Consider the following 144,179-nt stretch of genomic DNA (forward strand, 5'->3'; position numbering starts at 1 on the left):
AAACACAGCTTCTTTAATTCATTTCAGCGTTATCTAATCCAATGCTTGGAAAGCCTCCAGCTCTTGTGGCTACATGGTCATATTTCAGTTAGGAATGAGTTAATAATGAGGGGCACTGATATTTTCTTATGCATCGGTAGCTGTAAATGTCAAGATAGAGAGCAAAAGGTAAAAAATGTGGGGTGTTGCCTGCTAAACTTTGGAGATATATGTGCAAATTTGAGGAAATGTCAAACAGAAGTAAAAATTTACCTAAAACTATTGCTGATATTGAAAATAGATAAAGTGGCGATAGATTCTGATTTTGATTCTCTCACTGGAGAATAATGTCCTCCCTGTTATTCAATGGATTTATTTCTTAGCTCAAATAGAGAAATGGCCACAGAATCCTCATGGGGTTCAAAAGCAGAATTTTACTTTGTTGTCAAGGCAACTGCAGAAATTAATAATCTTTTTTTAGTCATCAGAACTGCATAATTAAAGCTTTTCAAAATCTTCTTCCCAGACAGCATACCCCTCTATGTTGCACAGTCATGTACTGTAGCAATTCTATTTCAATTTTTCACTGCCCCTCAGAGTCTCTGAACAAAATGTTAATTCAAACCAAAGTATTGCTCCACTCTGAGTTTGGCATCCATGAGAGATTTTCAGCTGTTCAGAATCAATAGGAACATGCCTGCGTTTTGAGATTTGAGCCAAGCGGTAGGTACAATCATATGTCCTCAAATGACTGTGTGAATTGCACCAAGGCCGCACTCATGCTCGCTCTCAATGAAATGAGCCACAGTTCAGCAGTTACTACCTGCTCCACACTGATACCCTGAGAGGATCAATATCCAATTCAGTCTGCATTGGCTTTCCCCGATAACCACCATCCACACTGAATCACTTGTCCTAAAATCTGTCACACCTCGATTGCCTTTGTCTGTGCCGGCCTAGCCTAATGAGGAGGTGTCTGTATGATGAGGCCCACTGCTGCCAACATCACCTGCGACATCACAGCCACCATCATTAACGTGAACATGAACCTGCATTCAGATGATAATAGAGTCACATAAAGAAGGTATCATCTCACGAGTGAGATATAGGATCTATTACAAGGTGGGAGGGAAGATGATTTTACAGTGTTCCAGTTCTTTAGGTGCATTTCATAGGCATCAGGAGGTATTGAGTAGTTTGTTTCAATTCAAACTTTCTTGACTGGTTGAGAGCAAAATTGTCAGGGATAGATTAAAAAGAAATTGGAGATGGCAGTGGGGGGATGGTCAAATAAGAACTGTTAGTCTACATGGTTTGGAAAATGAATATGTTTATAGTTTAAGTCAGGCACAAAGCAGAAGACCTATCAGCTATAGTATAGGGAGTAGGTTACAAATGGAAAGGTTCCAGACACAATGAAAAATAAATCATGCATATGAGCTTAATCCAGGATATACATATTGTATTGTGTATTGTATCTAATCTCCATTTCTTGCATATTGCAGGGGGCATGCCCGGGAATTTACAGATTCTACAGGATTCTAAACTCTATTTTAAAAATGTTACTACCATACTCAAGCACCCAACTGGAACTATACACAGATATATGTATAACCCAAGACGAGAATGAGAATATCTTCTCTGTGACTTTCATTACAGTATGTAAGCAAAGGATAAAGTGTTTCTGTCTGGCCTTTCAAAGATACCAATGTAGGTGAAAAAGATGCTTATGTAGTGTAGTCAATATACAGATAGAGGGCTACCAATTAAGAGGCACAGCACCAATAAGTGGATTTTTTTTTTTTTCTCATGTCACTGTACATGTTTTATATTACTGTCATTTAAATTGAAAGTGAGCAGAATCCAGGGTGTTTTTTCAGAAGAGAGGGCACGGTATTTTCAGCGTTTTCCATTAGCTACAAAACTTACAACACATAAGTATTTTTTTTCTCTCTTCAGTCAACGAAAGATTTTACCCAAGAGAAGTAAATTCTCTAAAACTTTCATAGTAAAGAAAACATAGGGACTGCCTACTTAGCTTGTATATAATCTCAGTATTATGGTGTTTATAAGGTGGCAGTATTAGAGCTTTCAGACACAGTCCAGTCACCAGGAAAAAAAAGTGGCACGTTACATTTCTAAAAGCCAAGGAAACATTGAAATGTCACATTTTGAAGTTTCGTGACATAGTATAAAACAAGCAAAAAGCAAGCATCACCACCCTTGTTTAACTCTGTTCGATTCAATTTAAATCTCCAAACTCTGATTTACTAAACCACAATTAGATTTTAATTGTGCAACGGAGCTCTGCATATTTTAAATCTGGATTTACTCATTTACTCATTAACTAATCTTAGACTGAATTAATGTTTGTTGGTGCAGCCCAGCCTTCTACTTTTCCTTGAATGAACTGTGATTTCACCAATTAAAAGTACAGACCTGACTCCCTGTCTAGTGTTAAATTCCATGATGTGTCTAAGGTAAGCAAGAGCGTTGTGTTTGTGTGGCTAATTCATGATCTAATTAAGGTAAACATTTACACGAACATACACAAAATTATGCACATAGCTTTTATTAAATTAGTTATCCATGTGAGGTGTGGCTTTTTCCCCCTTTTGAGGTGACATCTTTTCATAAGCCAGTTGGAGCTGCTTCAGGGTATCAGCACTTTTCTCTGTACTTCATGATTTTTGTGTGTAAACTGAAAGAGTAAACTAATATATCCAGTATTGAATGGCTATGATGACATTATCCTCTCCTCGGTGTTCCCTGGAGATTGCTGGATGAAAACAGCTGTTATAGAGTCGGAGTCTGTTTTTGCACTGTGACAAAGATTTTTTTGACCTCTGAAACCTGCTCTAATGAAAAGGCTACAGTGTACTCATTAGGACAGCTGTGACATTTCCTGACTCATCACGAAGACTGCGGGAATTCTACAGGTAATCTTGAAGCTGCACAAAGCACTTTTGCACCTTGGTAGCTCTAAATGGCAGTGAGAGGTAATTTTTGTGAAATTCAAAGACTTAAAAACCTCGAAATCCTGTGACTTGATGTCATTAACCTGCACAAACCACTCTCATATTTACCAACCTGCCCACCCTGTGATCACTTTAAATGAAAGGAACAGCAGAGGCAAAAGATCTGATGATGGTGAGTCTCTGGGCAAAGCACTCACTCACAGCTATGTCCCAGACATGTTGGTTTTTTGCACTTTTTTGTGCTAAGATGTCCACAATCAACAGCATCATCTCTCCCTGCCATATCAGACCCAGACGCATATATGCATATATTAGAGAACATGTCATGATATATAAGCCTATACTGTTGAAGAACACATTAATTACTGCTAGTTATAAAAAAAAAAAAAAATATATATATATATATATATATATATACATTTTACACTCATATTAATTATGACTTGTGCTTTTCTTTTCACGGTTCTTAGTATTGTCAGTCCCATCTTCCATACCCTTCAGCATGTATGATTTGTAAGGAGTTTTCTTGTTTTTACACTTAAAGTTAGACTTATATTGCTTATGCTAGATTAAAAAAGAAGAAAAGTTGCCATTTTTACACAGCCACTGGCATCATTGCTCAGGAGTACATGACCTTTTAATTAAAGGGATTTGTGCTCCATAACAAAACAAAGCCATGCAATGGAAAATTACACACAGATAATGTATAATTTATTACTAGGATCTGTGCTGCACTTTTCCAAGACATAATTGCCAATACCAAGGAAAACAAACATTTCATACTGTATACATTTTTGTATAATGTATAACAAGTGAGATGAACTCCTTTTTTCTTCATTATTACTTTTAACTGTCATATTATTTCACTAAGTTTTTATTCAGCCTCCTTTGTCCAAAGTACCTGTTCCCTCCTAACATCACACTAATCTATCGGCTGATAAAACCCAATTTGCTCCTCAGTTTCACCTAAATCCTCACTAGCTTTGTCTCTTGTCTTCCTTATTTGTAGTTTTTTCCCCCTCAAACTTAGAAAGTACACAGCATCACTAAAACACACTACTTCTGCACTCCTCTTTAGCAAGGAGCAATAATGTGGATAAAAAGCTTAACCCATGGCATCATGTTCCTTTTTTATACTAATACCAGTAACCGCAACGTGTCAGTGTCAGCCATTAACTGTATGCAATTAAGTCCTTTAGGAGTATAAGTAACATCTCACATGAACATTTGACCTTCTGTAAGTGTTACATGAAACAGATCCCAGATCTCTTTGACCATTAGTTTTTTCTTCATCCTATTTTATACAGCAAATGACAGTTTCAAAGGGCAAGGGCATTTTAAATATAATATTGCCTGTGGAGCAGCTTAATGCAAGGATGCAATGCAATGATGAAAATCATGGATCATGGATTTTTCCCTTCCTTTTCTTGAGACAAGCAAATTAGTCGCTTATCGATATGTTTTGGCATTCAAGAACACAGGCCGGCATCAAATCATCTTTAACCTCCTCCTGATTTGAAAAACTTAATAAGGTGTTATACAGTTACTGTTGTCAGTTTTCTCTGCCTTGGAACAATTTTCTAGAAATTATGGTTTTGTTCATGCATAGACAGTTCATTAACAAGGCATCTATATTACCTTGTTGGGTACTGCAGATGATGAAAGGCAGCTAGATAGATAGATGGATAGATAGATAGATAGATAGATAGTTTGTAGTATTTTATTATAGTTTTATTATAAATTATATAAATTAAATTGTATTACATTTATATTTTCTTATTATAAATTACATTATTTTATTTTTATTCTAAATTCTTCCTTTAAAGTCCAGCACATCTTGACCTCAAGTCCCACACTGTTGTGGGACTTGTGGGAATGTGTCTGTTTCCTCTGTATAAGGGTTCAAGTTATTCCCCCTCCAAAAGCAGCACATACTGACCAACCCTTACCTGTTCCATGTCATGGAAGAGGATCCAGGGCAAAGACTGCCTGCCGTCACATTCATACCACCTGATCTTTGAGAGCTGAGTGTGTTTTGGCAGTTGCTTGTGCAGCAAAAGCAGAACTGCAAACAGCAGAAGTGGAATCTACACTGTCAGTGATGTTATAAAACGTTTTACATGACAGTGTTTGCTCTTGTGTAAAAAGGCTGGTGCAGTGATTCATCCCCAACCTTTTTTTGTCTTTAATATAAAGCAATACAGTTTATATCTGTGGGAGGCTTCCTGTTATTTGGTTTGTGCTGATCAGGAGGTCATGCTCATGTGTATGAATGTGTGTGTGTGTGTGTGTGTGTGTGTGTGTGTGTGTGTGTGTGTGTGTGTGTGTGTGTGTGTGTGTGTGTGATATTTACTCTTGTTTCTGTATGTATGGCTATATCCATCAGAGACATCCAGGCGGGGTAGATCACAGTCCAACAGTGTCATGAACTCTTCTCATGTTTACCCGCATACCTTACATGCTCTGTTTCTCTCTTTTTTTCTTAACACTCATTCTGAGTTGCTCTTGTGTGTCAGTCATATGCCCAAAATGCAAATGTAGAATCTGTATGCATCAGTCATTTAAAATGTATATGCAAACATTGGGTACTGGGCTCACATCCAAATGTCTGAGGTGCTCATAATCTAAATAGAATTTACTTAACATAAGTTTTGGAATTCCTTAATTTCATGGTATATCTTGCATATTTATTTTTGCAATGTTACATATCATTTGTCGTTTTTATGCAACTGATTGCGGACCGTAGTCTTTTAGATTCAGATGGCGCTATAGTTAGACATCAGATAGTGACAGGCCAGAATATAGGGCCTCATGCAAGTCGGAGACAACCCCTCGCCTCTCCATATAGTATGTCCACAGATGAAAAAAAGATGACATAAACAACGTATAAATTCTGCGATAACATTTTGCACAATGACCTTTTTGTGTTCTGACTTCAATCAAATCCAGCTCTCAGGCCCAACTCCCTCCCGCCTGACCTCAGCAAGCTGTGAAAAGTTGGAGTCATCATCCGACACTACCACCAGAAAGCCAGATCCTGACATTTAAATAAAAGATGATGCAATTCAAAAGAAATGCCGGGCTTCACAAAAATCTGATAACACAGAATAGCTTTTACCCTGACTTCATAAAGAGGTCCTCACTTGAAGGCAGCATTATTTTTATCTCCTATGGTACTTTGCCAGCAAATCAAATATTCATGGGATGCATTCTCCATATTTACATACACTGTTTTTCTCTCTCAGGTGAGTCTTTTTCAAGGGCAACGTTTTTATCACGGTGATTCACTAACCTCTCGTTTAATTGTACTGTTGAGTTGTGAGTGTCTACTTCGCTTTGGCCCTTGAGCGCTGAATGAAACAACCAGAAATTATGTTAGGTAAGTTCCCTCTTGGCTACGGGCACCTCAGACATTTGAAAGTGAGACCATTGTCATGTAGCTTCTTTGTCAAAAGATAGCAATTGATGAATATTTCATCTCCTCTGCCAACTGAACCTTTCCTGCCTGCATACAGATGTTCGCTGCATTAAAACACTGCGCTGGCCCTTGGTATGTTATGTACAGATGACGTGGGTTATTTGCTGCGTAAGTCAGTTTCCTTTTTTTTTTTTTTTTTTTTTGTCATTCATTCATCATAGGCAATATCTCACAGCAGCTTCTGATTAGATCAAACTTGGGCGCATGATGCATCTCACCTCTTTGTTCTGGCATTTTCAAAATAACACAGCCCAAGGGGGCCAGCGCATCATTTGTGTGTTTGTCCGTGTGCCAGGTGCAACATTTCATACCCCACTGATCAGATTTGACAGATTATTGGGGTATGACATGTCTCACCTCTGTGTTACAGCATTTAAAAAAATTATGTTGAAGGCAAATAAGGAAGAGAGGGTCAAAACAAGGTGATATGTCTCTTGCTAATTGGCCCAGAATTGATCACTCATGAGAGATGTGCTTATTGTTGCCTTGTTTTGATTTAGTCACTGCTCTATTTAAATGATTATGACTGTTCTGGTGGCACTTCACATTACAGCTCACAAATGAATGCTCAGATAAACACCAACTAACCACTTATTAACATATTAGTTAATTATTAAGACAGCTTCAATCATGGCCAACTAATATTCTGATTAACTGATGGAATTTTGATTATTTTTTTCTGGTGTAACTGAGGTAGGAGGATTCTCTAATTTACTTATGGGGGCATAAGTAATGGCGAGGTTTCAATAATTCAAGCTTAATTAATTTCCATTTTATAAAGACAGCTATAAAATCTGATGAGAAAAGAGTGGACATCTGGCCATAAGGATGAGGCTGAGTGAAAATGATCAGGTTATGGGAATGCCTTCTCAGAGAGGCTGCATACACTGAAAATAAACCAATTACTAGAATTCATTTATAATTTTAAGGCACTCTATCATGGAATTGCAATATTTCTCTCATTTTTTTTTCAATATACACATTTGATTAAAGATGACTAATGCTTTTACTGCTGAATGTTTATTTTGTTTGAGTGGTTAACTTTCAAAGATATTACATTTTTACAGGACATTTCATACCAATTCCAACTCCATTATGACGGGGTCTGGTCTTTTTTTTGGCTCCCCTTGTGAAAATCCTTGTCATCAGGCAAGCTTACAGCATTCAGACTGGAAAGCCTCCACTCAGCAAGCTTCTCTTATTTGAATTAGAGGAGCTGCTGTTGTTGGACAAGTGTGGTTCAGGACTGTGACTTTTCTGCCAGGGACAACTTAAAAATGTTTCAGTAAAACCCCTTATAGCCAACTATATGTAAACTAGTATGTAGAATATTGTTCCTATCCTGTGCCTTGGTATATCTGACAAAACAAAACGCTGAAAACTGAATAATATGTTAGTTACTGGCTTGTGCAATTAAATACTTGCCAAGTATCTAATTACACCCCCGCTAGGCGTAGCGGGGGTGTACAGAAAGAAGCATACAGTATAACAAAACAGCATGTGGCGCAGAGTAAAGTGTCTCTGAGTGCATTTCTACTTTAATTTATTTATTGATTAGAATTCTGATTATTTGTCTTCTTATATCCAGACACAATAACCACTAACGTGTTTGCTTGATTGTTCTATTTTAGTTAATAACAGATGACAACACATTGCAATACTCATTAGCATGATATCCTTTTCTGACTGCTGCAGTGTTAATGTTAATAAATACTTAAAGATACAGTGTGAAACTGTTGCTTTCAACCTTACAGCCAAAGGTCACACAAACCCACCAATAAATTGAAATTGAAAGCTGGCGTCTGGTGACCTACACTAAACTGAGCTTTAGTGACCAGTTTTACTTCAACCACAATTCACTATTTTACTGGAATTACATATGTTAATTGAAATTATAGCATAGCATGTTGGATGATTCAATGACTCTAAAAGTTTTGGTCTTTTCCCTTATTTTTTCATAAGCTAACAGAAATGTCAGAGGCTGTCTTCAAACAAACCGACAACATGACCGATAGCTGCATTTTAAAGTGAAGCATCCTCTAGCGGTTTTTGTCTTAGAGAGTTTTATTCTGTTGAAAAACATCTGTCGAAAAACATAAGATGTGCAACAAACAAGAAGATGTGCCATCAAAATTATTATTTTATTGCGAGTGTGACAGTATATGATTCAAAATCTGATCCTGAAATTCACCTTTCAGATGTCTTTTCAGTTGCATTTTGCCAACCCGTAGCATCACTGGCCACAACTGCAGACGAGAGATTTCACCAAGTCTTTCTCACCAGATTTCCCGTGCTGCACTGTCTCATGACTGGTTGAAACAGGCTTGGACTTGTACACTGGGTTGATATCAGAACGATATGTCATCCATCCCTAATATGGATATAACATTATATTTATTTAATCAATATCATTAACTGATCAATACCTACTTTGTTGTTTTTTCCTTGAACTTGAATAATTTCTAATGCAAGATTTGGTTCTGATACCATGCATGCATGTGTGAATATTTCGAATTATTGTGTTATAATCGTGTATTTCTTCTCATGTTTTAGAGTTGCTTCATCTGAATGCTGTTTTAGTAGATGTAGTAGTGGATATAGTAGATTTAGCTGGTGTAATACACCAACTGCTTGTAATTTTTTGGCCAAAAAAATTTCAAATTTTATTGGCTATTGGTATGAAGTAAAGGTATCACTATTCAGGTGCCAAATTATAATGTGATGCAGAAAAATAAACTTATGAAGCTGATGAACTTTCCTTTCAGGCTTGATTTTGGATATCATTATCTCAGCTCTAAAAGAGTTGACATGTACGGTGTGTGTCCTGTGTGTGGGACAGCATGACAGCACTGCTCCTTTGGCCTGCACACCCATTCTGCTGTCTTATCCCCTGGAGGCCACCCTGGCATTATAAGGTATGAGAGCAGCTCCTCTCAAGCCATTTGGCCTCCCGGAGAAAGGTTGCCACAAATCCACCACGCATAGGCTGGGAAAGCTGTGAGGCATGCCAGGTTTTTACAAGTGGGGGGATTTGTTGATGCAGTTGTTGTTTTTTCCATATAAATCACAAGACAATGAGCTGTTGTCCCATACATCTTTTAGTGATGAATATTGCATAGACTCCAACTTGACTGTAGTCTGCCCCAGTGCTTAATAAAATCAGCGTGAAATGCTGACGTAAATTATGCCCCAACTGTGGCGGCACCAATTAATTATTCATTAGGAGCTTTTGAGATAGTTCAGGCCTACATACCTTTCCTGACAAAGGCTCTGATGGCAAGGCAGAATTACCATGCAACAAAAGTTCTGTAGGCAGAAAAAAGGATTATATGTACCTGTCATGGAAACAGATGTAAGAAATGCAAATGGAGTTGTACTACAGCCTTCTCCTCTGCTCCCAGAACTTTCTTTTCTCCATGTTTGTCTGAATGTAATCGTTTTATCCTTGGAAAAAAAAAAAAAAGCACAGTTACAGCAATGAATGTGGCTACACAGCATGCTACCACTGTGAAGCTGAACTGGACAAACACATGGAAGGAACTGGTACATGAAATGGTGAGACTGTCCTCTTGCAAAAAACGACCCCATTAGGTCGAGTCCAGGAGGTTGGTGACGTGTTAATCAACATGTGATCTGGATTCAAATCCAAGCAAGAGCAGAGTTCATCTTTATGTAGCTAACATTAGTTAACTAATATCAGTTAAGTTTGCTGATATTAGCTAGCTAACATTAGCTACCTGTTTCTAATCTTAACCATTGTGACTATTCTGTCCTGGCTGACAGATAGCGAACAAAATGAGAGACCCAGTAGATTTGACTGAGGTTGCTTTACTTAATCTTCTTTTTTGTAAAACTGCAAGACACAATGTAAGTGCAGAAGATGTTACAGTGGAAGGGGTGTGCTCCAGCACGGTAAGGGCGTTCATGCACGAGCACATGCACGAGCACATGCACGGTCAGGCACGCAGCACGCGAACGTGGATACAACGTAAATCATGTAACTTTCCTCCTGCCTCTGCAAAACCGTTTAACGTGCGCAGCGCAATTACCGGCGAATGGCCACGTTGCGCAATCAATAATGAACCATGTTGTCTGTGTCATATGTGCTGCTGCAACCGTGTATAACAAAAGTCGGTTTATAATGAAAGTGCGCCAGTCTGTGTGCGCGGCGCACCTGTCAGATCCGGCAGACCTGATGCCGGCCGTGACGGCACCGCGACGGCACCGGCGGGTGTGCGGCTACCCGGTCAGGTCAGGTCTGCCGGATCTGACAGGTGCCACTCCAGCTATCAGTTGGATGCTTTCTGATGATGGCAGAGCGGATAGTGTCTCCCCCTGCCATGCAGGAAAGCAGGGTTCAGTTCTCTAGTTAGGCATTACCTCACTTTGTTGTTAACCATGACAATTAAGTGATTCTTATTATTCTGCCTGTCATTGGCCTTGTTCTAACTTTATGGGGAGATATATATAATTATACCAATCGATTCAGATTTAAACAAGGATTTGTGTGGTATACTTTGTATACATATGTATATGTATTTGTATATATAATATAGTTCACATTCAGCTATCACTGAAATAGAATGTTCTCACCCCCCCTGCTTTGCAGTAGGAACAGAGGAGAAAATTTCTGGTGCATGCAGACTGAGTGACTGCTCTCAATACAATCAGAGAAATGTTTATATTTTCTGGAAATCAGTGAATTAAATTGCAACGACCATATAGCGTCATATATGTATTTTTTCACCCCAAATCCAGTGCCACCACCTGTGAGTTTACAGTTTTGGAGATAAATTAGACCTGCATGCAGGACTACAAGGGAGACAGTGAGCAGTAACCAAGTAACTGTCATGTTGTTCTTTTCACAAATATAGGAATGATAGTCAAAAATATCATTAAAATGCATAGTTCCTATCGGCCGGCTATACAAGGGCCCAATAAGATTTCTTTTCATGCCCTGTTGTAGGATATTAATGCAATGACCAGCAGTTATTCAGTGTTAGTAAGAGGTGTAGGCTATTAATTCAGACATAGGACTGTGTGCAGTAAGGTGAAGTGGACCCCCACCCCCCACCTCCCTTCTATGAAATCTCACTCCACGGTTTTTTGAAAAGTTGGCAGCTCTGTACATGAAATATGTGAAATACTGAAGTGCAGTCTACATTACAGTGAACACTCAGTTATCACACAAATGGCACCCACTGGAAAGCAACATAATATGAAACGCAGCAATATAAATGGAAATTCACCCATACCACACAAAAGAGGCCCAACAATGAACTAAATTAGCCTGAGCAGCTTAACTAGCCTCATGCAAACGGTTAGCGTCGCGATTAGCATTAGCATAGTTTTTATAACATCAATAATCGCCCCAAACTCTACCTTGGAGCCATGAAACAACAAAAATAGTTCAAAGGTATCATTACTCACTGTTGGTTCCACTCCAAGGCTCAGACAACCAACTCTCTGCGATGTGGCAAGTGGAGCCTATGCATAAACACTGGAAACGCCTTTAGCGGCAATAACTCAAAACCACCACCAGGGGGAAACTTAACTTTCTTTTTCTTTCAGTCACTGACAGGGGTCAGAACGGTGACAAACCTTTTCCGAATTGTAACAATAATCCTTTTCCTAACCTTAACCAAGTATTTTTCATGTCTAGCTAGCTGTTGTAGGTGCTATTAATTTGGGACATGCTCCAGCTGGTCGCATTGGAGGGTTGGAACAAATGACCTCTGTGGATGTATAGATTGGAGGATTTTTTGGATATGGTACATACTGTATCTGGTCAGCCCATTCTCCTCAGTTTGCATACAAATAACACAGCTTGTATGCCTCGAAATTACAATGCATGAACAGAAGTCAAATTTGATGTGCAAGTGATATCAATCCAGGGTTCAATAACGTCACGCAGTATAAAGCCATAAACTTCAAGTTAGCAGAAGGTGGGGAGGTGGATGGGTCAAACAAACAGACTTTCCCATGGACGACCTGGGTTTGTGAGTCTGGTGTTTGTTTGTAATGTTAGCAAGCTAACGTTAGCATCTGGTAGCCGGTGTTATCTGACCTGATGTTTATTTTTTAACGTTAGCTTGCTAACTAATGTTTCGTACCCTTAACCATAATCTTTTGCTAAACATAAGCCTAACTGTTCTCCACACTGAGGCCGCTGGCTGCTCTCATGCCCACTTTTTGAGGTATGAGATAGCATAAATAGATGAATACATGTGACTGATAATATAGAATGTCTAGAACTACATTTTATAACAGGAATAAAAGAAAACATCATCCATCCATCCATTATCAAAATCGCTTATCCTCACAAAGGTCACGGGGGGTTGCTGGAGCCTATCCCAGTGCTCATTGGGCGGAAGGCAGGGAAACACCCTTGACAGGTCACCAGTCCATCACAGATAAAACATAATATAAAATACAATATATAAAAAATTCACCCACCAGTTTGAATGGGCATGACACCTCTGGATACACATCCAGTTTCCACAAGAGAAGAACAGCTTTAAACAGACCGTCGAAATACTCTTCATGTTCTGCTCCAAAAGGAGTCTGAAGCAGTGCATTGATTGCACCGTGCATTATTATACAATAGCATACACAGCATTTTTCACATTTCTCTATGGGACAGAAGACAGCATCATGAGTCCCTGTGCACAGTACATTAATGAGAGTGCTAGAGCTGATTGTTTGTTTTTGCAGCACGGCTGATCAGGGTCTCTTTTGTTGTGAGACGGAGCCTTGTTGAAAACCATGCATACCTGCGCCACACTCTGATGCCCCGTGTCTAACCATGTAAATGGAAAGTACAACCACTTTGCATGGAGCAATTCTAAGTCAATTTTCCCAACTTCCTCAAGCGGAAAATGAGCAGAGTACAGATAAGATGAGAAGGTGCATTGTAGACTGCATAGTATATCTGCTTTATGATAGCACACAGTGAAAATCCTGTAGACTATCAATAGGGAATTGGCTGTATCTTGAGTCACATTGCATAACCAATTCTTTCATGATCTCCATGGTAATGTACCCTGCTCATCCAACCACTTCTGGCCAAGATTTTATTTTGTTGTGTTTTTATTGGGTAATAGCCCATATATTTACTGTAGTCCTCAATCTGACAACTCTTCATAGACATGAAGGCATGGATAAATGGATTTATGAAGTCTGAGATAAATGCTTAAGACAGAACCCTGGCACTGAACACACACTTATGGATGCGGTTAGAATCAACACCTGCCTAGAATAAGTGAGTCATTCATTGTACACAATCATTTATTGTCAGAGATATTTGAATTATCTCAGGTCCTGGAATGACAGAATAGTTCACAACAAGCATAAGGATGCATTAAAAACTTTTAAACTTTTCCGGATCATTCTTTTCGTCTTGCCCGTTGAAGCCCATCCATGTTGCACATGTTGTTTTCAGCATCAAAAGGGTGTAATATAAATTTTGTCCACCAGATGTCCTCTCTCAATTACCTATTATTAACAAATGACACCAGAGTATGATCATCTTTTGCTTCACATTGAGCAACTTACTGTGGAAACATGGCAGCTCATAAACAATCGGGCATTTACTGTGACACAGCCTGCATGTGGATGACACTTCATTATTTTCATTATATTGGCCTGTTACCTAAAAAACATTGAGCTGCTCACTCAGTTGCCCTGCACAGGAGGGGAAGATAATGAAGGGAAATTCAAATGCCGTGGTGGAGTTATGTGCCCACTCCAGCCTAGACTGAAGGCTTGGGCCTGCGCCAGACACTCTCGTAGTGTAACAGTGCTCTTGTCTCTCTGATTTTGTCATTCAATAGACCTGCCATCTGGCCAGTCTCAGAGGTGCAGAGATACACAGCAATCCAAAATAGAAGCAGTAATAGAAAAGGTCAGACGCAGAGAAAAGGCATCTATAAAATGATTGTCTTGTCGCTGCACAGTGACATAGTGACATATTTAGAGCAGGTCTTCCCTTTGCCAAGGAGTAATAGGCTTTGGTCACAAGCGAGGATGCTCACTCATATCTTTGACCATGATAATAACATTAATACTTGTATCCTGTAGATAATAACCAGTTTTATGTCCTTGATACATAAAATCATGGAATGGAACATCGGCATGTGGCCTCTTAAAGAGGTGTAAGTTGGGCCAAAGCCAGAACAGACACCACAGCAAGGCCACAAATAGTGGGAGATAAATCTGCTGATGCACCCCTCCTTGCATCACAAATCCTGATGATTACCCTGCACTTGTGTGTTTTGTGTGAATGATTTGCTGGGGTTTGATCAGTGGCTCAATCATTCTAAAATGGATCCATCCTAACTTCTCCCCATGAACGCATGCTCAGGCTGGAAAACTCTGATCTATGGCACTGCAGCAGGAATTGACCCCCATCGGATAAACTGCTCCAAATTGCCTCTCTGATATATGGCTGGCCCTTGTTACCGCTCTCCCCCCTGTCAATTTTCTCCATTCCCCTCAAGGTCAGTTCTCCATGCTGTTGGACAAAGAAGCAGAACAGCTCTCCTGTTACTGCCTGCCTGCCTCAGATCCAGCTCTCCAGTCATCAGGCCCTCCACCCCTCTGCTCCTCTACTCCTATCGCATCTCAGACACGTTAATGACTACAACCGCCTCCCTGCCGCACCGGAGGGGCAAGGAGGAAAAGAACACTGACAGTACAGAATGGCTCAAAATCAAGGAGATAAGAGGTATATAAATATACGAGCACACAGGCATGCAACTGCCTGCTGTATCTGCATGTGATGTTTCAGCGGTGTTTTAATTATACTCACAAGTCACAAAAGAGATTCTGGATTACATTACCTGGACCCTTACAAAAACTTTGCATAAAGTTTATCTTTTCTTGTCAATATGACTGTAACATTGAAAAAAAAAAAAAAAAAAAAAAAAAAAGATTTGGGAGGGCTACTTTGGGACCTGTTCAAAAAAATTATTCAAATTCATTCATTTGAAATCTTTAATTCATATGAACCAGTGCTACAAAACATATCTGCCAGTCAAAGATTACAGCCACACCTGTTGGGCAAGTATTACAAACATGTCTGACACCTTTGAGCTCGGCTGAAAAGCATCAGGCAATTTCCCAACAATGGGCAACTGAGCATACCATTGTTCATACTGTCATATCCTGCATGATCCAACTAGAATGTGCATCGTCACTATTGTTCTCAGCATATCTGCTGATAACTGACGTGACAAGGAGCAGAAAAAGGAGACTTCAAATAAAATGCCAAAAGGTCTTTAACTTGTCCTCTTGCACGCAGGCAGTCGTACAGTATGGGCCATCTATTGGAGAGGTTCTCACTTTGTTTCCTAAAATAGTAAGGATCTCATTTTCAAACAATGGGATGAGGTAACATTCCCTGTGTAAGTGTTTATTTTCATAGGTGTGACCAGTCCACATACACAGAACACATACAGAGAAAGCCACTCTGCACGTTCTATGTGTGACAGCTCTTGACTTGCAGACAACCCTTAAAGAGAGGGGCCTAAGTTATATATATTAAAAAAAAAAAAAAAAAAAAAAATAGATAAACTTTTAACTCATCTTAACATTTCTTTCCCTTTTATTCCAGAACTGAACATCAGTAAAAATTATGTGTATTTTGTGTGTGGGATGTGTGTTTAGTTTAGATTAGATTAGATGAATCTTTTATGATCCCCGTGGGAAAATTGGGTCAAAATTGTAGCAGCAGAAAATAGGATATAGATAAGAAAAGAGGAAGAAGATAGAATAATGACAATAATACAACAAATTACCACAACAAAAGAACATACTGAGGATAATGCCAAATAGAAATAAATGAAAACACAGGGTCTTTGTTGCCAACTTTAGAGGTCGACTGAGGACTCCAGTTTATAGGATACGTGTTCTTCCATGCAAATGCGCGTACAGAGATATATACAGAAATATTCAAAGGTCATGTGCTTGAATGCACATCAGAATTATGAAAGCAGATATCGAGAGAAGTCCAGTGCAACAAAACGAAGGACAAGAATAAACCGGTCCAGAGTGGCTGATAGAGGCAGTGCACGCGCCTCAGATTCAGCGCCCTCCCGCTTGTCTGAGGCTGAGGTCATTATGGCAGGAAAACATTGTGTAGCAGGATGTCACTCAGCACAAAGGAGCGCTTGAAGTGATCCTTGGGAGAGCAATTGTGGGTGTAGGTGTGTGTGTGTGTGTGTGTGTATGTGTATGCATGCATCTGAGAAGGGGAGGAGGCTTGCAAACAAAACAAAAGATCAAAACAAAGTTCATATCATTAAGTAATGTATCACAAACCTCTCTTGAGTTTCACATTGTTTCTGTGGTTGCTTTTGAAGCCCCTAATAGTAAATATAGGCCTATTGTAAGTGTGTACCATGTGCATCTCACTGTGTGTCCAATAGCATCTAATGTGAAGATTTTTCAAGGATGCACTCAAATACATGCAGTAAAACTGCATTGTGATTTCATTATAACAGCAAAGTAGATTTCTACCGCATTAAATATCTTAACCTATAAAGCAGAGACACTGGAGGGATTCACTTTAATACTATTCCTCTATTTGGCAATTCAACATGATTAAATTGTGTGATGGTGTTAATCTGCTCACGTGTTTCCAGAGTGGTGGTTTTCAAAGTGGGGTCTGGGTCCAGTGCACCCTGAGGGGCTTCCAGCAAAATGAGAAGTAGTTTAATTTCACCATTATTTAATTCACTAGAAATTGTTATGATCCAAAAATTATGAGTGATTATTTTAACATTATGTTATTACCACTTTGTCCATGTTCAGGTATGGCATCAGCACATTTTAATACTTAACACCAAATTAGCTTTTCATATCAGGGTTTTCTAGGACAAAATCACCTCAGCTGGGGGTCTGCTGTGAAGAATGTTAAAAGAAAAAAGTAAGCCTGTGACTGGGTTTCTTCATTTGTTTTTGGATCTCTATGGTATCCTGATATGGATGCCAGCTTTTATATCTTTATTTAAGATTGAAAATTTGAAAATGACAGCAAATTACAATGAATATAGGTTATGAATTTAACTCCTGTTATGGTCTCTTGAGGAAAGGGGAGACACACCTCAAGGATCCAACAGGTCTCAGAAATCTGACGTAATTTGGGCATCAAATTTCTGCCCAGATATGAAATTCTGCATCCTGTTTGAGGAAAATCCATTTGGGTTTTCAATCTTCCCTGTCACAGTCTGTGATTTAAGATGGTGTTAAAAACTTGTACTTGGATGTTTTGCACATGTTCCTTTTTTTTTTTTTTTTTTTTTTTTAAAGTAATTGGATTCATTGAATTCTGCTGATGTTTTTCAGCCAATTTTTAGCCAATTAAAATACCAGGTTAGTTAGCTACTGCATGTGTGCGCTTTTTTGGGTGATCTGTTATCCTTGCTCAAGGATGACAACAGAAGTATTACAAGAAGAATCACGATGACTCTAGTCATGCGTGCGATCAGTCATTACAGGTGGCTAACCACTTAGTCACCAGCAACATCGGAGACAAATGACTTCTGAGGCCTTTGAGTGCATTGTGTCCCGGAGTAATGAGTGTAATACTCATGTCTCAAGGGTTTAATAATTGTGTTATATCCTGCAACAAGCCATTCACTAGGCTAATGTTGCCTGGACTCAGCTGATAGGGAGTATGAGGCTCACATTTTGAATCAACCTGTAATTGTTTACTGGCATATTTATCTTTTCTGCACTATTTTGTGATTCTGCAACACATTAGTGTCTATGCCAGAGCAGGATCAGTCACTTTCAGGTTGGATGTCTCTGTTACTTGGCCTTGCACCACAGCGAGGAATGTCTGCCAACAAATGCCTTTCTATCCTGAGAGGAAGAGAGAGAGCAAAAGACAAGGAAAGACATTGTGTGCACGTGTAGGCGTGTGTGTATGTGGGTGTGTGTGTGTGTTTGAGGGGTGGAGGGTGGGGGTGCTTTTTACACATTGTATCAGGTGAAAGCTCTCCTGTCACTGCAGCCACTAAAGGGGATAGATGTTTTCCTACTTGTGCTGTGAGCTAATTTGCAACTTTGTGCCCTCATCCTGACCCCTTATGTAGACTGCAACACATCAGCCTTCTTTCTATGGGGCAGGAGCAAGGATTCACTCCACTTTCACCACTACCTGCCTTCCTAAGCAACAGAAACTGCTACAGGCAACTGACCTGTAACCTGCTCTGACCTGGGCTGCCCTATTACACCTGAGCATCTAATAGCAAGAGATACTTTTACTGATTGTGCAAGATGCAAATTCCTAAGATTGACTTTCCCTGTATTCAATACTGTAGTTTGGTATTGGATGCTTTTTTTATTTTTTATTTTTTTATTTTTATATCTAACATGGACCATGGTGCAACTGTATTCATGTCCAGTTAAAAGATTGAGGCATTCTCTGCAATTTCATACACAAATTTAGGACTTGCCTGTTTATTTTGTTGAAGAGGTTCATACAGCCGATGAGGGTGGACACACAGGACAGTCAGCACTGGATTTGAAAAACAAACTCTATTAAGAGTCTCCTACTAGACGCCTAAAGAGTGTAGTATGAGGGAACAGTGAGATCCACAGGCAAGGTTATGCTCTCACAGCCATGTAGGGTGGTGGTGAGGAATATTCTAGTTTGGTTTAGACATTTTCACACTGCAGCTTATTGTTTTGAAGCCTATCATTATGCACGACTTACATAATATAGCTATGTTCCACATGGACAAGCTTATCAGTTATATTCTCTCTGACAAAACCTTCAAGTCTTTTACACTGCTAAGTGCAGATTTCTCTCTCTCTCTCTCTCTCTCTCTCTCTCTCTCTCTCTCTCTCTCTCTCTTTCACATTTATAGAATTGAAAACTATTTTTAAAAAACAGACTTCAACCCCAACCCTAACCCAAACCAAACCTTTCCCTAACCTTAATAACCTTTTCCTAACCTGTATCAAGTATTTTTAGTCGCAGGCTAGCTCGCAGGCTAGCTCGCTTGCTAGCAAGCGAACATTTGTTAGCAAATGTTAGCTCACTAGCTAGCTCACTAGTCCACCGGGTCACTTGAGACACCCCTGCTGGCTGTATTAGAGCAGTAGTTCTTGTTTCAGTAATGTACCCCTTTGAAATATTTTTTTCAGGCAAGTACCCCCAGACCAGTGCAACGACTGCTTCTTTTTTCTCTTCTGCCTCCTTGTTTTCAGCTGTATCGCTGCTACGGTTCAACCACTAATCCCTTTTCCTTTTTTTTTTTTTTGTCATCTTCCCAGTCATAGTGAACAAATTTCCTTGCCTGACAACCACGACAGCAGATTTAAACCACAAACACACACATTTGACACCTGTGGGATACCTGGAGGGAGCTAAAAATAAAATGTGGTTTATCAAACTTAAATTTACATTTTTTATTGACCTTATTATAGCATAGGCTAACTATTTTACTAATTATGAGACAGGTAAATTTCAAATTGAGATTTAAAAATACCTGCTGTACCCCCTGCAGTACTCCAACATACCCCTAGGGGTATGTGCACCCCCATTTTAGGGCCACTTTATTCAGGGTTTGGAACAAACAACCTGTCTGGTCATATGAGTTGAGTAGACTGAGTAGGGTTTGAGCAGAGTGGTGACGAGGAGATGACTGGCAGGTGTGCATGTACTGGATGACTGGCAGGTATGCAGGGTGAGAGAGACTCAAGGACACGCCCACACTGCACACTGGGAGACAGTGGGAAACACTAACCAACACTAGGCCACACAGGCAAGATATGATGTCATGACTCTTTGCATTTAAAATAGTTTTGTTTTGCCAGTACTGTCACATGAAGGAAATGCAACCTTGATTGCTGAACTCTAGGCATGTTTCCTTGATTAGAAACATTCATGACTTCTCATACAAAAGGGCGTAAACAATTAACTCCCATGGAGACAACGGGCTCATGAACACCCAGAAACTCTGGAATGGAACAATGTCATTGTACCAGAGTCTCTAAGGGGATATTTGGATCACTCCAAATATAATCTGCTGATAAGAAAGCATGTTCTTTAGTTTCAATGAACTTGTACTGTCAGTAATATTATTATTTCTTGCAGAAGAAGACAGACAGAAATAGGGAGAGTGAGAGAGGGGGAGAGAGAGAGAGAGAGAGAGAGAGAGAGAGAGAGAGAGTCATAATGTGCAGGCACTCACAAAGACGAAAGAATAAGAAAAACATGCTGTGGTGATATAGTTTAATCTGACAGATGCACTGGATTCCTTTTCAGATTGAAAGCAGGCATGGCAGCTAACCCTGACTGCGCATTCAGAAAAAATAAAAGTAAGGATGCATTCAAAGGTTCGAAAAAACCTACCTGCTTTTATCATTTGTATGACTGCACAGTCTGGAAAATTACATGCATTCTTGTGTGTGTGTGTGTGTGTGTGTGTGTGTGTGTGTGTGTGTGTGTGTGTGTACCTCAAATTCTGCACTTGTGAATACAGGGCAGCCCAGGAGAACACATTGAATTGCAGGTGGTGCTCCATTGCATCCTCTGTGTGCAAAGCAGTAATAAAAATCCTCATTGGATTCAAAAAAAGGGGAACAACATAAAACAACCTAACAAAGAGAAGGAATGCTTCGGGGGTGTCAAGAGTCTTAGGGCACTTTACAAGTACACTGTGAATAACCTCCTGTACTCAGGCCTTTTCCTTTCCCAAGCCCTGATACAGAGCTGGTAATGGCTCCTTAGAGAGTTGGGAGAAAGGCTCAACTAGACCTGACCTCTGAAGTGATCAAAATTCTTTCGTCCATTTGGAGGTAAACAATGCCTGTTGTTCAAGTAAACTGGAGTTCTTATAGCTGCAACCTCCAATATCCAATAGAATAGTGTTGATAAATCAGCTTGTTCAGGAAATCAGTGCCCCAAAAAGCATCTTATCTCTTAGAGTGCAGACATTAGTTGATATCCTTTTAGGTCACACTTATTATTGGGCCATGCAGTGAATTACCCTAACCATGTGTGTGAGCTCAGCACATGACAGAGGGGTGGGGAATGCATTCTAGGGGCATGCCACTAAGTCTTACACAGCCAATAAGAACTGGACTGGCCGCACCATTTAGCAGCACAGTGTCTAGATGGTCCAACTGTTTGATGTGGCCACTGAATGAACTCAGGTCTTCAGCTTCCCTTTAGTCAGTGGAAACGAATGTCGTCTGAGGCTTAGGTGCCGCTGGCAAGTTCTGAATTGTCACAGTGGATATAGACCTAAAGCTCACTTCAGGAGTATCTGTAAACCATATGCAGAGGTTTTTGCTTCATACATATTCAGTGCCACTTGGGCCCATACAATGACGTCTGTCCTGAGTTAACGTGCCTCAGATAGTGCTATCTATCTGCTGAGGCCATCTAACCCTGTCCAAGAGCTCCTGTCAAGGTAAGATGCTTGAAACATACACACTATGCATATTAAATACAATATTTACCAGGCATGAGTTTAACCTGAGAGAAGTAATAATTTGCATGATGCATTTATTCTCTGCTGGATTTGTATGAAAGATGTATTGCCCTGCCAGTGTTTAATAATGCTAATGTTTATTCTCATGGGATCATTGTTGTCATGAGTGGTATTTTAATGTTTTGCACTCTATGGTTAATTAGATTAAATTATTAGATTCAGAAAAGTGGTTCTGGCTGCTCATTCCAGAGTCATTGTGATACATCCAGAGCATGGCTGAAGGGACAATGAATGAGAACTCTTTGTACTGGGACCACAGAAATTTAGCCAGGGATATGAAATCTCACATTTGCTCTCTTTTAGGACTTGAGCATAATTCCAGGAAAACAATGGTGATTACTCAACATTGGTACATGTCTAGCCTTTTTTTTTTTTCTTTTTCTGTCTCATCAGAGTCACAATGAGTCTTTTAGGTACCTAGGTGAAACTGTGCCAGTGTGCACTAATATTGGCACAAAGTCGTGCAACTGACCTCAAAGACTGGGCGATGTGGACCAAATCAAATATAACGATGTCTTTGACCAAAACACATAGACTATTGAGGCATACCTAAGATATTTACACACAAGAGATTTTTGATAAACAATAATTTGTAACATTTATATGATAACCAAGCACATAGGCAAATAACAGAACAGCTATAATGATCTAAAAAGTTCAAGAAATTGCATTCCTTCTCTGTAATGCAGCCTTTAAAACCAGGAAAAGGAAACACTTATATCATGATATGCAAAATCCCAGATGATATCTAGTCTCATATCAAGATACTGATACACTGCACGGCCATAGACTCAACAACAAAAATAGTTTTTAACATCTTGATGCTTTTAATTTAATGCAACTCACTTATGCCCTAAAATAAATAAGTAAATAAATAAATACATTTTAGAACCATGCAATCAACCCATGGTATTGAATTGCCATCCTTTTTATTCATCATTTCTGTGAGTTTGCCATGTTACCTGCAGCCTTGCTGATCGTGACTCATTCCTCAATTCATCATCTAATACCGACTGCTGAATTTTTCATTTTTTTAAGATACAGCACTGGCTCTGTTCTTGGCCCTGCACCAATAAAGAATTCTGTCCCATTTGAGAGGCTGTTTGTTGAATGTGTGGGAACTATTTTCAGCAACTGAATATCTTTGAACTGACCTTCATTGTAATTGTGCAGACCCTCAGCTTCCAGAGAGGAAAAGGTGACAGCTTTAAAGGGACACTGAGAACATTCACCTCCACCATTTAACAAAGGTGATAACATTTCCACAACTTATACTAAACCAAATGACAAATATCACTTCTATAGATTACTGTATCATCAAATTTCCATAAATCTTTGATATTATATTTGTGTTACCTATATGCTAACAGCAAATGAGATGAGTAACACCTAAGCCATCAAATATCTTCAACTGTCAATATGAATAAAGGGACAAATGTTCTGTTATATTAACTGCTGTATCTATATAGTGATGAGGGAGGCACATTTATAACTGCATGCTAGAATCTTAAATCCCAGCTCAGTGGCAAAAGTTCTTAAACACATTAAATATTCATTAGACCTTGCACACAATTGGCTTATCCAGTAACTTTTCAAAAGCACCAAACCAATTCATCAGCCAAATCAAGTCCTCCTTGGCTGAAAATGCAAAAGCACTATATCATCACCCTCTCCACAGCATAGCCCTGAGCTATTGAGCAGTGTGAATTCAACCTGTGTTCATGGTCTGATCGATGTGCTCTCCGGATAGTCTCCCCTGTGTAAACAATACAGTAAGCCGTTTGACTCTGCAGATGGACTCATATTCATCACCTCGAAAGTGAGACTGTAGGAGATCAACGGGTGGGAGCTGAGTGAACTGAAGCAGAGGGCACTTCCAAATAAATAAGTCCAGAAATGGCATCCTTAATCTTTCACTCTGTGATGGATTTAGGGAATCTTTTTGACAAATCTGATTTCTTGCTAATACACGTGAGGATTCGGCATGTAGTTCATACAACGAGCAAATAGATATAAAACCCCAGATTATGCTGTTTCCAAAACAAGAGCATACATTTATCCATCGATTTATCATCCTGAGTCACTAAAACAAGAATCTCATTCTAATACCCAGTATTGCTGTAATTTCTCACCTCACATTTTCTTCTTATCATCCATATTCATCAGTGATTTTTCTATTGCAGGAGGGTGTGTTTACTGTTAGTGATGCATTCATTTTCTCAATAGAAACAGGCAAAACAAACATACAGAAATCTGGTGACCTGCCATTGATATACAGTATTTGCTCCGGTAATGGAGAAATTACTAGTTTTAACAGTACAAATAGTGGAAAGGACATAAATTGAAATAAAAAGAACAATGTTTGCAATGGTGTAAAGAAGAACAAATTAAATCCAAGCCATTTAAGAGTTACAGTGATTTATGGTAACAAACATGTTGTGCTGGCTTTGGAAAAGCAAACAAATGTTAAACAAAAAGTATTGTTAAGCTGCACCAAATGAGTAAATATATATTGTTTCTCTCCTTATCAAACAGGCATCCAAATAGTACAGTGAATAAAAATGGCGCCTGCCGTTGGTGGTCCCCAAGGCTACACGCCACCTGAGGGTGGCTGGGGATGGCTGGTGGTGGTTGGGGCCTTCATTTCTATTGGCTTCTCCTATGCCTTCCCCAAGTCCATCACTGTCTTTTTCAAAGAGATTGAGGCAATCTTCAATGTGACCAGCAGCCAGGTGTCCTGGATCTCCTCCATCATGTTGGCTGTCATGTACGGCGGAGGTAAGACACAAACCAAAATACAACCTCACCAAGCATTAACATTTGATAGTTATTACACCAAGCAGATTGAGAGATTTAATCATTTCTAGCACTTGGTTCAGCTGCAGATTTTCTTCACAGAGTTGTTAAATTATTGACTAAGTCAGAATCAGACTGAGTCTGTAAATAACACCAAAAATATCTAGTTGTTTACACTGCACTGTTTTCTAAATAAAGTACACTGCTCTTTTATAATTGTTTCCCACAGGCAAAACCTCAAATTCTTACCTTTCAAGAAAATAGTACTTACCTTATCTCTCAGGTAATAGCCAATCCATTGGTTTTCAGTTACTTCTGTAACCAGTGGTAATCCATAGTGTGCCCAGAGCACAAGCCTGGCAATACTGTCAAAATTAAGATGGCAAGACTTCAATCAAGCTTTCCTCCCTGGAATGATATCAACTGGAGCTTTAAAAATGCTGCTACTGATCTACTGAAGTGCAACATTATCTGTCTTTGGAGCACATGAATGGGTTTTAGACCTGTGTGCCTATTATACCGGATGAATGTTGTCCCCCATGCTTTGCATAAGAGTGGGAGACCATTGAGGGGCTAGGTTGGGTTCCAGCATTGAAGAGATGAATGGGAGGCTGTATGATGTCAGATAGGTCTGGCCAGTCAAGTGATGATAAAGCTCTTTTCATGAGCATGATATTCAACACACAAAGAATACAGGTCAAGTGAGCTCTCCTTGTCCCTCAAGACTGTCTGTGCTCTGAAAACAAAGCACTGCGGTACAGTAAGGTTCTTATTCTCTAAACAGATAAACTTATGACCAAGACCACATTCTTTGTGCATGAAGTTCATGTGTAGTGGAAAACTATTACAAAAGTAATAAAAGCTATATCAGACTTATTTTTTGCAGGACCTGCAAACAATAAAAGGATTATATCTTCCCATGTATAGTGTCTTTTATATTGTTTTCTGGAAAAGTAAGTCTTCAAAGGTCTGTTAGCTACTTTCCTATACACCATATAGAGTTTTATGTCAGAGGCAAGCAAATCTTCACATTTACGTCAGAAAGTGAGTTAAGCCATCATTATCCTACTACAAAAATACCACGTTCCCCATCAAGAAATCAATGCTGCTTATTGTTTAGCAATGCATTCCCTTAAAAAGCAGCATTTCACTTGAGAATAACATGCAGTCAGTTGCAGCACTTGTTGAAGGTTACTGGGTCGCAATGTAAGAATCTCAATGTCTTTCTTTTAACAGTGTGTTGCTTAATAATTTGGTTTGGACAAATCAGTGGCAGCACATGATGCCTAAAAGACTGTGTAAGCTTACCTCTCACCCTTTTCATGGCCATAACATGCTTGTGAGATTTGCACCAGTCGTAAAAAGTATGAAAAATGCATTAGGCCGCAATGGACTATGCCTGTTCCTGAGCAGTTGTTAATGAATGTATTCTTTCAGATATCAATGTGCACAGATGACACCATTCCTTGCATGATAAGGGCTTTCACTTTGAAGTAAAAGAAAGTGACAAAATGCTTGTCAGTGATGTGAGTAAATGAATCATGAGTCATGTTACAGTCTATACAAGTTTAGGTTTCTGAGCATATCGTCAAGAGAAGTTCATTAACCGTCTACTTTTATGGCCTTATTTACCCATTCAATTTTTGATCCATTATATTTGTAATATTCTACACTGGTTTGTCTCCAAGCTTTTTATCCTAAGATACTCTCCTTGTGAGGCGGAAGGAAAGAACTCATTGTTAGTGCAGAGCCTGCCTGCGTTACAATTTAAAAACCTTTTGTCTTGCTCCGTGCTGGCAAATGAGTCTGGACAACCTCTAAACAAAAACTGTCAGATTCTATTTAGGTTCATTGGGTAGAGCAGGGATTTGGCAGGGAGGCAAGTGTCTTCCATGTGGATCCTCGTTCTCATTTAGGCCTGTTGTTATAAGCCATAGATGGAGATGGCTTTTTGTGACCTGAACCCTCCATGTCTATTAAGCATTTGTTTACAAATCATAGTGATTTTTCTGAATTAAAGTAGAATTGGTGTCACACACTCATTAATAAATTAATTGTTGCTACAGTTGTTGCTTCAGTCATTCTGTATATGTATTCTATTGGTAAGATGCAAAAAGCAAAACCAAATAGCAAACAATGTACTTTTAAGAGAGAAATGGAAAAGACCTCAGCTGCTATTCTAACCCCATAAATGTAAAAGTACCCCCAGCCAATCAAACTTATAGACACAGGCGCGCGCACACGCACACACACACACACACACGCACATGTACACACACACACATACACACACACGCACACACACACACACACACACACACACACACACACACACACACACACACACACACAGACTCTCCCACCCACCTACAGTATATCCACCCACTCTCCTGAACTGAGGAATTTCCAGTGATCATTCTCGATGTGCTTGGAGTCCTATTGGGGAGAATGCAAAAGCCAATTATTTTCTCTGTCAATTTTTACAAATCTGTGAACCAAATAAATTATCATTTCATAACAGTTTTCATGCTTTTTATGACAGATCACATTATTAATGGCATGAGAGCATGTCTACTGCAGTGCAGCATTGACAAAAATGATTGCAGAAGTTGTGTGAAACCACTGTACCAGAGCTATGGCACTGAGGCTCTCTGGTGGTCAAACTGTAGAATTAGCATTGATAATCGGACACAAGTCCATAACTGTTTTCTGTAATATTAATGCATATGCATGTTAGTTTGAATGTGCTTATGCTCACTTTGCTCTTCCCTCTCCAGGTCCAATCAGCAGCATCCTGGTCAATAAATATGGCAGTCGTCCTGTCATGATAGTGGGAGGACTCTTATCTGGATCAGGCCTCGTTGCTGCCTCTTTCTGCAATTCTGTCCAAGCACTGTACATCTGTATTGGTGTGGTGGGAGGTACCTAATTTTGACTTTGTACTTCTGTACTTGGTTGTAAATCACCGTTGTTTTATTGAACTTTGTTGCCATCTAGTGTCCTTTTAAAGAACAAGACTTGTCCAAACTGTGTTTTATGCCTTATGTCTTTCATTTATGACTCATCTTTCTCAAGTTATTTTCAATGCAGACTTAGAATTAACTATTTGATTGCTTATGTTCATAGGTTTGGGACTGTCTTTCAATCTCAACCCTGCACTCACTATGATTGGAAGGTACTTCTACAAGAAGCGTCCCATTGCTAATGGAATTGCCATGGCCGGCAGTCCTGTCTTTCTTTCTACCCTTGCTCCTCTGAACACATGGTTCTTTGACAAGTTTGGCTGGAGAGGGAGTTTCCTGATCCTGGGTGGCCTGTTACTCAATTGCTGTGTTGCCGGTTCTCTCATGCGACCCATAGGACCAAAACCCAAACCTGCAGAGAAAACCACAGAGAGGACGACTATATCGCAGAAAATTAACAGCTTCATTGACCTCTCTCTGTTCAAGCACCGAGGCTTTTTGCTCTATCTCATGGGTAATGTTATCATGTTCTTTGGCCTCTTTACGCCACTGGTGTTCCTCAGCAATTATGCAAAGAGTAAAGACATCCCTAAAGAGAAGGCAGCTTTCTTGCTGTCGGTGCTGGCGTTTGTTGACATGGTTGCCCGGCCCTCCATGGGCATTGTGGCCAACACTAAGTGGGTCCGGCCCAGAGTACAGTTCTTCTTTGCCGCCTCTGTGCTGTACAATGGTGTGTGCCACATTTTTGCCCCCATGTCAGTAAACTACACAGGCTTTGTGATCTACGCCATCTTTTTCGGCTTTGCCTTTGGCTGGCTGAGCTCAGTGCTGTTTGAGACATTGATGGACCTGGTCGGAGCTCAGCGCTTCTCAAGCGCTGTCGGACTGGTCACTATAGTGGAGTGTGGTCCTGTATTGTTGGGGCCTCCTTTACTTGGTGAGTACATGAAGTTTCAAGTTCACTTACACACTTATTATTTATTTGATTTTGTGGGGACATTTTTAATACACATCATAGTTTGACAGTGTTGATAAAAACAGTGAAATGGAAATCTTTTCATCTCCACAGGGAAGTTCAAAGACATCTACCATGATTATAAGTACACCTACCAGAGCTGTGGGATCCTCCTCATCATATCCAGCGTCTTCCTGTTTGTGGCAATGGGAATCAACCATCGCCTGCTGCACAAAGAGAAAAAAGAAGAGGAGAGAAGGGCCAGGGTGGGAGGCAGAGAACCGAAATACAGCAAGACCAGTGCTGCCAAGGAGGAGGCCAAGGCAGAAGACACTGTCTAGTTTTCTTTCCCATTTATAAGTTACAGTTTTGGGGTTACATTTAATGTTGTCTGAGAGATATATATCAGTGAAAGAACACTGATGCTTGTGTCAAGAAGTACTGAAGAGAGCACATCCCTTTGCCAGTCTATTGTACAATACCTTGTTTATGATGGCAACAAAATGCACTTACAAGCTCATGTGCACTTGAGTGTATGAAAGAGATAATGGAAAATGTTTGGAATCATATTAATGCACTTCAAACACTAACAAACAAATCCCTTTAATATCCCAATATTATCCTACAGGGACTTATAGTATGTCTGGTAGCTTACTCAAGTGAGTTTATAGTGACTTCATTACACTTAGCACTAATAATGTCGTATTTTTTTTTCTCTCCTATAGTATTACTATAACATTCCTATAGGCCATTATATTGATTACCACAGTTATTTTTCATAAGGGAATGTGCATTGCAGAGCTTTACATTTGAGTAAGACTGTGAAAGCACTTAATTGCAGTGTTCACCCTACTTTGTTTTGTACTTTAAATCTCTCTCTCAAACACATCTGTAAAGAGTGTTTCCCACTGGCAAGTAGGGGGGAAAAAAATCCTGAGAGCCAATCACTTTGTATATTCCACAAATATAGACCTACTAATCCTTGATTCCTCCACAGTTGGAACATATCATTTTCCAGGTCTATTGCTGATGACATATCTACGGTCATTATCAATGATTGTGTGGGCATTTAATGTTATTATACAGCACAGTGCAATTCACATGATAGAAAAATGTGCCATAGACTGAAAGTTATATGTGGAATGCACCTTTCTGCAAGTAAATAAACTGTCGTTTGACATGGATATGTGAAGTGCACTGTAGTTTATCCAAGTCACAGGTCACAGACATTTGATTTACTATAGGGAAGAAAGCAGCTCATTATAAGTGCACCGGTAGTTTTGAATATTTTATTAAGTAGATTGACTGATGTGAGCAGTGAATAGCTTCTATTGAATTTGACATCAATCAGTTACAGAAACAAATGTTTGCGTAACAAAAACATACTTTTTCCCCCCAAAAATTATGCACTTGCCATTATACACCAATCACAATCAACTAGACAGATAATGGTGACATACAAAATAGGGCAGAGTACATGGGCTAGGTGATATAACTTTTTTATTTCTGCACTGGCTCAGCAGGTTTTGGGGGATTCTCAGAAAGAGCGTTGATACAGAACAGTTCTCATCATTGTCGGGACATTTTTTGTCTCATCATAAAACAAAACAAAACAAAAACAAAAACAAAAAATATATAGTGCCAGAGCATGTCATTAAAGTATTGACAGCAGAATAATTTAATTTGCAAATCTGTTCAGTATCTATTCCTATCTATCCTAATCTATCTATCACTAAAATTCAATAAAGACTCCAGTATTATCAATTGGTGCATCTCTTGCCTAAAGATAGCTGATGATGTTAATGAGGCCCAGACATGACCATTTCAACCTGTTATCCACAAAATTTTCAACACTTGAACCATGTTTTATGTTTGGGATTACATTTTGTGTTTAACCATTTCCAACACAATATCAGTTCATATTCATTAATAGCCATATATATACAGTACAGGCCAAAAGTTTGGACACACCTTCTCATTCAATGCGTTTTCTTTATTTTCATGACTATTTACATTGTAGATTCTCACTGAAGCCATCAAAACTATGAATGAACACATGTGGAGTTATGTACTTAACAAAAAAAAGGTGAAATAACTGAAAACATGTTTTATATTCTAGTTTCTTCAAAATAGCCACCCTTTGCTCTGATTACTGCTTTGCACACTCTTGGCATTCTCGCGATGAGCTTCAAGAGGTAGTCACCTGAAATGGTTTTCACTTCACAGGTGTGCCTTATCAGGGTTAATTAGTGGAATTTCTTGCTTTATCAATGGGGTTGGGACCATCAGTTGTGTTGTGCAGAAGTCAGGTTACTACACAGCCGACAGCCCTATTGGACAACTGTTAAAATTCATATTATGGCAAGAACCAATCAGCTAACTAAAGAAAAACGAGTGGACATCATTACTTTAAGAAATGAAGGTCAGTCAGTCCGGAAAATTGCAAAAACTTTAAATGTGTCCCCAAGTGGAGTCGCAAAAACCATCAAGCGCTACAACGAAACTGGCACACATGAGGACCGACCCAGGAAAGGAAGACCAAGAGTCACCTCTGCTTCTGAGTCCAAATTTGAGATCTTTGTTTCCAACCGCCGTGTCTTTGTGAGATGCAGAAAAGGTGAACGGATGGATTCCACATGCCTGGTTCCCACTGTGAAGCATGGAGGAGGAGGTGTGGGGGTGTGGGGGTGTTTTGCTGGTGACACTGTTGGGGATTTATTCAAAATTGAAGGCACACTGAACCAGCATGGCTACCACAGCATCCTGCAGCGACATGCCATCCCATCCGGTTTGCGTTTGGACGATCATTTATTCTTCAACAGGACAATGAGCCCAAACACACCTCCAGGCTGTGTAAGGGCTATTTGACCAAGAAGGAGAGTGATGGAGTGCTGCGGCAGATGACCTGGCCTCCACAGTCACCGGACCTGAACCCAATTGAGATGGTTTGGGGTGAGCTGGACCGCAGAGTGAAGGCAAAGGGGCCAACAAGTGCTAAACACCTCTGGGAACTCCTTCAAGACTGTTGGAAAACCATTTCAGGTGACTACCTCTTGAAGCTCATCGCGAGAATGCCAAGAGTGTGCAAAGCAGTAATCAGAGCAAAGGGTGGCTATTTTGAAGAAACTAGAATATAAAACATGTTTTCAGTTATTTCACCTTTTTTTTAAGTACATAACTCCACATGTGTTCATTCATAGTTTTGATTCCTTCAGTTAGAATCTACAATGTAAATAGTCATGAAAATAAAGAAAACGCATTGAATGAGAAGGTGTGTCCAAACTTTTGGCCTGTAGCCTACTGTATATTTTTTAAATATAGCTAAAAGGGGTTCGGTTTGACTGTCCCTGTGCCCAGGCTGAAAAATAAAGATATATTTCGTATCACCTTGACCTTTTCTAACTTTTATTCATTATTGCAGTTCGTTAACAGCTGGGGAAATTTCTTTATTTCAACTAAAAACACTTTGCTTAGTGTTTTAACTCAGTGTTTGACTGTTTTATGTTGTCTCTTTTGATCGTGAAGACTTAACTTTGTTTTCAAATTGCGTTCTTCTTTTTATTGGTATTAAACAATTAATGGTATTGATAACAACATGATGATGATGGTGATGATGATGATGATGATGATTAGTAGTAGTAGTAGTAGTAGTAGTAGTATTGTCGCAGTCACCATCATCATTATCATTGTTGTTGTGGTACGAGAGTAGGCATGTATGTGTTGAAAATGACACAACTGGGTCATTTATGGAACATGAGTTTATTTTGTGAGATATTATTGAAGCGCATAAATGCCTGTTATTGGAACCTGTAGGTCCATTATCGGACAAGCCACACCATCCGTTTGCTGCACAAGAGGATACAGCTGTCTGTTGTAAGGTTAGAAGACAATCCTATGCAATGGTCTGAGGAATGTGTGTGTCTTGTTTAAAAAGTACAGATGTATAATCAACATTGTTTAAATGCAGTGAATTTGTTGTTTGAGGTTGTTATATAGTCTTTAGAAAATTACGGATATCAACAGCTCTAGCGTGTCCGATAATGGATATGTGGTCGTTAAAAGTGTACTATTGCCACAGTTGCAGTTGATGCAGCACAAGTTTGAAATTAACCGTTAGCGCAGGTGAATTCAGGAAGCCAGGCTCCAACTGACCGTCGTCGAAAACATGAGTTACCGTTAAACCGTTAGTGCCCTTGGCTTTCTCTCCTATTTATTTCTGCTGTGAGCCAGGTTAATTTGGGCAGTAGCAAAGGTAGACTGTTTGATGGTACGATTGCTAGGTGGATAACGTTAGCTATTTTGTTATTGTTTTGTGGTTGTTGGACATTTACAATATTAGGTGAAGCTGATTAGCCAGGTGGGTAACATGAACTATGCTAAGTGGTGTTAACTTTGCTAATCCAGTCAACTGCTAACTTTCAGCCGAAGTCACATCAACGACTGGATTTAGCTAACTAGCTAAACACTAATGTGACACTTACTGTTATGTTGCGGGCTGTTTGGTCTCAGTTCAGCCCCCATGTTAGCTAGCTACTGTCAAAGCCTCGTCGCTTGATAAACTATGTTGAATTGGAAAATACTGACAATAGCCTCTCTGGTTGTTTGCTTCAGAATGGACAGAGACAAAGGATTCAATTTCAAGCTGTTGGTGCCTCCCAGGGTGAATTCAGGACATGTTTTTGCTGTTAGACCTCAGGAAATTATTGAGGACTGTGGTGCTTCGATGCTCACAAAACAGCAGGTAGCCAACTGATACCAACTGATAAGAAGTGTTTAGCATACTTTTTTTTTTCGTAATTGCAGTTATTGTTATTGTTTTTTGTGTTATTGTTGTTATTTATTAGTTTTTGTCAGAACAAAGTATTGATTAATAGAGAGCATTGTGGGAAGATGGACACATCAACAGCTTTAATGAGTATGGATAATGTCTGTTTTTTGCTTCTGTTCCCCCCAGGGTTACAGTAAATGTTTTAACAAAGAGAATAGCATACCCTTCTCCAATACCAATATGGTAATGCCGACCAAACCAACCAGACAAGGTATTTTCTATTAAGCTCTCAGGCTACATGATTTCAAAAGGAGCAGTATGCAGGCATCATAAAAATGTATTATGAGTAAAAATAAACTCATGAGGTGTTATTTTCTTTCAAGATGTGCCCAAGATGAAAGTTGTACCACCAATGGAGAAAGAGGGGGTAAAAGACAGTATAAGTGCTGAGTAGAAATGTGTAGCCTAGACTTTTAGATATGAATTCAAAATCAGTTCACTTCCTGTTATTGTAAATCCTGTTCAGCTTTATTCCAACTTACTTGATGAAGTTGATAAAATAAAGAGCTGGAAAGTCAAGGTTGACTCTGAGACAGTGCAGAGGGAGAGGAAACTGCAAGAAAACAAAAAAACAATTGAAACTCAACGGAAAGCCATTCAAGAATTGCAGGTGTGTAGTTAAGTTAGTATGTAAGCTTTAATCCCCCCACCCACCCACCTCCCACTCTCTCTCCCTCTCTCTCTTGTTTGAAATGATGATTGATGGTAGAATCACATGGCATACTCCTAACCCTCTTCTCTGTATGTGTATATTATACTGTGTGTTTTTCTACATTTTACAGTTTGGAAATGAAAGTCTCAGCATAAAGCTTGAGGAACAAATCAGTGAAAATGAGGATTTGAGGAACAAGTATGACTTGTTTGGATTTTGTTTTTTTTTGGACAGGGTATAGACTCAATAAATAGGCTACTAGATAGATGCAACAATGGCACTCTGGATGTAAATGTTATGTTGAAATCTAATTTTAATACAGAAACAGCGCAACACGTAACCTGTGCAACATACTCAAAGATACTTTTGAACGTTCAGCAGAGAAGATGCAATTGTGTAAGTCAAATGTACTTTGAAAAGTTGCTATATGCAAATATGCCCAGCTGCCCTATTAGTCTGATACAGAAAGTAATTATATTAATGGAGAATATATTTCTGTAACTGTTTTTATAGTTGAATCTGATAGAGAGGAAACCCATCAGTTCTTGTTGGAAAATAGTGAGAGTATTCAGGTAAATATTGCCACATTTCCACATAAAGGAAGACAAAGGCGTAACTGGTCGGATAGTATTTAACAAACAATACTGCAGGCAGGTGGATAGTGGATTTACAAATACTTTCTTCCTGTAGAAAATGATTGCTGCATTCGAGAGCCTTCGTATTCAAACAGAAGCTGATAAGCGTGAAATGCAGAAAGGTATGTAATTTTCCAGTATATGTTTACCAGGCTTATCAATGACCTTGGAAAAAACAGAAACTTACAGGCTCTCCACCCATAGTAAGACGAACAGTCTTGATGGCACTTTTATGGCTGAATATATTCTTAGATCTTTTTATTAATAATGTCTTGGAAATGTAAAAAATAAATGAATAAAAAATTCCCTCTTAAAGATTTGAGGACTTAGATTATTTAGTAGGGGGAGAACATGCTGTCTAAGAAGAATACTAACCATCTGATATTTTGGTCTCTTTTCCAGTCAAAGAAGACATGCTGGAGTTTGAAAATCTAAGCAAGAAATTTGATCAAGAATATGGAGCAAAACAGGGAGAGGTTAGTTAAAAAAGCAAACAAAAAATCCACTCAATTCATGTCAATTTAGTTGGGCACTCAGTAAAATTATACAGATTTTGGAGATGTGTTTATTTAGACTTTTGAGTTGAAGAATGAATAATGCATTTGCAGGTTGTAATGCTTCAAACAGAACTGAAGGGCAAGGAGGCTGAACTACAAAAAGTTTTGCTTAACCTTCATGAAAGCCAGGAGAATTGCAAACAACTTCAAGAGACAGCAAGTAACTTCATAGTAACATCTATCTATCTATCTATCTATCTAAGATTTGTAGTGGCTAGGAATTGCTAACATTAAGCGGACTTTTACAAGAGGTGTTGTTACATGTGATGCAAAGTGTTTTGCATAAAATGGCAGCAATAATAGTAATAGTATTTAAATTTATTTAATCTGTGGTTAGTTTTGGTAATTTAAAAACTGTATGCATTCACAGGTTTTCACATATCATATATTTTCCAACAGCTTTGATTATAACTACAACAGTACAGGGAAAAACTGCACTTCATCTGGCTGTGAGAAGGTGCAGGCCAAGGGAGACAGCAAACTGTAGACAAAGAGAGGCGCCACTCTTAAGGCCGGAACATACTTGCTGCAGACAACACGTCCGCGTCCGCGTCCGCGTCATGGCTGCCACGCGTATCTTGCGGTCGTTTGACGCGTGGGACGCTCACTTTGACGCGAGGTAACGTGACGCGTGCGCGAGATGCAATATGGACATAACCGCTAGAGGCGCTCGTGCGAAAGAAACCCTGAACGTGAAGTCAGAGAGAGAGAGAGAGAGAGACGCTGCCGCCTCTTCTGCCTCAACCTCAGCAGTAACAAAATGATCACTTCTTCTTCATCAAGAGAGGAATCCATGTTTCTTTCACTTTCTGTATTTGCTATATCCGGAAATACGTCACCGACTTCTTCGCTGTTCACGTCTGTGTCCGAGTGCTGTTGTCTGCCCCTAGCGGAGACCACCAGCATCACGCGTTTTGGCTGCGTCGACGAGCGACCGCGCTGCAGCAAGTATGTACACAGGCGCAGCAAACTACGTACGCGAACGTTTGGCCACGCAGCAAGTATGTTCCGGCCTTAAGTCACCATAGAAAACGATAGTTTTTTCATTTTATTTTATTTTATTTTAGCCTGCATATTAAAACACATGATGTTTCAGCCCATCTATATAACTAAATTAGAAAAAAAATGTCAGTTAAATAATGTCAGTTATATTAATTTCAAGGTAAATTGAGTGATCTCCATCCAGCATCCCCACTGAAAAATCTAGAGGATATTGAAGATAAGCAAAAATATTATTTATTGCATTTGCAGATCAACAATATGAACTTCTGAAAAGCTCAAAAAATGAGCAGGATTCCCTTCTTCAAAAACTGCAAACTGCAGAGCAGCTCTGTAAGGAAATGGAGGTGAGCTCTGTTGAGAGTCTTTGTCATGTTCAATTAAAGTAGGCTGTTTTGTGCAGTGTCTGTTTTGACTGAACTGTTATCTTTCCCTTAAAGACAAGTCGTGAAGTTATTGCTGCAGCACTGGAACAGAGCAAAGAAGAATATGAGGAGATCATCCTCCAGAAAGATAATAGCTTGCAGGAGCTCAACAGAGTTAAAGATCAACAAGCAGACAAGCTGGAGCAGATTCAGACAGCCATTCAGGAACTACAAAAATCACTTACGTTTGAGATGCAGAGGTATTTTAGGTTCTAAAAACTGTCACCATTTTCCAGGCTGTAATTTCTCATCATATCACCATGTTTATGATATGAATCATGTTCAAGGGCCAAGACACTTGAGGTTGAAGTCATGGCAATCAACAAGGAGCTTGAAAGGACCACTGCACTTCTTGGTAAGCCTTACTCAGTAAAAAATGCTGTTTTTCCTGATAGTCTGTTATCCATCACCTTGAAAGAAAATATTGTAATCACTAGGAGAAGCCACAGAACAGAGTACAAAGAAAGATGAGGAAATCAAAACCATTGTGGCTGACCTGGTAAAGTATTGTTTATCTAAATACAAGTGTGTATTCTTTTCCTCTTGAGCATCATCAGGGGTAACATCACTACAGTTTCTAATTTAGTGTAAGACTCTTGTATCGTTGTTTTATAGGACATAAAATCAAAATCCATTGAGTCCCTGATGGAGAAGATTCAAGTGACTGAGGTCACAGTAGAGGAACTCACAGCTGAGCTTTCAAGAACAACAGAACATGCCCAACTGTTGAAGGTGATGCAGACACACTCATTCTGATAGGGAAATATAGATGAGTATATTCAGCAGTTCAGTGATTTTTTTTTTTTTTTTTTTTTCAGTGAAAAAAGTGAGTTACGTGTTTTGCAATTGTGTTGACAGAATAAGTTTGATATCGCCACTGCTGAAAAGCATCTACTAGAGAAGGCTTTTGAGGAAGCAGAAAAGGCACAAAAAGATTTAAAAGACAAGGCCAGAATAACTGAGGTTTGGTTTGACTTAACTTTTCATTTTCACTGCCATTCCTACAGTCTGTAATTAATTGTGGAATGTGAAATTTTGTGTGAAAATGTATGAATGGATAAATTAAGGGATTATCATATGTTTTGCTCTGTCTTGTGTTGTTTTCATATATTCAGGTGAAAATGCAGGAGATGGAGGAGCAAATTTGTAATGAAATGAAGAAAAATCAAGCACACATCTTTCAGGTGGAGCAACTGAAGAATGACATCATGCAGCATGAGTGAGTTTCTGACCAGCTATTCTATACTATTTAAATGTACAGTATTTCACTAGATTTTCCAACTTGAATTTAATATCTACAATAATGATGTTTGTGTCTGATTGTCAAGAGTAAAGTATGAAGATCTATTGTCAAGCTTCAGTGAACTTGAGTCTGAGAAAAAGGCCATGCAAGAGCAAATTGAGAGTGGATCTGCTGAGGCAAAAGCTCTTGAGACAAAACTAGAGGTCTGAACAAAAATCAGATGTGTCAATCCATATTTTATGAACACCTGTTGAAAGCATTCAGGACCTTTGTTTATTGCCTTTTGCGTTTTTTTTTTGGTTTTTTTTTGCATAAATGACAAATTGTGAAAATACATTGATCAGAAGAGTGAGGAAAAGGGGACAAAGGTCTCACAGGACATTCAGAGACTTGAAGAGGAAAACCGATGTTTACGGTCAGTTTGCATTTTGTAAGGCTAAAGATATATGAGACATTGTATAGTTTTGTATATTACTTTGTATATTTGTTGCACTTTATGTAGAGAGGATGTTAACACACTGAACAACAAGATCCAGGACAAATATCAAGAAACTGGGATCCTGCAGAAGAAAATTGAAGAAAGTGTAAGCTTATTAATTAACTCTTGGCCACTAGTATTGTTGAAAGACTCATGCTGTTCTGGCAGTCATGCCAACTGTTGAGAACCTTGAGCTTCTTTTCATTTGTCTAGCATAAGCATTGGCAGAATCAAATCACAAAGAAAGAGAAGAAAATCAAAGAAGCAGAGGCAAAGGTGATTATTTTTTCCCCTCTAATTTTCACTTTTTCACGATTATCGTATTTACACAGTGTGAAATTGTAGTGTGAAATTTTCTGTCTTTTTGCTTGTTTCTTAAACTTTAGATAAACAGTCTGAAAGAGGAGTCCCATAACCTTAAAAGACATAGTGAAGAAACACAGCAAAACTTGCTGGAGGATCTCAGGTCCAAATCAATCTTTGCAGAAGAGCTTCAGAATGAGGTTATATTGGTTCATTTAAAGTTGTTTTGGTTTGGTATTTGGTTGTTGTTGTTTTTTTTAGTTTCACATGGAAATAGAAATCTCAAACACATTTTCTTATAGGTAAACAAGCTTAAATGTACAGTTGCAGAGGTGACCAAGAATAAGGAAGATGCAGAACTCAAGTGTCAGCACAAGATTGCTGACATGGTTGCATTAATGGAAAAACACAAGGTACAGTAATCTTACAGGAAGAGCTCACCCAAAATATAACAGCAGTATTTTCCCACCCATAGAGCAGTCTATCCATTCATGTAGGTTTCTGTGTGATTGGCCTGGTTTCCAGTCTGCCACTATCTTCCCTATTTCCCAGCACCCTTTTACAGTAGGGCTAGATGGGGATTTGTTTGTAGAGCTTAGACCATCAAAACTTTCTATTGAAAAACAATGACCATAATCTATAGCCCTTGGGAGCAATATCTATCTGTCTATCTGTGTGTGTTTTTGTGTGTGTGTGTGTGTGTGTGTGTGTGTGTGTTTTTGTGTGTGTGTTTTTGTGTGTGGGTGGGTGGGTGGCTGTGTGGGTGTGGGTGTGGGTGAATGTATACATATAATATGTGTAATCTGATGAGCTGTTCCTTTACACTCATATCTCTTCAAGTGTGAAGTGCACTGTAATACACCTGGTTTTGTCATTACTAGAGCCAGTATGACCGAATGGTTGAAGAGAAAGATGCAGAGCTTGATGAGATCAAGAAGAAAGAGATGGAGGCTGTTGCTAGCAGAATGGCAATGGTATGGCTGAAAAAAAGCTTAAATAAAATTACATTCACATTCAATTTAAATTGAATTATGAATAAATACTAATACTATGAATACTAATATTGTATACACTGAATTATTGCCTCCAGGAGATGGAGCTTTCACAGAATAAGAAAGAAAATGATTGTCTGAAAAAAGAGATTACAGAGAAGGTAAGTGTTTTTTCTCTTTGGCATCAGTTATGTATTTTTTTCTGTTTAAAACAATCTGTTTACTGCATTTTGAAAGATATTTTAGTATTTTAGAGGCATTTTTCATTGTCTTTCAGAAGAACCTACAGAAGGAGTTAAATGATTTGAAGAAAGACATGTCATCCAAGAAAAACAGTCAACAATCAGAAGCAAAGGACAAGCAGGTGCAAAATATTGTAGGTACTCTATACCATAAAATAAGAAAATAATGAATAACAGGTTTGTCATGAGAAAGAGGAGTAATGCATGCCAACTAGAGTTTTTACATTTATTTATTTATTTATTTATTTATTTATTCAACTTTTAGTCACCTGTGTCCAACTCTAATGACATAAGATGCTCAGAGACACCAAAACAACCCTCTGCAAAGAGGCATGTGTTTGACTTCACTAAGACCAGGAGAACTCTGTACAGCAGCAGAGACTATGTTAGCACTGCAGCCACAAAGTTGAATGTAAGTAATTTTTTTTCCACTGAAATTATTTTTTTTAGATAAGTCAGATCACCCAAGCTTTAAGTATGTCTGGACTTCTTTTCTGCACCTAATGTGTTTGTATACCTTCTGTCATCACTACTATAGCATTCAATGCTTGCATACCAGCTTCAAATTACAGTGAAGCTAGGGGCAGCTGAGCTTGCTTGAAAGAGACCCCTGAGCTGGGCTCCCTGAAAGCTCTCAAAGATTAAAAATAAGGGGACCTGTAAAATTAAAAGCAACAACCATTCTCTTATTTGTAATGTATTTTGTACTCATTGATAACATTGCAACAACATGAAAGCTTGTTGAACTCTAACGTGTACAAAGGCCCAAATCTCATTTTCTACCTAAACCTTGGATTTATTTCATATCATCTTGTGTGTGTGTGTGTGTGTGTGTGTGTGTGTGTGTGTGAGAATTATATGTGCATGCGACATGTATAAGTAGCCCTCTGTGTATGTGTCTTAATAGTGGACCCAATGCACATATATCACTGAAGCCTATCAGTATATGGCATACTATACAGTTCCCAGTGCCTGAACTCATTTGCAGCTCTACTATTCTTAGTAAATGTAAATTATATTTTATGTTTTCTATGTCAAAGGAAACTGGCATGAATTCAGTTAAAGAACTTTCTGGAGCAACACCCAAGACCAAGGTACAAAACGACTAATTCTAGTCATAAAATGAATCTTTACTAAATGAAGTATGATATAGAGATCATTACACCACAGAAGTAATTCTACCATGTGGGGCTGTATTATTACAGCATTTGTAATTACTCACAGTGACACTGTTTGCCTTTTTTCCATCAAAGGGAATTCAGAATGAAGACCTCAGAACTCATAGGAGTAGTACAAATTGGACTGGAGCAACACCAAAGATCAAGGTAAAGTCATATCAATCATCAATCTCCCAACATGTTCCTAAAATGCTTTTTTTGCTGATATTTACTCTTCTACCATTACAGTCCTATAGGATAAGGACACCACCTTCTGTTGAAAAATCAGCACCATGGAGGAAGGGCATCATAGATCCTGACTCCAAGTCTGACAGCTCTGAGCAAAATGAACTTTTGGTGAGTATCACCTTTTAAGACTGAGGATTTATACTGGCAAAAGTTTATCAACCCTGTTGATTTAGAGAACAGTGTCAACAGTGTTTAAGTTTGGTATAAAAACTGATTTGATCTTTCGTTTCACCTCATTATAGACTTTTGTGGATGCACCTGAGCCCAGTGTGTTGGCCTCAAACAGCAAACTAAACATCTTCAGCAAGGTAATTTGAGCTCAGTGAACTAATGCCAGTGGAAAAGAATTTTCCTGAATTTTATTAATATTGTTACCCTTTGAGGAAGTTTGTCACTTTTCTCTTAAGTAATCCTTGGTAATATCCATTTAAAAATTTTATCAACTTACATTTTTTCCAGAGCCCTGCCATTCATAAATCACCAGGGAGCTCTTTAAAGCTGGCTGCAATTAAGAGGATGAGAGATGCTGGATGGACTGCTGTCACTGGCTGTGACAAAAAGAAGAAGACTACTGAAAAAATATTTGCGTAGTCATCTGCGTAGACAAACAATAATAATAATAAAATAAGTTTAGTTGCTCATTTAAAGTTCTAGTTCCAGATGTATTTGAGTTCATCAGAGATCTTTTTTAAAACACCATACGTGTGTTGAAGTTCTTATGGGGAAAAAAAAAAAAAGCTTTACTGTTGTAATGCTTGTTGGTAATGTTTTTCTCCCCAGATATGAAATTATTTAATATTGGTGGCAGTGCAGTAATTTCACACAAATTCATATTGGTGATATGGGGGAAACATTGTTGTATGTTGGTGTTCATAAATTCATTATATTTATTAATTCACTCATATATATTTAAGTATCTGATTAATGTTATTAATACAAGCTAAAAGGACATTCAGAGGATGTTCAGTGTTGTCTTTTTGTTTGTTTGTTTGTTTTTCAGTTTTCCACCCATTATAATTTTCCCTTATCTCAGCCATTAGCCTTTCCATTACATTTTGATGTTGGCAGGTGAAATCTGTTTTTAATGAGACTGGTAGTTGATGAGGAAAAATTGATTATTTTGTTCCATTAAATGCTTGTCAAGCATCGATGATGTCATCTTAAAATGTAGGAATTCTCTCTCCCTCATGAAGGAACTCAAGGCGGAATTGAGATCTGTTCTTCTGTTCTTCTGTTGTGGCTGTTGGTTGATTGTCATAGATTGGATGGCCATCATAAAGTCCTCCAGAAATTACAAGCGTGTCATTGTCTGCTACGAATCGATCTGTTGAAAATTAAATAGGCTTTTTTAGACACTAATAATAAACAAATGAGTTTGTATTGATTGTATGATGAATGAGGAATTAAACTCCTTACCTGTATCGTCGGTATTGTAAAGAGGTTGATGCAAATATTGTATTCTCTGTTTGCATCTGTGGAACACATACACAACCAACCCAAGAGCAGCCACTCCAAGTGCAACACTGAAGAGAATAGTCATAATCTTTTCTGAACTGTTGAGTCCCAGACCTAGGAATTTATTAAAAATGAAGACAGTGTAGACTAGGCAGGATTTTGGAAAATGTGCTTATTTAAAGTCCCGAAGGCAAATCATGTTAATTTTTGGCATACAACGTTTTTGGAGGTTTTGAAGGGTGCTGAATTCAAATCTTCTGTATGCCAGGCTCAAAAATGTTCCGGAATGCCTCAAAATGGAGAAATCCAAAATGGCCGCCACCGCCAGGTCAAAATCTAATTAATCACTTATCGTTTGGACTGTACAAGGTAAATACCTGAATTTAATGTGCTTTTATAGGTTTTCACATATGGGGAATTCAATGCCATGCTCAGATTTAAGATCAAGACCACAGAAAATGCTTGAAATCAATGTACATGGTTAAAATTGTTGTCTCGGATAATGAATAATTCATGAACAAAAGAGGACCATGAAACGGGTTGATGGTATTCTGAAGAATTTACTTGAAATATGTTCAAGAACAAGCTTGATTACAATAGTTTAACTATTTATTTACTTATTTAACTGAATTTTAACTATTTATTTACTAATGTATATTTTATACATCCATGGTATGGAGAGGTAGGCTAGATATGCACACATACACTACCAGTCAAAATTTGGACACACCTCATTCAGTGGTTTTTCTATATTTTTACTACTCTCTACATTGTAGATATATACTGAAGACATCAAATATATGAAGCAAGATATATGGAATTATGTAGCAAAGAAAAATAATGTTAAATAACTCTAAGTATGTTTTATATTTTAGATTCCTCAAAGTAGCCACCCTTTGCTTTGTTGACAGCGCTGCAAACCCTTGGCCTTCTCTCAGGCTACATTTACACGTACACGGGTATTTTTAAAAACGGCGACATTTCCCTTCGTTTGTGCCCTTCGTTTACACGCAAACGGCGAATTCGCCCCTGAAAACGATTCTTTCTAAAAACTCCGGCAAAAGTGGAGATTTAGGAAAACTCCTGTTTCACGTTTGCATGTAAACTGAGAAAAACGGAGAAATACAGAGTTTCAGGCAGCCGACGTCACGTGCCAAAAGTGCGCACAATGTTTACATTTGGCTATGGTGATCATAGACATGATATACGTAAATTATGTCTATAATGGTGATGATCATGGATGCATTCACAGTAGCAGTCGCATTTCTGTCCATATGTTTGCATTTTCAATTACAGCAGCTTTTTTATATAGAGGAGCAGAGATGAATAAGGGCTCGGAAGTCAGTCTCCTCCCTCCAACACAGAGATCCAGGCAGCGGCACCGCCAGCATCGCTTGGGTCCGACCTGGGCAGACTGCTGTCGGGTTTGGCTTCTGATTGGCTTGCATGGTTTTCTCCTTCTTCCTACCCCGCCGCCCATAGGCTTGGGGTTGTTATGATGGCGCTCAACAGCGTATTTATGCGGGTTGATGTAAACGGAAACTTTTTTGAAAACAATGCCGTGTGCACGCTGTTATTTTGGAAAACGGAGGGAGGGAAATATTCGTTTCTCAAAATACCCGACTACGTGTAAACGTAGCCTCAATCAGCTTCATGATGTAGTCACCTGAAATGGTTTTCACTTCACAGGTGTGCCTTATCAGGGTTAATTAGTGGAATTTCTTGCTTTATCAATGGGGTTGGGACCATCAGTTGTGTTGTGCAGAAGTCAGGTTGGTACACAGCTGACAGCCCTTTTTGACAGCTGTTAGAATTCATATTATGGCAAGAACCAATCAGCTAACTAAAGAAAAACGACAGTCCATCATTACTTTAAGAACTGAAGGTCAGTCAGTCCGAAAAATTGCAAAAACTTTGAATGTGTCTCCAAGTGCAGTCGAAAAAAACATCAGGCATTACGACAAAACTGTCTCAAATGAGGACCGCCCCAGGAAAGCATCCTGCAGCCCCATAGCATCCCATCCGGTTTGCGTTTAGTTGGACCATCATTTTTTTTTCCAACGGGACAATGACCCCAAACACACCTCCAGGCTGTGTAAGGGCTATTTGACCAAGAAGGAGAGTGATGGAGTGCTGCGCCAGATGACCTGGCCTCCACAGTCACCTGACCTGAACCCAATCGAGATGGTTTGGGGTGAGCTGGACCGCAGAGTGAAGGCAAAGGGGCCAACAAGTGCTCAGCATCTCTGGGAACTCCTTCAAGACTGTTGGAAAACCATTTCAGGTGACTACCTCTTGAAGCTCATCGAGAGAATGCCAAGAGTGTGCAAAGCAGTAATCAAAGCAAAGGGTGGCTATTTTGAAGAATCTAAAATATAAAACATGTTTTGAGTTATTTCACACTTTTTTGTTTACTACATAATTCCATATGTGTTCATTCAAAGTTTTGATGCCTTCAGTGAGAATCTGCGATGTAAATGGTCATGATAATAAAGAAAAAACATTAAATGAGAAGGTGTGTCCACACTTTTGACTGGTAGTGTAGGCTCATTCCCAATCCTCCTCCTCCTCCTCCTCCTCCTCCTCCTCCTCCTCTCCAGTGTTCTGGTAGGAGTTGCCAAGTTTTTTGCAGCTGCATGATTCCATACATTGCATGCCACTTTTCCTCAAGTCAAGTCAAGTTGTTCTGCATGGGTCATTCACAAGAGACTCTACCACCAACCTCTGATGCAGCAAAATTCCACATCATGCATGCTCATTATCAAGCCACTGTCTGGAATCAAGCTCACATGTCACACCCTGATCTCCCTCCAGTGACTGAAATGGGATGGATGAATTTGGATGACCAGTTAGTGCCACAACTACTATCTCTGCCACCCATTCCTAAAGCTTGCAAGGAGATCATCTCCTGTGGTTGCCTCAAGGGGTGTCACAGCCAACGCTGCAGTCAATGAGCTTCATGAGGTAGTCACCTGAAATGGTTTTCCAACAGTCTTGAAGGAGGTCCCAGAGGTGTTTAGCACTTGTTGGCCCCTTTGCCTTCACTCTGCGGTCCAGCTCACCCCAAACCATCTCGATTGGGTTCAGGTCCGGTGACTGTGGAGGCCAGGTCATCTGCCGCAGCACTCCATCACTCTCCTTCTTGGTCAAATAGCCCTTACACAGCCTGGAGGTGTGTTTGGGCTCATTGTCCTGTTGAAGAATAAATGATCGTCCAAACGCAAACCGGATGGGATGGCATGTCGCTGCAGGATGCTGCGGTAGCCATGCTGGTTCAGTGTGCCTTCAACTTTGAATAAATCCCCAACAGTGTCACCAGCAAAGCACCCCCACACCATCACACCTCCTCCTCCATGCTTCACAGTGGGAACCAGGCATGTGGAATCCATCCGTTCACCTTTTCTGCGTCTCACAAAGACACGGCGGTTGGAACCAAAGATCTCAAATTTGGACTCATCAGACCAAAGCACAGATTTCCACTGGTCTAATGTCCATTCCTTGTGTTTCATGGCCCAAACAAATCTCTTCTGCTTGTTGCCTCTCCTTAGCAGTGGTTTCCTAGCAGCTATTTGACCATGAAGGCCTGATTGGCGCAGTCTCCTCTTAACAGTTGTTCTAGAGATGGGTCTGCTGCTAGAACTCTGTGTGGCATTTATCTGGTCTCTGATCTGAGCTGCTGTTAACTTGCAATTTCTGAGGCTGGTGACTCGGATGAACTTGTCCTCAGAAGCAGAGGTGACTCTTGGTCTTCCTTTCCTGGGGCGGTCCTCATTTGAGACAGTTTTGTCATAATGCCTGATGTTTTTTTCGACTGCACTTGGAGACACATTCAAAGTTTTTGCAATTTTTCGGACTGACTGACCTTCAGTTCTTAAAGTAATGATGGACTGTCGTTTTTCTTTAGTTAGCTGATTGGTTCTTGCCATAATATGAATTCTAACAGCTGTCAAAAAGGGCTGTCAGCTGTGTACCAACCTGACTTCTGCACAACACAACTGATGGTCTCAACCCCATTAAGAAGGGAAGAAATTCCACAAATGAAGCCTGACAAGGCACACCTGTGAAGTGAAAACCATTTCAGGTGACTACATCATGAAGCTGATTGAGAGAAGGCCAAGGGTTTGCAGCGCTGTCAACAAAGCAAAGGGTGGCTACTTTGAGGAATCTAAAATATAAAACATATTTAGAGTTATTTAACATTATTTTTCTTTGCTACATAATTCCATATATCTTGCTTCATATATTTGATGTCTTCAGTATATATCTACAATGTAGAGAGTAGTAAAAATATAGAAAAACCACTGAATGAGAAGGTGTGTCCAAATTTTGACTGGTAGTGTATGTGTGCATATCTAGCCTACCTCTCCACACCATGGATGTATAAAATATACATTAGTAAATAAATAGTTAAAATTCAGTTAAATAAGTAAATAAATAGTTAAACTATTGTAATCAACCTTGTTCTTGAACATATTTCAAGTAAATTCTTCAGAATACCATCAACCCGTTTCATGGTCCTCTTTTGTTCATGAATTATTCATTATCCGAGACAACAATTTTAACCATGTACATTGATTTCAAGCATTTTCTGTGGTCTTGATCTTAAATCTGAGCATGGCATTGAATTCCCCATATGTGAAAACCTATAAAAGCACATTAAATTCAGGTATTTACCTTGTACAGTCCAAACGATAAGTGATTAATTAGATTTTGACCTGGCGGTGGCGGCCATTTTGGATTTCTCCATTTTGAGGCATTCCGGAACATTTTTGAGCCTGGCATACAGAAGATTTGAATTCAGCACCCTTCAAAACCCCCAAAAACGTATGCCAAAAATTAACATGATTTGCCTTCGGGGTTAACTTTTTTTGAAAATTGACCCTGACTAGTGAGGCTATTGGTAAACATAATAAACCCATTAAAAATATATAGTTAAATTATAATGATCAAACAGGAAATAGGAATATGGGGCCTTAAATTACCTTGTGTGTCCTTGTGCATTGAATCTGACGTATTGACAGTTACTGCAGTCGAATGGAACGAAGTATCAGGTGTACTGGTGTTATCCACAGTTGTCTGGTCTCCTTGAGTTGTCAGTACAGGGGGCGTTGGAGTTTTGGTGTTTGGAACTGTGGTCATCATGGATGCACTATCTGTTGTAGAGGTCCAGGTTGCTGACTGAGATGTCTGGGGGTTATTTGTGCTTTGAGGTGCTGCTGTTGAAGCTGTACTGAGAGTTGAGTTGTCCGGCGTGCCAGTTTCCCCTTCAGTTAAGGTTGGGATTACCAATGCAGAGAGTGTTGTGCCACCAGTGGTGGTGTCAGATGGAGTTACTGTGGCAGTGGTGTGTGTCAAGTTTGAGCTAGGAGTCACTGTAATTGTCCCAGTCGAACTGATAGCTGAAATATAATTGCCTTTTTCTGTTGGTGGTGTGGATGTAGCAAAAGAAAGGGCCAGAAGGCAACATGCCAGGAGAGCAAAATTGGTATCCATGGTTAATGAAAGCTATATTGGGAAGCAGAATGAAAACATGAGAACACTGGCTTGTTGTAAGGACAAATGTTGAAAACACCATAGGGGTAAACAACATCAATTAATATTCAAGTCTAGGTTTACTCATATGTTTAAGCCTCTTCAAACTTGCACAATCAAAACAATACCATAAACATCAGTCGTGACTGCCCCTTTGTAAGTATGTCCTCTGGAAAGTATCTTAAAAGATTACATTAAAATCAAATTTGTAGCAGTACTTGATTCACGTTTTAAAGCTAGTACATCATAATTGATCCTCTTGGCTTTAGAGAAAACATAAATAGCTGAGTCTTTTGTAGTCATAGTTACAGAAATATTTCGAATTCAGTGCTAACATGAAAGCCTGTCAAAGTCAAAACCAAATGAACATGCAGTATTTATATGTTATCAGTCTCTATTACTAATCTATGTTCTGACAAGCCATTGATGGAGAGAGATGAAAGATTGAGCTCACCTTATTCTGTCTGTAGGAGTGAAAAGAGAAACTTTGTTCACTTCCCTGGCAGTCGTTCACCAGCCCTTGATATGACACTCTCCACTCCCTGCGAGCCACAAACAGCTAAGGGATTGTCTTCCTGGCATCGTGGCAGGTACAAGTGGGCAGGTCGGCTCTTTGTAAACTTCCTTTATTGTGAGTTGCCAAGGAGACGGGGGACAAGGTTATTACTCTGACCAAAGCTCACTCTTTGTTTCTCTCTTGCTTGCTTTGTTTGAATTCAGATCATTTCCAGTATGCTTTCTTGGCAAACAAAAATGACATCTCACAGACAATCAATAGATTTCCTTTACCGTTGAAGTGCATTATAAACATAAGCTCGTAAAGATATACTCTGTCATTGTCCCACCCTCCTTTCCCTCATCGCTCCTCTGGCTTGCTTTCTCACACATAAACACCAGGTACTCTCTCTCTCACTCACTGTGTGTTTTCAGTAAACATTACAGAATTTTATTTTATTTTTTTGTAACAAAGGATTTATTAATGACAAAATTGTCTGAAGTACCATAAATGGTGAACACACTACATTTAAAAATAACCAGGCCTAACAAATGTTGTAAAACTAACAGCAGTAATAATATCATACATATTGTTAATAAAAACAAAACATTACAGTATATCTCAAATGTGCAAGCATTTATGGCAACATAATTGATTTTTTTGCAAATTCAGTTTCCCTCTTAGCACGACATGTTGTTCTTTCCTCCCTGAAAAATTGATTTTCAAAATTCTTTTTTGTAATTGTGAATTGACAAACAAAAAATGAAACATGAAATATACAGCAGTGTTTCATATAAGTAGCATGTTTCAAATACACCAAAATTTGCATCAGTATAAATAGACACATTCTAGGGTGAAAATGATTTATTGTGAAGTGAATAGATGAAGTGTCCCATTACGCGGTAGCACCAAACCATTGAGTTATCGTATATACATATATAAATGTATCTCCAAGACTGCAATACTGTATTGACATAGCAGCATTAAAATTTTGTGACTTTATCAACATCTCTATCGAGTATGTCAGACCCAAGTCTTTGAAATTAAAGTTGTCAGCTTCCATGTCGAGATCTGTGGCAGCCTTCTCTGTCACATCTGGTGCCTGTAGTGGGTTGAGAATATTGAAGAACATCAACAACTTCTGCCAAAAACACCTTGTAGTTTTGTGGGTAAAATATTTTCAATTTGTTGCCAACTGTCCAACAAAAGCTGCAATCTCTACCTGTGAATCACGGAAACATGTGAAACACATCAGGTCATTCTTCCTCACAAACAGCTTAGAGCTCAGCTTCTCCTGCTTACATCCACCTAAAAAAGGAAAAGATGAGTAATTATACCTGGATGTGCTTGTTTTGACGGTTTCATTTTGAACTTCTAGAACCAAACCTAGCTTTGTCTTGTGGAAAGTAGAAGATGATGGATCACCTGTCATTGCGCTCACCACAAGACCAGTCACCATGGTGGTCAGTATGCCCAACATGCAGAAGTAAAGGTAAGACAGGGAGTACCAGGAGTCTGCCAGTGCTGGCCGGTAGCTGAGGGACGAGACAAATCATTTCAGTCCTCACTCTTGTGACCCCAACATGACCAGATCCAATATTCCACACTTGTCCCGATGGACCAATGTGATACTGAGCAGAAAAGATTTCTTGTATGTCTATGACCTGTGCAGGTCCATCTTTTCTCATTGTAAAACTTTTGGATCTTCCCTATAAAAGACATAAGCGAGTAAGACCGTGGTCACATTAGAAGCAGGCACAACAAGACGTGCCCACACAAAACAGGTGGCACTGTTGGTCGAGGTGCAGTGACACAAGTCTTTGAATTATTATTATTATTGTTGTTATTATTATTATTATTATTATTATTATTATTACTGTGCTTGTTGCTTCCAGTATGGATAGCTAGTAATTTGAGGACGGATGCTTGATTCTCTCCACCCCTCAGAGGTAAACAGTGCTGAACAGTGACTCTGCTGGTCAAAGTTCACCAAATTTGAACTCTAAGCCAGAGGTTCTCAAATCTATGGTGTCAGCGACCCCCAGTTTGATACACATCGAGCCACAGATCTGTATTTGATAAGATGTAGTCTCAGTGATCCCCATCTGATAAGGTTTAATTATTCCATAACTGCTTATACTGCAGATTGGCAGATTAACAGTGAAGAATGTGAAACCTGTGAACAGAATAGTCGCTCTTATTCATCCTCTCGCTGGGCTGATGTCTGGTCTGTGAAATAATAATGAAAGTAAAATCTTCCCTATTTTTCTGGGGAACACTGAAAGCCTCTTCAAGGACCCTTGGGGGTCTCTGGACCCCAGGTTGAGAGCCACTGCTCTATAGCTGCAGCACGAGCTCATATCACCTCCTGCTGCAAACTGCTCTGATCCCACTGCTCATTTATCAGTGACCACAACCTATGAGGAAACAGATCTTTCTCCATTCCTGTAATCTATAAATTCTTATAGAAAGCTCTTGATTGTCTTTATATTGTTTTATTACGCAGGCTTTTATTGTGACTGATACCTGTTTTTGCTGTATATTCGCTGAGCCATGCCTGTGGACCATGGAATATAGTCATTTCCCCGTGTTTACCTGTAATCTAATACTTGTAATCCAGTACGTCTGCTGTGAGGCGGAGCCATGTGTGACACAGTTTTCCATTATGAATAGCCAAATAAATCCTTGAACTTTGTCCTTAAATCTGTTTCCTGTTTCCTCACATCTTGGTTACTTTAAAGTTTTTCTTACTGTTCCCAAAATTTGGTAAGTCAATATTCATGTTAATAAGTGCTATTGGAGCCATTATTGTTTATTGGCACTTTTGGTCATACTTGGTACATAATACGCTAATCACTATTCATACTGTGCATGTGATGTGACTCACTCAGGGGTTACTGTGACCGGACTGGTCCAGGGAGCCAGTGTTGTGGAGCTCTGGTTTGTTTGGCAGCCTGCAGTGCTGAGTGGGAGTGGTTTGGTCTTTTCATCTGTGGGTGGGTAAATCTGGGCTCCAATGCCCACCCACAGAGTCAACACAAGACCAGTGACCAGTCCCACAAATCCTCCCTGCAAAGCAAATAGAAATATACAGTTAAGCAGTATGCCACCATATTAGACTGTAGTCCTTCAACTGTTAAACGTTTCACTTGTTCATATGGATTTATTTTTCCATCAAGATTGTAGGTTTTGTCCAGGGTGTGGAATGGTAGAATGTGAATGCACTTGCGATGTAAAATACTCACTATTGAGTTTGGTGTGCGAAAAAACATTCCCATCAGATAGAGACCAAGAAGAGGCCCACTGATCATTCCAAATACAGATAGAGCTGCCTGAAAACAGAAACATCAAGAGGTTTGATTGCAATTCCCAATATTGAGCAATAGGTAGTGCTGTAGAGCAGTACATGACTGTAGTTGTTTTTACTGCATGGTTGTAGGGAGATTTACCTGCAGAATGCTTCCCATTACAGAAGCAACTCCAGCCATCCCAATGCACAGGAAGCCAAAGAGCACACCTTTGATTTGAGTCAGGATGACATTAATTGGTTATCCAATGACAGTCTTCAGATACATGAAAAAAATACCCTCAGTAGAAATTCACAGCTTTAGTACACTTGCAGCTGAGCTGAAAAGAAAAATGTGGCTACCTAATATAATTTTCAAACATTTTTTGTTTCTACAAAGTTTATTTTTAAACAGCTCAGTTATGGTATGTGCAAATTCAGTCTGCCTCATATCAGAATGCCTTCCTTGAGTGTTAGGTGGAGCTGAAATCTTTCATTCATTGAATCATTAAACAGACATTCTGTCTTAGGGTGCCAGAGTATGAGCAGGATGAATAAATCATACAGTGCTCGGTGTATATCAGAATGAACGATAATGTGATTTTCTTTGAGTCTCAAAAATGCAACCTGCCGTATTTATTTAACATTTAATTAAACAACGTAGAAGCACATAGATGAACATACATGACAAAATGAAAGAGCAAGGTGGAAGAGGCTCCCTGGACAACTACATGCCTAAAAGGAGTTCAGGGCATTGGATTTAATGAAAGAGACTGCATGTGTCATGTTCTATGGTGGTTTCTTTTAGGTCTATCTACAACTAAACATTGTTCGCATGATCTCAGTGCCACAGTCTATACACCATTATCACCATTATATTTTGTTCATTTCTTGCTTTCTGTGTCTAGTGCTCTGTTTAATGCAGTGTAAACACGAGGTTTACTTTATTTTTTGTGTCCCAACCGATGATCACTATCAGTGCCAAGAACAGCATAAGATACAGTGCTGTATCTTGCAAAGTCCAGATTCATAATGCATAATGATTACTGTTGGAATATAAATTTATGTAGCTATATTATACTTTAAGGTGTTTTCATAATTTTATTTAATTCTTATTCTTATTTTATTATTGATTGATATGCAAATGCATGCAAAATAATAATAAAGTTATAATAAAATAATAATAATAGTAATAATAGTAATCTTTTTTTTTTCATTTTTCATTTCTTCTCACTTTTCTGAGCCATATGATGACTGCAGGAGTGCTATGGCAGTTTTTGCTTTATTGTCTTTAGTGTACATCTATTGACTGCTGTGGCATTCACACTCACACTTATAATATTGTAATCTTATATCATAAGCAGCGTCAGAGTTTTAACTTATCTGATTGTTAATTTCATTGTAAGTCACCATTGTATCATTTCATTGTAAGACAGAATCCTAAGATGCAAATATTTCCCAAATAGGTTTTTACTTTTACATCTGTTATCACTGAAGAATACCAGTGTCAGAACACAACTTACTCAGACCCATGTTCATCCAGGAAATCTGTTTCTCTGTCAAGTTTTTCCACAGAGGAAGGACAAAGTCCTCCATAGTGACAGCAACTAGGGCGTTGATGCTGGAGGACACAGTGCTGAAACAGATGCAATAAAAGTCTTGTAACGTACTGAACAGAGAGGTTGGTGCATATAAGTTATAGATTAGATTAGCTGGATGTAGCATATAGAACACAGAATAGAAAAGGTCAAAGAGAAATAATTAGGATTATCTCATGATCTGAGGTTGCATCAGCTCATGCTTTTCCTTCCTTCATGTATTAGGATACTTATTGTGATATGAAAGAATTTGTCCATATTTGTCTCACACGTCTCACCTTAGCGTCCCACTATATGCAGCAGCCACAAATAATCCAGGGACACCAGGATAAATCGCCAGAATGTCCATTACAAGGTAGGGAAGCAGCTGGTTTACAAATACAGGCACAATTATTACTGTTGGGTTACATAGTTTATGAGCTCCATCAGATTATGCATAAGAAGACAATTACCCTATCACAATTACCTGGTCGGAGGCGCTTATGTTACCATTAGTGAGGGGATCACAGTCCTTGTAAATGGAGAACATGGTGAGGCCAGAAAACACAGCCAGACTCACAGTCAGACATAAGCCAATCATGTTCACGTACAGCGACCTGAGAGATCAAAGACACAGCCATGTCAGTCTGCCTGTGGGCGCGCACAGTCTCGCTCACATCTACGAATATGTTATTTGTACGACAGCTAGAAACACTCACATCTTGGCATGTGTTAAGGTTTTGCAGGAGATGTAGCGCTGCACCTGGGATTGGTTGATGGAATAGATGGACGTCCACATCATGCTGCCACCCACTACAATGGTCCAGAAAGTATGACGCCTAAGAGGGTCTGGGTCAAAGCTAGGAAACAAAGCACAGACAACAACAAGGACAGAGTATTGAAGGTATGGCATCTACAGTCTCTGGATATTTGGCATGACAAAGATCCAGTGTTTTTTGCAACCAAAGCTACAAATTCCGAATCTGTAGGTAACTCATAATCAGCCTTCTACATCATCAGTGTATGAAGTTTGCAGTGAAATAGTCTTTTAAAAGTTTTTGGTTTTTGGTTTGGTCTTTTGGTTTTTGCTCACTCAGGTGTCAGTTAAGTTTCCTTTCAGGTTACAAAACAACGAGTGATGGAAAGGTTAGATAATTACAGTAAAGTTGACTTAACTGATGTCATACTTTTAGTGTGTGTGACTGACATGTTTGTGGACACTGTCCTGTCACTGTTAATTGTCCCTATGAGGGAAACTTCACCTCTCTAGTATTCCAATCAGGTTAAACAAACTAAAAGGCAGAAAAAACCTCTTTTGCACCAGTTTGTTTTTGGAGTCAAGATGCTTACAAGTTTGGGTATCACACTTATCACACTAATCAGAGCGTTATTATTAATGCTCTGATTTTATTTCATTTTAAGACTTTCTGATGTACCTCTTTTTCTGCCTTTTGAACATCAAAATGTCAAAGTTCAGCAGTCAGCTACATTGAAATCCTTGGCAAGGAAGTGCACTTGCGTCTACTTCTACTATTCAACCTCAGTCAGTATGTGTGCTTACTCAAACGCCTCTAGTCGGCCTCCATTCCCAGCATCTTCCCAGATCTTCCCCAGGCCTCCCTGCAGCACAGCTCCCCTCGCAATGACAGCCACAAATCCAACCAGCATGATCACCATCTGCAGCACATCTGTCCAGATCACCGCTTTCAGACCACCCTGAAACAGAATGAAGCTGCAAATCAATCTAACCATTGTCAAATACTTCTGTGCGGACTGTGCCAGCACTTTAGAGATAACAACAATGACAATATGTCAATACTTGCACAATTAAACATAATCAAGGAAAGCATAATACATACGTTTCACATGCAGACACAAACATTAGATCAGAGATGCTATTTATTGTCTGACGCAGAAACCAAAATAAATATGTCATCCGCCAAGTGTCATCATATGAAATACATTATTACTGTTAGTTTAAGTCTGAAACAAAACACTGAATAATTATTCAAGCATGTGAAGTTTATTTGAGTTTTCATTGTGTTTGAGTGCACTTCCGTCACTATTTGTACAATATTAAATCGACAGATCATTCATTAAATTCCTTTTTACAACAGATACTACCCACCAAAGTGCAGTAGAAGATGCACACCACTCCTGTAGCCACCAGCACTCCCCACAGATCGAGCCCAGTGACTGAATGACAAGACAAAAGTCCATTTTATGACTCCATTAAATTATCAGAAACAAAGCGACATTTTAGGACAGCAGAAGGTATCAGCAGATTGCACGCCAGTTACACTAAAACACACTTTAATTAGATTTTCACGTAGGTAACTATGTAGATACACTGTATACTTTGCGGCAAGGGTGGGGAATTGTAATGGGAGCTCACAGTTGCCTATAGGGAGCTAAAGTATCACAAACAGTACTGCTATTCATAGGCCTAGTTATTTCCAAAACCTACCATGCATCAGGACTTACTTTGATTCAGTGCAAGAGCTGGGGCATAGATGACCATACCAGTGTAGAGGGCCTGAGAAAGATGCAGCCATTAGTTGATTGGATGTAAACAAATGTATGATTCATATTAATGGCTGGTGGGAATTGGTTTCAAGAATCAAATTTACATAAATTCACCAAAGGAAAAAGACAGGTGCTGTTTAATATTACAAAATTTGCCATATTAATCTTGGGTGTTTGTCCTGCTCTCCTATCTTTTGCCTTTTTGGTTTTCATTGTCTAAACTCAATGTGAACACCACTCTTTCTGATGAAATGATGTTTGCGTTACCGTTTGTATGATATACATGGTTGTTCCAATTATCCGAATGGTCCTGTTGAAGCGCATCTCCAGATACTAGAAAGGAAAGGGAAGCCTAGACAGTCAAAGACACATTTGGACTGATAACTGGGTTCACACACTGCTTGACGTCTTAGTTTTTGTATCCATACTGACTAAATGAAATTGTTTCTTTGTTCCCGTGTTCTCTCATCTTTTACAGGTAGTATTTTTACAGCTTTTGGATACTGTATGACCATAAAACCTTACAAGATGCTACACAAGATGAGCCATTAGTTCCATAAAAAGACTGTATTTCTCTAGCTTCCTTTTTCACCTGTTAGCTGTAAATTCATTCATTCCCTTTCAGCTGCCACCCAGCGTCTGTGACATAATACAATTACAATTAATAGTCTGCAGTGTCTTCTCACCTCATACGTGCTGGTGATCCCCAGTCGGTAGAAAAGGGGGACAAAGACCTCAGCAGTGATGGTGGACATGATGGCATAGGAAAAGCCAAAAAGCCAGAAGGCAGCTCCATACCGGTAAGCCTCAGCTGGTGTGCCAATTACTGTGATGCCAGACATGAAGCTGGCAGTGAGCGACATGGCAACCGGCACAGCTGTCATTTGGCGTCCACCCAGTAAGAACTCACTGCTGGAAGTCTCCTTGCGGTCGCGGATGGCCTGGAAGAGGCCAATGCCGGCAGCCCCCAAAATTGTTCCAGCAAACACCACATAGTCCCACACAGAGAAGGAGGCCACCATGGTTAATCCAACAGAAAGATCCTCCAAGCACTTATCTTGTAACTGCTGTTTAAGGATGACTTAAATTCCACCGCTTTCCTGTATTATGCAATCTTGCTAATGAGTAATTGTCTCTCTTGATAATCTACTCACAATTCAATATATAGACAAGTCGTAATTCTTTTACAGTAGAAAGCTGTGACTTCAATGAAAAATCATGCACTAAATAGTGAAAAAGCTTAGTTTCAGTAACTGCACAAAAACATCAAGCTTCAAGCTCTTTCATTGGAACCTATAAAGTATAGCAAACTCCAAGTAAAAGTTTAGAAAAATGAATCTTCCTTCATTGGTACCAGTCTATCGATGAATAGAGTCCCTTCCATTCTACCTGGGATCAGTGCAACACCTCAACTGCTCATCTCACTGCTTCATCCTGATGGTGACGGCAGACTTTAAAGATTAGTTTGGAATAGTTAATAATCTATCAAGGACAAACAGTCACACTTTTCCTGGATTGTAAAATGTTACGATCCTGTAGTCTGTACTTGAAGTTATATTGGTGCTCCTCTGAGGGTAAATATGGGACGTTGTATTGTCAAGCATCTCCAGTTTTGACTGCCATTTATACAGTTTGAGACAAGGTAACTCGGCAAATCAGTGATGTTAGCGGTTTCAGAGGGCAAGACACGTCAAATCTTAGATAACCAGAGGTGTTTGTTGGGTCACTACACCCTCCACCACATCCTTTTTGCATGAGTCAAAAAAATGTGGCTCTCGTTTCTTTATTTAGCACTGACATATCTTAGGAAATGATTAGAGGAATGCATAACAAGCAAGTCATTTCAAGATCAGAAAGCCATTACAGGAAAAATGTGACACCTACTTTACTCCTAAAATGATTGCAGGCAACAAAGTAAAAATCACTGAATCATAGTTACTAGAAAACCTACTATATTGGCTTCTATGATAGGCACCACATTTTTGAAGATCATGTGCACATATAATACTAAGAACGAATACTTCTGCTACTCTCAATGTCATTCAGTACAAAAATGAGGGTGTTTCAAACATCAAATTTAAGTGATGTCATCACACAGAAAATCATTAATTCATTAATGAATTCAGTCCATCTGCCAAAAAGTAACCTTCAATAGCTAAATTCTGACTGAAGGTAATTAACACCATCAGCACATTCAGGATTGACAAGCTATCAGGGCAGACAGAAAAATATATAGACAAGGAAACCAATGTACAATTACGCTGTCAGATCATATTGCCTAATAGCCTAGGAGTGAAGAAATTGTACAGTACAACAGGTTGTTTAGATCACCAACACGTTAACCCAAAGAGAGTGAAAGTCCTTCCTCCTTATACAGCTTTTGTGTTCAGAAAGCCTTATTTTTGGATTGTCTTGTTTTTTTTTGCCTACATAACCTAGGATGCATGGGTAACACAGAAAATAAATTACATTTGCAAGTAATGCAGGTTTTTATTTTGCATCTCTCTCCTGTCCTTGAATGGGTAAAGGAGTTGGTTTTAAACAAAGAAGGAGAGAAGGCAAAGTGCGGCTTCTTTTTAGTTTGGCAATCTGCCTGCACAATCCCATCTTTCAGGTTATGAGCTCTTCTGTGGGAAAAGCGATTTAGACAAAAACATCCTTCAAATTAGAGTGCGTGTCTAAGATATGCCAGTGTTGTTGTATAGTAAATCTAAGAATAGAATGGAATAAACTTTTTCTGTTGTAACAGCTAATATCAGTGAGCTGAGATGTTCATATTCACAGTAGTCTCATTTAATTGTGATGTCCTCATCATTATTCCTATCTTTCTGTATATATGCTGACTGTATTATTAGATAGTGATAACACAGTGTACTGATGTAATCCTGCACACCATAAAAATATAACAATTATCAGACAGAGTACTGAAAAGAGCGCAGAAGTAACTGCTTTTGCTGTGTTTGTGTCAAACAGTCCAATGCATGCTGTATATCTTGTGTAAAAGCAGCACAGGAGCACCTTGACCTTTTTGTGTCCATGTATCGCAGCTTGAGTAAGTAGTGAATGAAGGTAAAATACAAAACAACTCACATGCTTCACAATTACGACTTAATATGGCACATAACCAGGGATTGTCCTCAGCAATCATTAAACAACACCGATAAGGAAATCCATTCAGTCTCAAAAGTGTTGGTGCTGGAAAATTCTTATCTGCTCAACTCATGTAAGGATACAGACTTGTTTCAGTAGAATCTAGATTTGGATTGAACCGTTAAACTCTAAACAGCAAATCAGCTGTTAGGTCCATCAACCGTAAAGGTGTCTGTGCATACTTATATCAAGGCAGCCGTTCATGTTTACTTCCTGAGGTCTGTTTGTGCTTGGACTTTGAATGTTTTGTTTTCACGTTCTGTCTGTGGCACTCAGTGTGACCATTTGTGTTCTGACTAATGCACATGAGCACATTGTTCTTCAACATGGACTTTGTTTAACCCACTGTGCCTGCCTGGTAACAGCCTGCATAATTTGTACTTGCAAATTAATATTTCCCGTGTTTCAAATGAGAGTAAGATTACTTGTTTTTCAAACTGTGGCAAAATCCAGGTAAATGCACCGTATGTGCACCTTCTCAAAAAAATATTAGTACTTTCAAGAAAGAAATCAAGATTTTGCACATGTGACACCCAGTGGCCGTTGCTTGTTTCACACCTTATTGCAGAATCAGATGCATAGGGAACTGCACAGAGATTTCATCTGGCTTAGAATCCATTGCGTCAGTGTCATTTGATTACCGTTGTTCATGAAAGAAATTGTTAATTCATGTCATTTACATGATGGACCAAAAATTCAATACCCACTCTTCGTGATAGAAGATAACAAGGAGCCTGGAAAAAGGAAGGAGGGTTATAATGTTCACATAAATACTGATCATCAACCATGGTCAGACTCACAGCATCGTCAGGCCTGCTGGTGCCCAGATCTCTTCAGTGAGTGACCTTTACACACAGAGGTTAGCAGCATGCAGGAATGAAGAATTTATTTTAAGATGCCAGACCATACAATTGATCAAATCTGTTATCCACTTGTCAATTGTTTGTTTGTCTTGTTTTTCCTCCTGTGCAGGTCTCAAATTGATTTAAAGAAAATAACAAAGGTATTGCTTAACATGGACTCTTCAGTGTTCGCCTGCTGCCTCCTTTTCCTGCTGTTCAGCCCAGTTGTTCCCATGTGTATCCCCACTGACTACACTCTGTATGTAGAAAAGCCAGAGTGTGACTTCTGCGTGGCAATCAATACTACTATTTGCATGGGATTCTGCTACTCAAGGGTATGTACATGCTTTGCACTGGAGGAAATGACTCATTAACCTCAAGAGTTAGAAAAAAAAAATAACAATGTGAATTTTTTGCTGAAAAGCTTTGAAGTGTAAAATATATGCATGTTAATGGAATTAAACTTTGGATCTTTTTTGTGGTGTATGCAATAACTTGTTAACCAAGTCCATAGTACACAATATGCAGTAAGGATCAGAAGCAACAGATCTTCAATAGTGCAAAAGTTCACAGTGATGATATTAGATAAGGTGGCCACATAGTGCTGATGCTCCATTTCAAGCATTGTTTCTTATTTATCATAAGGACCATAAATCATGGTTTCATTAGCTGAACGGATTAAAATGTATTCTGAGATGATTTGTCTGTTAATCCTGTGCTTGTGCACGGTTACAGGACAGCAACATGAGGGATATAGTAGGTCCACGCTTCCTCATCCAGAGAGGCTGTACCTATGACAAGGTGGAGTACCGCACAGCCATACTGCCTGGCTGTCCCGCTGACGCCAACCCTCTCTTCACCTACCCTGTGGCTCTCAGCTGCCATTGTGGTGCCTGCAAAACAGACAGTGATGAGTGTGCCCACAGGGCCAGTGGGGACGGGGCAAAGTGTACCAAGCCACTCAGACATGTGTACCCATACCTGGGCCAGAGCAACTACATGATCCCCTTTTGATTCTTGTGCTATTTTTGTCTACTACATTCAAATTACTGAGCTGAAATGATGTATGAATGTTTTAAGTGAAGCCAAATGTTATCATTTACCAGAATAAAATGACAGCTGCACTGTCTGTGCTCTTACTCACTGAGCCATCGTGCTGCATTGTTCCTTTGTTACTTTATGTGTCTGTGCTGCAGCCCTACATCTCTGTTTACTGTGGGGGTTGAGCCTGGTATTTTTGTCAGCCTCATTACTTTATTTAGCCTCCCTGTTTGCCCCCCATGCGTGACACCCAGAGTTACTGCGCTCACTCTGAAACCAATATCCTGAATGCAATTCAATTAAAGCTGAAGTCTGTAAATAGCTCTCTGACTAAGCTGTGCTTGACTTAATCACATTGTGTGCTGGACTGTACTTTGTTGTGGCACACAGTCACACCACAACACAAAACCATATAAAAAAAGTGCTTGACTCCGAGTTCAGGACTCACGTCATGCTGATATATTTGTCCTAAGACTTGTTCTGGAAGTCACCTGATGAGCCTACATCTCATCTGACTAATATGAAAGACTAGCAACAGATTAGCCACAATACTAATACACAATACTGGGTAAGAGTTCATTGTTTTGAGACTTTTGGTCTAGCTTTTGCCTTATCCCCACATGGAGCTTGTGAGTGGCATGTGTTGTCAGAGATTTACAAAGGCAATTCGGGAAGACAGCTGGAGTTTATTTATAACCCCGAAGCCTCAAGTGGGTAATGTTGGAGAACATAATGATAAGTCCATCATGTGGAGCCGTGTTCCATCTCTCACCAATTCTTAATTTGACATCACGGAGTTTCCATAGCTTTATTTTTATATGCCACCGTAAGAAAGCACGTTTATCTGTGTATGCAAAATGGCTTAGTGACAGAATAATGTTGACAATGTAGATCATCAGATATAATATTACTGCATTCTCTGATCAGAATTGGCTTCCAAACCAAAGACAGCACATGTTTTATTTTACAGTATATCAGATAAAAATAGGTTTTATGATAATATGTGTGCCTTTCCTTCAACTCCCACTTTTGTAGCACAAAACACTGTGAGAACCAATCTAGAACAGAACAAAACTGGTGAAAGCTGGTGATCTGAAGCCCAACAAATCATTAAATCCACAAGTTGTTATAGTGTCCACTGTAGTTTAGGATGCTGTAAGTGAGCTTAATAGATACATTTAATTGTGGTCTATTATTTTATTCAGCTGACCTGATCTGACTTTGTCTAAAACAATCAGACAACACAATAGCTTGAACTGTCCAGCTGGAATTCCTTGTGTAATGGTGTTTTGAAAACCACAGCCGTGATGCTCTAATGGATACAGCAATGGATGAAATGGAATCTGCTTCCCTCAGCACTCTGAGAGAACCAACTATGCAGAGCTCATACCTATCACTAGTCCATTCAGTGTTGTTGTGGTATTCACTCGGGAAAAAAATGTGAGGGCAACTTTTTAGGAAGAGTTTACTCGACTATGTAACTGTGCCTAACTGTTGTTGTCTCAAATTCACCATTATATTGGTAATTAGTTCTTTGTAAAGAACTACAAGCATTTTAGTTCACTGCAATTGCTTGGATTCCGTGCACATGAGAAAAGACAATATTGTTGGATAACCACAGTTTTGCAGTGTTAGGCCTTAAAAGTCAGTAAATTGTCTTAAATTTGAATTCATGATGTCTTAATTTCCACAAACTGTTTTATCAAATTTAATTTATCCATCTTTTAATTTATTTTTGTCAAAATTAGTCAAGCTGTACTGCATGAAATTAAACAAAATGCCTGCCTGGAGAATGCCTGTTACAGACGAACCTAAACCCACTTTTCTCTCACTGTCAGATACAGTACATTTTCATGCACACAAGAAAGCAGACTATTCACTTTAGCATCTGTAGAGAGAAATCCACAAAAATCCTTGGACTTGGACCTGTCCTAAGTTCCATGTGAAAAAATGTCCAGGTTAGATTAATTCTAATATCTGCTTGCTCTCTAAAGGAGTCTGTCAGTAACTGACCATATTCCTACCTAAAACGGCCCACAGCACAAGACTTAATATCTAGAACTTACTCATAATTCTCATTTGAATAAGAAGAAGATGATTTTTCCAAAAATCAGTCTTAAGTTTGGATAAAATTTATCCTGAAAAGGTCTTAAAAAGCATTACATTGAACTGTCTGCTACATGTAGACATCCTGATATCATTCATTGTTACACATTGTTCCTATTTTAGTCATGCTTTAATAGCTATCAAGAATACAGCAAACATTATCCTAAATGGTTCTGGATAGGATAAAATAGAATCAGGAATTAGTTCCTCTACAGAATTTTTATGTTCAGCTTCCGGCAGGATTGACATCATCTTTTGACTGAGAACATGGCCTCTTCTAAAGTAAAATGCCTTTGCACTAGTGTCAAATTTCATGCAATGAAGGGACAATAGGTGCATGATACTGCTGTCTGTAACATTCACTGGTGCACATTGTTCCAGCTTTAGTCATGCTAAAGTGTCCTCAAATGGTATGCTTTTCAGAGTGCTGGCTTTTTGCCATAGTGTCAAAGTCAATATCTCCAAGACCAGTTTCAGTGTCAACAGGCCAACAAGGGTCTACATGTCTATGCATGAGCTTTGCTTTGCTTATGCCCTTGTGGAATTTGCTGGTTTTTATTCCTTGTTTGGTCATCATCACTGATGTGGCAATAATAGTTTCCCTGTTAGACCTGCCGTTTTCAAAACAAATTGTGTAACTAACTGGCAAGTGGCCCTAAAACTGCAAGTCTACCTGTTAAGGCAAGTTGTTACTGATTTAAAAAATTAAGAACCAAGAGCCAAGACACAGAAGCAGACAGAATATGACAGAATTGTTCTTTACATCATTTTGAGTCTGTAATTATGCTTTTACTTGAGTCAGACATGAGATTATGTCTCAGCAAACCATTAAACAAAAACCCGCAAGGCAACTCTTCTTCTGTCATCCAATTGGATGTGAAGCATCTTGGATTTGACTTGACTGTTTTGGGGCATCGTGTATGATTTCTATACACAATGTTACAATGTAACAATTGTGCCTGGTAAGGAGAGCTTTTTCCCTGATAAAAGTGTTCTGAATGGATTTCCTTGATTGCCCAGTGATGATTACAACAACCCCTTGTTACCTGTTTCAGGTTTTCTAAAGCACTCTATCACTGATGAGACAGGTTGATGTTTGTGGTCACACCCTGGTTACCAGTCTCTGGTAATCCTTTTGTCTTTGTCTTTGTCAAAACCTGGTTTCTGCTTTTAACAAAATTTAAGTAGGGGCCAGTTAAATAGGGGCTTTTCAAATATTTTTCAAATATTAGATTTGCCCTGTTTTTATTACTTGCTTTACTATCCATTACTATGAACAGTTTACCCCCCATATCTATCTATCTATCTATCTATCTATCTATCTATCTATTCTTAAGTAGACATTTTTTGTATGTACTTTGACTGACAACATGGCCTATTCTGAGGCCATGTTAAGATCCTGTGAAAAGCAAGGAATGGTCTTGCGTCTTAATGTGTTATGTTGATGCAGCATATATGCATATATTGTTTTAATCCCAAGTGTACATGTGATTCTACTGCCATTTTCATATAGTTAAGAGAAAACAGATGCATAGTGCTTTAGGCAGGGACGGTTTTTGCTATGGGCAATGTGGGCAACCGCCCAGGGCGCAATCTACTTGGGGGCGCACAAGCGCCGTCCGCAAAAAAAAAAAAAAAAAAAAAAAAAATCGCCAGTTTTCTAGACTAATATCGCTCATTTCCATGTCAAGTTGGTGCAGTGGGCGCTGAGGCGCCCCTACTATCACGTCAACTTGCTGCTGAGAGTCATGTATACAGGTCGTGTGTGTCAGAAGAAAAGGCAAAGGGGAGGGGCGCGGGGGATCAACTTGCGACTGCAGAGGCTGTGCGCAGGTTGTGAGTCTCAGGAAAAGCAAAGGGGAGGGGGGCGGGGGATAGACTAACCTCTGATATGAAAGATCCCAGGCCAAACAACACAAACTGCTGCTTCCAAATAAATTGTATTTCATTCATAAAATTAATACAGACCCCTTATAGCTACATGTAATTTATTGGGTTATGTGAAAATGCCAAACAACAACAACAAAAAGTCAATGGAGTATCATGGACAAAAGGCCAAAAAAAACATCAGGTGCCCAGTTCAGAAAGAGAAGGAGAGAAGAAGAGGAGAAACGTTCAAAAGATAAAGGTATGCAAGTCTCTATGCGTGACGTTAATTGTGCATGTAATGAAACAGTAGCCTATAGCCTATAATATGTTGCCACTTAGCCACAGAAGTTTTTTTTTTTTTGTTTGTTTGTTTTTTTGTTTTTAGTTTTGCTGAACTAGCGACTATTAGAATTTTAGGCATCATGTCATGGAATTAATTTCACCCATAGGCTAGTTTGTATTTGCAACACAACAAGTGCAAGTTCACATTGGCCTGTTAGTCTGTGGATTTGGTAAACAATACGTCCTGACTGTGGAATTTTTAATGCTATACGTGGGTCTATGGTAACCTAAATAACTTCCTATACACTGACATGACATTTTGTAAGCTATATGTGATATAGCTTTTTGAGTAATTTCTAGTGTGTTATGCATAGTTAATAGGATGTTAACAAATGATAGGCCGGTTCGCCCAGGGCGCAAAACTTGCCAGGACCGCCTCTGGCTTTAGGTATGTGAATTGTGTATATAACACTCATCTGTGCACATTGCTCAACTTCAGTCATGTGACACCTTTGATTTTAGACTCATGTTTAGACCAGTAGGTAGTAAAAATTAACATTTCTATGAGCTCAGTGCCAAAAGGCCAACACAAACGCACAAGTTAATTCATTAGGATTTTTTGGTGTTCACATTTAATTTACCCTGTTACCGGGTTCTACTTGGAGATCACATGAGAAGGGTCTTGAATCAGCGATCCTCTTTACCGGAAAGTAACACTGCATCAGTTGAAAGCAAGTGACTGATCTTTTGGGTGCGTTCCGGCTATGCCCAAATTTGGAAGAGTACAACGAGAGAAAGGAGAACCAGCCAATCAGCTCCCAGTATTCAAATATTGAACATAAAGATTGGTTGCATTGAACTAAGGCGTTGTCTCGGTTTAGTCCCGCCCCCTAAATAAAATTGAATGGAATTTTCCAGTCACTACATGAATATAACTCAGTCAACCACCAGAGCAGACACGAGTGGATATCAGCGACGCGAAATAAACTTAACTGCGAGAGAAATAACATTTCGGTAAGCTACAAATTTATAAACAGCCATTAAATAATTAACATATTTATGTAAAGTCATTTGGTTTTGTAGTGGTAAGTATTCGATACCGTATTGCTCAGAGTGGCCGCCCGGCTTGCGTTTGCTAGTCGATAACTAACTGTTATGTTAGATAATTTCAGTGTTTGAAAGGAAGTACGTTTGTTTCTAAGATGGACCGGTTACATATAATATGTACGTTTTGCCTACATGTATCGTTAGAGTTTTCTGCGGACTTTTTCACGGTTATCCGATGAATACATCAGTTCCTCATTTTAGTGCAAATGACTAAAGCGTTCAGATATGGTGGGGGGATGGTCAGACGCACAGACACTTGGTGGAGAATACCGAAGTCGCTGTTGTCTCTGACTGCTCATTTTAATGTAAAACTGCAACCAACTGAAAGGAGTTGGAGGTTTATTTATCAACCCCGTCCTGCTGCATGATGGAGCAAAGTTAGAAAATTCGGGTTATCCTGCTCGTAACTACCGGTTTTAGACAGTAAGAACGCTGAAGGTTACAAATGGCTGATATGCCCATTTACGGTATTCCGGTCTATAGGCTGGAGAGGCTTAGCGCTTACTACTTAACGTACACACACGGTCCTGTGATCTTGTTACCGTGTCACCGGTAGATAAGCCAAACCTGATGTGTCAAGGATAAGCTTTAATGCAATGAACCTTGTTGTATATGTTATACACTATGGAGTCTACCATTAACAATCTTTTTTTTTTTTTTTAGGACTCTTAGTCATTGACTGAAGAACACTTAGATCTACACTTCACTTCATCTTCCATCTCCTATCGCTGCGTTTACTTATTTTTTTATTAACATGTCTCAGCAGCAGATCAGGTCAGTATTTAATGTCTTATGTCCTACTGACGTCTCATGCACCATAAGCACTGTTTGTTGGAATTGCATAGCGTTTGGCATGGTGCACAATTTTTCTTGCCTCCATGTAGTTTTCATGATTTAAGTGTCTTTGTGCACAGCCTCCTGAAAACGTTTGGCTGTACTTAACCAATTTTTCCTCATCTGCAGCCTCCCCGCCAAGCTCATTAATGGGGGTATTGCTGGCATTGTTGGGGTTACGTGTGTCTTTCCCATTGATTTGGCAAAGACCAGGCTGCAGAACCAGAGGCAGGGCCAGCAGGTCTACAAAAGCATGTAAGTTTTATTTATGTATTTATTTTTTTATTTTTTTATTGTTGCTGTCATCATCATATAGCACAGCTTTTGTGTCAAATTATTTAATGGTATACATACTGAGCATCTAACACTACTGATCTCACAAATCCTGTGATTCACACATGCTATTCCTCAGTTTATGTCATCATGTTTAATATATAGACCAAGTTAAATGCCTGACGATGACGATCAGGTCATATTGCTGTCATTCCTCTTCCACGTGGCCTAGTTGTAGGAATGTTCAGTGAGGGTGGAAATTTCCATGTCAGTTCACCCTCTCAGCAGCTGTCTTTGCCTTTGATATCAGTTAAACAAGAACCATGAGACATTGCTGACTTTGAGTTTTATTTTTTGCATACCTTCAGTAATATGAACCCATGTTTCCGCTTGATCCACTGTTTTTATAGACAATTCACACTCATATCTTTATTTTTCTTTCCAAAGGATGGACTGCCTCGTCAAGACAGTTCGATCAGAGGGATACTTTGGAATGTACAGAGGTAAGTGTCATTCACATTTGAGTCTTAAGAACCAGTGCCAATATGAGTAGCTGTAGAAGTTTGCTTTCAAGCACTTAATCTTTGGATAAAAGTGATTTCATTTTTTTTTTTTTTTTTTTTTTTTTTTTTTTTTTTTTATATATGGCTAAGCTGCACAACGGTATGATTACATATGCATACATTTAATCATTCGCTGAGGTGTCATGTGTGTATATATAATCTTATCAGTGCATGAATTGCTTGAACTAGAAGTATTATTAGTGTAAATCATATTAGGCTGTGAAATTTTGATCAAAGAGAAATAGCCCAAGCTATTGATCTCTTGCAGACTGGTTTTGCAACTTTGTGCTCTGTAATGTATGAACAGTTCATGCAGCATACATGAAGTCAGTAGGAAGACAAATTGCCTGCTTCATTGATTCATTAAATGTAGGAAAGAGTTAGATTCTATTGGTCTCATTTCATGTAAGGAAAATGGAGGCTTTTAGTGTGGGTCTCTGCTTGTGTGAGGAATGCTGTTTGTTTGCATCTGTGTTTTTCATATTACAGACTTGGGTCCCCCTGGGATATTGAGGGCTAGCCGATAAGGCGCAGCCACGCTGGAGGCAAATCATTTAATGGTTCTTACAACATTGCTCTATTTAAAACTAGGCACACGTTTTTGTTTTGCCATCTATTTGTTCTGTATTTTGGCTCCTTGTCTCTATATATTAGTATCTATCTATTTTGTTGTCCTCCTCTGTTCTGTAAGTCTGTGGCTGAATCCCAGTTTCTGTGGACTGTGTCTCATTCACTTTGGTTCTTGCAGATGCATCTATGATGGTCTAATAAGCTTACCATGGATAGAGTGGATAAGACTGCCACAGAGCCATTTAAGTTTGCCCAAAGTCCATGTGGATAGAGTCCATAGTCAAGGATTCAGCCAGCCCTTTCACTAATATGTCTTTCCTTCTGTCTAAATATCATCTCTCACCGTCATTAACCTACTTACTGATTTGTTGCTTTCCTCTAGAGGTATAGATTACCATTCTTATAACATTTTGTCCACATAAGTGGGCCCTGTAATTATAATAATTTACTTTCTAGACTTTGCTGTCTGCATCTTCCTTTGATTGTTCATTTTCCTGATTTCTCTCTCACCTTTTTTCTCTTTTCTCCTTTTCCTTCTCAAACTTGTTGGTTAATGTAATTTCTCTTGAAATAATCCCCCTCCATCATCATATCCAAAGCTATTCACAGTTGAACGTTTGTTTTCTTTTTTCCATTTTTTGACATGGTGTCTTTGCCTAGCTATATAATGGAATAACTACTTTATTATAATGAAATGATCGTGGTGGGGAATGTTTTGGGAATGGTTTTATAAACATGCTTAAAACTGGAAGTAGGATTGTGGATGCATTTCTAATTGTCTGTGTTTTTGTCCTCAGGTGCCGCTGTAAATCTGACACTGGTTACCCCTGAGAAGGCAATCAAGCTGGCTGCTAATGACTTCTTCCGTCATCACCTCGCCAAGGACGGGTAAGCAACATCATTTGGCCGTATTCATTAGATTCCTTTAATCCCATCAATTGTTGTCTAATCTTGTCTTGTGGTTAACAGGAAGGGGTTGACAGTGTTCAAAGAGATGATGGCAGGTTGTGGTGCAGGCATGTGCCAAGTTGTTGTCACTACTCCTATGGAAATGCTCAAGATTCAACTGCAGGATGCAGGCAGGCTAGGTGAGCAGATGTGTGTTGTTACCAGTGTAATAATGTAGCTGCTCTTGTTTTATGATGTCTTCATTTAAAAAATGTTGTATAATTTGTTTAAAGCGGCCCAGCAGAGAAAGCCAGGTATGATGTCTCCCACAAAGCTTGCAGCCACCAATGCCTTGCTCAGTCGCTCCTACAACTCAGGCCCAGTGACCTCAGCACCACAAGCTGTGTCGGCCACTCAGATTGCCAAGGAGCTCCTCCACACCCAGGGCATCCAGGGGCTCTATAAAGGCCTGGGAGCCACGCTGATGAGGTAAGCTTGGCTGGGGAACAAGTTGGGGGCTGCTGAGACTGTTACATCAGACCAGCTTTTTGATCTGGAACAAATAAACATTGTTTGGATTTCTTTGGTCTTTTAGGGATGTTCCCTTTTCGATTGTCTACTTTCCCTTGTTTGCCAACCTGAATCGACTGGGCAAACCCAGTCCTGAGGAGTCTGCCCCTTTCTATTGGGCATTCCTCTCTGGCTGTGCAGCTGGATCCACTGCTGCAGTGGCTGTTAATCCTTGTGATGGTGAGTTCATAGCAGCCATGCCATGTCCTGTTGTGTGTCATTAAGTGTAGTGTTATCCCTATGAATGTAATCTTTTTATTTATTTATTTATTTGTTTGTTTGTTTAATTTCCAGTGGTCAAGACTAGACTGCAGTCACTAAACAAAGGGTCTGCTGAGGAGGCTTATGATGGTGTTTTGGATTGTGTGAGGTAAGATACTGATCATTAATCTAGCTGTCATTCTCCTGTTATAGTCTTTTGTGTGTGTATATTTCTAAAAGTAAACATTTTCCATCTGTGTGCCCACAGTAAGATCATGCGAAAGGAGGGACCCTCTGCCTTCCTGAAGGGTGCAGGTTGCCGGGCTCTGGTCATTGCCCCTCTGTTTGGTATCGCACAGGTCATGTACTTTGTTGGTGTTGGAGAATATATCTTGGACAGCTCACCTCTCCGCCTCCTGTCAGCTTGAGAACTAAGTCACCATAACAAGCCTCCTCTAACTGGCTGGGTGGCTATGTATAAACAAGCCTTTCATCGTTGATGATGTATATCAGAAAGCACCTGGCAGCTACATACCATCGATATACAGTTAAAAGAAATTACATAAGACTGATCTGACTTGTCAGAAAAGCTTTGGTGTTATTTTTGTGAAAAAAGAACCTCTGTGGTTTTGTTAAGTTTCTGTGTGGTCTACCAGCCGTGTTGCACTTACACATTTTTTGGCTTATTCAGTAGGCTGTGACCATTGTTTGCACTTGAAACTGTCAGACTTGCTGGGTTGAGGACTAATGGAAAGATGCAGTGCATATAGTCCTGCTCTTCCCTGTGAGGGAGAAGAGCTGGAATAACTTCATCAATGTGACAGTTTTTCCCCAATTCATCACTTTTCATAATTATTTTTGAATATGTAAGATAGCTTTTTGAATTGTTGGATGCAGTTTATTGCAGTTTTTTTTCCACTGCTGATTTATAAAACCTTCAGTTAGTAACAAGGGCTTTGATTGGATGTAAAAAAAAAACAGTGGGGTCCAATTTACTCATGTGTAAGACTGTTAATCTTTTATTTTTATATATCCTAAAGAAATGTGAGTGTTATGTTTGATCACAGAACTTCCTACTGCTATGGGACCATATGGTTTGCCAAACCAAGAAGACAGTATCCTGACAAATACTTGATATTATCAGCGTAGTAGTTTATTAACCTGTTAACTTCAGTTACTCTTTGTATCATAAATATCTGCTAGGGCTGGACGATTAGTCAAAATTTATTCTCAGTTACAATTTTGGCTTCCGACAATTACGAAAACAAGATAATCAAGCTAAAATGATAATTGTGCGGCACCCCCTTTGGCAGTGATGCTCTCATTTTATCTTGTAAATCAGCACACTTGTTTGATTTGCAGTTGTGCAATTTCTCCTCTTTAGAAAAGCCAGGCTGAGGCATGATTATACTTCAAGGAAACTGAACACTGTTAAAGTTTTTTCAGTTTCAGTAAGTGCAGCATTTCCAGGGTCAATGAGCAATCACGTTAAATAAACGTGATCTCAGTACTGACCAAAATAATCTTTAGTATGATTTTTGCCTTAATCGAGCAGCCCTAATATTTGCAAATACTTGATATGCATTTATGCACATTATGTTTGTGTGTTTGTCCACATTGACTGAAGATAGAATGGACTGACCTAGCCTCTTCTTATTAAAACATTCAACCATATTTGGTTTAAGCCTTAAACGAGCAGATTTTTCTCATTCTGAGAACAAAAGCTCTTGGCCGCAATGGCATTATGCTACTGTGTGCATTATGAAATGACTGTTACTATACTTTATATGTTTGTGATGTATTTTTTATGTAAATTTATTAAAGTTTACAATGCTCTCATTGTACTGAGTGTGTTAAATTGAATGACTTTATGGACAGGCATGTATGGAGAAATCAATATAAGCTGATGTACAGATAATCTAATAAATGCTGCATTAATATGGACTAGAACAGCTATGACAGTTGACAAATGATACGCACCATGGCCATGAAATTGAGTAAGCAATTGATATTTTCAATTATCTGTAAACTGTTAGTAAGAAACCACTTTAAAAGGAAATGAAATAGAAAAGCTCCTTACTTGACATCACTGTTGAGCTTACATGGCTAGCTTTTCAGTAAGCTATCTAGGGACATTCCAGCATGACAACTGCATACTGACAGATAGATCTCACTGATATTGTTGGTAGAGTCCTGAGGAGCTGAGCCCTTGCACTAGTGTCCATACGTCATCACTGAGTAAGTGCATGTAACACCTGGCTGCTGCTCTGCTTGATCTAAAGATAGGAAAAGCTAACATGTTGAGACACCAGACCCACCACAGAATGCATTTTAGAGGCGGCACTGCTGCCATGTCTGGCGCCTCAAGAAAAGCGGAAGTGTGATTCTGACAGTTAAGAGGCAGGAAACAGAAAACGTCCATAGTTGTCAATATAAGCACCCCATATATGTATTTTTTTTTTATTGTGGTTAACTGTGTTATACAACTACATTATTCTATAATTCACATCGTATTGGCACAACAACAAAATTTACATCTATGATAATTCACACAAAATGCAAACTAGCTCACTGTTAACAGTTCACACATGCTCCAATAGAGCTTGAGTAGGACATTGTGTAAGTTCTCCGTCATTTAGATCAACTTGAAGATTTACAGAGTGGCAGTTTGTCATTAGACTGTTCCCAACCCTTTGACTTGATACCATGTCTACACTTCCTTTACTGTGCTTTAAAGTAGAAATACTTCAGAAGGCAGGCAGTGAGCACAGTAGTTATGGACATGTTGAAATCACAATGAATAGATAATGGGTACAAGAGCTGGAGGCTTGTCTGGGTGTGACTATATAGGCACATAATGAAACTGATGCTGCAAAGGTAGGCTAGTCCTCAAAACATTTAAGCATACAACTTATGATTGGCATTAGGTCTTTGAAATTACATAAAAAGAAGGAATATAAAGGACACTGAATAAATAATGTTAATGAACAGCAGATACATAAAATATGTGTCCATATTTACAGCAATACTCCTCAGTTGTAACATTCCTGTGTCAAAGAGGGCTTCGTATGCCGTGTTAGGGCTACAGTGCTGTAGGCTCTGTGGAATGCCAGCAGTGTAACAAGAGGATGCTAAAATTGAGGAATGTCACAGAGTAGTACCAAATGCAGAGCGAGTGTTATGGAGAAGAACAGAGAGAGGAATGTGTTTGAGTGCTGGTGGAGTTGAGGAGAGGGTGTACAAGATGGTGGTCCAGCGTATCGTGTTGTTTGGCCCTTGATACTGGGACAGTTTGGGTGTATTGTGCTCTTGTTGTGATATTCAGTGAACCTCCCCACCAAATTACCCTGAACTTGCATAAATGACATTAAGATGTCCGTGGTCTTGCCCCTTCCTGTGCAGATGGGTTGATTATGAGGGGTTCAGTGAGCCTCCAGAGGGCTGGCTTGTAGAGGGTGGGAGGTGGGGTCAACTCACTGTCTATATGACCTCCCTGCTGTTCCTGATTGCACAACACAGGACCATACTGAAGATCATTCCAATGATCTGAGAAAACACAAGAAGACACATTCTGGGACATCTTCAAACATGTCATCAGTGGGTTGTGAGGCCTCAGCAAAAGTTGGTCCAGCTGTGGTGCTTTGGACAACAAATCTAATTTTGTGCCTTTTCTGTCACTGTTTGCAGCTAAGTTATATTTGAACTTGATGTTCCATTGCTAAAAATGCTTGTCATTATAATTGTTACTTCTAAAATATTTGTACTACTTCTAGCTTTAGATTATAGTAAAACGTGATTACAATGTTTATTTTAATTTCATACTCTCTATTGCACTGGTGGTTATATCCTTGCTATGGTGGTGCACCACTGTTAAATACAGAGGAAACACTGGTTGTACGTACCTTGCATGAACTAGTATGACCAATAAATTGTTATTGAAGACAAATGAGGTTTTAGAAAGCCTTACCATTACCCCTGCAATCCCAATCCCAACATATCCGATGATATGCAGCTTTTCATTGAAAAAGTCTGTTATTGCAGTCAGGCAGTCCTATAAACAAATACCAAAATCATTAAATTATCCATGCTAATTATTAACACTCTACTGGTGATGGCTACCCATCACCATATGTGTAACGCTGCAATAATAGTTTTAAAATGCCATTATACTGCCACCCTGTGGCTATATAGTGTTAAGGCATGACAGATACCTTGGTCTCCTCAGGAAGCTCAGGGCACAGAGCAGGGTTTGGTGTGGATCCTCCACAGCAGTTCAGCTATGAGTGCAAAGAGGAAAAAGTACAAATGTATTAAAACCCACATCCTGGTGCCATTAATAGTGACAACTGACAAGTGAAGGAGGGAAAGGAACATGAATGACATTTTACTCACAACAGTATGGTAAATGGTCGCTATTGCGGTGCTGTTGGAACTGGAGCCTTCAGCAGTGGAGCTACTATAAAACTTCTGGACTTCCTCAACAATCTAATATTGATTAAAAAAAACAAGACAAAATATGGTAGAGATCATGCTTTTTGTTAACATACTTAGTTATCACATTTCAGTCTGTTTAAAAAAATACTGTACCTGTTCCTTGTTTATGAATCCAAACACACCAGCTGCAATTTCTGCACCGAAGATTATCAGAAGGCAAGCAAAGAACTGCAGAACGGAGAATGGAAGCTTGTCATTTTAAATGTGCTAGACCTATCTTTCACACAACAAGGTGGGGTACAGTCACTGAGCTGACATTCAGAGGGATTACTGTAGCATTCTTTTTTGAAATGACAGTACAGGAACAACAAAGCACAGCCCAACGGCACATGGATCATGTGCAGTTGAGAGGCAGCACTTCTGAACACTTTGACCCACCGATGCAAGAAGACACTGAGACTCGCGCACTGCCCCAAAGCAACCAAAGAACCCCACCAGCATCATGAGCCCTCCTGCACCAATAAGGATGTACACAGCTGAGGAAAGGAAAAAGGAGATGCAAGGAGACAGATTAGAACTTTTGAATAATGTCTTTCCCTGAAAATAAACCAGAAAATAACAAGACCTAACCTACCTATGGTGCTCTGTTCATATGATATATTGCTTGATATGAAATGTTGCTTCATAGGAATACACTGGAAGCTAATTACAGTTTTAGTTGGTCTATCCCACAACTGTGACTGCAATTCATAGCTACAACTGAGGGTGGCACCATGATCCAAGTGCTTTGCTGAACAGTTTCTCTGTGAACAGAAAAGTGTAGGTGGAAGCTCCTTTACAGCAGCCTTCAGTGAGTTAAGCGGTATGAGTCAAGATGAAAGCTCTCAGACAAAAAAGAAAATCCCCAACGTAACATGCAGGAAATAGGGTGCTTCCCCGTCTTTGGCTTGTTGTTCATTTGTTCACTTTCAGAATGCCATTTATGTCATTCTGCTGTCACTTTGCAATGCCTGACTTTCGGGAATTTCTGTCAAAGAACTGGTGCATAAACCACATAACTGGTGTGGTGGTCATCATGTCTACGCTACACATAGAACGTATGTAGACCAGGACTAGGTGTTACATTGATATTATATTGATATTGTGATATGAAACTAGATACTTGTTTCCTCTGTTTAATTCCAGACTCAAAACTCACCTGTTCAAGATAGCCTACTCTCTGCACTGCAAAAACTCAAAATCTTACCAAGATTATTTGTTTTATTTCAAGTCAAAAATGTCTTATTACTAGTCAAAATATCTCATTACACTTAAAATAAGACATGATCACCACAGTAACTTGTAGTAGTAACTTGTTTTTAGACAATTGTCTCTTGTTTCAAGTGAAAATTTGCTTGTTTCATTGGCAAAATTTGTTTCTTGTTTCTAGCTAATTTTCACTTATTTTAAGTGAATTTTCACTTTTTCCAACTGGCAAACTTTGCCAGTGAAACAAGCAAATTTTCACTTATTTCAAGTGAATTTTCACTTGAAACAAGTGAGAATTGTCTAAAAACAAGTTACTTCTGAGGTGATCATGTCTTATTTTAAGTGTAATGAGATATTTTGACTAGAAATAAGACATTTTTGACTTGAAATACGACAAATAATCTTGGTAAAATTTTGCGTTTTTGCAGTGTGTAACTGCATTGTTCCATTTTTTTATACTGTGTGTAGCTTTTATCTGTTGTTTTATTGTACTTGTTTTATCTTTGTAAAGTGTCCTTGAGTGTTGAGAAAGGCGCTTATAAATAAAATATATTATTATTAGTAGTAGTAGTAGTATATTGTCTTGGATTTTGGACATTGTATTATGGTGATAAGTAATTTAATCCAGTTTTAAAGGATGCATTACAGTAAAGGGAAGTATTTTTTGAACCTAGAGTCTAATACCTTTAAGCAGTTTAGTAATGGGACTGTTCTAGCTGTTGCCTCTTCCTGCATGGTTATTGTCCACAACACCATTACTATTGATTGTTTCGCAAAAATCTCTGTGGTGTAAATATCTTATCAAAGCACTGACAGCCATCCCTGCAATACTGTCACAGCATCAATATGGAAGTATTCAGTCAAAGATACTGTGATATTTGATTTTGTCCCTGTCATCCGGCCCGACTGTGGACAGTAATGACAGACCATTAAGGGACCTGTGTGAGGATGAATCCATGCAGAAGCCATCTGTCCATCCTTGGTGATGTGGCGAGCAAGACACTAAAGTCTGTCCCGCTCCAAATAGCTGACCCTATGCTGCAACATCTCAGGAAAGGCTGCCATTCTGTGTACGTCTTTGAGGGATATGCAAACAAATGGCTCTCTGTGTTGTATCAAGATCAAGGGCTCTGTCTTTAAAAGGCAAATCAAGCAGCAACTACTTTGACTGAAAACTGTTCCCAGGTTGAATTCTATGAGCGCATACTGCATAAATACGCCATCTTTCTCAGCCTAGAACAAGCCACATATTCAGGACCTGGTGTATTTCTCCAAGCCTTGGCGGCAATTCAGAATCAGAGATAACAGCAGCCTGACAAAGACTAGAATTTGCTGGGGTCTGATTGCTGCAACAAGAATTAGATGGCAGCCTCCACCATGGTTACTAGCAGGGATGGCGTCACCTCCCTTGTGATACTCCCTCGCTCCCAGCCTTTACTACTGAACTCCTCACAGTGTAACCATACACTGAGTCACTCCCTAAGCTCCAAGCTACGGGCCTAATCAGTGACACAGGACAAGCCCTGCAACAGTTTAATTAATCCACATGGGGAAAGGCAAGCTGTTGTTTTCCTGCTGCTGAACAAAAGCGGAGGTGAAGATGAGTCTGTCCACAGCCAAGGGTCTGCTGCAGGGAAATGAGAACATGTCTTTGTCAATAATGTAAAGTATCAAAGGCCGAGACAGGTTCTCTATACAAAATGTGTACACGGGACTGGCTTTGGCCCATGATGTTTTCCATTACTTAAACACTGACTTTGATATGCACCCTTTTACTGCAGCATCCCCTCCTTTTGAAACCACCAGCATCTAGCAGGTAATTACCATCTATACTTCTCTCCTGGGCCAACGCTGTTAGAAGGCATCAGTTGGAAATGTAAATCGATGAGTGCAAACGGATCTTTCTCTCAGTATCTTCCAGCCCCTCCCTCTCTGTCTCTGTCTGCTGTTTACAGGCAGCAGTATAGAGTCACAGAGGTGACAGAATGGAAAGTGAATCACCCACAGGGAATGCTGCCACCTTGCCTCGTTATGGTATCACTCTGTTAAGTCTTGTAAAGTCTCCTTGCTAGAGGTACACGGAGGCAGCTACACACCGCCATTCTGCTCCGGCAGCCCAAAATAATATTTATTTTGTTGCCAAGGCTGCTCTGTAAGATGACAGTGCTGTAATCAATCTCTGAAATCGGCAAATTTGCATCAGCTACCAGTCTCATGGGCAGAGAAGGTACCTCACATCTGATCATTAAAGAAAACATGTCTGGTGACTTAGATATCGCAAGAGGAGCTGATATGATATTTGCATTTAACCAATGTGAACTTTGTGATAAGTGAACAATATCACACTTACAGTAGTCCATATACAAAAAATGTAATATTGGCACATATTCAAATATGGACCTATGTGCTGTATGTCTAACATATACAGGGTGACCCAAAAAAACGGGAATCTTTGAAGTGCGTACTGGCAGACATGAGCAAGTGGCAGCACAATTTTTAAAAAAATGAAAATTCCATCATTGTTTCCTAAATGGCATGTTTTAAGGTTTCAGTTACTATGAATAAAATATTTTTCTTCCATCACTCTTGGTTTTATTGGATTGTTAAAAAGTTCCCGTTTTTTTGTGTCACCCTGTATTACAAATTCATGCATCCTCCCCATTCTCCTTCCCATTGTTTTCATATATGTACATATACAAATTAAACATATATGCAGCACACACGGGCCACACATGTATCACCATATCTGCAGGTGTATGTTTGCTTCATACTTGCCTTCAGAAACAGCAAAAGGTATGAGAACATTCCTGTGGTGTAGGGGCAAATAAACCACAGACTTGGCCACTGATCTTACTGTTTTCCCTTGCATTCACACACGCTGGAAATAAAAAGTTGTGTGAGACATTACTACGTGCACGGAGGTGAAGCACGATATCATGGCTGTTGCTTTGAACTGACTGCTGTGGGTATTTGCCTGTCACCTGCCCCACCCCAAGAGGCTACTACACCCTGACGGCAGCAGCAGCCAGTTCCATGGAAGCAAGGCAGAGAGCTGATGAAGTGAAGTCACCATTTTAGGTCATGCTCGAAATGGGAGTAACAAGAATAGGCCTCATTCTAGTCATTTGAGCCTACAGAGAGCGAGGGAGAGAGAAGGCCCATTGTATGGAATACTGAACACTAGTGAATACTGAAGGGTGTTTGTCCGGTCTAATGTATGTTTTAATCATGTTATATGGTGTATTAATAGCATTGCAACGGAACCTCTCATTTCATTTAAGAGCTTTAACTGTGCTCTAAGTGATGTGAACCTTTAAGGCCTATTGTGGCACAGACAGTACATTAAAACCTCTTCAGCTCTGCCAGTCCCATTGACAGGTTCCTCATTATGAATGCATGCTGCACGGCCGAGCTTTGTTCAAACCCACAGAGCTTGGCTTTAAATTCTAGGGGGATCCCAGGGTTCCCAAAGACCCCAAATCAACCTGCTGAATTACAGGGAAATGTGGAGAAAATGACGCACAAGACATCTAGATAGTTTCTGTTGGATGTAATGCTGGGTTTGAATGTTTCACTCAATGTTTCAACACACACACACACACACACACACACTATTTATTTATTTATTTGTTAATATATTTATTTGTTATTTTGTTACTTTGATGCTACTTAAGGGGAAATTTAGGAGAAAATCGATGAATGTGGTTCCCTTCTCAAGGACAACAGCACCTAATTTAAGAATTCATGTTATTCCAGCAGTAGGTCAAATAAGTCGATATTTTTTCAACATGCACCACTCTCTCCTAAAGCTAGAAGCCAGTGAACTGACTCTACTACTTGGGATGTCATCTGGAATGAAGCCTGGAGCGTCCTCAGATTATAGTGCACAGGTAAACCAATTTGGGCACCCAAACAATGTTTGACTTTGTACACTGAGCCTCTACACCAGAAAATATATTTCATTATAACGCAGAACAAAATAACGGATATTCTGTGAGTCTCCTTTATCATTGTTTCCATTTTCATTCTCTGTGCAACTGCTTTAACACTTTACACCTGGTTACATCATGAAGTGAAGACGTAGTTCTTTGATGTGTGGCTTTGAGAAGGAGATCAGTAAAATAACATGGAAATTCTTAAAAAGCAAGAACGCTGTAGCCATTTCAGAGCTGATCAAATCGACATGTGACTTAGACTTGCCTCATATGATGAGCTGTCTGCCTAATAGCTACAGCCGGTCACATCCACTATGTCAGAGTAATGGAGATAAGCTGAACTAGCGCTTTCAGATAACAAAGGAGAAGACGCTGAAACCTGCCTGTTCAGTCCATCAAAAAAAATAATCATTTGCATTTCACTTGTTATATTTAGCCATATCTATGCAGATTTGGGGAGAGGAGTCTGCAGAACTCTGCCATACCTATGAAGAAGGTCTCAGGGGCGCCGTCACCCCCCAGGAGCTTGACTGTGTCTGGGTCAAACCTCAGCCACAGTCCCACTGCCAGCACCAAGGAACCCGACAGCTGGAATATGAAACAAACACAGTCAGTATTCATGGCATAATCACACAACTCTGCATCTTCTGCCTGATCAGAATAATGTGCTGCACATTTAATGGAAATATGATCTTGAAAGAAAGAGGTAATTTGCAATAAGAATGTTTTTATTTCAGCACTGGTGTTGAATGCAATTCCCTGAGATCACTTGGCAATCAGTGTGGCCAACATTTAGACCTTTTTTCTGATTGTCTGTTGCTCAAGTGTGACTTTTTGTGTGTGCAGATCTTTATTTGTCTGTTCAGCCATGATGGCAATCGCAGCTTATGTCAACTACCCAGTTCTTCCTCTATTTATTCCCAACAAACAGCTTTTGGTACTGTGAATATTGCAAAACGCATCATTTCCTGTATGGCAGAGGATTTTTTTTTCCTGTGAAAGAACGACCTGATACTGACTGTTTAGAAAAGCAAATGGAAATGCTTTTTTAAAAACTGGGAATGGGCCCAATTACTGTAAGTAAAATGTTGAAGATGATTACTTTAACCTTTTTTTTTTTTAACTATCCTCTCAAAATAATAAAATGATGGTGTGTCGGGCAATATTTGTGAAATAACTAAAATTGGATTTAGCACTGAGCTATGGCGAGGTTTCTTCTGGTGGGAAATGATGCCTAATAAGTGGAGGGTGGCAGAAAGACACCAGCAGGTGTGATGTGCCTGATGAGTGTCAGGACACTGCACATCATCGCTCCCTGGCCGAGCTTTGCTGCAAATAAAGCAAAATTCTTGAGGCGCAAACTTGCTGATGGATAATACTACTTCCCCTATTTTCAGATATATCTTATAACATCTGTATTTCTGTACACTTTATTGGAAAAAAAAAATATTCACAAACTGAAAAATGCATTTACAACTTGTGGTTGGTGTCTTTTAGAGTCTGTTTTTGTTTCATGAACTCAGTCAATTATTCTCAGTCAGTCGTTCTTAAAGTGAAAAAACTATGCTCTGATTTAATAAACCTCTAAAACCTTTCATGGTGATCTCTGAGAAAAATAGAGAATTCCAACATGCTACTATGAATCTGTAACCTTTTTATTCCATGATCATATCCTGGCTTAAGTTCTTTCTGTTCTTTCAGCTGGCAGCCTAGCGGAGGGAGGCGTCTGCTGCTGAAGTGACTCATGTGATTATTAAAATAACTGAAAAAGGAAAAACATTTTGTTGTGGCCGCTAATGCTCCAATCTGAACCATCAGAGCCTCACATCTGAAGTGCAGCATCACTAATAGCAACGGTGGTCCATCTCCCATGGTGCATTTCAGCCACAGGCTGTGCCAGCCTCACAGGGGCTTGGGTGATGTAACACACTCTGGCATTGGCTGCCTGTTGGCACTGCACCCCCAAATGACAGCGTACTGTACGCCCCTTTTGGCTCCGACCACAACGGCGCCGCTTTCAGTCCCAAAACTGCCCAACAAAGAGGCTGCTGTCTGTTTGGGTGACACCACTTTGGAGACAAATGATTGTCTTTGAGAGCATAGATTACTCCATGTAGCTGCTTGAGGCCCATATACTATATCAATTAGTGGTAAAACATAAGCAGGCACTGAAGTCAATTACATGAGTATATAACAGCATCTTTCATGTGCATGGTTTAAAAAAATGTGTGTATGGAGATCTATAATGTTTTGCATCTTGATGTGTGAGCTTGAGTAATTGGATGTGTTCTGCACTGCTATGTATTTATAGTCACTGCACCCTGTCAGATGAAGAGTCAGTAAACCAACAGTGATTCCACATTAGCTGCTGCTGCTGCTTGCTTTCCAAGCCAGAGCCACAGGTAACACACCTGAGCAACCCTGGTGCAGTGGAACAGTCCCTCTGCATAACAGCATAAAACAGCATGCTGTGGCCAAAACAGATTAGCTCTGTCAAAACCCAACACACCAGCTGGTCTGCCACAGCAAAGTCACATCCCAGTGCCAAAGCGGTCAGGAGAGGGTATCAAAACAGTGGTTGGGTTTTCATAGCCGTGTTGGGAAATATAGCAACAGACTGCAGTTCTGTATGTCAGAGGAAAAGTGACTGCACATCGGTTTATACATAAATAACTGAAGATAGCTACAAGAGGCTTGAAGGCCATGTTTACTGAATTTCATAATAAATAAGTATAAATATTTAATTGAATAATTTATCTGCTATTTTGTCTGATGAAGTGAAGAAATTATGACTGACCATATGCAAGGTGAGAGAACACTGCACTGAGAGAGAGAGAGAGAGAGAGAGAGAGAGAGAGAGAGAGAGAGATGGCAGGTGGATGCTAGTAAACTACAAGCTTACATTACCATCTATTTCCCAGCTGAGCACTGAAACTATTCCCAATGTTACTTCAGAAGCGTCTCTTTAGCACATCATCAGACCGGCCGGTCACAGCGCTGTTTGTTATGTAAGCTCCATGCAGCCCGGGCAGGTTCACCGTAACAACAAGAACTACTACAATGATAAGCAGGCAGATCCCTGACAGGTTCCCCCGGCCACAGCTTCACAACAACAAGATAGAGCAAATCACATCTGTCTTGGCAAAAAAAATCTTTAGGATGAGGACTGATCAGGCCATTCGAGCCCATCGGTATTTTCTTTGACTGCGAACAAAGGTTTTACAATCCTGCAACAATGAAACGTTTGAGCTCACTGAATGCAACATTGTTTCCATGAGGATCATTATCAACCCGTCTCCGGAGTGCGGACTTACCCAGAATATGAAGTTGAAGACGAATAACAGATATTTCACGCATTTCATCCCACCCTGCACCTTGCCCATGATGCCACAAGACGAAGGGTTTTTTTTTGTGTGCCGGGTTTCTGTAAAATCACCTAAGAAATAATGTCCCACAGTTTCTCTTTGTAGATGCACGCCTCTCCCGGCTGGACATGAACCGCGCACCGAGCTGCACCGCTCCACTATCAAAACATGAAAACATGCGCATAAGCTGCACAGGCTGCGCGCTTCCTTGCACCGCCCATCCCTGTGTGAGGGGACACTTTGGGACGGGGGTTCCCAACGTGGGGTTCAGGGACGTCTGGGGGTCTTTGAGGGGGGCTCCAGGAGGCCCCCCCGCAAATAAGTTCATTTGAATATTTCACCACTGACTAGACAGTTGGCTGTGTGGAAGGTGGAAGGGCTATTTTTTGCCCACACCCCCCCCACACACACCTTATGAGGAGATATTTTCTTGGTAGATAGGACTTGGTGCAGAATTATGTAACAATCTAAACTGTAGGTGGAAGATATGTGGGTACTGTGAAGTCAATGAACAAAACAGTCATTCTTGTATATTCCCTGATTGTGCTCAGCTCACATGACTAAGTAATAGTGACATTTAAATATTCCTCAGTTTGCTGGGCCCCTGTGGCACCGCCTCAGGCACTTAGGGGGCCCTCTAGAGATCCAGCATTGGGACAGAGTTGACCAGCTACGCATTTTGCATCATATAAAATAAAATAACACACTGTAGTTTTCAGTAGATGAAGGAAAGCCTGTAAGCTCCCTTAGATGATTCATGGCATTTTTGACCTTCTGTTCCAATGTCATCACCTCTACATTTACATTTACATTTTTTCATATGGTTGACTTATGATTAAAAAATTATTTACTACTGAAAGATTTCTCTCAATGCTACATGATATATTTCTGAGATAGTTTTTAACTGAAACACCATACCCACCCTTCATATCACCCTAACCCAAGCCAAAAATACAGTCCTTGTTTATTATGGAAATATGGATCTTTGTGTGAACCTAAAACACAAGGACCAACCTGACAGGACGGTCCCACAGAGGTGTGGCATAGTCTACTCCTTTGCCGTATGTCTTGTCTCCAAGTGATCACCAAAAGAGGGTTTTTTTTCATCTTTTATTTTCTAATTTATTTATTTATTTTTATTTTTTATTTTTATTTTATTTTTTTTATTTATTTTATTTTTAATTTAATTTTTTTTTTGTATGGACCTAAAGCATATCTATCTATCTATCTATCTATCTATCTATCTATCTATCTATCTATCTATCTATCTAATATTTGAATTTGTGTATGTGATTAAATTAGAATTCTCTTTGATTCTACCTTCAAAGAAAAAAAAAAAAACACATAATAACAGCATAAACAATGTGTCTTCATTTTAATTAATACATACATAGTATTATGCATATTCCCCAATGCAGAAATTATTCTAAAACAATGAATTTAATCAGACAGCGGCAAAATCAAAACAAGTGTGAGCTCAGTAACTTCCTCTTATGTATTTATAGTATTGTGGTGTCACATTTGCATATTGAATACAAAGCCATTCATGTGAATGAAGAGGCGTCACCAGACTTCTTTAGCCCCTTCTCCTCGGGGCCAGAGGGGTCAGCTCGAGTTCACCCTCTCTGGCACTCCGTCTCTCCATGTTGGGCTTTCTTTGTTTGCTGTGCTGGTGTGAGAAACAGCGACCCCCTGTCTCTCTGCCAGAGCATCAGGATCAGTCTGGGAACATGAAACACATCCCTCTGCCTGCCTCCTCTCTGTGTTGTTCAGGAAACCAGTGGGATCGCTGCTTGTATGTCAGAGCAAACACAACAAAGCATGAGGAATACATCGATAGATAGATAGACAGATACTTTTTAAATGAATGAACACCCGCAGTTTGTTCTTACACTCAAAGTTCAAATCTTCAAATTCCAAGCAAAGCACTGGGGGGTTTATAAGCCCTCTGTCAGGGTCAAGTTCTGATTTAGGTCACCTTCACAGTAAAAGGTCTAAGCCATCATTCTCCATTGTACACACACACACACACGCTCAGTTTAGCAGAGCAGGGCTTGTGTGAAATGCGATTTTATGTCCTTTAAAACAGCAAATACCAATCTGATTTCAACTCATTTTGTCCGTTGCACTGAGCAATGTCATGGTGATGCAACCTTTATAGAATGTTTCCTATTTTTTTTTTTTTTTTTTTTTTTTAATTTTGTTTGGTTTGTATTTGGTTTCCTTTGTTGGTTGTGCAGCTTACAGTTCACCAACACAGGAGTTCATAACTGATCTTTATTATTATTTTTATCATCATTATTATTGTTTACAGCATAATCACTGCATGCACAAGGTCATAACGGCTGCTGTCTACTTCATACATATGTACTGCACTCAAGAAGTGATTGTTCTTGGCGTGATGTGGTATGAGAAATGATGGAGCATTCCTGTGTCCCCTGTGCTCCCCGGGCTCCACCGCCCCGGACAAGAATTTCACTTCACTGGTATCAGTCTGCTGTCAGTTTGCTTATGAATTCAGAGCTGTAATTATCACAATGAAATTATGTCCGAACTGAAACCATATCCACAGGATACATTAGAGTCAAAATCCTATTATCCCTCCACAACCCCGCTGCCTCCCACCCCCCCACCCCCCACTCCCTTTGTGGCACTTGATATGTAAATCTGCTGCAATATCCAACCTCATCTCCATATGGTGCAATTGTGAGTCATCCTTACAATCTAAAGATATCAGAGGTGAGGAGAAGAGGCGGTGGTATCAAAGTAAATATTGAATAGTTTTTTTTTTTTTTTTTGAAGAGAGAGCAAACTAATCAATCTCATGCTGCACCTTGAATTTTCATCAGTCATATCCTCCAAATTTGCAAAGCTTCAAAGTGGTGTAAATTTTTTTTTGTCAGAATGATGAAGTGTAGTGTTACAGAACACGTTGAAAGTATTTCAGTGATTTTGTCGGTTTCCATTTGAACTCTTCCCCTCTTCCTGTGAAGGTCTACACTAACAGATGAAAAGAGGAAAATGGCATTTGAAACTTGACTGCCACATGCAGTGCTTGATGTCATGTGTGCAAAACAGGCACTTGACGGTGTCATATTGTTTCCACCTAGTGGACAGAATGAGAAGTGCAAAGGATGCAGGGGAGATTTTGAGAGTGTGTGGTTGCCTTTTATTCCTAATTTCATTTATTTATTTGTTTGTTTTTGAGGTTTTTGTAATTTATTTGACTTGTTTGTTCTTTACTTGCTGTATGTACCACCTACCACCAGACTACAGAGCAGCTTCTTCCCTCAGGCTGTGAGACTACTAAATGCACCATCTGAACTCCTCCATGTTTAATAATTTTATTTTTTATACAATCAATTAATCAATCAAGAGGGAACCACATTTTATTTTCATTATACAACCTCTTGTATAATGACCAATAAACTTCCTTGTATCCTTGTATCCTTGTATACTTATGAGTGTCTTTTTTCTTATTTTCCAGAAGCATTGATCATTATTTAATACCAGCAGGGCAAATTGCACCTATCTCCAAAAATGTGGGAAAAAGAGGAGAAAAAAAAAAAAAAAAAAACATGTGACAAGAACAGAGCACAGGGGATACATCATATTTTAGCACATCAACAGACACAAATTACAACTTGGGCCCTTTCCCCGTGACTCCTCCTAGAAAAGACAGCATGACCCACCTCTGTGATCATGACCTGCACTGTCTCCTGTCCGAGTCCACTGCCTGAACCCTGAATCTAGCACCCCGCATGCGCAGTACACATGCACGGTCACCGGTAGATGGAAGCCAGCGCCATCTACTGGGCATTTGAAATATTATGTTATTTTGATTAATTAATTTAATCATTTTTTGTGAAAGACCCAATGAAGCACATTAAGTTTTGCTTAATTCATCAGACGTCTTGCTGAAATCATGGTTAACCAAAGATATCCCTCACTAGTCAAGCAATGGCAGTGTTCAGTCATGTGGTGGAAATCAATCTTGAAGAAAGAAAGAAAGAAAGAAAGAAAGAAAGAAAGAAAGAAAGAAACATACCATTAGCCCCGATTTTCAGTGTTCAGTATTTCTCAGAAATAGAGAATTTATTATGCAGACATAGTTTCATTTTGGCTGCCTACAATCTGACATCATGAGTTTTAACTTTCTGTTTTCATTTTGTAAGAATACCTGCAACTTTCACATGTGAGCTATTCATGTTTGATGATCTAATTAATCAATGACTTTTTCCTACATAACCTAATACCTAAATGAAATTACAACACTTGAATCTCAAAACACTCTAACCTCTGATCCAACAAGTCGCACCAGCAGAATTTTCCATGATCCTGTTAAAGTCAGTGAGCACAAAGAGGCTTAAACAGTATTTCTGTTTTTAGGGTTTTCTTTCACAGCCTTTAATAGCATTGTGTTGATTGAATTACCATTACAGAGCTAATGCAGCTTTCTTAACATGTTCTGTGGTGATTTCCAACCTGCTGTTACCACTTTGGTGTTGACTTGATGATATTCAGTCTAGTATAGATAGACTGAGATAAGGGGTGTTCTGATCAAGGAAAGAGATCCTTTGACTTGTGTCATGGTCATGTGTGTGTGTGCTGTTTTGCATGCCTGTGTGTTCTCCTGCAGTTTCTCAATGATAGCTTGCAGGACCTCTGGATTTAGGCTTGTGATGCATTTGTGTACACACAGAAAAATGAGGAAGAACCCCCACAGCTGCCTCAAAGAACCATCAAAAAATGGTTACTTTAGAAAAATAAATGGGCCTTTATAGGTCTTCGGATGAGCTCCAGGTATTAATTGGATGATATGGTTACTCTGTTCATATTTGCAATAAATGGGAAGATCCCCTAAAGGGACGTGTGTTTTGGACGTTCAGTGTCATTAGTTTTTGTCTCCGATGGATACGTGTCAGGAACATTCCACGCCGCCTGCTGAAGTGACTGAGTAAGGTCTGGACAGTCACTACAATTTGCCTGGTCCCAGCCTGATGCTTCCAGACCTCACGCTGACCCAGCTGATGCTAGGTCAGTTGGATGTGGACTCAATTAAAGAGTGTTTCTTAACATTTCAGAGAAGACTTTGAGTCATATTTTCTGACCTCTGCAGTTTTGCCAGTAAGCACGGTCTCTCGCAGTTGTTAATTTTTCAAACGGGTTTTGGCAGAACAGCATGGATTGGGACTGACCCGCATCCAGATGTGCATGGACCAGTGAAACTGTTAGGACATTTTTATGGAATATTTCAGGATAAATTATTTGTATTGTAATGACTGTGGTGAGGTATGCTAGCAGTTCCATGAAGCACAAAAAACCTCAGTGGGAGCAGGCTCCACCCAGACCCCATGGGATGCTAATCTAGAGACCAACTTGAAAAGGTGCAGAAGCTCAAACCCTGCATGCTTATGCAAATGCAAATATATGCTCATCTAACAAGCTCAGTACAAAAAAAGTTATATTCTTTTTGTTTTGCATAGTTCTGATATAATTTTATTGTTTGTGACACCCGTTTCTATAGAGTGGCCACTACAAGCTACTCACGTATGCTTTAAATGTTATGACTGGATGATAATTTATCAATCTTAATCCCTGATATAAATTTTCTGTCAAAAATGTTCCTGTCAAATACTCCATTAACATATTAGATGAATTAAATGTGTGGGCTTTGTGTACAGTTATAGGTGCATAAACTGCTACATGAAACCTCTAATGGACTTTTCTAAAAGACGTACATGTAGGATACATATTTTTCTTTACATTTAGACTCATAAACACGAGAGCACCAACAGCTTTTATGGGAGGCCTGCAGCACAGAGCTGTCAGACTGACTTTATACTAGCTGACACCTTTACTTACTGTCTGTCTTGTGCCATTGTGAACATATTCAGTCGCTACGAGTAATGTGTAGGTCACTTACAGGTCTCTGGCAGAACATCTGATGTAAGCTGAGTCATAACATTTCAACTTGCTAAAACCAAGTCAAGGTTTTTTTTTTTTTCCCCTTTCAGATTTTCCCCTAAGTATTGTGTAAAGTGTTTTCCATTTCTGTCAGAGGTCACGTCAGATGAGATACATTCTTATTCTTCCTTATCTGGTGCTGTTTTAGAAGAGATCAATGGGTTTCTTTAGCAATTATGTGATCTAAATCTTTTTCTTTAGTCTCAACCTAGTTACTCACTGAGTATGTCGGCTATGGGGCTCTTGTTTTGAGTTTAGTCAAAGTAGATATGTGTTACTGTATAGTACGTTTTTGTTTAAACTGTTTGCCCTTTTTCATATTTTCATGGTTTCTCAGAAGAGCTAACAGAAATATTGACTGAAAAGCTGTAAAGTGATACGAAAGCGTACATACTTGCCATGAATTGATTAGATTCTCCTATCTGCATTTGTGCATGTTGCATGAGAGTGACTACAGGCAGATATCCCATCACTGTGCTTGATTATAGCTTTTATTGTAAATATGCCATAATTTTTCAGCTACTTATGAAGGGGAGTGTGGTTAAATGTTTTTTTTTTTTTTTTTTTTTTAGAAACTAAAGCCCACCTGTACAATCTAATGCAGTTCAGAATGCTTTAAGAAAGTTTATAATGCTCAGTTTGTGTTGACATTGTGGAGAATGTGTACATTTAATTCTGTGTTTATTAATGGGGTTGTAGGTTGCAGAGCTCTACATTATATTGAGAGGTGTTTCTAATTTTTTGTCCACCCCATTTCAATACATGAGGAGGACAGAATATTAGAAACAGCTCTCAATCAACTGCAGTCCAGTCCCACAGCAGCACTAACTATGAGCTCAATGCCAAACACAGAAGTGAATGACCACCTCTGAGAAAACCTGAGTGTTATAGGCAGCAGGAAAGGAAACCCAAAGCACAACAACTGGATTGGACTGGATTAGATTATGCAGGTGGACCTGATAAAGCGGCCACTGTATATTATTCATCCGACTTCTTGTCACTGACTGGGCTTAGTCTTTTGGATGTAAAGGCAGAAGTAATAATAATGATAACACTACTACTACTACTGATAATACTAATGATAAACTTTATTTAGGCAGTAGGCCTTGCTAAGTGTATACTAGTAGTAAAGTTACGTGATCAGCTATAATAATGAGTTATTGTTGGTGATTTGACTTGATTTGATAAGTCATTGTTATGTTTTCATTTGCCAAGATGGCAAAACACGCAACAATTTCTAAGTTAATGTTCGGCTGAGCATCTCATATCTTCACCCAGGTTCTTTCATAGAAAAAAAAAATGTTTGAAGATACAGCCCCAGACCTCTAGAGGGCAGTAATGCTGTTTAGTTGGACTCCTGGTGCAGTGCCCTGAGGATGTCTGAATTTGAAGTGAACACTCTCCAAACTGTTGGCTATGAAAATAAAATCCACATCCACTGTTGACAGATGCTGTAATTTAACGGGGCTAAGGTTCCTCTGGGCTCTTGCTTAGCTGGATCCTCAGCTGGTTTTCCTCATCATCTAAACTGTTAAAATGACCACTGTTTGGTTGCACTATTGTCTCCATTAATGTTGCTACACACAGAGGACTAAAAAAATCACTTACACCATGGAGCCTGTCTGCTGATACTGTCTCATGACAAACAAAACTGTGATAGAATGAGTTGGCAGTGACCTGATATTCCATGGGCGCCTTGTTTTGTCTGTTTATAGATTATGCTTTGCCTCTGTTGTTGTCATGTCTACTTTACAGCAGCACAAACAGTCAACACAAAACCAACAGACAAAATACTGGGAGTAAAATGGAGCCATACGAGTCTTCTCATCATGGCATTGCTTTGTAGATTGAAAAAAAAATAACTCTGCCTACTTCATTTTTCCATCTTGGCCGAATCACAGGATCTGTTTTCCCTTTCCATGGTATTACTCAATCTTTGCTGTGAGGAACAACAGGCGCACTACTCATACAATGAACTCAGCACACATTATGTACTTGGAAGTGTTTAATAAATAACAATATTAACAACAACAACAGATTAAACAAAGGGTGCCCATATCAGACCTGCATCAAACTGTATTTCAAAATGCTTTAGTGGTCAGTTTACTTACAGTGAGTACAAGAAATTAAGCCAATTAGAGTGACTGCTTTGTGCTCAACTTCTCCTACCAGCTTTGCAAAGACATCAGTACAAATACTGTTTGACCCAGGTCTGGTTTATATACATGCAGTCCTGATACCTTGACATATATCAATAATTTACTTTGTGCAGAGGGTGAGAAGGCTTCGGTGATGTCTATGTGGAGACTGTCTCAACTGTTTGTGTATGCGTGTGTGCCACGGGTGACGTGCGGGTAGGAGTCACTGCCGCCATGACTTGCGGCTGAGCACGCACACGCAGGCCACATTGATGCGAATGAGCCTCCAGGCCACCAGGTTTTTAAAAGACGTCAGCGCCCGTACAAAAGTGTGTGAGTTGGTGCAATAGGAGTTCCAGTGTCTGGCGTCGATCCCCAGGCAGCCCGAGCTGCCCGAGCGGGCGCTGTGACACGTCGTCTCGAAGAAGTACTGCTTCTTGTTGACGTTGTTGATATTTACGTCCGGGAGCACGGTCACCTCGTTGCCTGAGATGTCCGTGGCCTTGGTCTTGTTGCCCACCCAGACGCTAATGCTCTCACAAACCGAGTACACCCCGCGGTGCTGAGGCTGGCCCGCCCGCCTACGGGCCCTGCTGCCGGCCCCCTGCGGCCCTGGCGGCTCCATGTTCGGGGGCTGGGCGCTGAAAAGCACCCTGGGTGAGCGGTAGCGGCGCTTGGTGAAGAGCTTGGGGTCCACTGTGGGGACAGAGCTGGGGGCCCCGCCCGGATCCTGCTGCTGCCCTGTGTTGGTGGTGCAGGAGTCCCCTCCGGTGGCAGCCACAGCCTGGGCACTGATGAACAGGACCAGGACCAGCACAGACGGCCTCATGGGCACACAACCTGAGGGAGCCCACAAAGACAACACACTCCTGACACGGCAGACATCAGCACAGACAAGTTGGTGTGTTTGTCACAGGGGTTGGAGTGTCATGCACTAAAGAACTACTTCAGTATTTTTCGACCAAGGCCCTGTCAAAATGTTACAGCCATCATGCCTGTACTGTATGTAGCACAAGTTCCCCGCCAGCTTCACCTACAAGGAGCTTAACTCTGCTTAAACTCTCATACTGACTTATAATTGTGTTATATTTTTCATTACTTTTTATTTTTGTTTCGTTTTTAATTTTTGTCTTCAGCTCACATTAGTTTCAGTTTAGTTTTCAGAGTGGGTTTGCTTGTTTCAGTTTAGTTTTTATTATTTCAAAATGTTTAGTTTTAGTTGAGTTTTCTTTGTCTCACAATTAGCTTAGTTTTCAGTTATTAGTTTAAGTTATTGCTTTGAGTATTAGTTTTGTTTATTGTAATATGGGCGTGTTTGTCAGAATAGGTATTCCTATCCAGAGCCAACACTGTGTGAAGGCAGCTGACTCCCAGTCATGATGTCTCAGTCTCAGTTCACATCAGCACCAACACCTCCTCATGCTGGCTGTGCCAAACTGCGCACATTTTCTGTACACTTTTATCACGTTTTTATTTTTATTTCACTTAACTAAAATCTTTTTTTCACACCTAGTTTTAGTCTTCAGTTTAGTTTTAGTGAACCATAACAACCTTGATTTCAAAAGCTCAGTAAATATGTCATGAAAGTTTACACAAAAAACTGCCAGTGACACGTTCTGTGACAACTTTTACTGAGCATTTAAAATCATACAGCGCCTTGTATGCATCCACACCGTCCTGCTGCATTCATGGGAACTGAGACTCAAAATATCAGTGTTAAAAAATTTACAATCTGCAATAACATGGCATTTGCAACACGGGATAAATGAATGCTCACAAGAAGAAGTAGAAGAAGAACATGATGTTCCTCAGTTGATACTCAATGGTGCAAAATTTACAAGACGGACTCTGAGTTCTAAGTGAATGCAGCACTGGCTGACCGGCAGCAGAATGGTGTGCATGTATACAAGGCAATGTATGATCATTAATCCTAAATAAAACTTGAATAAAAGCACCATTGCATCCTTTTTAATCGACCAGTTCAAGAATGTGCTGTAAGTTTCAAAGTTCCTGTTTTCAAAGATGTTTGGTGTGGTTTCAAGATTCAAGATTCAAGGTTTATTTGTCACATGCATGAATGTACAGGTACAGCAGCAGTGAAATGTAATTGCAACAACTCCGGCACTGTGCAAGTAAAAAATAAAATAAAATAAAAATAAAAATACAAATAATAATAATAACGGTAATAATAATAAAAAAATAAAAGAAAATAAGATAGAAATAAAGATAAAATAGAATATATGACATTCCTATATACAATGAACGACTATGTACAATCTGCAACAATATACAAAAGGTACAAAAAGTACAAAAAGTACAAATAAGTAGAGGAAAGCCAGTAGAAAGAGAGGTCAAAGAACTAAAGAAAGCTAAGAAAGTAACAAACAAAAAGCACAGTCTACGCGGAGCAGTCACGACGGCGTCTGGACTCGTCCGCGCCATCTTGTTTTTCTGTCCCTGCTGGACTGTGTGACCTGCAGCAGTGAGGTCATGATATGTACACTTCTAAATGATGGTTATCGACATTTTAACACGGCCAGAGTTGAAAAATACTGAACCAATCCTCTGATCATATACTGACATGCTCAATGCCAAATAACCCCAACCCCTGCCCACACAGACACACACACACCCACCCCATGGACAATATCAGAATATCTCTCTGATGGACAAATATTTCTTAGTGCATATTTTCATATGGACAATTACACTTCAGTGCAATATTCTTTATGGAGGTATGGTTTCTTCAGGCCCAGGGCGTGTGGCCCAGTACTGGGAGAGACCCCTGGGATGAGGAGAATTAATTACCTCCTATTTGTGCAATAATCCCCCCTCTCTCCCCCCCAGCTGCTACAATGTTTCTGTTTACACTGTCTATCCTGTTCGTATGGACAATACATTACAGTGCAATATGTTTATGGAGTTATAGTTTCTTCAGGCCCAGGGTGTGTGGCCCAGTACCGGGAGACCCCCTGGGATGAGGAGAATTACCTCCATTGTGAAATAGTCTCCACCCTGCTGCTACGACGTTTCTGCTGTTTACACTGTTTACTCTGTTGTTTACATTCTGTTTTATCTATTTATTCTCTATTGCACTCATTATTATTTAGCTCTTGTTTTTTAGCACTAGTTATATAGATTATATTGCACTAGTTATATAGACTTTATTTTATAATTCCATCTCTGTTGTAATCCGGAAGCCAAGCAACGACATTTTGTTGCCAAAATCTCACTGCTGTGTTTTTTTTGTGCAATGACAATAAAGAAAGTCGAAGTCTAACATGATGTTAATGGCTTGTGTTTGTCACAAAGTGTTTTAACATTTGCTGTAGGATTTCCCTTGTTGAGACAGCGAAAACATATCATGAATTAACAGGATCTTTTTTTTTTTTATTTTTTTTTTATTAAGTAGCTCTGCTTCATTCATAGGATTACAGAGAACGACACTGTTGTAGCATCTTGACAGCTTGATGCTATTCTGTCTTGGTGCTGTGACAAAACACAAAAGAACACAGCAGCTGTCCTGGCAGCTCACGTACTGTATTTAACACACACTACAGCAATAACAAACATGCTGACGCTTGTGATGGCACTGCAAGCATGCTGACATATGTATGGCCTAGGATATGTTGTGTTTGCCTTAGGTGTCGCTGTGAATGCAGAGCTCACGGGTCAAAAACAATAGCGCAGCAAATCAAGAGAAAGCATAGCCTGTACAAACATGCATAATTTGAGCTCTGAGTGCACCAGTAATTATTTGTGATGTCTTTCCTATGAAACTTCTTTGCATACCCGTCTTCTCTGTGAAAAAAAAAAAAAAAACCTGTCTTCTCTGTTCTGTAATCATGATCACATTTAAGGTGAAACACGCACTGTAACAATTAACAGCAATAAATCTTTAACCGCATAATTAAAGCAAACAAACAAGAGCATTACTGAGAAGACTGGCAGCCTCTACACTGCATGCTAATTTGTGTGCCATCAGGTCAGAATTTGGGGGAAATCTGCTGGATTGCTGTAACTGCCACGACTACTGTCCATGGAAACTGAAAGAAAGAGGAATAAGAAGAAAGAAAACCGAAACTTTCAGGGTTTCTTGCTCTGGCAGATGGTAGAGCAAATGAAAGGCCCATGGAACATTCACTTCCATGATATTTGGCTCTGTCAGCAAAACAGACGAGAAAAAGACAAAGCCATATCTCCCAGGCAGCAGCACCCTCTTTGTGACAGGAAGAAAATGGGAAACTGGGAGATGTGGTCTTTAGTTTGGAGACACAGCAGAGCTAGCTGCACCACTGCTGTGAGACAGAGGCTGCTGATCACTGCAGCTGTGCCATGTCTTTAGAAATACAGGAAACTATTTTACATTCGAAAAACGGTACACTTTACACCATTAACTGATGTTATAGAGACCATGTCCAGTGCTGTGGTGCTCCATCGGTGTATTGGCTGAGTGCAAATAACATTTCAATATAAAACTGGACTAGAAAGGAGATATCAGAAAAAAAAGATTTTTGAAGGGTGAGTGCAGATTAACGCAACAATGTTCCAAATAAAAGTTATTGGTTTTATTATATTTTTATTTATTTATTTAGGTAAGTGATGCTCCATGTTCCCTCATTCCTATGTTCCTTTAACAAAACAATAGGAATAACATCCATGCAGCTGGTATATTAACAAAATATAGTACAAAACTGCAATCAGTATTGAAAATGTCTATGGGGGACTGTCCATTAGTAGGGCCATTATTCTGAAACCCTCAATAGTCCAAAAAATGTCCAATTTGACCAACAGTCAAATTGGACTCATTGCAGAAAAAATGCCTAATTATTGAGAAACCCTAATAATCTGAAAAGTGTCCTCTCTGTTAATGAGGTTGAGGTCCTCTTACAGCCAGGCTGTTAACAAGCCTGTGCTCAGCTACTGACTTTTTGGCTAGACAGGCTACAGGTCAGCTTTTTATGATGCGATGCCTACCTTAACCTTAACCTTAACCTTAACCGTAACCCTTTACCTTAACTTAACCAATAAAGCAAAATGACCACTCAAAATGTAAAAAAATCTCCTTGCTTTGCTAAAAACAATCATAAAAAATGCTCCTGGTCGTTAGCTAGCCAACAAGGTCGCATTATCGAAGTACAAACTCAGATTTAGTGGTGAATTAGTTCTCAGTCAAAACAGTGTGGGAAGTAACTGTAAATTCAGACATTTTGAGCTGAAGCTGAATCTAAAGTGTCATGAATGCTGTTGAAAGCTGTATGAGCTGAGGATGTCCAGTCCGGCTGGCAGAGGGAGCAGCACATCTTTACCTTGTCAGTGCTTCCAGGTGAACTGTAGCCCTGTGGCGGCTCCTAGAGCACGTGATCAGAGCACACTGTGGTCTGGACTCCTGCCATGTGGCCCGGCTGTGGCCCCCATGCAGCACAGCACCGCTCTCCTCTGCCCTGCCTCTTGTGCCTGTGGAGAGACAAGCAGAGGAAGTATCTGAACGGGCTCGTAAAGCTGCTGTAAACACACTCTCTGTGTGACTGACACAGGAAGAGAAAGTGAATACATTTGGTCTAGCACACGTGATCCACACATACTGAACATAGCGAAATACAGAAGTCGTCCTGCATAATGTGGGTTACTGTTAAAGAGTGGAAACATTCTTTAGCGCTCTCTCACACTGTAATATCAACGTTGTAAACCTGGCCTGCATTCTTGGATCTGGGGCCTTTGGCAGGTTTATGGAGGTTTAAATGCACCGCTACTGCTGCACGTTACCGTGTCACCTTAAGAGACAGATATATAACTCCTGATTTATAAAGTTTAAAGATTTTTCAGGAACCAGAACTCACAGTGTTATTTGGAATTTGGTGTTATGAACATCACACATTTTCACACACATAAACACTCACACATAGCGTCAGGGGTGCCGCCAGGAATTTTGGGCCCCTTAAAAAAAAAAAAAAAAAAAAAAAAAAAATATATATATATATATATATATATATACTCAATGATGTTTTAATAATTTTATATTAGTTTTTACCTATTTTTGGGGCCCCTGTCAGGCAAGGGCCCTTGGAATTGTTCTAACTTTTCCCCCATATACGGCGCCCCTGCATAGAGTCACCAGAGGATCAGTGAACAAAGACGTCTTGATACCAGATTTTTTTTTTATTATCAGGAAAATTCCTTTTTGCCCCACTGGGAAGTTGCATGGGCCTATATATCACTATTTCAGGGTGTTTGATCGGTCAGCGCTTAGGTCCAGAGTAGCATCTCTCAAAATCAAGAAGTGTCAATTACAAACTGCAAGCTTTGCAGAATGAAAAACTGTATTTGACCCCAGTATTCCCCTGTAACACAGTTGCCCCAGCACAGGTAGTTTATGCTTTTGCTTTCCTAGCACCTCAGCAGGGGTGGTCTGTGGCTGTCACGCTACTTAAACCTGGGAGCAAGCAGCTGCCCTTGTGACTTGTGATATGTGCTTTGTCTATGTTCCCTAAAGCACAGCAGTGTTGATCTGTGTGGGGAACAGGCTGCCAGCACTGCCCCGCTCAGCCACTGTCATGTTACGTGTTACCGTCATGCAGTCTGACCGGAGGTGATTCATCATCATCATCATCATTACCTCAACAGAACAATGCAGTTTGCAGTTCTCCGCTGGATCTGAGGAGCTCAGAATAGTTAGTCCAGGTTTGTACTATGTACACATGTCCTGTTTCCTGCTGGTTATGAAGCTTAGCTGGATTTTCAGTGGCAAGAGACAAAAGAGAGGTGCATGGCAGGCAGCTGCAAGGTTTACAAGTAGGGGGCCACTTTTACTACATGAGTCATGTGACTTGATATACTGTACAAAGCAGTCAGGCTTCAGTTCCTATTCAGCTAAATGTAAGAAGGAGCAGCATGTGACATGGTGCCACACTGGTTAGAGCATCTCAGAGCTGACCTGGGATTTTTGCGTTTTATAATATCTAGACTTTACCAAGAATATTTTGATGCAGAAGTGCAGATTCTGTCTTCCTTTGATATTAATTACACACTGTTCAGTAAAGAACAGACTTGATTTGTACAAGGTAATTTTTTTAATCATACCTATCAAAGTGTCACACTGTGGTTCCGTGGTAATGTTCACAAAAGAGTGAGACATCGAGTCCTAAAGGAACATATAAAGAAGGAAGACACAATACGTCATTGAGCGGCACATGAGCCCAAGTTGGTGCTAGGTGTGGAAAATCCTGTGCAGTTGTCATTGTTTTAATAGGTGTGCTACCCATCAGTCTGTGCAATACTTAAGTTTAGTGACCCTGCCACGTGTCAGAATGACGAGTCATTTGTCTTTTGCTAACTAACTCATATTTGATATATTGGATTGGTGCTGCTGTACAGACCCCTGATGATTTGAGGCCAGTAACAAGAACTAGTGTGCATATTAGACAAAAACACCAGGCTGCATTATGTAAAGTGTGTTTTGTTATATAGTTGAATCCCTGTCCTGTCAAAGTTATAGTGGTTTATAGAGAGATATTCATGACTGTCCCACTGACTTCAGTGTTAGTCGTACCAGTATCTTGCACCCGTGAAAGTTTGGACACCAGTAACTAGTCCTTTGGGGAAAAAAAACGGCTCACTGATGAGAGAAGTCAGTGGAGAATGGCAACACACATTCCAGCAAACAGATGGGACACAAGTGTACACATCAGAACAACTCAGAAGTCCTAACCTCCCCTGCCCTTGAAGCTGGGCTACAGATGGGCTACAGCAGTACAAGACCATGTGGGTTTCCACTCCTGTCAGCTGAGAACAAGAAGATGAAGCTACAACAGGCAGATTGCCAACCACACCGGATGACTGAAGAGTAGAAATTTGATTGATCCAGGTTTCTGCTGCAACAGACTGCAGGCTGGGTCAGAATTGACAACGGCATTGTGTCAAGATGGTCAAATAACATGACAGTGATTTTATTTTTCACCAGTGACCTGCAGTCCTAAGATTTTTCTCTAATAAAGTATATTTTATATTAGGTGGATCGAGATTTTTTCAGCATGACTGTGCCTCTAATGAAACTGCAAGACTGTATTGAATCCATTAATCAGTCAATTCAAGCTGTTCTGGAGGCAAAAGCAGGCCCAAACCTATTTTATTATGCTCAAGGTATACCTACAAAAGTGGCTGCAGAGTGTTCCGTGTCAACGTGTGGGGGACCAGCAAAAGTCAGAAGCCGCAGCCATTTATCTATTGTCATGTTTACAATATGTGGTGTGTAACTATGTAAACTTTTCTTGTTGCGTGATACTTTTAGGCTCCATGGATCTAGGCATGCAGTCAAAGCAGACGAAACATTTCTTCCCTTGTCAATGTGAATTAAGTGAATCAGCAAGCCAGTCAGTTATGTGGTCTGTTAGTCCTGAATAGAGAGGCCACCCACAACCACTGACCTACAACTCATTAGCTCTAATGGAGTCAGTTTAATGAAACCCGTCAGGGTTGACTGACAAGCAGCTCAGGGACGCACACAATCCACAGTCTGCAGACCAGGAACAATCTGCCTCCCTCTAAAAAAAAAAAGAAAACCTGCTCGCTTCATTCATATGGTAAAAGTCACACAGTCCTCCTGGTAACCTGACCCGCTCGAGCTGGCTCTCATTCAAAGAGGAGCGGAGCTGCGGGTGACTTTATCTGAGGGCCACCAGTGGGCTTTGAATGACATGTTGCTCATTGCGTTTCTGTGGGCATTCGTGCGAAACTGCTCACGGGGCTGAAGCACTGCTTTGTGCTGGATTTAAGACCTCAAACTCAAAGGATCCTGGATTAACAGCCACAAAGAACTTGAGGGATTTACTGTATGAAACAGACAACATAAATGCTATTGTCTTCACTCTGATGACAACGGTTCATGTTAATAGGCCTATGTTTTTTGAGAAGTTTGGTAATGGTAAAAGATTTTAACCATGTGCAGCTACACCTTCAACTTAAAATGATCATCTCCCAGTCTTGACCAACATGTAGAGATATACTGAGTGTGATGGGTGAACAAAAAATGCTATATAATGTAATATGACTCTAATGGACTCAGGAGTTAGGTGGTAGATAAACAGAGGCAGGGAGAAGCAGGAAAGAACAGTGGCTCATAACTTGAATCAGCTTTTCAGTCAAAGATAAATAAGGCGTAAGTCTGTTGCCATAGCAACCATTAAGTATATTCCATCGTGACACTTTGATATTTTTTGCAAGCCACACAGGATAGGTACACAGGGAGAGGCAGTACTAAGCTGAAAACAACTACAGAGAACAAACATGAGAGATTGTCAGTGCCACTACCAGGTTAGCTTTTATCCTTTGAGTGCATATACAGCCTGCATGCATCTACATTCAGCTCTCTTTTAACAACATGATGAGGACAGTTCCTGATTAACAAATTCTCTTCTTAACCACGTCCATGAGCACATAAAGGTGACTGCTAGTTCATCCTACTCTCCCTTTCACTGATACTCCCCTTGGAGATGTGATACTTATCTCAAAATACAGAGTTTTGTACTCAAGTTTATTTGGGCTGGAACCTGTTTGACAAAGAACACACTCGCAAACACACAGCACGGCAGCAGCAACAGCAGCAGGTGATATGCATCAATGGATTAAGGCATAGGCAGTAATGAGCTTGTGTGAACGCTAAATTGCTGAAAGGTGTGCCTGGCAATGAAACGCTGCCACGCTCACCAGAGTCCAGTCCAATCTGTAAGCGTGCTATTTCGACCTTGGGGTTCAACATGTTCATAGAAAAGCACTTTACTGAGAAATAGCTGGATAGACTGTGCACTACAAGCTTTGGTTTTGGAGGGGAGAAGTTGGTTAAAATCCATTTTTGACTTGGTTTAACATTATAAGAGCTGAAATCTTCAGTATGTTGAATTTCCTCCTTAAAATTAAGCTGATGTATGGTTAGTTGTGCTGCAAACATTTTTTCCCTTTGCATCATTGTAAGAACCATCACATTCATACAAAAGCATTCTGCCAAACCTGCCAAACCTGCCTAACCTTAGTATGCTGACCTTCTCACCTGGTAACCTGCACTCTGAAACAGCTTACTGGCATTGTTTCAATCTGTTTCAGATGACTGTTTCACATGGCAAATACATCTACAGATAACTTAAACAGATGAGAATAGCTTGGGATAGCTTGGGACTTCACAAAAGCTAAGGACAGCCCTGCCGTAGGTGTTATTTTCTTCAGTCAGAAGCAACAATTTGCTGTTGAGGTTGTAAGAACTAATTGTAGGATGCAAACAGACTCACAGTTTTTGAAGCTCAGTTTTCAGGCTGATTTGGCCACTATGAAAAACAGCCAAAACATGACATAACACCAGAAACATTTGTGGGAATCTAACACAAACACTGAAATTACCTCACTCATCTTAACAGATGGAGTTATGCAACGTGTAATATTAGTTTACTTAAACCAACAGTAATATGATTATCAACTTTGCAATGGTTAAGGACATGAATGCAGTACATTTAAGGTTTACACCTTTCTATACCTGCCTCAGCTTGTCCAGGAGTTGTAGGGGATTTGAAATCTCCTCATTTTGTCTTTTGGCAACATGTCAAAGGAAACACGTTTAAAAAGGATAATAGCATGCAGCTGAAACACGCAATTTCCAATTTTCCTGACAGCTGTCCTGTTGCTTCTAGTTGAGGCAATTTTCTGTATTACTGTTATCAGATAGCTATGTGGGAAATAATTTCAAGCACAATATGACCTCTAGTTCAGAAACGGGGTCTGTGTTGGCAGTCAGTTGTGATTTAAGGCAGATGTTCGAGAGTCTGCTTGGCTTTGAGACCTAAAGGCCGTATCGGGTCCAAACAAGTCAAGCAAAATGAGCAAGTCAGGGAGGACCAATTAATCAGCAGCAGACCTTTGCTCCCCAGGGTGCAGGCTAGATTCTGATTTTTGACAGGGAATTTCACCCACAACATTTGCTAGTGCTCAAGACAGAGACTCCTGAATCACCAAGAACATCCGGTGTGGTTGCAACATCTGGATGACAATGGCAGCCTTTTACAACATACAACATCTCTTCAGAGATGTTCCGACACAGGACCAATTAATGTGCTGTTGTGATCTAGTATCCATGTTGTAATCTGTTCCCTGTGATGGAAATATTACTGACAAAAGCAACAGAATGAATTTACAGGGGCCTCTTTACTGTAATATTGCCCTGATCTGACAGCATGAAAAATAATTGCTACTATGAGCGGGAAGCCATAGGGTTAGACCACAAGAGTATGGTAAACAGCAGATTTAACGAGGACAGTTTCATTACTCACTGATGGCTGTGTTTGGTCTCACTGCGTTGAGGAAACGCAGCTGACCCCCGTCTCTGTACACAATGTCACTGTTCAAATTGGACTCATAAGGGAACCATGCCCCGCTCAAGTGCTCCAAATTAGTTAAATAAACTCCTTCAGCAATGACTCAAGGGTCAGTGCATGGGTTTGTTTTGTTCTCTGTTTTCAACATCCAGTGGCACACACTCAACAATGCAGCGGAAGTTTAGTTTGCTAAGTTTTAACAGGTTGCCCAAACTCTGGCAGGCCGGGTAGCCTGAGATGAACTGTACAGTTTCATCGTATCTACTTGTAAATTGGCTTTGGCTCGGTTCGAGCTTAACTTATTTCATTCTTACTGAACCCAGAGCATTCTGATGTTCTACAGCTGATGATAAATGCAACACAAAGTGAGTTTTGTGTCAGGTTCATGGCCAATTCAAGCTTTGGAATACATCGAAATGGATGATGCCAGATCAGATATGACATTCCACACTTGGAGAGGAATAGCTGCTTTGATTTCCTCTTAACTTTGGGAGATGATTTGGCCAGACCTTTCCATCCCTCTGTGTCTTCATTTGGATGATATTAGTCTGTTCCTCACTGTCACAATCACTTGATTTAGATTTCAAGAACTCTGCTGAACAAGTCTTGAGCTCCTCACTGCATAGTCCAAGACAAAACTGTTTTGCTGCAGAAACCTAAGACGCCCTCTCTATTTACACCTTTGTTTGTGTGTGTTTATGTGTCTCAGCAGTATTACAGGCCAGGTCTAAGAGTCTCAGATTGCATGTTGGTTTATGACTGTTATGTCAGTCTGAAAACATCATTCATGGTGTTGTGTCTGGACCCTTGCTTGGTCTCTGTGCCTCCCCTGCACAGGGACTCTGAGTCTGCAGGTTGTTGTTGTTTGCAGATTACGTCCTGTGCATGCACACACGCACTGAGTTTATGGTGTTTGTTTTCCCATGTGTTCATGTGTCACCCAGTGATCCTCCAACCTGTTTAACAAATTGAAAGCCAGAATGCTCAGTGGGGCCATGCAGTAAAGACTGGCTCACAGTCACGCTATATTTTCTGTGGTGACCAATTTCAGCAGGTTTGCAGAGATAAAGGGACACATTTTCAACAACAACAACAAAAAAAAAAAAAAAAAAAAAAAAAAATGAAGCCCCACAATGGCTTTGGACTCAGTAGTGCGCACAGACTTGCCGTCCAGAACACTTGAATTGTGTGCACATGGGCCCCCGGTGCGTGACCATCTGCAGTTGGTATTGGTTTGGCTTGCTGAGCTGGTTAGAGAATATCTGCACCTTTATGAAACAATGAAAATGTTTCGAAAGCCTCATATTCTCTCAGCTGCTTTTGCTGCTTTTTCTCCGCAGCCGGAGTTGCTGTTGTTGTTCTGTGAGTTCCCTCAGTTTCTGTCTCTGCTACATCCAGCAAGGAATGTACATAAACAAGCAGCACACAGCAGCAGTATGTATACAAAAAATATGTATGCGGGTTTATTCTTGGCTGTTTCTATATCAGACAAGGTTGACTTTTTTTGTTTATATATTACCCCCTTAGAGTCTGGCAGGGCTGTTGCCCCGCATAATTTATTAAAGGTGCACGATAAAAAAAAAATGCAGAGGGTCAATGATCATTGGTCCAACTCAGATTGCATGCTTATTCCACATTTTTGTAAGCTGAGCCATATTTCAGTAGACCCTCTGTTATTTTGTATAGTACGTCTTTACTTGTAGCCCAACAATAACATTTTTTAGGGCACGAGCCACCCACAGCCATGATCAGACAATAATAGGTGCTCATTACCCTCTGCTTCACATCCAGTGGCTTTTCGCGGTTCTTTGCGGTTCTTTTGCGGTTCTTCGCTGGTGGTTGTTTTGTTCTTTATGATTCATCTCTGCCAAATGCCTTAACAATATTTAACACACACCTTTTCGCAGACAACAACTAATTCTAGTCCCTTGTGCAACCAAGCTGGCTAGTCACACAACTTGGTGAGGTAAGCGAAGGTTATGGCTCCACCACTGTAACACATTACAAAGTATTGAAATTTAGCCATTAATAAGCCAAAATTCATTCAAAATCAGCCATTGGTGTGTTTTCCTTCCATGTCTTTGGTTATCAAGTTGATAACTCAGCTGTGCTGCCACAGCTAATAATGAGTAAGCCTTGACAGCTGTGTTTTTTAATGTTGCTGTGGTTACACATTGGGTATCTATCAATCTGTCTATACTGTTAGATTGATAGATGTTGCTATGTAAACATTTATACATGAAAAAAGGATAATTAGTGGTCTACCTCTGATGATATGGGCAAGAAACAAGCCGTATAAAATGGAGTTTCCAGCCAGATGTAATATGTATAGCAAATTGGCTTATTGGACATTTACAAACCCATTAATGTCTGTGTTAGCATTTTGCCTTCAACAATACTTCCTGATAATGAAAAACACATGCATATTTTTTTTTTGCCAACATGGCATTAATTGAAGCTGGCTTTGGCAGAGCCGTTGGCTGGCTGAGTTCGATGGTTCAGTTACAGTTGGCTTGTTGGGTGCAGAGTGAGTTACTGCTCTCAGGCTGCCTGTGTGTGGCCTCTGTGGAGCTCTGGCTCTGAGCTGAGCTACCTTTGCTTGCAGGGGCACTTCACTGGAGGGCGGCGATAGAGCTCAATCACAAGCACAGGCCTGGTGTTTCTGTGCTGCTCATCCCCGAAGATGTTCAGATTTACACTATCCCCTTGGCACTATATACAACTGTCTTCAGTTCCGCTAAATATTGAAATTAGATCCAAACTTAAGATGGCCAACATAAATCTAGTCGTGTGTAACATCAGAGATGTTTCCCCCTCTACAACTTCAACTAGAGCTGGTCCTGCCCATATGCCATGTAATTTAAGGGTCATGAGGGGAGGTTGATTGGGCCTGACCTGCACATCGTGATTAAAGAGCGATCTGAGAAAGGTTTTGTAGTGCAAGTTTGTCATTCATGGCCTAGTGTAACACAGATCTGTTGTGCTGCCAAATGCTTCCTCAGTGGGGTGCAGTGAGCTCACGCTGCCTTCTTCAGTCCACAACCAAAATGTGATCTTTCCAATTGCAGATGAAAGCCAAGAATGATCCGATGACAAGTGTAGTTGGAAAACAAACAAAATCTCTGCACTTGATAATCGATGTGTGATCAGTCAACTCCCCCCTAATATTTACAAGGCTGTGAAGCTCCGTCTCCATGGCTACAGACATTACTTCCTCATGTGAAACAGCTTACACCAGAGGCTGACACGTCAGGTCGGCAGCTCATACAAAGCAAAGCTGTATAAACGACAGTCATCAATATGAAAACAATCACTACATCAGTCATCTGCTATGGAGAATTATAATACGCTAAAACAGAAACACTGGAAAGCGTAATCGCAGCAACAACAAAGCTGTTAAACACATTGTTAAAACACTGAGAGCAAGACATCATGGGACTTTGACTTGAAACATCATAGTGTTAAGAGTTATGTGAGTTATGTGTTTTAGTGACACACAAAAAGCCAGCAAATGTAAGATTTTAACTTTGCACACAATCTGAAGAGCATGACACAAGTGCATTTAGTGTGTGTCCAAGCCCACACTTGCTATTTTAACAGCGGAAAAAAAGGGTGGTTGCACCAGCTGCATTGATCAAAATGGGTGTATTTAGTCTCTTAATTAATAATGGATGTGTTTTGGATGTAACATGTAATAAACCAATCAGAGCGCCATCTTCCATTCCCCTTAAAAGGCAGGTGTGCTTGCACCTCAGTGGATTGCTATGGCAATGGCAGATTTGCCAGGTTATAAAGAATTTCTTTCCGATGCCGTAGATGAGAACAGCCGGACAGATCTGCTCGTACGCAAAGTGAAAGTGCACAAGCGGATCCATCCTTCCACCAAAGCTCCCCGAGGTGAACCTGTCATGGGGGAAGGTAGCAGTGAGCGAGTCCTTGTCTTCTGGCATCACCAGAATGGCCACACGATGTTGAAAGCAGCACAGTGATGTCAGGAGATGGGGAAAACAAAAGTCATGGCAGGAGGACTACATTATAATCATTTATTTTTAATTTTTTTGCATGTTTCTGCGCTGCTGTGCGTCCCTGTGTGTGTAACAAACAGGTGTACATGCATTGTACACTATGTAGGCACACATCACTATGTTTATAGTGTGCCCTTAAAATAACAGTGAAAACTACAGCATTGACTTCAGACCTGCTTTTTGTTGGTTGCTGCCCCAATATAGCAATGTGGCAACACTGTGCTTGACCACAGCTCATTTTAAGACCAACGCGCCCACGGGCGTACAGATGGACACAAGTGACTTTCCTGTTTACACAACATGTGTGCTGGACGGCAAAATGACAACTGCACTGGTTGGAAACTAGCAAAGACACTTGCACCGTGTATATGTATATATGTATGAGTCTATGTTTAGTATGTATGAAGCCTCACTCTTCCCTCACACTGACGATACATTTTAGAACTATTTTGCAAAATCCAGGATGCAGCACTATAACTGCACCCTGGAGCCTGTTAGCATATTATGACACCTAGGGCCAATCCCATTTCTTATTTTCACCCCTACCCCTCTTTTTCGAGTGCCCCTTGCCCCTTGCAGCAAAGTTACAAGGGGTAGGGGTTGAAATACTCCCCTATGAAATGGGACAACCCTTCATCCCCGGAAATGTCATCATTAGTCATCAGTGACGTTGGAAACAGACGTGACGATTTCTTTTTTTTGGCGGGAAATCACAATCTCAAAATGATGTCTTCAGCTGTGGTAATCTCTCTTGCGTGGGCTATTGGCATCTTTTTGCGGTTGTCAATAGCGAATCGGAAGAATGTAAGATGTTTCCACTGCGTGTCGTGCCGCCGATAAGAACGCCCCTCAGCCGTTGTAAAATCACTGTAACCAACGGCTTCTCAGGGCTTATTGTTTAAGTCGACGCCTGGGAGCGCCGGTGAATCACCTTGAGGTATGAATGAACATGCTAGCCAGCTGGTGTAGTGGTGTAATGTCAAACAAACAATCGCTGACTTTATTGATTTTCGTGTTAACTGTGTGAGAAGTGTGGGAGATTTCTCGTATCACTCGCTTTGGAGTGTGCCACTGAAAAAACTCCGTTTGGAGGGCTATATAGCCCTAGCACTCCACCCTCCCCCTCCACCTCAACAAGAATTGGGACATCCCTACCCCTATGCGTGAACGCGCAAAACAGAGGGGTAGGGGCAAGTGGTAGGGTTAAGGGGTGAATTGGGATTGGCCCCTAGTCATCATGACATATGCAAACAGACTCTATTAGGCTCCAGCGCTCCAGCTTCACCCCATGGGCACTTCCTGCAGGAGCTGACCACCTTGTACCACCTTGTGTCAAAATCTGAACTATCCCTTTAAGGATATGGCGGTAGGATGAACTTCTAATCTTTTCACTCCCAGGCCTCGAGAGCAGCCAGCAGTGAGGCTGAAACAGCCCCTGGTATGCCTCCCAAAATGCCTCTGATAGAGCAAGATCGAAAACAAGAATAAACAAAGGAGCGCAGACAGACATTCAACTTTGCACCTTTAAGGATGCAGAGCATAGAGGTTTGTTCAATTCAGCCATGCAGAACTGTAAATCTCTCCTTGGGATGTCCTACTTGTTTAAGCCCCTTAATAAATACAGATAGAATACATTTGTAATTCATCTGTATGCATTTCCCAACAAAACTCATCCAAAAAGTCTGATTGTGACATAATCTAATTTTAGTAACATGTCCTGATATTAGCCATGCTGACTTTCACATATTTGAACATTTCAGCTGTCAACTCACTATAAAATGTTAACAATCAGCAACACTTGAATGCTAGCAGACCTCTAGAGAGAGTGGTAGCATTTTGAGTTATGTCCCCCCTGCACCTGGATGGCCCGTGTGTATCTACAGCCTGTCTCAGTCCACCAGACATTTGGTCCACCTGTGGAACAGATTATTTGGCATGGAGGGCAAACAGCTGGAACAGAGAAAAGATCCACTGTTGTACCACTGTGGTTACTGTTGCATTCCAGGCTCGAGAGAAAGGATAGAGATAGAAAAGAAAAGTAAACTTAACATTTGTAATATCTTAAACCACAAGTTTGGGAGTAATAAAGGATTTTTTATAAATCACCTGCTGATTCCAATTGCAATCTTATAGCCACTGGATTGATCGTAACATTGGAGAATGGTTAGAGTGACTCTTCCCATATTCAGTTAAGTCAGGACCAAGTTTGAAAAAGTCAGCTCTGGGTTGGGTACATCTGGCAGTCATGAGCAGTTTCCACAGGACACTTCATCTCACATTGCTAATTAAATATTCAATTTTTTATTCCCCCTCCAGAGAGTGTATCAGGATTCTGGCAATATAAAATATATCGCACTCAGTAGTCACAATTTTAAGAGTTACGGAAACAGCTTAGGCATTGCTAAGGCTGCAAATGACCCAGCAGATAATTGATATTTAGTTTGGTGTAGAGTCATATTAGCTCTGTGATAGAAATGCATGTTTATTTTTGCTGGGCCGCTCTCGTGTTATCCCTGGATCCAGCAGAGAAGGGTTTGGAGGCATTCTCTATGAAACTACTCCACTGAAAAGAGGAGGGAGTTATTTATCTCTCGAGACCTTTTTTTCCGAGCTTTACACAATGGAAGATTTAGAGAGATATGCCAGGTGCGGACAGGCCATGCCTGAAACACCTTCCAAAGGCCTGACAGCTTGGTTAATACTTAAGCATGGGAGATGAAGACATGTGGTCAGGTCGGACAAGGGGTCAGTGACTGATCAGAAAATGAAGGAAAATAAAGGTTACGGTAATTTGTTTTGCTTCTGCTCTCGGTGATTTTGTAAAAACACTCTCAGAGCCATTTCTCACATGGTGAGTATCTCATTTTGCAGCAGAGCTTCTTGTTTCTAAACCAACATGCCGTGCAATTACGAAAAGTCTGATGGAATGCTTTGTGAAGATTAGCCTACAGAGAGTGGTGCAGGTATGATAGGTGCTATTGTAACGTCTTGAGCCCGGGGCCAAACTTCAGCAGCCTCTGAAGGGATGGAGATGATCCCCTCCACCTACTCTACAACCCTCAACTCTCACTTGTGGTCTAAGGCATTAGATTATTTACTTGGAATCCTTACAAGAAAATGATGATAAATAAAGAAATGCACAGTCAATATGTGAAAGTTGCATGTGTGAGATAACGTCTTCTTCCACTCGTTGCAGAGTTTTTAATCTAACCAACAAACTGCACATCTGAAAGTAGTCATAAATTGGAAGACTTCATTTTGCAAAGCATGTGAAACTGTTCAGCTGTTTCGCTTTCCATATATGAATAAGTGACAGTAGATGCATGGCAGAGAAGGTGAAGATAGAACGGTCCTCTACCTCTGCTGCAGCCCTCTCTTCTCTCCACACGGACAACACTCCCAGGGAATATTCAAATGTATTCCAGTTTTGCGTCCAGTTCCACAAGATGTCAGAAGGGGAAAACAACCAGGGGGTCAGAAAGCACCAATTCCTTGTCAGCTATCCCATACAGTCCTTTCTGAGTCTTGCACTTGTTTGAAAATTGATTGTTCTGAAAGTAAGAGAAGAGTCCCAGAGGCTATTGCTCCATCCAGCTGGGGAGCACTACAGGTCCTAGTGCCTGCCACTGTGAGCCACTGGCACTGGATCATAATTCCTTGGATTTTGCTGTATCCTCATTTATGTTTGCATAATATGCTACTACATTTTGAATTTAAATAACGATGTAAACAGAAATATACAATTTGCTTAGGGAAAAAATATTGGACAAATCAGTGCAACCACTACAAACCACTCCACTTCCAGGCATTCCACTGATAACACCCCTGGCCACAAATGCTGCACAGGCGGCCTATATCAGAATATTTTACTTCACCAAAGAGATATCCATGAAGTGCTCACTGATTGATTTTATTGTGTCCAAAAAAAAAAACAAAAAAAAAAAACAAGATTTCCCCAAAGTGCCTCAGTTAGTTCTCTCAGTTCTCTCAAAGGTTCTGGTCTGCTCTCATAATTATTGCAACATCCTTTTCAAAAGCAGATGTTTATGTGTTTCATGGATTTGGCATTACTTAGTACTAATTGAGTCAGCTTCAGAGCTTTTGTTAGTGCTTGAACTTTTGAACTCTGTGTAATGCCAGAGCGGAGAGATTTTTTTCCTTTCTTTCTTTCTTTTTTCTTTCTTGTATCAGCAATTAGTGTTAGAAAATGTCTAAGCTAACAAGGAACCTGTGCTCTCTCCCATTCATCAACAGACATGTTCCTCTTTAGCACTCACGCAGATGTTCCTATTTTCCCAAAATGGTTGGCTGGCACTCACGGTCTGAAATTAGCTCCATTTCTGAGATGGCGTGATTGTCGACACCCACATTTTCTGCAGATAGAGTTACTGGGTGCTCTGGTGTGATAGGTGCTATGTGAATAGTGCTAATGTTTCAAGAAGAGACTTGAGCTTAGAGGTGAGACACCATAAACTAATCCAGCTGGTGAGGAAGTGTAGTGTGAATTTTTGGCTGAGTGTGTGTGTGTGTGTGTGTTTATATGGGTTTGTGTGTGCCTGCTATAACACTATATGTTTTACACAAGGTCACTGAATAGAGTGTGCTCTTTATGCCCTCTCCTTGTAAATTAAATAATGGCTGAGTTTTGTGTTTTTTTACTTTATTTTTATTTTTATTTTTTTTTGATAAAGCTTTCAGTGTGTTCACTTGTATGTCACTATCAGCCTACCACATCTGGATCCAAATAACCAAATAAGAACATATGGAAGGAAAATCAGCTTAGCATATCACACACGGACCACACTCTGCTTTGATTACTGCTGAACTCTTCATGGCACGGCCACTTGGCATTTTGAAAAGCATTCAGGGCCGGATTTGGAACTTTTTTTTTTTTCAGAAAAAAAGTATATTTTCATCTTCCACTGAAACTGCTCTATAGGTAGTGTTTTAGATTTAACTTTAGGGCCTCTTTAGGGCACCTGAGGGGTGCTTGACCCCTTCAAAACCCTGTGACTGCCCAAGGACCAGACCCCCGTGGCAGACAAGACACATCCGTGGCTCCTTCTTCCTGCCTTGGAGATTTGGAACCCGGCCTCCTACTGATATCCTGTAAAACCCATTTGGAGGAGGCGATTTTGGCCACTCAGGCCAGGCTCTCATGCTGTTTATCACAACTCTTGGACATCTTCAGACACGACTGGGAATACGAGTCAGGGAGAAGGAAGGCATAAGTCACATATGGATGATCCTGCAGGCAAATTGCATTTTATGAGCGTCCTTTGAGATCAGATGTGAACTCATGACAAACACTTGGTTTTTCCTGGACTTTATTTATCTATGCAGATTACTTATACTGTATATACAATTATGCAGATAAGCACCTGGCATACAAGGTGTGGGTGTTACTGTTTTGTTCTTGCACCATGTTGTGTAAGCACAGTTTGCAAAATTGGTTTTGAAATTTCTCTGGCACTAGTGTCCGAACGCAGCCTGACCGTAACAAAGGGATGGGATTCTGTTTGAATCTCGTTGGGCTTTATGTGTCCTCTGCTTTCCGGTAATTGTGATGCATGCTCAAGGTCAGGATGGGAAGAAACCTCGCTGAAAATCGCCTGTATCTTACTTTATCATACACTCAGTGTAACTTGAGCATCCAGATTTGCTCTTACATGACGGGATGCTGGCCTGCCATGTGAAGATGGTCTGCTTCACTGGGAGATTCGGCCTCACCCAAGTGAAAAATACCCACGCAGAGTAGATGACGGGAAGACAGTAATATCTCATGTTTACAGTAGCTCTGTGGGGGAGATGATGGGGAACCTTTGGTGAAAAGAAGCAATCTTTCTCTTGTTTCAGCCTCTGATCTGTTAGTAGGCAAAATGGAAAATGGTGGAAGCATAAGTAAGATATGTCAGACATGGAATATGCAGCCCTCTATGACTTTTTAGACATTTAGCTGATAGTTAACCGCCTCTCATCTCGAGTGACTTAACAGTGCAGGGGTTGAACAAATTGGCTGGCATTACTGGCAATAGTAAGACCTGCAAAAAAGACAAATTTTCCAGTATCCCTACAATGATTATTTGCCATAGATAAGTTATAAAATGGTAAAGAAATACCAGTACCAGAAAAGAAAGAAAATATAAATGTGATATTAAACTAACACTAACTTTCCAAAGCAAAACCAAAGTGTTGCATAAGACGGTGTGAAGCACCACTGACATGAACGGCATTTCACGGCCTACAAATCAGCTCGGTAAGGCAACAATGTAACTATCAATTTCTCCGACCAAAGAAAGTATGTGCGCTGTGGTGATCCACATCTGGGCCTCATCAGCCCCATCGGACCCGCACCAGCGTTTGAACAGACAGCTGACTTCATGGAACCGAGCAGGAAATAAGGGCTTAATCTTGATTCTATGAAACGTTCAGATTTCATTACAGCGAGACACGGGGCAGCAAGATCCACAGAGGGTCATCTTTCTCAGCCAGCATCCGCTTTCCCGGTCAACAATGGGTGTGACAAAACACACACACAGACACACACACATACACATAAGGTGATACTGAACATCTCAGTACCTTGGCACCTATGCATGTGGATTAACAGATTATTATTATTATCTTTCAGTTTAACTCTAACAGTTTAAATTGGAATCATATATAAACTCCGTGTTTATATGCGTTAATATGATAAATTAACACTGACATTTTACTGTGCCTGTAGAAACACATCTTGAATAAACCACGAAATCCAGTAATAAATTGGATAATTTGCTTACGTTCCTCAGTATTTCAGTTTATACTGGCATATCCTGGCCATGAAATTCAGCTTTCCAATAGTGGCTACATGAGCTTACCCTGATGTGGTGGGTCTTAAGGACTGCTGCACCGGTCAAGTCAATTCAATTCAATTCACTGGGAGGGTCTCAACACATATCATGAGGACAAATAAATAAATGAATAAATAGAACTTTATGATAAAAATGGCAATGAACAACAAAATTGATACCATAAATAAGAGTAGCCAAAAGTGGAGTAAGACAAGCAACTGAGTTAAATGGAATACTTGGACATGATGAATAATATAGAGATAGTATTGTGCATGTAAACACACTACTAGCTTCACTCTTGACCTTAGGTTGATGAGGTATGAGTGTAACCCAGCCAGTGTTGGCCTGATTCTGCTGAAACAAAAGTAGCAGGAGGGGGGGAAAAGGTATGCAAGCTCTTTTGTCAGATTACCTCAAGCGAATTGAGCACCTGACCTAAGTAGTGATCTGCAGGAGCCGTGATCTGCGCTCAGACCACCGGCCTGAGCCAGGCCAAGCATGTGCCCTGTGACCTCCGCTCCATCCAGTCTCGATTAGCCTGGGGCCGCCGGGCAGATAGCCTTTCAGGAAAGGCTCCACGACTCCGGAGGACAATGGCTGTGTTGTCTCGGACAGAAAGAGCCATTTCTACATTGGCTTAAACTTCGCATAGAATGGAAGAATTCAAAAAATCTCACCGCCATTCTATGTCATTTCATGTCAGACTGAATTGTTGTTGTGACAGTTTAGCAGCTCTCAGTTGAATTCATATAGGCCACATATTCCATTAATAAAAAAACACTCTAGCACTCTATTTCTGCTCTTTGTTTTACTGCAAGTTTTACTCTCCAACTAATACCTTTCCATATTATACTCACCTATTGAAGTATAAAGAGCAAATCACAACTTCATTTGTAAAAATGAGCCAATTCTTGCAGGGATGCACATGATTTTATAAAGGAGACGTTCTTCCTGTCCAGCTTAGTCTTGCTTTATTACAGTACATGATGCCTCTCAGCACATCTGTGTTTACAGCTGTGTGATGATGGAGGGATCCATTCTCCCTAGTTAGTGTTTGTTTACAAAGGGCTCAGTCTCTGGCTGGTGGGGGGCCGTGTCCTTCTGTGCGGACTGAGAGCAGACAGATGAGATCCCATGAACTGCAGTTGTCGTAAGGATGTGCTGACAGTTTGCCATCAGGGCTCCCAGAATGAGGACCGGAGGCTTGCTAAGTCACTATCATCCTTCACAGGCTGCTTTTACGTCATCATTTTTACTGTGTTGTTTTCTGAGGTGCTCTTGTATCTGATTTGATCTGTATACTTATTTGTCCTCCATTTAATTGTATTGTCTTGCTGAATACATTTAACTGATTGTTAATTTTATTTATGTATTTATTTAAGTCTGCCAACCATATGCACTATAAAAATAAAGTTTATTGTAACTGTCCAACCTGGGATCCTTCTTCTGTCTTGTTTTTTTCCCCATTAAAGATAAATGGAGCTCAGAAACCATAACCATAAGAGCCACTAAGAGCAGTCCTGGCAGATAAGTTTGAAATCTCAGCTATTAGGGCAACCAAAGTCAGCAGGGGTGCTGTAATAAAGAACTTTATATTTTGGCCTACAAAAGATAATTAAAGATTGTTGCAACTGCAAATTGCCAGTTCATTTCAAGGCTCATAACTTGTGAATACAAAGTGCAGTTTTCACAAAAGCTGACTAATGTTGTTATTGCATCCTTTTTTTTTTTTTTTTTTTTTTTTTTGTGAAATTCTTAAGGTAGCTATAATCAACACATAAGTCCTCATAATAACTTTGTACTGATGAAAATCACATATGAAATGACCAACAATAATTTAAATATAAAGGATGAATGTGAAGTGTAATGTCATTATGTCTGATGTTCACACTCTAAATTATGTGCTTCCTTTTTAAAAAGTAGCCTGCAGTTTTCTCTGCATGGGATCCTTGCTTTTCAGTGTTTGTATCTCTAGGCTACTTCTGTCAACTCTGTTTTTTGTTTTTGAACATATACAGACAGTGTGTGGCATTATATATCATGAAATCTGTGGCACTCTTATTTGAAGATAGCTCACTGATTTCTGGATGATCTCAGAGCCCAGAGGATGTACGGCAGTCACACCACGACATGCTGAGATTTCATCCTGTTACAATAAGGGTTTGTGAGCCACTCTGTAAAAGGCAGTATATCTCTGGTTTGGCTGACGTCCCACTGCTATTGCCTGAAGGCACCAGTGCCACGGCCTAGCAGATTTGTGCTGAAGGGTAACACTGAATCATAAGAAAACTCTGCTGTCAAATACACCAAGAACTTTTCATGGAAGTTTTTCTGTCATTTTATTGGAATGTTTCTTTATATCAAAAGCACTTGTTGGAAATTGCCTCCATTGAGTAATTCAGTGTCATGTCCTCGGTGACATTACTCAGGATATCTTTGTTAGGAAAATCTCAAGCGCACATTCTCAAGAGTGCAACACTGGTGGCTACAGACATCCATCCAAATAGATAGTAAAATCGCTCTGCTTGATTCTTGAAATAATATTATCCCAGTCTCATTTTGTGCTCAGCTAAACAAGTGGTTGAAAACCACCCATGTCATTGCGTGCTATCCAGTCAACTTTAGACCAACATCTACTAAAATTTTACATGTATCTTAACTACCCCACAAAGGTCAGTGTACTTAAAAACCCACATGCTACATCTGCTGCTTACTCACATGGAGGATGTTTGAAATGGATTTGAAATCCTTTTAAAGACCGATTAAAGCTTTGTAAGCACTTAACAAATCCTCGCAAGTGGTGAACAAATGCCTCGGCTGTAGGAGCAAGAGAAGCTCTCATCTGGCTTACAAGGCTAAATGATTTGCAACTGGTGTGTAACTTAAACAGTTTGCTCATATTTGCTCATAGAATGTAGGATAACCAATTGTAGCATACCACAGATACTGTGATATAAACGTTAGACCATTTAGAAACTTTCCATTCATCTTTCATATTTGCTTTCTTGATATGGATGTCCTTGCTTGGGCAAGGAGACTCACACAGAGTATGTGTCTTACCCTCACAGCCACAGCATGAACATTTTTTGCATATGTGATGAAAACTTTTAGTGCAATATAAGCCTGACGGGGAAAAAGAGTGGGAAAAGAAAACCAAGCTCAATTCACTCCCTCTGTTCAAAGGCTGCGCTCCCAACTATCTGTCTAGCACCCATCAACTGATAGATTGGGCCTTGAAATTAAATATGGCTAAGGCGGGACACTTTGTCTGAGGGCTTGAGAGGTTTGGCCCCTGGGGTGGGTTGGTACCTATTATACCAGTGCCCCAAGGCACTGAGGAGCACCCCCCACACACACACACACATATCCCCACCCAGAGGATCAGGTGACCCTCCAACCTTTGAAATTGTGGATGTGATCAAACCTTCCGCCACTGCTAAGGACACATTTCCCCTGAGTGAAACATGCGCCTACTACTGAAATTGATGAGCTAGGTCTTTTTTGAGGGAACTTTTCACTCCCATCCTCTTGGGGCAAGAGATGGACTTGGGATAAATGCACACTTTGAGTTCTTTTGGGATACGTCTATCAAAGATGGGACAACAAAATGTGTTAAGTCTTTTTTTTTCTCCAAAAGTCCCACTGACAGAAGAGATTATTACATCACTCAGACTTTGATGACAATGCAAGCAAGTAACATTGTGGCTAATTGGCTTTAGTGTTCTGGTGCAAAGCAGGGAGCCCTGCTATAAGAACTAGAATTCTTCTTTTTATTCTCTTTACCATGATTACACACACTTTATCACTCCCTGATAAAGTGTAAATACACCACAGTGCTGGTAGTTACAGGACTGCTAGAGGTTGCTTAACTTTGGGTAAGGTTGTAATAAGCAACTGTACAAATGACCTATGGGGTGATTTTTTGCTGGACAGTCTCTTCTGATAACATTTTGATAGTTTTGGCAAGTAGACACTTGAACGGATGGACAGACCAACATGGCCATCCTTAGGCCCCACGTGGCAGTGGAGCAAAAATGACACTGACTGGACCATAGTGGATGATAAGATAAGGCCCCAAAGTCTGGTTAGTCATAAAGATGTGAAAATTGGAACCCATATATAACTGATAAGGCCGAATATGTTTTCCTATAGGATCCATTAAATCCCTCTAGAAAACATTTCTGCCATTTAGGATTTTTTGAAAAACTTCCACATGTCTTCTTCTAAAGAGCCACATGTCAAAAGACAGCAAATGTGCCAGTATTAGTCTAACAATAGTCTTTAGTCAGTTTAGAGAAAACACTTTCCTTTGGGCATATTCACTTCCTTCTCATGCAGTGGAACTCACTCCATTGCTTCTGTGCAGCTATATTTAAAATGTAAACTTTTTTACTCTAGTAAAACAGTTGCATTTACTGCAGCCTACAACGACTGGAATTTTAGGGACCAAATGTCGTTTACTGTGATTGGGTGAGTGTGATGGAAGAGCAGGAGGGAAATTATCCTCACCTATAGGAGGGGAATTTATGTTTTTAAAAAACGTGGTGGAGAGTAGGATGATTTTTCTTATAATTCATTTTATCTTTATCTCCAGATTTATTTCCAAATGTCAGTTTTTATATGAATTTTGAGGTAACCTGACTCGGTCACTACACCCCAAGAGGCAGAAAATTCAGGTCTAAAGTGGAGCGACTCATGACTGTACATTGCTGGGAGCTGTTCGTGGTGCACACAGCATCAGGAAAGCATGCAGGTGATTGTTAGTTTATAGCAGCGACCGGCAGCCAACATAAGTCACTCTGTCAAATGGTCCCACAGTTTTCAGCACCCCATACTGCCCATATGTATGTCACCATGGGACACCAGTGCTAGAAAGACACTATGAACCAAACCAATGTAGCATTCTCAGTTTAGCTTGATAAATTCCACTCCAGAAAAAAGTTCAAATGGTGAGGTGAGGCGATTTAGCCAGCACCAAGCTGATCACAGCTTAACATTGACATGTTTGTTCTTTTTCATATCATCAATCAATACAAGTAAGTGCTGGGTTGACATGTACAAACAGAACATTATATCTAGCATGAAAGCATGTCAGATTTGTCTTTGGTGTAAAGTAACTTTTTGGATGTTAGCCCATAAGATGGGGCAACAAATGATCAAACATCACTGGCATCACCATGATCTGCCTCTGCTTCTGAAAAATGTTATTATGTTGAGTGCATACACTTTTGTGTCTTTGAAGAAATTTCACTCATGATGATGAAACTGCAGGGAGAAAAGGACAGGCGTTTGCTGAAGGCACCCATAGAGGAGTTTGAGTCCTATCCATCTTTTTCTGTTATTCCTCTTTGTTTAAGACCTCATACCTTTTCCTTTTTGTTCATGTTTCATTGGGAGATGGAAAGGCAGAATTCCTACATAATTAGTCCTGTTTTCCAGAGCATGAGGTGTGATTTCCCTCTTTGCCCTTTCTCGGCTATGAGGACATTTCTCATGGCATGCCTCGCTGAGCACTTTCAGACAAGCTAGAGATGTCCTCTCCTTGCTCATATTCCTCTATTCTGTCAGCGCCATGTTCTGAGGGATAAATTGGCTATGAGTCCGGCAGGGCTTAATTACATGTTGTCTCAATTTGAAACAGCTCTGTGAGACACAAAACTGTTTATACAGTCGTGGTTATCATAATGCAGCGGTTTCCATGGTCTAAAACCTTAAAAACATCATCACTCAGCACTAAAATTAATGACATCAGTGCATGAAATCAAAGTTTTTAAGTTTGATTTATCAGTAGGAAACATTAACAGCACCGATAAGTTACATTTTAATATACATAGATGAACACTGTTTGGAAAGAAGTGAAGCTCATTCAGAATAAATGATAGCACAAACTTTAAACAAATTCAGATTTTTTTTAAAAGTATATTAGATAATGCCAGTGCTTGTTTGGCAAAATGATAACACTCACCATTGTATCTATATTATATTTTGCAAGATATTGCAAAACAGATCAGGATTTTATTCAATGTTACAACTCTTTATACATCATCAATTGCGTTTCTTTCAGAATGAAACCTGATCACAGACCATTTGGACTTGACTACATCAGTATGAAAACTCCCAAGTTGTCTAAAATACTTCACAATCTGGACACCAGATGTCTCCAGTCTATATCAATGCTAATCCCTACACGGCAGCATGTAAACAATATCTGAATTATGTAGTATGATGTTTCCACAAAGTTGTTTGCAGATGATTTATAGATAATTCTGTGCTGTGGTACATTATACAGCATGGAATCCTGATTTTATGGCATCCCAGTGGTCCCAATTGTAAACATGCACATGTATGTGGATGTATATAAATGTGTGTGTGTGTGTGTGTGTGTGTGTGTGGGAGGCAAGGGCACAAGACCTACAGCATATTCTCCTGGAACATAAATAACTCTCTGACACTTTCTGCTCCTGCTGAATACTGATTGAATACACTATATGACAATATTCTCACTGTTCAGTCACTGACCTTCATGGATGATTTAACGGCCTGCAAGAGTCAGTGAAGCCCCTTATAGGTCACCCTTAACTTGCTACAAGTCTGGCCTCTGAGACCCCTCACTTTGGGGCTCCAACATGCATGTGATTTGCAGTTTAAAGAGCCTTAATCCATGCACAAGTTGGTGGGTCAGTCTCTACTGTGTGAGAGGGTAAGGAAAAACAGCGGTGCTAAGCTCAAGCTGTCATTTTCAATCAATCCGTCCGGTCTCTGTTTCAGTCCAGTGGTGCTGCTGTTGAATGTCCACGGAATTGAAACAAGATGACTTAAAAACACTTCACAGTCCATGAGGATGTGAAAATGCTCTTAAATTAAAATCTATCTGCTGCCCTCCTGTGGTTTCACAGTGAAATTGTTTGTGAGGTAACACAGATATCCCGTTGTGACCGACTAAACATAAACAAAGCATCTGTCGTAATCAGTCACTGATTTATGTCATGGAAAGATGGTTTTATATAAACATCTTAATATTAATTCATTTATGTCATTTTTTTTTTACTTCTGTGCATATGGTATTGCTGACTTATGATACTAAAAAGTTCCTGATATATGTATGTTCACTTTTAATAGAATTTAAAAAGTAATTTACAATCACCTAAGCATTGTATAATGTCACAAAACACTGGTAATACATCAGTCAGAAACTTAAGGATATTGAATTGATTGATTGAATTGAAAAATTGAAAGCTTTATTGCCATTATATAAAATATAACGAAATTACAAGGTGCTGCTCCACTGTGCTTGATACAACAAAATAACAACTTTGAAGAAAGACAACATATACACAGCAATAGATAAAACAGTGCTAAAAAGAGATTTAAAAAAAAAAGGTAAAACCAGCAGTCAGTAGTTGTTAATATATATAATATAATAATTTTCTTATGTTTTCATTTGTGTGTTTCCACTGTACCCTGCCAATAGATGTATAGCATCCTGTTTTGAATCCTATATCCTCAGAGGGGAAGCAGGTATGCCTGTCGAATGGCTCATTAGAAGACGGAGCAAATTAATCCTCCCAGGATCTTTTCACTATGAGATGCCAACAACAACAGACACACATACCAGCTGCTGGAAAACTCCAAATAATCAGTTAATTAAGCTTGCTTTTCTGAAAGAGGGTTTGCCCTAGATCATCCTCACATCATGAGGGAACCATGAATGGAGAGCAAAATGTCAGCTGCGGCATGGCATAGCGCATAAAGCCCCAAGGCACGACTGACTTCATGTGTCAGACAGTTAAAGAGTGGAATGCATTATGCTCTGACTAAATCTAGACAAGGTGTAGAAATGATTGTAAGGGACCTCACACAGTGAGTGATTGTTCATTAACAGAAAGAGGCTGATCAGACAGCAACATTAGAACCTATCCTTTATGCATGCTCCTCCATAAGGTGTGCCTGCATAATAATGATCACTATATATAGACAGCAATGCACCTTTCATCTTATGCAGATCCTCAGAACAGCCTCATGTAGGGTAGGACGTATAGGATGTAGTATACAGGTAGCAGTTAAATGACACATTGACTTTGTTTATTTACCAATAAAAAATTAATTGACAATGATGTGCATGCAGGGCAGCATGCGGAGTGTCATTCCAAAATACCATGTATTTTGTTTTAAATTCAGCTAGCAGTGATTCAAAAGTGGATGATTCCATACTCATTAATATTAGTTCTTTATAGGCCAAGGTTTTCAAGTTGTTAACAGCTTGAATAAACATTTTTTCTTCCAAAACAAGTGTATATTCATGTCATGTCACTTATTGAAATGATGGCTATCATACTTTGACAAGAGGCTTGTGTATAGTGATCTCATCCAAGTGAATAATAAATCCAAAATCACCATCAGAACATTCTGAAGATCATCAGTTAATTATGTGATCTGATACTAATGTTGCCCAACAGTTTCCTATAAGGCTTTTGTGATGTATGTAGTATGATTTGTATTCTAAACCAGAAGGGGTTGATGACTGAAACATCTAGTCTTGTATTTATATTGGTGTACACTGCAAAAACGCAAAATCTTACCAAGATTATTTGTCTTATTTCAAGTCAAAAATGTCTTATTTCTAGTCAAAATATCTCATTACACTTAAAATAAGACATGATCACCTCAGAAGTTTTTGCTTGTTTCATTGTCAAAATTTGCCAGTGGAAAAAGTGAAAATTCACTTGAAATAAGTGAAAATTAGCTAGAAACAAGAAACAAATTTTGACAATGAAACAAGCAAATTTTCACTTGAAACAAGAGACAATTGTCTAAAAACAAGTGACTTCTGAGGTGATCATGACTTATTTTAAGTGTAATGAGATATTTTGACTAGGAATAAGACATTTTTGACTTGAAATAAGACAAATAATCTTGGTAAGATTTTGAGTTTTTGCAGTGTAGATATTGGTATTGACTTGAAAGGTGGGAACTGGTGCACACAAAAGGGAGTGGTTTTCCCCCAAAATGTCCCCATGTGTCAGCGTGACAATCTGCCAGCACGACTGCATCAGCTCAGAGAGAGCAGACAGCAATGGCTTTCTTACGTGACCATACAAGCAAAGCATATGAGAAATGATCCCTGAGGCTGAACATGTATTCATCCTCATAAACAACAGCTCTGTTTGACACTTCATGTTGTATTACAGAACAGAACACAAACAGAAACATCAAGATTAAAGAGTCGGCTTTTTAGTGCCTGTTCTGCACACAGACACACAAACACACAAACACACCAACATGTTTGTGTAGTGAGGTTTTTCGCCCCTGAGTCCCTGATGGATCCGTATAGACGCCCGATACCAGTACGGCTCTAATCCTGTGTGTGCCTTGTCATAGATCACCTGAAGCCAGGAGCCCCGGGGCAGAGTAGAACGGCCTCCCTGTGATGGGTCAGAATATTTATATCTACGTCCCATCTGTGCACAGATTGTTCTCCTTTTCATAAATCATTGAGCTAAGGCAATTGCACAGGCAGAAAGGAATGAGACCTCCCCTTACTGTGGTAGGTGCAGCCACTGTGTCCAATATCTCCTATTTGTTTGTTTAGTGGGCTGCGCCAAGAGAAAAATGTGAGTGGTATGAAACATGACACATTTAATGGCTAAGCGGATGGTTTTGAATAAATGTGTCAGTATCTGCAGGCTTCATTTTGTGAGTGCGTTAAGTGTGTATCTGTCTATGTGTGTGTGTGTGTGTGTGTGTGTGTGTGTGTGTGTGTGTGTTTGGCAAGCTCTGGTTCCTCCAGTAAATGAGCCCTGCACGCCTCTTATTTTTTTTACACATTTATTTGCACAAGATAACAAGTCAAAAAGTGTCAAAAGGCTTTGGGAAACTTTTTGTGTGTGTTTGTGTATGGGTGTGTGCATACTTTACTGCTGTCATGGAAAAATCTTGGAACTTTCTTTTTGATTGTTTGCTTTGCTTTGATGAAAAACAGATTTGACCAATCGCTGTTATGGCGAACATCCAGTGGTGGACAAAGTACACAACGCCATTGCTTGAGTCAAAGTATAGATCCTCCTGTTCAAATATTCCTCCACAACAAGTGAAAGTTAACTCCAAATTTCCCAATATTAAAGTTGTAAATGAACAATAATGAATTCACAAATTAATGAAAAAAAGTTTTTAAAAAATCCGAAATTTATAACAAAAAAACTCTGAAATCATTATCATTATTATTTTTTTTTTTTTTAGGTCAACGAATCACGTTGCTTCTCCCTGCGAGGTTGGATCAGCCACACACTGCAGATGCTGCTGCTCACCGTGTATCAGGCCTGCAGCTGGTGACCTCATCAAATTCTACTTTGACATGGGATTCCCATAGGAAAAACTAGTTGTCTTTTTTATTGGAATACTACCTTTCCCCCTACAATGGCCCTAATACGTCGTCATACAAAATCAAACCCTTCCTTTCATTATAAATTCTTCAGTGTTGTTAATCAAATGGTCTGTGTTCAGTTAGCTTGATACTGGGTTTGCTATAACGTTCCCTATGACTCTGAACCCTTAGGCCATGAAGAAAATTCCAAGCCCATTAGGAAATTTATTGACAATTACATTCACTGATTTCTCTCAGTTGGTGTAATTGGCCTGTTTTCTGTCACATCTCAGCACTTACTTTGCAGCCAATATCAGTATAAACAATGGAGCCTCCGAGGAGCCAATTTCCACAGATCGCCACAGGATTTATAGGTGTAGCTCTGCACTGCACTTTATCAGTTGTCAACAGCAGTGCCAGCGATCGAACTGATTACACAAGTCAATTACAAAGTGATAGTATATACTATATCACAATACCACTTGGCTTGTCACGGGCTGCGGATCCTGCACACATAAGGGCAAAAATGCATTTGGCAAACATGTATGTAATTACAGGAATCACGGTCGAGGAGGAAGAGAGTTCTTAGAGATCCATCTGTGATTTTGCTCTGAGGATTGCCGACGTCTCTTCAAACGTGCAACGCCTAATGAGGACTCGTGCTTTGAAGTCTGCCCTAATAAAGCGCTCGGCTTTGTTTGCTTTTGTTTGAATTTTTAACAAGATGGATTGTATAGCCACGGATGGTGAAAAAAATAGAGTAATATTGTCTCATTGTTGGATTCCAGTGTTTGATTATTATGGTTTGGTAAATTACTGTACACCATAAACATGCAGACATGGTTCACAGAGTATGACTGCCTGCCCTTCTACTCCTTTACACAGCACAATAAGATGAGACACTCTGAGGAGCCTTATTGCACCCTGGGGTATACATGATAATGCCCTATCACTATTCTTATGCTGAAACAAATACTGCACTTGACTGGCTTCCTGCTCTCTCCCTGTATAATATATTGTACTCATAAGCTAACACAGGATGAGTTTTTCTCTGGGTCTTTTCCCACAGATGTGCCTAGGCTCTCTCATCATCTCCACTGACCTGGATTATTACCTCAGTCAGGCCCTCACAGCGCTATTGGTAAATATTTCAATGCAAACTGATGCCGGGGAGGCCGGGGTAAAGTAGGCCTGTGACACAGAGTCATGCAAGGATCCTGTCACTGCCATCACCAATATGTGGTCAGTGTTTCATCTCTGTTTACACATGTGGGTGCGCTTGCAGTGGGAGAATGGTTATGGACTTTTGGGAATGGTCAATGTAGATAAGGCTGGGCTAGCTGAATTGCATTTGCTGGCAATGTAATGGATTGTCATGGTGGTCTGTCAACTGCTTGCACAAAATGTTATGCACTTTTTTGTTAGGGAAAAAAAAAAATCATAACCTAAAAACAGTCCTTGATTTATGTTTGATGCTGCGTTCTGGTTTCTCTACGACAAACTTAGAACATAACCTAATTTCAATTTCAATCAATTTTGACCACCTGACAGCTGATGACTCCTTCAACCTTTCCTTCCAGAGCTCATACACAGTCTGATTTGACACACTGTAATTGACACTAAATTGCACAGCCCTACCAGAGTGTACAACAGGTCTCAGGGTGCACTAGTTGTTAGCGGATAGCATAATTGGTGTTTTAATGATGTTACTGTCAGTGGTTTGATGTTTAGACTGTGAATCAGAAGTGGCAGGAGCATAATAAGAATCTATTCTACCTTGGGCTGCAGACGAGCGGTTGATTGGAAGACGATCTCACTGTAATAGACAGTGGGGTCTGTGCCAGATGATTAAGTGTGTCGTGTGGATGTTATTTGTGTGAAATTTGTGGGCGGTGTCTGCGTGTTTGCGTGCATAAGCATATGTGTGTGTGTGTGTGTGTGTGTGTGTGTATGTGTAATCCAAGTGAGCAAAATGTATTTGCATGTGTGCCTCTTTTACTGTATAGGCACAGCGTATTTAGATTTCTCTTCCAGTTGTGGGAGGGAAAGCCAAATGAGTAGGAGATAACGAAGCACATCAATTTTCTCCTCCTTTTTATTTTGCATATCCACCTACTCTGGACGATGTGTAAACGTGCTTTGTTTGTGGGAATGTAAACATGTGCAGGTTTAGCTGCTTGGAATGCAATGTGTTTGGCAGCAGGCTGTGAAAATTAATCTATAAGTGCTCATTTCCCAGGCTGGAATGCTGGGCAGGAAAGAAAATTCCCATCTCCACCCCCTCTGGATATCATGAATTCCTAAAGACCATCAAAGCAATGCACTGTCCCCTCACTGTCTCTCTTTCCAAAGCTTATATAGCTTTGGAAATATATATATATATATATATATATATATATATATATATATATATATATATATATATATATATATAGTATTATTATTATTATTATTATTATTGTTGTTGTTGTTGTTGTTGTTGTTGTTATATTAATATATATTATTATATTACTAGTCATAGTAGTGGTAGTAGTAGTAGTAGTAGTAGTGACAGTAGTAGTTGTTGTTGTAGTAGCAGTAGTACTATTGCTTTTTTATTACATGATAATTATTATTATTATTTTAGTAATTAGTAATAGTTCCATTAGCAGCAGTAGTAGTGCTGCTGTTCTTCTTGGTATTATTTGTTTTGTTTTGTTTTGTTTGTTAATTACTTTTTGGGTTTGTTTGAATTTGTGTTAAATGCCTTAGTTTTGCATTGCCTTATTCTAGCATTTTCATCACTTTTATCCCAAATTCAATTGGATACATTTTATTTTGAAGGTAAACAACAGGATTAACATTTCACAGCACAATAAAAATCAACTGGCGGAGTCTCTATTAGATCTGGGTTCATTTTATAGTTTTAGATCAATGAGTGGAAAAAACAGCTCTCTAATCAACACTAAGCAAAACTTGTAAAATAACTTGCCACTGTAAAATAAACACTTTGTAGCACTAGAAAATTTGCTGTTTGATGCTGGTATTTGTATATTATATGGGCATTTAAAATGAAGAAAGTAGAATTTGTCTTTGTGCATATCCCTCCATCACACATTCTAATATCCTTGTGTTCATAGTAATTTTATTGTAACAGTCAAAATGCAGAATGGGCCACAGTGCAGTGCCCCTAGACAGTACAGTGCCTCTTTAAATGACATTTTAACAGTCATGGCTGGCACAATAAGCATGGTCCCAGCAACACACATGTACTGACAACAGTGGGGGACCAAATCAATGTTTTGGTCAACCTGTCCCACGGCTGTAACTTACCTCCTTTTGGAAAGCACTGAATTATCATGCATACATTTTGGCATTGATATGTATCAGACTGTAAGAGATGCAGCTTGTGGTTTGAAGTGACAGCAGCAATGTCACATTGTCAAATAAACACAGCCAGTGAATCAGCTGAGAAGACTGAAGTTACACAAACACACGGCTGGTGTTGTTTATGATGATGACCGTTTTAATTGAGTTCGTGCCCCTCTCATCCTGGTGATTCCTGCAGCAGCCTGCTAGACTCCCAAATTAACTGTTCCCCATCTCTCATTACGGTCTGGCAGTGAAGCGCACACCAGTGAGGAGTTACAGTAGTCAGCCCATCTGCTCCTCACAAACTGTGATTCTCACTTCAAAGATTTTCGTCACACTGGCTACTGCGAAGATCAGGTGTGAGCCTGCTAATGTGTACTGTAGATGATTTTAAACAGAGACATGAAATCAAATGATGGATTGGACGGCACTGTATGGGAGGTATATGGGGGGGATGCACTGTTTCTCATGTATGTTGCAAGTTAAATGTATGTTTATACTGCTGGCTACTTTACAAAACAAATTTCCATAAATTGTATGGTATAATATGACATTGCATTGCACCTTATTGTACTGCATATTGGACATTATCATATTGCAACATATCACATTGTATCACATTATATGCTAACACAAAGTATCATCAGTGTCATATCGCATCGCAACATATCATATCGTATCTTATCATAACATTTGATACCGTTGTCATATCATAGTGTATCATATTACATCTTAACATATCTAGTGCAATATATCATATTGTGCCATGCTGTATCATAACTCATCATATTGTGCCATATCTTTTTGTAACATAACGTAACTTAACATAACCTATCATATCGCAATGTAATGTTTTGTAATGTGGCATGTCATGTTGTGTCGTATCTTAATGTATTGTATCATAACATGTCCTGCTGTATTGTATTGTAATGCAAGCCTATGTAACATATCATATTGTATTATAATGTAACATATTGTAACATACCACATTATAGTGTAACGTAACATATCGTATAATGTCAAATCATATCCTTAAGTGTTATGCCATTGTGTGTCATGTCATAACATATCATAACACATTGTTTGTATCATAACATATAGTGTCATAACATCATTTTGTAATGAATCATAGCGTATCATATTGCATCATATTGTAACATATTGTGCTGTATCATATTGTATAATACAGTACTAAACGCTGGACATGCATGTAGTGTTTACAAGCTTGAAAATTTGTACTCTGTGGTCCAAGGTTCTGTGGTTGCAATGTGTCTCTTAATGCCATCGAGACCTTTTCCAGTACGTTAATTTTACTTTGCAATTCAAGTGATTCTGATTGTAATTGTTATTATGAGTCATACTTCCTCTCTGATTCTGTTTCAAAAAGCCACTACTGAGATTCAGGTGATATGTTAGTGTGAAAAGCAGCCTGTGTGGATATTCAGTGCCTGAGCTGGGTTGGGGGTCAGTGTTTGGGAATATGGTCGGGGTTAGAGATAGGATTAGTTTTAAGGTCAGGACAGGGTTAGGGGTACATAAACTGTAGAGATCAAACAAATAACCATGTGATTCTGTTTTTCTTACCAGATAATTTACTTGGCTATCAACACTGGACTGTCCAAATACACCAAAACAAATAACCGGATTAGATATTAGACAAAGAGCGGGTGGAGACAGGAATTCTCCAAGGACCTATGCCTCTTCCCATTTCTCCTGCCTTATCTCCCACTTTCCATCCACCTCAGGCAAAATATACGGCTAAGCTTAGTGGCAGCAATCAGCTGAAGAGACTTTATTAGCACCCAAGACCATGCCTGTGGTCTTTCTGCTGCAGCAAACTAACTCTTCTCAGATCGGACATAAAGCAATGGGCCAATGCTCAGGGGGGTCTTTCTGTGTTGCCCTACCAATCCATTACTGTGACAGCATGTCATACGGGGGCCAGAGAGCACATTCTCCTCAGAGATCACTAATCCAGAGGGCTGGATCTTTTACCCAGTGCACGCCTCCTCCTTGTCGATGACCTTCACATTTCACTGGTGGGATGCCATTTGGAACAGCAACTTAACATGTAATGCATTGCACGCCATTTCTGGGGTTGTAAGCCTTTGTGCTTGCATCACGCCCCGTCAAATCTCACAGGACACAGCAGCTTTACTTCACTAAAATACCCAGGGTGCCAATTTGGACTCTCCTCGGGTTGTGAACAACCTAACAAACAATTAATATTCAGATACTCTCTGTGACCATAGAGGTCAGATGATGCTAATTGGACGTATATCCTCATTGTTCATTTTTTTTTTTTACTTTTAAGGAATTTCTTTTTAGTGTACACAGGTTTCATGTTCTGTGCACAAGTTCAAGGGATGTGTTTATCTTAGCATTCATAAATGGTATATCTGTGCTGTCAGCATTCTACCTTGCATGTGTTTGGGTGATGCATGCAGTACACAGGCATGCACTGGTGCGTGTTATGGCTGTGTAGTCTGAGTTTTTCCCATGTATGTGTCTGTGTGTTTATGTTCAGTGTGCTGTGCAGCCATAATATTAAAGCATACACACTGATGGCAGGCTCATATTTATTCCCACACCATTCTCCGTATGTATCATGTGAGTTCGTGCATTACCGTGGCAGCAGCTGTTCACAGTTCCATGATGGTGAGACTGACTTACAAACCAGTATAGGATGTCGGCTCCTAATCAAATCCTAATCCTTATTTTAAAACACAAAATTCATATATTGTATATTACAATTTTAATATTACAGTAATCCCAATAATCCCAGTAGATTAGTTAGGACTCTTTAATTTTCAAGAGATTGAATTTGTCAGCGTTGCATTAATATATAAGATACTGACTAAAAAAGGAAATAACAATCACAAAACTAATTTAATCTGCCTGTTTCTGTTTAGCTGCTGCTTCAAAGTGTTACTATGCTGAGAAAAGTGTTGTGTTATTTGTGACCTTGGCCTTGACCTTGACTCATGACAGCTGTGGCGGAGGACTATGTGTATGTGTAATGATTCTGCACTGACAGGGATCGCAGCCAATGGATGACTGATCAATAAACGCTGGTCTCTCACTCTCTGCCTGTATTGATCAGCCAGTGTGTGCCTGGCAGTGGGACTGAACAGAAAAAGCTCTTCTCCTCGTTACTCAGAGAGGTGTCCGAGCACTGTCATTTTTGATGGAAACCAGCCCTCTTTTGTCTGACACTGTCTACAATGAAGAATGAAAATGGAGATAAGATTTTTGGAGCGGATTATTATGTGAAATACCCCCTGTGCTTGGAACCAGACACACAATGTCATTTGTAACATCACTTAAAATTCCATCTTCTGCCAGTTAATAAGTTATTTTTTTAACTTCCCAGACTGATAAAAAAAAAAAAAGTCTATTTTTAGTTGCTTTTAGCGCCAGAGACTTGGATTCAGAATAGGCCTGTTTTATCTTCTCCAGCCAGGCAGTAGAATGGGTTAGAATGTAGAAAAGACGTTGAAAGGCCTTGTGGAATAAAACACCATTAAGTATTTATGAACACATGCGAGATTGGGGTTAGGCGTGTGTAGAAAAGCTCAATATGCAGGTCAGTTCCTCGACTGAGTGTACACACAGACAATAAATCACCTGTGGTGCTACAATGCAAACAGATGTGTTCAAATAAAGGTCTTGATTTGGAGTCTGACATCTTGACTCTTACACTGATGGTATTTGCTGCAGATTCCATCATGAAAATGGGATTTGGTCGCATCTATCTTTCTCTGTCTTGCTGTCTCTGTCTCTCTCTTTTTATCAAACACACCAAGGCGCATGATTACACAAGCACACGTCAAACCACAGTGCAATTGTGAAAGGACATATGCTGCACATAAAAGACGCTGCTCAATGTTCCTGATGATCAGTCTGATAATCAGCCTTTATCATCCAAGCCTCTTTACTTTAGCCCTCATGTAATTCAGAATTCACTCAAGCTCAATAGAGCTCATCAAAACAAAATTTTCTCAGAATCTGGGATCAGATCAAAGGTCGGCACGTTCAATCCCTCTATGTTTACAAGCAAGAAGAGTTCTTAGTCAATAGACTCAGGAAAATAACAAATTTAAATTTTATTTCTTTTTGGTTAAGTGTATTTAACTGGAGAGTGAATGGGATAAAAGAGAGGCAGAACCAGGGAGACACATTAGGGGTGAGTGTTGGGGGTGGAGGGGGAGGGGAGGGGGACTTTATAGCCATTGGGTATTCAATAAAGAGTGTTGTTGAAAATCAAAGTGTCTCTGCCACTCAGGGTCTTTGCTTTATATGTGTCCCTTTGTTGAGCCAACACTTAAGTGACTGAAAAGAACCCTCGCATTCAACACACAGAAAGGAGCCCGGCTCCTTTGATGCTGATATGAAAGGTGTTCGTTCCTCAGTAGGAGTGGGAAAACTGTCTCTGGTGTGCTTGCCCTGCACGAGTTGGACTGGAAATTATGTAACTTCTTCGACTTAACTCTTTTCGATTTACAAAACATTGTTTTGTTGCCATGGAAACAAACCCAGTCAAAACTTCCAATGCTTCTTGAGAAGCTCCTGCTAGGTTGTTGATATCAACGTGATTTTCTTCTTAAGAGGAGCCTTCTTGAATGTTTCATCTCAGTTTTTCATGCATATTATGGATCCATTGACATGGCCGTATTCTGTTGACACAGTTTAAGCCAAGACCCAGACCAACATTTGCAAAAACAAATTTATTTGGTGATTTAATTTAATCTAGTCATGTCTGTTAGCCCAGAAGCCTGTCTTATAACTTAACTATTTCACCATGCCACAATATTGTCCTCTACCTGCTCATTCTGACAAGCCCGTCTTTAACTCTTTTCTTGCTTATCCAAGATTTACTGTCAACTACTGAGGTCAAATCACAAAGCTGAACTTGAAACATGTCTGTCAACCTGTGTAATACTGCTATTACTTTTTTGTTTAACCTTCTTAACCTTCTTAACCTTCTTATTAAATGCACAATTGATTCAAAAAAATGCAAGTTTATGATACAAAAGCAAGGAAACAACCGTTTGGAGATAATGACATTCAACACATCATGTAATTTAAATAGATTTTATCTTATTTTAATTCATTCATTCATTCATTAGTGAATTAATTAATTATTTTTTTAATCTTAACTAATACTAGGTTTCCATAAATCCTGAGGAAGCCACCGTTACATTACCAGCACCATAAAGTTCCTGTGATCACTTTTGATTCCTTGAGAAGATTTGAATTCCAGTTTTGACGGATTTTTGGCCCCTCCACAGGAGGGAGGAATGTGAATATTGTTGCACATGTGGTTTTAAAATGATAAGTGAAATTCTGATTTATTGCAGGATTTTGGAATTCTAATTGCTCAACACTTTAGGTAATGTATGCAAATTTATTAGGTCAATTTATTTGACTGTAATAGGTTTTTATCTTTCACATACAGCAGGCATGACAAGTGGCTAGAGAGGTTTTCACGTGCTCTAAAACTAATTTTGCAGAGCCAGCGCAGGAGAGGTCAATAGTTAGATCAGTGTCATCCTCTTTCAGAGGATTAGCCGAGTATGTTCATAATTGAGTAGTAGATGTTACCATACTTGGGCAGAGGAGAGGATTTCTGTTTGGATTTCGGCATGTGAAAATTAAGAGACAGAGGGAGACGCAAAAAGAGCACAATGTGCACCAGGCGCGCGTTCCATCTGAACTCCCCAACCCCGCGCACGTGCTCCCAAACCACAGACGGTGACAGACGTCCTTTGATACAGCCTGTCACTATGAATTATAAATGACATTGATTCCGCATTTTCAACATTAATCAGAGCTGTAACAAAGGCTGACAAGTCAGATGTTTCTTTGAGGCCATTTTATCACCACACAGATTGGCGGAAAGTTCTTTCTTTCTTTTCTTTTTTTTCCCTTGTCTTGAAAGGACTTGGTGGAAATGAGGTGACTGATCCCCAGGCTCCAGGACGCGTCTGCGGTCTAATAGCGGCACGGAACAAACAGCCCAAGACAGCTGCACGGAGACGAAAACACAAATTGACAGTGCACGCTGCGTACGGGACGCACCGCCCGCACGGGTGCCAATGATCTGTCACGTAGAGAGGCGCGCGCTGATGTCCGAGCGGTCACAACCTGTGCGCGCTCTTGTTTTCAGGACCATGGAGAGCTACGTTTGCTTCACTTGAAAAGGAAAGAAAAGAAAAGAAAAGAAAAGAAAAGAAAAGAAAAGAAGAGTTGAGAGGAGAAAATAAAAAAGAAAAGATAAGAAAATTGCTAAGATTTCTACTCCTTCAACTTGTTGACAGTGACACCCACGCAGAGACCTCAGGGCAGCTATCTAACAGCCTATCCTTCAGCCCGTTTATGTGGACTATATTTTTCAAGTGGCGCATTGACCGATGACAGCACAGCCTATCATTTGGTCAGTGTGAGCATTGTCACACTGTAAATCAACAGACTTTATTGCACAGAGGCGCGGAGGTTAGAGGGTATACGCTGATCCTGACCGCTTCCCTGCTTTTTTCTTGCACAGTTATTTAGATGTGTATTACAAATAAATGATAGAGAGGATTTTTTTGGCTTAATCTTTTCTTTCGATCACAGTTCTGTGGCCTCAAATCAAATTTGGATTTATCAGGAGCACCTTACCCCCCAGGAGTTCTAGAAATTGGTGGTGTTAGAAACAAACTAAGCCTCATCAAACAGGTAGGACTGTGACTGCGCAGCGCCGGGCTTTCATTAACGCTGTTGTCTCATCACATGCAGGAGGTGTGAGCTCGGCGTTAAGTGTCAAATTCATTTCCGATTGGGCGGTGGTGGACGTATGTCAGACATATGCGCGTCGTGGGCGGGTATAGGCGTGTATGGAAAAAAAGAAGCCATGCAGCGCTTGACTGTGGATACGCAGAGGTAGGTGCTGATTAGAGGAGATGTGAGTGGCGTCGGCTTCAGCTCTCCAAAGCTGTAAGCTTTGGCTGGGAGAGGCTCGGCGCACTCTGCCACCTCCATAACCAAACCACCTGTATGGACGACCAGACCTGCAGCGTGATCCGGTCGCCTTCACCCGCCGAGCGCAGGGGCAACGCCACGACTGACAAGCGGGGTTATGCTGAGGTGGAAAAGGGCGTCATGACAGTGGAAAACATGCTTGAGGAGTCCGCTGCGCTCTCTGCGCCTCACCTGTCTGTGGATCAATACGAGCGCAGCGGCCAAGGATGCTGCGAGAGGGTGGTTATCAACATTTCGGGCTTACGCTTCGAGACACAGCTCAAAACTTTCAACCAGTTCCCTGACACGCTGCTGGGGGATCCCAGGAAAAGGATGCGCTACTTTGACCCACTGAGGAACGAGTACTTCTTCGACAGGAACAGACCCAGCTTTGATGCCATACTATACTTCTACCAGTCAGGGGGGCGCATCCGGAGACCTGTTAACGTCCCCATTGATATTTTCTCCGAGGAGATAAGGTTTTATCAACTCGGAGAGGAGGCAATGGAGAAATTTCGCGAGGATGAAGGGTTTATAAAAGAAGAGGAGCGCGTGCTGCCCAAGAACGATTTTCAAAAGCAGGTTTGGCTTTTGTTTGAATACCCGGAAAGCTCCGGACCAGCTCGGGGGATAGCCATTGTGTCAGTGCTTGTGATTTTAATCTCAATTGTGATATTCTGCTTGGAGACACTGCCGGAATTTCGGGATGACAGAGACCAAGCCACGGTGGCACCAGTGGTCAATGGCACTGCTCCCCACAGGAGCCAGTTCACAGACCCCTTCTTCATCATAGAGACTCTCTGTATCATCTGGTTCTCCTTTGAGCTGCTCGTCAGGTTTTTCGCGTGCCCAAGTAAAACTTCCTTCTCCAGAAACATCATGAACATTATTGACATTGTCGCCATAATCCCCTACTTTATCACGTTGGGCACAGAGCTGGCTGAGAAGCAAACCAACGGTGGCCAACAAGCCATGTCCCTCGCCATCCTGAGGGTGATCAGACTGGTGAGGGTTTTTCGTATATTCAAGCTCTCACGACACTCGAAGGGACTTCAGATTTTAGGCCAGACCCTCAAGGCCAGCATGAGGGAGCTTGGGTTGCTGATATTTTTCCTTTTCATTGGAGTTATCCTCTTCTCCAGCGCGGTTTACTTCGCAGAGGCAGACGACCCCTCATCCAGCTTCACCAGCATCCCGGACGCATTTTGGTGGGCAGTGGTCACCATGACCACTGTGGGATATGGAGACATGCATCCGGTGACCATTGGTGGGAAAATCGTGGGGTCTCTGTGCGCAATAGCAGGCGTGTTGACCATTGCCTTACCCGTGCCAGTGATTGTGTCCAATTTTAACTACTTTTACCACAGGGAGACGGACGGAGAGGAACACGCTCAGTACTTGCATGTGAGCAGCTGCGAGCACCTTCCCTCCGAGGAGCTGAAAAGGACGTGCAGCTCCTCATCTTTCAGCAAGTCTGAGTACATGGTGATAGAGGAGGGCGTCAACAGCGCCTTCAAACAGCCCAACTTCACCAACGAGAGCAACCAAAACTGCGTGAACATCAAAAAGATCTTCACAGATGTGTAAATGAACGCCATCTACTTCATGAATATTTATGGGGCATGAGGATGTGTAGTGTAATATTCCGGGCAATTATTTTTTTATGAATCTTAAATGTGTCAAGTCCATATCTGTGGATGTACCCTGCACTGCAAAGATGTCAACTCATTTAGTCTTAAGAGGGAAAGGTGAAAGCTCAACGCAGTTTCACTTGTTAATGGAATTTTGAGAGAGCTAAATGCAACAAGGCAGATTATGATGAATCCCTGTTGTCCGAATACTGAGGAAGACTTTTGACTCAGAAACTTCTTGGAATTAATTGATTTGCGAATTTGCTGTAATTACTGCCTTATTGCATTTAGCACTTTCAAAAAAATTCCATAAACAAGTGAAACTGCGTTGAGTTTTGAGATTTGAGGAGTGGACCCTACATCAAGCGGCTTGTTGGAGCTGATATTTCTTGCAGTGTAGCGCCACACTTTGCCAGCATCATATCGTGATGTTTGGATTTATGCGAGAGGTGTCCATGTTTAGTGACTGAGATACACGTGTAGCACATAGCCTGTTATTCCATCCTCCTAAAACAGCCATGTCTTGTGCTTTGTGAGGAGAAAATAAGTTGTCTCATTGTCCAGTCGTGTATCAAATAGCCCTACGATATGGTAACATAGCCAAATGCCTGTTAAGGTTATATTTAATATCATAATCTGTGGAGATGTTGGATTCTTGTTCAGATTATTATTCAGGTAATTAAAAGGAGAGTGATATAGATCGAAAAGCCTCACAAATGATAGCGGGGCTTTTCGTAAAATCGTATTTTTATTCAGAACTGCCTATAACCTATACCAAATAAAAACACGATGTGAAGCGATCCCCACCCAGACAATGTCATTACAGCCTAATGTCAAGCAGCATCGCATATACAAACATGTAATCCAAACCGGACTTTTGGAAAAATGACGCTGAGTGTGTACAGTTTTCATTGTTGGTTGTTTTGCAGCGAATGCACACTGATGATGACAGGATGGAAACAAAATGTTTCGTGTGGATGAAAGAGCGGACGAAGTGCGGCACGTCCCGCCTCTTGTTTACTGAGCCCGCCTTGTGATGCAGTCTCCATGACAACGACGGTTTCCCGGGTAACCCCACTAATGTTACCATGGCATCGGTTTGCATTTTCACATAGACTTTACAACTGTGGTTCATCATCACCATTTTGTCCTTGAAGAGAGAAGGGTAGGGTGGGTGGGGGTGGTGGGGTGCACATGTGATGTTATAGCCTTGTAAAGGTGTCATTTACGAGCAAATGAAGTTTAATGCGTCAGGAGTGATTCGATACCAACAAATCAATATCAGTATATCCATCGGCTTTATTCGTCCACTGGGTCAGGTGATGAGCCCTAGGTGACAGGTTGGCATATTAAGAAATAAGTTATGGAGGAAACGCATTGAATATTTTGGAATTCTGCAGATAGGGTAGCCCGCATCAGCACACCTCAGCTGCTTCTTTTTCAGAGGCGTTCTCCAGTCCGAGTTGGCATGCCAACTAGGACTGACGTCAAGCTCTCTTTTATCCCCTGTAGTGGCCCAGAGCTCAAGTGACATGTTGAAACAAAGTGAAACTCAAAGGAATCAAATGAAACAATGGCACTAATTTCACAGTTGTGTTTGCTCTCCACAAAAACATGTTGGTTGCTTCAGATGGGCTTGACAAATAATCATGGAAACATGCAAGACTAATCATGTTGGCCTCATCTGCAGTAATCGTGCCATTGTACCCCTTGTTTGAATGTTACCCCCAAAAGCTTCAGAAATTATTTAGAATTAATGCAATATGAAATGTAATACAATAATAAAATGCATTCTGAATTTACTTCATATTTTATTTTATTTTATTTGTTAGCATACAGTTTCTCAGCCTCTGTTTGCCATTGAAATGATCAGCATCATTTCAATGGTAATATAAACGCATATTAAGACTAGATCTCTCATTTAGATCTACAGCATGTCTCCAGTGATTAGTGTGACATCAAAAATTGGCACAAAATTCAAAGGGCAGACACTTATAATTTTCCCTTGTGCACTACTTGCTGCATTACTGAGAAATTAAGATAGGATTTGTAATTCATCTGAGACATAGCCTTATTCATGTTCGATTTCATGCTGAGCTGAGTGTTATTGGTTGATGTTGCTGAACAGAATAGACTTCATGCTGGAAACACAGCTCAGTACTGCCCTCAAGTGTGCCAACTGAACTATTGCAAGTGGATATAAATCATAGAATCCAGAGCATGCAGAAAACATTTTTGCCCTTTCTTATACATATGAAAGCATGCAGAAGGAAAGGATGAAGAATGAGTATATGACAGGGTTTTGGAGAGTATGACAGTTTACTTGGGGGAAAATACAGTACATCATGTCTTCTGCTCTGCTTGAACACTTACGCTGTTTTTGGTGCTGGAATAGCATTCCAACAATGTCTCCTGCCTTTTGCTTTTTTTCATCTCTGTCTTCAGAGGCATGGATTGAAAATAGATCAAGTGACTATTACACACACACACACACACACACACACACACAGTGATTTGTCCTAGTGATTGCAATGTGACTGTCTGGGATTTGTCATGCAGGCCAGGAAACCACCTTGAATTCCGCCCAGAGGCTTTTGCCTGACCCATAATTCTTGAGTCTCCCAGTGGACGAGGGGAATTACACTTGGTGTGCCAGAGTCCACACCAACTCTCCTTACTTACACTTTGCTGAGACTTTGAACAAGCATAGAAATGGCAATACAGCTTATGATAAATTTGTGTCTGAACATATTAGATTTTTATAAACGGAAGTCCTGCTTCATTGCACCACATCCAAGCTTTTGTCTCCTTTGTCAAATAAAGTGGAGGCAAAGACTGAATTTGTCTGCAAAGAAAAAAGGCATTTGTGTTTCTGAAAGTTTTGCAGGGTGCATGGCAGTTTCTTAACTAAATGCACACACTTGCGCAACACACCACACATAAACACATGCACGCACACACATACACGCACATACATACACTCACACACACTATGAAGAAAAAAGACAATTGAACAAGAATGGAAAAATAGAAAACATGACAAAGTAACTACATGAAGTTCTCCTGAAAAACAAAACAAAACAAAAAAACAAAAAAACAAACAAACAAACAAAAAAAATAGGCGATAATGTGTGCATGTCCACATATGAATATGCGCATGCTCACATGCACACACACACACACACACACACAAACATATGCAGCCAAATTATTTGAGTGTCTAATTTATTTAAACCTTTATTTTACCAGGCAAGAAAACAGCTTGAGATAAAAAATAAAAATAAAAAAAAAATCTCTTTTACGAGCAAAAAATAATAATCTAAAATGAAGAGCATTTGAAGAGAAACAGAAGAAATGTATTCAAACTAACAGTATATGATTGCACCTATTGTCTTTGTATTGACTGTATTTCATAATGTGTTCAATGCACTCAATGTCACAGTTTTAAACCACTGCAGGTTCCTATTTGAGTCTTCTCCTTCAGGCCCTAAGCAACACAGACCTCAGTCCTACGATCCAGAAAACATCCAGTGCACAGCTCCAGGTGCTCCTGCCACAGAACTGCTGAGTGGCTCTGTTCCCTCTGACTCCCCAGCTGGAAATAAAGTCCTACTTCATCGTATTTTTAACCAAGGGAAAATGAAAACGTGTCTGCGAGTTCTCCCCAACATCATTAATCATCTCCAGCAGAGCTCAACAGGAGTGGGACACCTGCAGTTCAGCTGGAGCCCCGTGTTCTTGTTTGTGAGGAGGTAAGGGCCATATTGCGAGTGAATTTATTAGACTCATCGTGTTAGCCTTAATAGATTTGAAAGAATAATGTTTGAGATAACATTCCCTCATGAGATGAACTGTACTGCACATGTAGCTTTTTTTTTAAAGTTATCAAGTCCATTAATCAATCATTGCTTTTCTGTTTTCCCAGCAGACCCAAACTTGGGAAGCTGACAGCAAAATTATTTGCAGTTCAGAGCCTTTAAATGACTTTTGAGAGAGAAGCACTAGTAACAACACTCTTTGAATAAATGATAAACTTCAGATCTCCTCTACCACCCAAGAGACCACTCATTCATCTCCTCCTTTTTTTCTGTAACACTTGATGATGACATGTTATGTGACTTGTGCAAGAGGATGTGGATGTAGCATCCAGCACAGAGTCTGTGCAAAGAACCCAGCATTAAAGGCATGGTAAACTGAAATATGGAATTTTTAAAATTAAATGTTTTCTTTGTCATCATTAGGTGTGGAAAACATCATGGAACTGCAAGACTGAGGCTGATCTCACAGAAATACGGGACATGAGCACAACGTCCCTCACAATGCATTACATGGTGGTGCCACAGAATGGGTAAACAATGCCAATGCAAAGTCAGTTAGGATCCGTAGTAAGTAGCTTTGTACTAAGTAGTTTTGGTGCCTAAACCTAACCACAACTAGTTTGTTTCCCGTCAGCTTGCTAATGTCAACCATGTTTCAAGTGAAAATTTGCTTGTTTCATTGGCAAAATTTGTTTCTTGTTTCTAGTTAATTTTCACTTATTTCAAGTGAATTTTCACTTTTTCTACTGGCAAATTTTGCCAATGAAACAAGCAAATTTTCACTCGTTTCAAGCAAATTTTCACTTGAAACAAGTGAAAATAGTCTAAAAACAAGTTACTTCTGAGGTGATCATGTCTTATTTTAAGTGTAATGAGATATTTTGACTAGAAATAAGACATTTTTGACTTGAAATAAGACAAATAATCTTGGTAAGATTTTGCGTTTTTGCAGTGTAACCTTAATCAAGTAGTTTTGGTGCTTAAAACTAACCAAACTCCTGTGTGCATTAGCTCATCAAGCACCAGGAGCAGTGTTCACTTGTTAGCAAAGCATTCAGATTTTGTGTTGTTCCTGGGTATGAATCCACCATTGTATTTTTCCAGTCTACCATTACAGCTTCAGCCAGTGATGGCATCAGACATGGACTTTCTTGTGAGTTCCACTGCCTCCAAAGTTTTTAGCAGGCGAGCTCTGCAGCAATGTTAGTTAAAAACATTTAACATTAACATAATGTGCAGCACTACTAAGACCTGTAGCTATTTCTGCTCGGCATATTGTCACTTTGCTGGACAGTTGGCTGGTCTTCATCATCAAAGCAATATGGTGATCCTACAAGGAGAACTAAAGCCCTGTTGGAATGTGTTACTGGAGAATACACAGCCCCTTATCATAGCTATTGACTTTGAGGTACTCTGAAATCTTGGTGGATGATGAAGGGAGGACTCCAAAATGAAACTAAATAAAAAACAATTTTAACTGGGTTTATCATCCCTTTAAGATCCCATGTTTATGATGCTGTTGTGTGTGTGTTCATGAGTGTGTCTGTGTGAGAATGAGCACGCTTGAGTGCTCCACAGCTGTAAGATGGTCGCAGCTGGTATGCCTGAATACGCTCTACTGTGGAATCCTGGGCATTTGAAAACAGAGAGGACTGGGGAGGACGCACAGGCGTTCTGCACTAACTAGGAACACGCTCACATATGATCTGGCATGAATGCACGTACACACACACACACACACGTACATAAAGACACAGATAAGCGCACATATAGTCAGCTCCACAGCTGGTCCTCTCTGTGCCGTGACACTGGCTCCAGGCGGAAGTGAGCATGCAAGTGCAGGATCATGCTGAGCAGGGTGGGGGTGGAGGAGACCCCGGGCTTCCCCTTTCCTCACATATCTTCCCCTGCCCTCGTCATGCCAACATTCACCACATGAGGCGAGTGATGCCTCGCAGCAGCATGCTACCTCTAATAATACCCAGCACGCCAACAGGAGACAGTCTGCAAGGAGAGGTGCAGCCCGTCAGCCTTGAAATCTCCCAATTGATATGTTGATGATAAACTTGTGAAGGGAGCTCAGCAGTGGCTCCATTCCGATGCAACTGTTTACAGCATAACACATTTTCTTCCTCCCCACCGATGATAATTTGACTTGGTATTTGCCCTAAAACTGTATCTCATTTCTGCCAGTAATAGAATCGTGAGACATATTGCTCTTGTTTCTCTGGGTGCCATTCATCCATCTGCTCTTTGGAGTACATGTAATGGCACTCTGGGGGCTATTCATAAAGTTCACTCTTCTGGATCAAGACTCCGTGTTCAGCGCTTTCAGTGAGACAAAGGAAAGCCCGGAAACCATGTCAGAGAAAGCATATACCCTTCCCCCGAGTGGGAAGAAATACTAGAGCCAACCATGAAATGACTGTCGAGTTTCATGTAGGCTACTGTTATATGCTGGAAAACAAGTCCAAGGTGTGGGAATAACATCAAGCATGGATAACGATAGGCTCCAAATGACAAAAAATCCATGTGTTTTACACTTTCTGTAAGAGCTAATTCATTTTTCACTAATGCAGTTGACTCTGCAGGGGGAATGAAAAGTGCTTTGTCATTGTGCTGTGACTTTACCTGAAATATCCCAGCGGCACCAGAGACACTGTAGGCGTGATGTCACCACCCAGCCTCCTCCCACTGCTGGCTCAACTGTCCCCAGAGACGGTCTCCGTAGCAACAGAACGAGGCTGAGCAAAAGAATTGTCCAACAACAGTGACAATACTTTGGACGTATTCAATTCTTTTGGGTACTGTTTTTGCTCTCGATTAAGGCACCTCTCAGGGTCTGCATGCGTTACACAAAACATGCAAGATGAATATTACTGGGATGCGAGTCAGCAGAAATTCATTCACAAGAAGACTGATGGCTTGTGATTCTGAGGATGCGACCTGGGAAACTTTGACTTACTGGACATGCTCCAGATGTCCAGTGAGTCAGAGTGCCTGCCAGGTCCGGCAGCAGTGTCTACTGTAGATCAGACGGCTCAAGCCAGGTGGAGCAAATATTTTGGTGCCCTGAGCCCCTACAACACAAATTCTAGTATCACTAAAAATCATCTGTGCTGCTGCCGGCAATGCTGCCCATATGTTATGATATAAAGTAGACCTGAATGTTATTTTGCCATAATACTATAGGAAATTCAATTGACAAATTATTTGTTGCATTTTCAAATGGAAGTCAAAAAAACAGACCTTGGATTTTGAGCTATTTCCTCAGGGGTGAAGCAAGTTGCTGCTGTACTTTACTATTGCATCCAGTGCATTAAGAAAAATGTAAGTGAGCCTCTGCATCAGTATACAGACACCACCCCTCTGAGAGCCTCACCACGCATGTAAAAAGCTTATTAGCACAGTCACACAAAAATTGATCTTAGTTTCTATTCAATCCACAGACAACAGTGGCTTATTTCTAGTAAAGTCGTGGCTTAATATAACCTCATGTCACTGGAGCAAATGGTTATCCTCGGCTCAGTTCCACTCCTTTATACAGGCGCAATCCCAGCATAACATAAGGGTTTCCCTGCAACAGTTAAACTGACTCACTCACTGACTGACTCATAGTCCTTCCTTTCAGCATCAGGATAGCTTTCTGAATTGGACGTGGCCGTGAACTTTGTTTTGGTTCTGTTGTTGTCAATGCGACTGACAAATGAAGAGCGAAGCGTGGATGAGCTCATTTCAATAAGATTTGACTTGCAAACGGCAGCATGCCTCGATGCTGTGACTGCTCTGAATTTTTGAATATGAACCATCATCAGCTGAAAATATAACAGTGCAGGTTCCATGTAAGTAGAGACTATAAGCTTTGCCGGTGTGTGTGTCTTTCTGTGTTGCTATGTGGGGTTATCTGGCTAGCTGAGCAGCTTGGCAGTATACTGCAGTGGACCAGTGTCCTTGTGCCTCTCCTGGTGTCTGGCTCTCTTCCAGTGTCTGCTCCCATCCCGCTGGGCCTCGATCTGACGAGCACGATTCTCTCCTTCGCTCTTCATAACCCTGTCTCACTATTCCTCTCTTCTCTCTCCATCCCTCCTTTTTCCTGTCTCTTTCAACCCCGCCTCAGATATACTGTTAGCTC

At 40.1% G+C, this 144,179-nt stretch overlaps 8 protein-coding genes and 1 long non-coding RNA gene across 17 annotated transcripts; 5 read left to right on the forward strand and 4 right to left on the reverse strand.

Annotated features, from left to right (window-relative positions):
* Positions 1-21,646: 21,646 nt before the first annotated feature.
* On the forward strand, positions 21,647-29,102 carry slc16a1a (solute carrier family 16 member 1a). The gene is made up of 6 exons (XM_030052630.1): positions 21,647-21,863; positions 23,118-23,194; positions 24,480-24,722; positions 27,518-27,661; positions 27,867-28,640; positions 28,773-29,102. Exons 3-6 carry the CDS (start codon positions 24,506-24,508, stop codon positions 28,997-28,999), a joined length of 1,362 nt encoding a protein of 453 aa, XP_029908490.1. The 5' UTR covers positions 21,647-21,863; positions 23,118-23,194; positions 24,480-24,505; the 3' UTR covers positions 29,000-29,102.
* Positions 29,103-32,405: 3,303 nt separating this feature from the next.
* On the forward strand, positions 32,406-42,189 carry sycp1 (synaptonemal complex protein 1). 7 transcript variants are annotated; one of them, XM_030052623.1, is made up of 33 exons: positions 32,406-32,536; positions 33,270-33,399; positions 33,613-33,697; positions 33,810-33,853; positions 33,953-34,096; positions 34,269-34,336; positions 34,461-34,534; positions 34,652-34,710; positions 34,829-34,895; positions 35,176-35,249; positions 35,382-35,490; positions 36,582-36,676; positions 36,770-36,954; positions 37,042-37,109; positions 37,192-37,253; positions 37,370-37,486; positions 37,613-37,717; positions 37,870-37,973; positions 38,083-38,200; positions 38,342-38,412; positions 38,500-38,581; positions 38,689-38,751; positions 38,862-38,978; positions 39,081-39,191; positions 39,660-39,752; positions 39,869-39,931; positions 40,048-40,146; positions 40,278-40,424; positions 41,053-41,106; positions 41,266-41,337; positions 41,419-41,526; positions 41,661-41,726; positions 41,878-42,189. In XM_030052623.1, exons 2-33 carry the CDS (start codon positions 33,271-33,273, stop codon positions 42,007-42,009), a joined length of 2,985 nt encoding a protein of 994 aa, XP_029908483.1. In that variant the 5' UTR covers positions 32,406-32,536; position 33,270; the 3' UTR covers positions 42,010-42,189. The 7 variants fall into 7 exon arrangements, with proteins under 7 accessions (XP_029908483.1, XP_029908488.1, XP_029908482.1 ...); XM_030052622.1 differs by lacking the exon at positions 32,406-32,536 and adding an exon at positions 32,813-33,015; XM_030052625.1 differs by lacking the exon at positions 32,406-32,536 and adding an exon at positions 32,813-33,015 and having other exon boundaries at positions 40,048-40,134.
* Positions 42,190-42,667: 478 nt separating this feature from the next.
* On the reverse strand, positions 42,668-47,897 carry LOC115359930 (uncharacterized). The gene is made up of 3 exons (XR_003928290.1): positions 47,856-47,897; positions 42,835-42,987; positions 42,668-42,727 (listed from the first exon to the last, which is right to left on the reverse strand). It is a non-coding gene; the product is annotated as an uncharacterized LOC115359930 (long non-coding RNA).
* Positions 47,898-49,796: 1,899 nt separating this feature from the next.
* On the reverse strand, positions 49,797-57,189 carry slc5a8l (solute carrier family 5 member 8, like). The gene is made up of 15 exons (XM_030051497.1): positions 56,977-57,189; positions 56,558-56,623; positions 56,249-56,300; positions 55,893-55,960; positions 55,326-55,480; positions 54,484-54,624; positions 54,252-54,381; positions 54,064-54,152; positions 53,711-53,823; positions 52,351-52,418; positions 52,147-52,233; positions 51,789-51,970; positions 50,327-50,436; positions 50,124-50,209; positions 49,797-50,003 (listed from the first exon to the last, which is right to left on the reverse strand). The coding sequence occupies exons 1-15, from the start codon at positions 57,172-57,174 to the stop codon at positions 49,797-49,799; spliced, it is 1,752 nt and encodes a 583-aa protein (XP_029907357.1). The 5' UTR covers positions 57,175-57,189.
* tshba (thyroid stimulating hormone subunit beta a) lies at positions 54,589-61,539 on the forward strand. Of its 2 annotated transcripts, XM_030051873.1 has the most exons (4): positions 54,589-54,668; positions 60,160-60,299; positions 60,413-60,617; positions 61,018-61,539. In XM_030051873.1, exons 3-4 carry the CDS (start codon positions 60,456-60,458, stop codon positions 61,294-61,296), a joined length of 441 nt encoding a protein of 146 aa, XP_029907733.1. In that variant the 5' UTR covers positions 54,589-54,668; positions 60,160-60,299; positions 60,413-60,455; the 3' UTR covers positions 61,297-61,539. The 2 variants fall into 2 exon arrangements, with proteins under 2 accessions (XP_029907733.1, XP_029907735.1); XM_030051875.1 differs by lacking the exon at positions 60,160-60,299 and having other exon boundaries at positions 54,626-54,668.
* Positions 61,540-66,470: 4,931 nt separating this feature from the next.
* slc25a55a (solute carrier family 25 member 55a) lies at positions 66,471-72,430 on the forward strand. Of its 2 annotated transcripts, none has more exons than XM_030051495.1 (10): positions 66,471-66,594; positions 67,351-67,461; positions 67,651-67,776; positions 68,242-68,297; positions 69,725-69,815; positions 69,897-70,015; positions 70,112-70,304; positions 70,411-70,565; positions 70,680-70,755; positions 70,855-72,430. In XM_030051495.1, the coding sequence occupies exons 2-10, from the start codon at positions 67,442-67,444 to the stop codon at positions 71,012-71,014; spliced, it is 996 nt and encodes a 331-aa protein (XP_029907355.1). In that variant the 5' UTR covers positions 66,471-66,594; positions 67,351-67,441; the 3' UTR covers positions 71,015-72,430. The 2 variants fall into 2 exon arrangements, with proteins under 2 accessions (XP_029907355.1, XP_029907354.1); XM_030051494.1 differs by having other exon boundaries at positions 70,109-70,304; positions 70,855-71,619.
* Positions 72,431-73,030: 600 nt separating this feature from the next.
* Positions 73,031-83,717, reverse strand: tspan2a (tetraspanin 2a). The gene is made up of 8 exons (XM_030051496.1): positions 83,518-83,717; positions 80,689-80,791; positions 75,459-75,556; positions 75,174-75,248; positions 74,979-75,071; positions 74,798-74,863; positions 74,554-74,637; positions 73,031-74,132 (listed from the first exon to the last, which is right to left on the reverse strand). The coding sequence occupies exons 1-8, from the start codon at positions 83,584-83,586 to the stop codon at positions 74,067-74,069; spliced, it is 654 nt and encodes a 217-aa protein (XP_029907356.1). The 5' UTR covers positions 83,587-83,717; the 3' UTR covers positions 73,031-74,066.
* A 7,822-nt stretch (positions 83,718-91,539) lies between these two features.
* On the reverse strand, positions 91,540-110,435 carry ngfb (nerve growth factor b (beta polypeptide)). Its single transcript, XM_030052114.1, has 3 exons — positions 110,411-110,435; positions 96,983-97,130; positions 91,540-92,513 (listed from the first exon to the last, which is right to left on the reverse strand). The coding sequence occupies exon 3, from the start codon at positions 92,500-92,502 to the stop codon at positions 91,897-91,899; it is 606 nt and encodes a 201-aa protein (XP_029907974.1). The 5' UTR covers positions 92,503-92,513; positions 96,983-97,130; positions 110,411-110,435; the 3' UTR covers positions 91,540-91,896.
* A 24,199-nt stretch (positions 110,436-134,634) lies between these two features.
* On the forward strand, positions 134,635-136,188 carry kcna3a (potassium voltage-gated channel, shaker-related subfamily, member 3a). The gene has a single exon (XM_030051952.1). It carries the CDS (start codon positions 134,635-134,637, stop codon positions 136,183-136,185), a length of 1,551 nt encoding a protein of 516 aa, XP_029907812.1. The 3' UTR covers positions 136,186-136,188.
* The last annotated feature ends 7,991 nt before the right edge of the window (positions 136,189-144,179 follow it).

The sequence above is a fragment of the Myripristis murdjan genome, chromosome 5, assembly GCF_902150065.1.
Source record: "Myripristis murdjan chromosome 5, fMyrMur1.1, whole genome shotgun sequence".
Taxonomy (NCBI): domain Eukaryota; kingdom Metazoa; phylum Chordata; class Actinopteri; order Holocentriformes; family Holocentridae; genus Myripristis; species Myripristis murdjan.

Bases quoted from the DNA above. Each gene is read 5' to 3' on its own strand.
- slc16a1a (XM_030052630.1), top strand. From the start codon at position 24,506: ATGGCGCCTGCCGTTGGTGGTCCCCAAGGCTACACGCCACCTGAGGGT. The intron at 24,723-27,517 runs GTAAGACACAAA...TTCCCTCTCCAG, and splicing joins GGCTGTCATGTACGGCGGAG to GTCCAATCAGCAGCATCCTG. The intron at 27,662-27,866 runs GTACCTAATTTT...TTATGTTCATAG, and splicing joins CTGTATTGGTGTGGTGGGAG to GTTTGGGACTGTCTTTCAAT.
- sycp1 (XM_030052623.1), top strand. From the start codon at position 33,271: ATGGACAGAGACAAAGGATTCAATTTCAAGCTGTTGGTGCCTCCCAGG. The intron at 38,979-39,080 runs GTTATATTGGTT...ATTTTCTTATAG, and splicing joins CAGAAGAGCTTCAGAATGAG to GTAAACAAGCTTAAATGTAC. The intron at 40,425-41,052 runs GTAAGTAATTTT...TCTATGTCAAAG, and splicing joins CTGCAGCCACAAAGTTGAAT to GAAACTGGCATGAATTCAGT.
- slc5a8l (XM_030051497.1), bottom strand. From the start codon at position 57,174: ATGACAGCTGTGCCGGTTGCCATGTCGCTCACTGCCAGCTTCATGTCT. The intron at 52,234-52,350 runs GTAAATCTCCCT...TTCTGTTTTCAG, and splicing joins TAATGGGAAGCATTCTGCAG to GCAGCTCTATCTGTATTTGG. The intron at 50,437-51,788 runs GTGAGTCACATC...CTCGTCCCTCAG, and splicing joins CCGGTCACAGTAACCCCTGA to CTACCGGCCAGCACTGGCAG.
- tshba (XM_030051873.1), top strand. From the start codon at position 60,456: ATGGACTCTTCAGTGTTCGCCTGCTGCCTCCTTTTCCTGCTGTTCAGC. The intron at 60,618-61,017 runs GTATGTACATGC...GCACGGTTACAG, and splicing joins TGGGATTCTGCTACTCAAGG to GACAGCAACATGAGGGATAT.
- slc25a55a (XM_030051494.1), top strand. From the start codon at position 67,442: ATGTCTCAGCAGCAGATCAG. The intron at 70,305-70,410 runs GTAAGCTTGGCT...TTGGTCTTTTAG, and splicing joins CTGGGAGCCACGCTGATGAG to GGATGTTCCCTTTTCGATTG. The intron at 70,566-70,679 runs GTGAGTTCATAG...TTTAATTTCCAG, and splicing joins GGCTGTTAATCCTTGTGATG to TGGTCAAGACTAGACTGCAG.
- tspan2a (XM_030051496.1), bottom strand. From the start codon at position 83,586: ATGGGCAAGGTGCAGGGTGGGATGAAATGCGTGAAATATCTGTTATTC. The intron at 75,557-80,688 runs GTATGGCAGAGT...TCCTTTCCTCAG, and splicing joins CCCTGAGACCTTCTTCATAG to CTGTGTACATCCTTATTGGT. The intron at 75,249-75,458 runs GTGGGTCAAAGT...TCCGTTCTGCAG, and splicing joins CTCAGTGTCTTCTTGCATCG to TTCTTTGCTTGCCTTCTGAT.
- ngfb (XM_030052114.1), bottom strand. From the start codon at position 92,502: ATGAGGCCGTCTGTGCTGGTCCTGGTCCTGTTCATCAGTGCCCAGGCT.
- kcna3a (XM_030051952.1), top strand. From the start codon at position 134,635: ATGGACGACCAGACCTGCAGCGTGATCCGGTCGCCTTCACCCGCCGAG.